Raw genomic sequence first — 127,082 nt, 5'->3', positions numbered from 1 at the left:
TCAATCATGTATATTTGCTAATAATCAAGTAAAATTACTGTTTCTAGAACTCGAAAAAAAGGTGGAGCAGGATGTTTATTTCGTCTATTATGCATTCAATTAAGACCAAAAATATTATATCGTAACACTAGAAGAACCCTCACAGAAGTTTAAATCAATGGAAAAAGAACGATAATGAAATTCCTGCGTTCTGTGATGTCGATTTGAAACACCATTATTAAATTTAAGCTATTTTCAAAGATCCTTTATACATTGAGTCAGTAACGAAAAAATGCATTTATTTATGTTATTTCTCTGCTAAATCATGCTAAAAAACTTGATTGTTATTCATGAAGATTTTTATTGAAGAGGCGTTTCAAGTCTTCTCATGAGAATTTTACAAGAATTATCCAGATGTCATACTAAAACTATTCTAGGGTTAGCAAAAGTCATAAAACAAAAGTTTGTCTCAATGGCGTGAAAAAATAGTAATACTGACGATACGATCTACTTATAGGAAATTCTTAGCCGCATAATTTAAATATTTTATGAAAACTATGTAATAGTTTCAATACATTATTGAATGTTTCTAATGAAGATGGTGTGAGATGCCGATGTAGTTGATTGGTAACTGCTATGCTATCAAATTTCCGGTGCATACAATTACTGGTAGTGCAAATAAAATGATATATATCGGTATCGCAAAAACATAGCGCTTCACTTAACTTTTAAGGGCCGACTCTTGTTCTTAGGTACAGTGGTAAAATGCGCGACTGGTATATCGATTCGGAGTTAGTTTTGTTTATCTACATAAACATGCCTTTGAACAACAGTATCCAAGGTATCTGTTATTCGAAATCAATAATTTATCAAATCGAGTTGCCAGTTTTAACAAATTTTCGAGCAATTTCGTTTTGACATTTCGAGCTACTGAGGGGTAGTCAGATTTGCGATACAGTTTTAATAGACGAGTGGCAGGTCGTGTCGTCGGTATGAGTAAATTCTTATCAAAATAACTTTTCGTGATTAACTAGTTCCACCTATATTGTACTGCGCGAACTATTTACTATCGGTACACCCCTTGTGTTATGTGAAAGTTTTTTTACTAGTTGGTTTCCCCTCGTTTGTCAACACCGATCAGCTGCTTGCAGGGATGCCTACACTGAGAAAAGAACCATAGTAACCGCAACCTGTTTTTCATTGTCATTTCAACTATACGCTAAAATGGTAGCAAAGAGCATGATATATGACTATTCACCATCTGTATTTTATAAATTACTAGACAACAAAGACTACGACTTGACTAAACTATTCGTATTTATGACTTTTCTGGCATGGTCATACTGACAATGGTAGTCATCTCAAATATAAGAACAAATAGTTAAACTCACAATTTCTAGTAAGGTGAAATTGCTCTTGAGCCTTGATCTATGAGAAGCGAAATAGTTATTGCTACCATGTGAATATGTTCACAGTATAATAATGTTACCATAAATAGATACACGGTTTGATAGACGATTATGAAGTTTGAAAACACTATTCATGTAGTCCATATCAACAGAATTTATGTAGTAATCACATTATCGTGTATTTATTTTAACCGACTATGTATTTCATTTGTGCTGACTATACAAATTGTCAATAAACGAATGTTCTATGTTTTTGTCACATAAAGTTACAATATAACAGAAAATTTCGTACGTGGACAACACATCAGTGGTTGATATGAAAAAAATATTTTATATGATAACTTTGTGTAATTTGGTAGGTCTTGCAGGTGAGTAAAGTTTGTAGCCTCACTAGTTTCCGTAATTGAAAATCAATTTTGCAAACATTTTTCCGGCAACGGCTACGTTTTCCAGTGAAATCAACGTCTCGTATACGATTTATTATTCATTATCGGTCACTGTAGAAACAACATCCAACATATCGCAGATGGGTAACGAGGTTTACATCTGGACTTGGCTATTAATTTCTTTCATGCTGCTCATTCCTGCTTCAGGAAAAAATCCACCGGACATCAGAGCCTTTGATCAACTGCTGCTACCGAACAATGCTCCTCAGTGTCTACGTTGCTATTCAACATTTCACTAGTCATGTCATCATTTAATATGATGTGAAAATAAAATAAAATTCCATGAAACTATTTTGTTGTTCTTGTTCTAGAATTCAAATTCATAAAACTTTTTAACATTAGCTCATGTTTTGCTGATCTTCAGCATTGTTGAATCAACCACTGCCTTTAGTTTCGAAATAACTAGAAGTGAAATGTTAAAAATACCATGGCTCTGGTTATAGCGAAAACTACAATGTAAATAAAGATTCGGTCATGGTTAGCCTAACCATCTCAATCGTATTAGTTATTCATACAATATACTGTTCAATATTACTATTCTAGAACCGATACCATTTATAGTAAACATGAACTTGACTATTGTTGAAATCATCTGATTTAATAGTCGGCTGAAAACCACTATACTCCCATGGTCAGGTTGGCCCTCTATATAGTAACTGTTACCATAATATTTTTCTGAGTGTATCATCATAATATTTGAAAATGAATCATCACAATAAATTATTGGATTACGTTGATAATATACTTAACCATTTATTTTTCTCAACGTTGCTCATCTAGATTATTTTTTATTGTGTTGGTAATTTTCATCCGAAATTAAGTGGCGGTAGACCAGAAGCAAGTAAATATTGTAACAAAACGGGTTCGATTTTGTATTGCGTTGGAGGATGAGAAGTAGCACAATTATGTATATAGTTTTGGCAATATGTATTGAATCTGTATCCTTCATGAAATTCGCATGGACGTAGACAAATCAATACATTACAGGTAATTCTGTATGAATGGCAACTCTGTTGGTAAATGAAAAAAAATAAACACAGTCTAGATGACAGAAAGGATATTTTTGATAGGGTAACGTGGCGCCATCATGACACAGGTGAGTACTGTCCCAAATAAAGGAATATTCGAAATGACCGTTAAAATGATTGAAGAATCTAATTTGAGTGTCCTGTCTGTTAGTCTGTGGTATCTGCATCCACCTCAGAGAATTTATTAGCTAATGCTCTAGCACTTTGGTGCGATTCAGTGGAAGAGGTAAAAGGAAATAAACAAACGCACTCATGATGCGTGCACACTTACACAACAGTGGTGTACAAATGTGAAAGAGAAGAGCTCTCGTTGAAGTTGTCAGTGCGAGGGGAGAAATTTTGCTTGCTCTTCGTCACACAGAGGAGATAGACATCTTTGGTCACTATTTTAACAAAAAAAATAGTTGCGTGAAACCCAAATTCGGTTATATTTACAATTTTTTCCTCTGCGTGCAAGTAACTTTGGATTGTTCGGCTCAGTATTTAAATAACGGCACAAAACGGTACCGTACAAACGACGACACGACCTGCCACTCGACTATCAAAACTGTATCGCAAATCTAACTACCCCTCAGTAACTGGTAATGTCAAAACGGAATCGCTTGAAAAAATGTTGAAACTGGCAACACAAGTTGGTAACTGGCAACATATGGAATGTAAACATAAACAAGAGATTCTCACTCAAAACGGAACCGTTGAGTGTAGTTGACCCGCTGGTAGGTATTAAATTTATTCTTTCAGAATAAATTCTGCCATAGCGATTGTGTCGTATGCCGCTTTGAAGTCAATGGCGCGACACTTCTGGAGTACTTCTCTCATAACGAATATGTAATTCGTAGTGGCGTACCGTACCGGCAACGCAAATTATTCACCACTAAAAAAATTGATTTCGGTTGTTTAAGGCAATAAAAAATGTATCGTGTGTTATCTTCAGAGGGAATATATTAATCTAACTAAGCATTTACAGACCCTGTCAGCTTGGAGCGATCTCAATCTTCAGTTCAGCAACGCCATCGCACGGCGTCTCATTCAACATGTCATGTCAATTGTATGGGTGCACAGCCCTGCTATTTTGGCGCGCACGAATTTTTACATTTCTCTCCCCTACTTCTATGTATGAGTTACGATGCGGACTCACCTGAGGGCGACATGCTCGCAAAAAAGGATGTTGCCAATGATTTGTTCGGGAAATGTGAGAGCTGGATATCTTGTTTATATGATGTCTTTGGCATTTATCACTTTCATAATGTTCCCAGAAATACTTACATTCCTCGTTTAAAGTTTCAACTTTTTATGTCGTCTATTTTGAAGTCCAGCCTTAAGATTTAATAAAAATGTATCTGTACTAGAACATTTTTGCGTTGGGGATCTGAATGACCTGTAGAACACAACGAATTGTCCGGACTTCGCTAGGTGTCAGCCGATTGAATGTAGACTTTTTGACAACTCGCTCTAGAGAACTTCACTAGTAATGATACTAACCAATCCATCATGATTTCTTTTTTTGAGATCGAACTAAAACACACAAAGCGTTTAGAAATCCATTTATACGAAGATAACCACTCACCAAGCATCGGCGTTTGACAAACTTTATATACAATTCCCTCGAATGAATAATTATTTTTTGCAGTTTTTTGTAAATGATTTTGAATAATCATGAAATGTGGAATTTTTCCACAACTGTTTCAAACTGTTTGTTTATTTATTCGGGTGCTCCTTGGTAACTAGCTCATAGCAACTTAAACAGTGTTGCTCGAATAGTTAATTTTTGTCATTTTCAAGGGGTCGCTATATTTATGGTAACTGGTGGTAAATCGCTCACGAACACTTTTTATTACGATTTTTCTTCGGAGTGTCTGGTCGTGTCGTCGGTACAAATATGAATACACGACTTCCGGTGAAGCTCTCAAAGTGTAAGCATATCGTTTCGCACTAGTGCGATAAAATTTTGTGTATTCCTGTTCGCGGAAGAAAATTTTTTCTCGTCCTAGAGTGAATCCGTGTGGCGACGCCGCGAAACATCATCGGGAGTCAATGTAAAGAATTTACAATCGAAAAATATAAAATAATCGAAAATAATAATACAACCAAACATAACCTACACGAAAATAAATGAACAATACATGTGAAAAAAACACAATCGAAATTAAAACACTAATTTAAATTATAATCTAACAATACACGGGCAAGATGGGCCATCACTGGCCTTAGCCTGTCACGTTAGTGACACAGCAAATAAAAAAAATGAATACACGCATTGAAACGAGTGGAAGAATATTACCGTACGTGAACGGAAGAGTGCCGGCATTGAACTGGATTGGAAAGAATTGAATACACATTATTACACACACAAAATTGAGATCGATAGTAAATTTAAAAAAAAATTACTTGTAACTCATATTTTAAGAGATTTACGCAGAAAAAAGGTGCATGTTAGAATGAAATATATTAGAACCTGATTTCAAATTTCAAAGATTTAGTTGAATCTACCTAACATATATTAATTTCAAACATCTTTTTCCGAGCAGCAAAGCTTATTAGAAACAAAAAAAAATCATTTATTGATTCAAACACAATATTTTTTTATAATCTATATGAAAAATATTGGATAGAAATACGTTGAACCTTTGATTCATAGCGGACAACTTTGCAACAAAATAGAATAAAATATATTGACTTGACGAATTTAAAACCTTTTTTTGTTTCGTTACGTCACAATGTATCGAGTTTTGATGCAAATTAACAGATGTAGTTTATTTAAACATTTTATTCTTCCGATCTACATAAATGATGTTGGATATAAACGATTTAAGATGTTGAATCAAATTCAGGCAATACATTACATGGAAAAATAAATCAATGATATGTGTACTTGGATTTTAAGAAGTAACAAAAAAAAAACACAAATCATTTTCAAAATGGCTTCCACTGAAGAAATCGGCTATGAAGCGATTGAAAATTGAACAATTTTCTGACGATGACATTGCGTTTATTGAGCTTCTAAGCAGTTGTCATGTGTCGTTATTGATTTATTTTTGGGTAAGTATTATAACAGTAGTCAACAAAATATTTTATTTTACTCATTTTTACTAACAAATAAATACTCGACTGAAACGCCAAAAATAATTCAGCGACGGGAGATGGAAGAGGTGATTTCTGTACCGTATTTCGCTGGACGTACGGAACTTATTTTTCATTTAAACAATTGAAGAATAAAACAAGTACCTTGAATTGATATTACATTTTGGCCATAATCAAGTATTCTTTCATCTTTTCAGCTTCTGGAAATATCATATCTCACATGGAATCCAGGAACCCATATCTCACACGGAGTGATAAAAACCATCGCACATATTAAAAAACCGTTTTCTAAATTCAAGTTTAATCCTTTTATGAAACAAAAAGATTAATAGTTTATTTCTTTACATTTACATTACTTTTTTCTGTGTGTTGGAAACTTTTATTAAAAAAGAATTTTCATTTGAATTTTTTTTCTTTTTAAATTAAGAGCGCATCATTGTTAAAATTCTGTTTGCTGTTTAAAAAATCTTTGAAAATCTGTGCAACTGGCATCTCTGCTACGTAAACTACCAACAAAGTTGAGTTGTAATTAGGGTGGTTATTCCAATAATTTCGAAAATGTTGAATATTTATTCAGAAAACTGTCATAGTTTGATAAGAATTTCACAAATACACGATCTACTAAATCAGGTCTAACAACTGAATTGGTCGAACGATTGCTTTATTTCTACACTGTCAAAGAGACCAGACCGACATTCTCGAATCAGATCAGTTCGGTTAGTAGATAGGATTGGATGGATAAATTTCATCAATAAATATGCAAAATTCGGTAACAAAACAAAAAGATCTTTATTCTACCTGTATCTCAAATAACGAATCAAATTCTGTGGAATCTCTAGAACTTCCAATCGTCGTACGAAAATAAGATCTCGCCTTTGCTCATCCTCATCGATTGCATACCATACAGCTTCTCGCACCTTATCCCTAGCTTGTCTCAATAATGAAAAATGTTCAAATTTGAATCCTTCACAACGTTGGGCCATGGTTAGTGTTCCGTATTCAATTATCATTTTTGGGTACACAACCTTTTCCAAATTAGCTGGTGTGAGCCACCGTTCGTTCATAAACAGATCTGTACAGAATCCTAAAATTGGTTCAAAGAATTTCTTTTCTAAATGATAATCTTTCGAAGAAGATGCCATCATTAGTAGAACGGGATCCGCTCTGATAGACATTATTTCGATTATTTTATTCACAATCAATTCATAGTGCGCGAAAACCCTTGCAGTCATAGTTTCACTATGAACGGCTTCATCATTCATCAGAGCGCATTTTATCCGCTCTAAGGTTTCGTCTAAATGATCAGAAAAGAAGTACGTCAAATGTTTGACAAAATCTAAATATTGCTGAAATATGCGCAGTTTTTTCCCACAATCGTTTTCATGAATTGCAGCTACACTTAAAGCTACCATTTCATTCTGTACCAATCTTTGACTGTACATGATTTCATAATTCATACAATCATTTTGCATTAGACAAACACCTTCATCGTAGACAAGTAGAAGCGCGAGAAGTTGATACAAGTTCCGGTTCACATCATCTCCAAATTGGCTCGTAATATATTGATCGTTTGGCCCATCAAGAAGCTCTCTAGCCAAACGACACTTATCAGGATTTTTTTCCCACAACAACGCTGTTTCGATAAAATGTGGAATCAACGACGTAGATCGATAGCTGATAACTGCTATTGCATAAATATCTTTGAGCAAATATTTTTGTTGGTACTGTTGATTGGTGTTAACATAGTTGAATAATATTTTGAAGCAGGCAATTTTGGTTTTCACATCGTAGTTTCCTCGCGCGGCCAATAAACTCAAGGTATCGAAATCGTTCTCCGTACAAATGGAAACATCAGCTCGGGCAACATAAATAAGATAAATCAAAATTTCGACGCTTCCAAATCCCACAGCTGAATGCAGAGGTGTTTCACCAGCGTAATCCTTAGCATTCACTAACGCTCCATTTATCACAAGTAGTTCGACCATCTGTAAATTTTTGAGTTCAACTGCGACATGCAAAGGAGTAATATTCTCATTGTTGGACACATTGACGAGGGCCGAATTATTAGCGAGGAGCAACTCTAAAATCTCGATCGGTGCATTTTTCAAACATGCTAGAAAGAAAGCGGTTCGACCTTCGAAACAACGTGCTGCCACATCAATGTTGGTGCGCGATATCAACAGCTCAACACATTCTGTGCTGCCACTGGCCACTGCATGATGAAGCAAGGTCCAATTGTGATTATCACGGAAACTTCCTAATTTTATCCTTTTGTTTTTGTTGGATTTCCGTTGAAGACAATGCTGCAGAGCAATGGCATCACCGGTCGCTGCTGCCTGCCAGATATTTTTGCCGGAAGACATGCCATACAGACTGAAAAACTAGTATTCTAAAACGTGTATTGCCAATTACATTTCAAAACTCTTACCATCGATTTCACCGGTTGAATGTTAATTAAACATGTTTATCAAACAAATCAAAAAGTTCGGAAATTGTTCAAAATCACATAAATATTATTATTTTGTTTGAAATAAATGTTATTATTTTGTTTGCTAAATTTATGAGCTAAAGTGTACATGCTAATTTAAAACTTGCTGTTGCAGTATAGAAATTTGGGTAAAAGCTGCCCCGCCTTTACCCGCATACGCATGGCTGCCAGACGGCTGACTAAACGCTGCCAGCTGGAAAAATATGGCTGGCAGACATTCTGGTGACCGGCTGCCTCACCGCTGCCAGGAATACAACTCAAACGATACAACCGTATCCACCAGGATTTTTCAACATTGAAATCTTTGACATTTTCAGCGAAGGTGAGAAGATGAAAACGCTCGGCTAACTTGGATACAGGCGACTTTGTTTTGTCAAATTGGATTTGACAACCGTAACTGAATCAATTTTGGTAGCCTTCTGGTGGCCATGGCTGCCCAGGTAGCCAAAACGCTATGCGGGTAAGAGTTTTCAGCAGCCGGCAGAAACGAGGCTAGATTCCACATTATCAGATGCGAATGAAATAAAAATAAATTCATTCAGAATTCCATATGAAATTCAGCATGAGATTCGAATCAATGCGGAATCCAATGCAACAATCGATTACGAATGAAATTCGCCTCCAACCGGTTGGTTCGGAAATCTATGAGAATTGAGTGAGAAAATGCGGACTCCCACATTATCGATATGACGGAATGAGCAATGAATTCTTACTCGACTGCATGATTTTTTAGTGCTCGATCGGTTCAGTGCTAGGATTTTCGCCTGAGTTGGCTGCTCGATCAAACTGATTGACAGTGACTTTATAAATATTGAATATTTGCTCATTTTATGAATGTGTTAGTGTAAAATTTAGGCGCCTTAAGCCTTTTCACTACATTCCAGCTAGAGGAATGGATGATGCTGACTAAGGTAGGCCGTTTTGTTAATTTCCAGCGAATTTCAACAGTTTATGTTGGAATTCTAAAAAGAACTGAGTATTTACTAGTTCTTTATATCCGAAAAACATGAAGATTTTAATTTGTACATTCAGTTATGTAATGTTTTCATTTAAAAATAAACTGAAAATCAGAACGAAAACGTGCAAAAATGGAAAAGAAGAAAACGAATTGACAATTCAGTCCGCATAATTCCGACAGATTTCCGAATAAACCAGTTGTAGGCAAAATTCATGCGGAATCGGTTGTTGCACTGGAGTTGGAATCCATTCGGATCTGATAATGTGGGTTGTATTGTCAATTCGTTTTCTTCTTATTCTTTCCAGATTTTGCACGTTTTCGTGCTGATTTTGAGTATGTTTCTAAACAAACTGAATATATTAAATTACCCAAGTAACCACTGTCGCATACTTTACGATTTGTCTTATGTCGTTTTCATTTTTAAACTGCACTACACCGGTGCAGTGCTATACCTTGGCATGAATAAACGAACATAAATGATGAAATCATAAACAGTAGGAATCAGGAATTTAACGATTTAACAAAGCCTGAAACTTGGCCTACAAGGTCAAATTCAATTTGTATTGATTTCAAGCGCTGCAAGGTTAGGCCAGCAGCAACCGAAATTGAAATCTTGCTTAAGGAACGAATGCATCTAAACGTTATTGATGTAAGTGAGATTCAATTCAACAAGGCGTCTAACTGTGTGTACATTATGTTCAAACGTGAAAAAGATGCAATTGCATTTGCTTCGGTTAATAACGGGGTGCACAGTATTGATCAAGACAATGTTAAATATAAAATCCCTGTGTACATGGTGGACAATGCCATAGAAGTACGCGTGCATGACCTTCCCCCGCAGACCAGCGAGGGGTATGTTCAGGAATGTATGTCGCAGTACGGTGAAGTTCTTTCCATCGAAAGGGAAGTATGGCGGAATTTTTTTCCGGGTATCCGGAATGGCGTGCGAGTAGTACGTATGCAACTACGTAAAGCAATTCCATCTTACATCATTTGTGATCAAGACGGGATACATCCGTGTAAAACGCTGATTACGTATGAAAATCAACTGGTTGCATGTCAGTTTTGTGAACAACCTGCACACTACGGCAAACCTTGCACTGAAACTGCAAAAAGGACATCTTTAAACAAAAATAAGGACAACCGCCCATCAACGGAAACTAGTGAGCGCAGTACTTCTGATGCACCATCAAACCCACCAACAACCAACAACGATACCACCGATGCGGCAATGGAGGACGAGACGAGCCACGAACAAAGTGCCCCTCACTCATCGCAAGATAAAAATGGAAGCTCCTCTCGCCCTAGAAAAAGGGTGACAACGAGATCCAACGGTAAAAAAAATATTTTATCTAATAAAAACATGGCTCATTCGGCCACGTAAAGCTTGTACGCAAATTGGCCTGAATAAAAAATTTATAAAAAAAAACCACGATGCATTATAATTTTACATAAATTCAGCTTTAAAAATTCACGTAAAATTTGATTAAATCCAGCTGAGTTACTTATGTTTTTACAATGCTATTATAAAGCTGAAAAGGGCGATTATTAGACTTTTATAGGACTGTTATTCTTATAGTTATTATTAAAGTTTTGTTGTTCCAAAATATAGCATTGAATGTCGATATATAGCATGGCGGAAGATTGTTGTAAAATAATGCTCAGTTACGTTTTGAATGCAAATTTTAAACAATAATGCATATGTATTGATAATTTGTAATATTCTTGAAAATTGCATAACATTACATAACATATTTTCTTCACGAAACAATTATTTGATGCAGAGATCTTAATTGGCCTGATGAGGCATTAAAACATTGGATACTAGTTAAAATGCCCGGGCTTGATTGTTGTACGTGAATAATATTGTTTTTAAGAATTTGAAAACGATCATAAATCGAAATAAAAGCATTATCAAAAATTACCTTTAATTTACAAGATATCATTTTTTTCTTAAAAACATACAAAAATATGTAATTATAACACAATGTTATGCGAAATATTTTACGTTTTAGTTCAAATTTGACAGACGACCAGTTATTTCGTCGTTGTCAAAAATAAACATTCTCGAAAGCATGGTTGTTTTTGACAACTCGATAGTTATTTTCCGACACTGAAAAAATATTTGCGAAATAATTCTTTTTTCCGACCTTTATTAAAAATGTCCAATACATTGTCAAACGAAATAAGATTAGTTCTTCATACGTTCCATTTTATTTTCAGTGCAAAATAAACCAAACTAAAAGTTAAAATAATTCGCGGTTTGATCTACGGCCTTAGTTTGACGCGGTTGATGCAAATGGTGCAGAATTGTCCGATGACAACCCGATTGAAGTGCTACACAGAAAAAAAAAGAATTGTAAAAATCGCGACGTGATTATCAAATGCAATAATTTTCTTCATTTGGGGGTTTGGTACCTCGTGGGTAGCCAGTTTGTGCAAAGTGCACATAACTTATTTCTTGTTTTTACGTCTCGTCTTTGACTCATCAGTGCATCAGCAGACTATGTTGAACTGCTAATGCAAAACCCCCGGATCAACATAATCCGCTGAGCGACGTAAAGTTAATGCATTTTGCAAAACACTTGTTTGCACCGAAGTGCTATGTCAAAACTGACGTGCCGGGAGAACGAAACAAATTCGACGGCATACTGACAGCTAACAGGTTTTCGTCACGTCATTTGGGGGTTTGGTACCTCGTGGGTAGCCAATTTGTGCAAAGTGAACATGCATTAGCAGTTCAATATAATCTGCTGATGCACTGATAAGTCGAAGACGAAACGTAAAAACAAGAATAATTTTCTGTTTTCACGAAATATCCCAGATAAATCACCCACACTTAAATTTTTCAGCTGAGTCTCGGCAAAAAAATGCCGAGATTCGCACAGCCGAGTAATCAGCAATCATCTCGGCAAAAATAAAATTACTGAGCGTCTCGGCATCCTAAAATTTGACAAACGTCAAATATTGCCGAAATCGTCAGCATAAGATTTACTGTTTGTTCAGTGAAACGTTCACTGAATATTCGGCAATCCAATAAAACGAAAAAATGAAAAAAAAAAATATATTACCGAATCAAAAAATAAACTTACTTTGATCTATTGAATTATTCCATGCATTGGGTTATTTTTCGCATATCTCCCAAAGTTTTGTCTCGAGGACGCTTTGAGCCCCGTGTTGGGTGTATTTCCCTTATAATCGCGAGTGCTCTGATGAAGCCGCTTTTTATAAAGCGAAACATGTCACTATATTTATTCAATATTTTTACTTACAAGTGGTTCCACGCTTCTTCGAAGATTATCCATTTTTTCACTCGAGAATTTCATTAGAAAATAATCGCACAATGCGAAGCGAAAATGTAACGCGGCAATAAATGACAGCTGTCGTGCTGAATCTCGGCAGCAGCTAGCGCATATTCCGAAATGTCGGCAAACGTCTCTGCTGATGTCGGCATATCTGTTGTTTACTGATAAAATCAGCAAGCAATTATGCCAAATTTCGGCAAAGTGAAGCATTTTACCGAAATATCAGTGAATGCATTTAACGAAGCTCAGAAACATGCGTATTGATTACTGAGCAATCAGCAAATTAACGTGTTGCTGATCAGTTTCGGCATTTTATTATGCCGAGCTCAAGAAATGGTTTTAAGTGTGCATGTTATTACATCGAAACAACATATTGAGTATATTACATCACCTTAACTGAATACTGTATATGATTTTGATATGAAAATATGCATCTTTTCGTGTAGTATTACAACCTTTTTAACGACACTGAGATTTTTGTGATATTATATCGTAATCGCTGCACATTAGTAATGTGTAGTGATGTGCAGCAATTTTGATGTAATATCACAAATGCGTTGGTGTCGATCTAAAGGATGTAATATTACACGAAAATATGCAGAATTTCCTATTAGAATCGTCTTAGTATACAGTCAAGTTGATGTAATCTACTCAATACGTTGTTTCGATGAATTAACGTGTGATTTATTTGCAATAATTCTCGAGAACAGAAAATTATTGCATTTGATGTTCAGTACGTCTAAATTTTTTTCACATAGATTGATAATCACATTGAGATTGTTACAATTCTTTTTTTGCTGTGTAGGGTCGGACCGATTGTTTGGAAATTAATTCGGAAGTCAGAACGATTCTCAAATCAGCTGTTTTTCGACTTTGATTTCAGTTTATCTTTAAAAGGCATGCAAAGTTTAGTACCTTCCTTCAATATCCACTGAATGAATCAACATAAAAATAGTTTCGCCCTGAGAGAGAGAAACTCGATTTGTTGACTTTTGTAAGTCGTCCTTCCCGCATAGCGTTTTGGCTACCTGGGCAGCCATGGCCACCAGATGGTTACCAAAATTGATTCAGTGACGGTTGTCAAATCCAATTTGACAAAACAAAGTCGCCTGTATCTAAGTTAGCCGAGCGTTTTCATCCTCTCACCTTCGCTGAAAATGTCAAAGATTTCATTGTGGAAAAATCCTGGTGGATACGGTTGTATCGTTTGAGTTGTATATCTGGCAGCGGTGAGGCAGTCGGTCACCAGAATGTCTGCCAGCCATATTTTTCCAGCTGGCAGCGTTTAGTCAGCCATCTGGCAGCCATGCGTATGCGGGTTGTTTGAAAAACAGCTAGAATGATTTTCGCATCGACGATTTAACTGGGACTGGGTAAAAAGTTTTTAGTTTCGTAATATTCTCGCGCCGTACAGGTTTGTCAAAAATATGAAGTATACCACCCGTATATTGGTAATTTACTTGAAACGTGTAAAAATTAGTAATAATCATTGAAATTGTTAGTATAGCTGTATTTATATTGTAAGTCCTTTATCGTTAATCCAGTGGTTTGCTATTGTATAAACTGATATTTTCAATCCAGGACCAACTCATTTACACGATGACGGTGGTAGAGTTTTTCGGTTGTTCATTTCTGGCATTTGGTCCCCCACTAGCGATGTTTTCTTTAACCATCGCCCACGATCCGATCCGGATCATTATACTGATTGCTGCATCCTTCTGCTGGCTTGTGTCACTACTGTTATCATCCACCGTCTGGTTTGCTGTTTACCCGCTGCGGGACAAGCTAGTATTCGGTCTAATATGTTCCGTGTTCATTCAAGTGAGTTCATACAAAACAATACACGTCAAAAGATTTAAAACAAAATCTGCTTTACAGGAAGCTTTTCGCTATCTCATGTATAAACTACTACGGAAAACCGAACGAGGCTTGCAGGAAGTAACCGAAATAGCCCGGATATCGGACTATAAGCATATCTTATCGTACGTCGCCGGACTTGGCTTTGGCATCATAAGTGGAGCTTTCTCACTGGTTAACATTTTGGCTGATTCGGTCGGTCCAGCCACGGTCGGGTTGAAGACAGGTTCGAGCATTTTCATCGTCATCAGTGCGGCGCAATCCCTCTGTATGATTTTGCTGCATACATTTTGGAGTGTAATTTTCTTCAATGCATGCGATTTGAAAAACTACTTCCACATTGCGTACGTCGTGGTTAGCCATCTGTTTGTGTCTGGCATTACGTTGCTCAATACTCAGGAGCTGTTTGCCGTTACTTTGACCGCTTCTTACATAGTGATGTTGATTACTTGTGTTATTGCGTTCCGAGTGGTCGGCGGAAATGCAGTGTCTTTTAAAAAGTTTATCACTTGCAAATGAATCTTTGAAGACTATATTTATTTATAATTTTTAATCAATAATGCAACAACTGTGACGATATATCTTAATAAACATGCTACTTTTAAACAGAAAACGTGTCTACTGATTTCTATTTGATATCAATCGGTCTAATTTATACATTCATTGTTGTGCATAGACATCAACATTCTTGCATGTTTTAACATGGTCATTGAAATGTTAGTACAGGAGTTCACAGAGCATTTTGAAGAACAATCTGAAAGAAACATATCGCGCTTGAACTTGTCGATAGAGTACTGACAATGACAAGTTTTGGAGAAATATTTCGGAATGTTTTAAACAAAAAGAAATGTTAAATAAATTTTCACAAGTATTATTCAAAATGTACTGACTAGCTGCTAAACGATTTTTTCCAATAATACTAGAATGTTATATTCCTTATTCGGATGCTATTCTCCGTCAACTCGACAGCGACCTGAAAATCACAAATAATATTTCGTATCATAATAGTTTTCAATACGATAATGTTTCATATTGGCCTTATGTCAGATAGGGGTGAAAGACCAATTTCAGCGCATCGTACGATGCAAGTTGTAGTTATCATTCGAAAATTCGTCAAATGAACTATGCGTCATCAGAGATTTGAATCGGTATAAAAGTTTTCAACAAAATAGTACTTACAGCTGGAATTGTTGAACAATAATATGCCAGGACCGGAAAAAGCACACCTGAATAGGAATAGTTACTGTTTTTATATTACTGTCGTTCAAATATGATTTTTGTAAAAGTTAGCTTGTTTTCAGATAGGGGTGAAAGACCAATTTCAAGATAGTTTTAATTAGTTATCATTCTGCACAAGTCAAATGAACTATGCATCATCATGGATTTATTTTTTGAAATTCAATTTTTAACAAGTCTTACCTTCGTAGATTCTATCAGGTTTTCGGTACTGATTTTACCATATCATTCCACGATTTTTTGTTTCTGAATAACACAATCGGTGTCATTTTAGGTGAATTGAGACGCCACGCAGGGGATAGTGTCCATCTGAAGTTTACATATGAAATAGTCAATTAGTATTTCCATAATCAAAATTGATTAACGAATATCGTAAAGACAGTTTCAGAATCCTTTTGGTTTAATGTTTGAAATGGGTGTAATCGATCAGCGACTATCAGAAACATTTTTTCATCATGATTAATCCGTCTCTAACCATAACTGTTACTCGTCTCGTGCTTACCTGACCAATTTCAACGGACTCATCTTTTTCAGTAGCTGTAGCGTTCCTGCAATCAAATATAATGCTTAATTAGAATTTTTCGTGGAAAAGCTATTAAACGTAAGTGTGTATTGCTATTTTCAGCTGGCCGTTCTTATAAACCTAATCACACTTGATATCAGTGGAACAAGAACAATCATCATAAAAACCGACATTATCCAAAAGGATTATAGCACTAAGAAAATGGCCGTCAACCAAAATTTACAGACGGTCCATTTACTTAGGAAGGCTATCGATCCGAATAACGTGAAACTCTATACATACAAACCTTGATTTCAACTCGAAGGCTTCCGGAACTTCCCTTGCACGAAAATCCTAGCCACATCAATGTTTTCCTTGGGATTGATTGTCCTCCGGTGAATGTAGCTGTTTACGATGGTCTCAAATCCAGCATTTCGAAACAAATCTCCTACTTCATTTTCGTCAAAGTAGTAACTTCTAGTGCCATCCTGTCGCATGTAGAAATTTTCAGCGATTTTGTGTCCCGGTTTAAAGCGCAACTGTGCCATATCGTACAAACCGTAATCACGAAACAGTACTACACCACCAGGTTTAACCAGTCGAAAGATGTTTCCAATAACCGTAGCGAATTTTTCCGGATGGATGGCTGACAGAACAAAAACGAGTGTAACTATATCCAAACTGCTTTCACGAAGCGTCTCGAACGCTTGGTCGGTCGTAATATCGCATGTAAATGCCATCATGTACTGCTCGTCATAGAGGTTATGTCGTTTTACTAAATCGACGGCACGTGGCGAGAAGTCACAAGCGTAAATGAAGTAATCTCGATGGCCGTCTTCAATCAAAGGAAAAATCAGATTTCCGACACCGCACCCGATTTCGAGCAATGCTTTCACGCCATTACTAGAGGAATCAATTCCATCTGCAAGTAATTCCTCGAACTCACGTGTTGTCCAATGTCGATCCTTGAAAAAACGATCCTCGTTACGTTTGTAGAACAGATCCCAATTTTTACGAGCATCCTGCTCCAATCTACAGGCTTGAAAATTCGAAATCATTCGCTTATTTTGTTCATTCAGTCGAATCTTTTCATCGTCGGTAAGAACTTTCGCGACCGAAGTTGTCACATCACCAAGATTGAAGGAACCATGTTTGGGTAATGTTGAATGGCTTTGGTTTTCTGCCATGATTACAGATGATACTATGAATTTTTCACTGATTGGTCAACAAGACCACTGAAAACTTAACATCACCGAACCATTTTAATAAAATTGTAACCTCTACAGAGGAACGGAGGCTCTCTTACGAAATACTGCTAGCTTCGATAACGGCTTGAAACGAAATGGACGATTCAAAAAAAATTTACCCGGAATTTGCTTCTCACGATGTAATTTGGATGGGTGGTCAGATTTGTATGTTTGTGTGCAGTTGTCATTTATTTCGATACACGCTTATCTATCTTAACTCTAATAATGAGAACTTTAATAACTTAAAAAGCTCAGTGGGTATCAGAGATGCTATTTATACAGATAAGCGGCCCTTAAGCAGCCCTTACACGAGACAATATTATTGTCAATACAAGGAGTATTGACAATACTTTTGATCGTGTAAAGGAAACTTCATTGGATTGACGAAAATATTGTCAAAAAATCAAAACTGCTCATCAATCCGACAATACTTTCTCTCCAGAGAAGAAACTATCAAATATGTGCAATGAACTCTCCTCTCAATGTTTCAATGTTCAGTTGCAATATTTGAAGCTTCAAACGCTTGATTTGTTCGAAAAATGCGGACTCAAGTTACCAAGTCAATTGGATTGACGGTATTGACAATACTTTGGATTGACAATAATATTGTCACGTGTAAGGGCCGCTTTACACGAGACAATATTATTGTCAATACAAGGAGTATTGACAATACTTTTGATCGTGTAATGGAAACTTCATTGGATTGACGAAAATATTGTCAAAAAATCAAAACTGCTCATCAATCCGACAATACTTTCTCTCCAGAGAAGAAACTGTCAAATATGTGCAATGAACTCTCATTTCAATGTTTCAACGTTCAGTTGCAATATTCGAAGCTTCAAACGCTTGATTTGTTCGAAAAATGCGGACTCAAGTTACCAAGTCAATTGGATTGACGGTATTGACAATACTTTGGATTGACAATAATATTGTCACGTGTAAAGCAGCCCTTACACGAGACAATATTATTGTCAATACAAGGAGTATTGACAATACTTTTGATCGTGTAATGGAAACTTCATTGGATTGACGAAAATATTGTCAAAAAATCAAAACTGCCCATCAATCCGACAATACATTCTCTCCAGAGAGAAACTGTTAAATATGTGCAATGGCCTCTTCTCTCAATATTTTAAAATTCATTTGCAATATTTAACGCGGAAAACGCTTGAATTTTTCGAAAAACTCGGACTCAAGTTATCAAGCCAATTGGATTGACAAAAATATTGTCACGTGTAAGAGCTGCTTAAGGGCCGCTATACATCTGTATTATACAGATTTTAACATGCTCATACAGATTTAATACAGAGTACAGAGTTTATACAGATTTCCTCAATTTAATACAGATTCATACAGATCTCACAAAAAGTAAGAAAGAAAAAATAATTTTTTACGTTTTTTTTTATTAAAGACTAAGTATAGTAGTCGATATTTCTTTTTTCTTTTTGCGATACTCACCTAACCAGAGACCATTTTTGTAGAAACAGAACAGAAATCATAGAATGATAGTACTCAAGGGAGAACAAGGATGTGAATATATAGAACGGAAAGGTGAGACGTGACAGGGGGTCATTGAAGCAAGAAGAAATCCTTTTAGTAACTGAACTTTTACCTTCTACCAGAGGAGTCGGTCTTAGGCATCTGAACAATGCGAATCGCTCGAGTCTCTGGTATGTCGGAAAGTAGTGATAAAGGTCTTTCACCATTTAATATCCGAACTGGTAAAAGACCCTCTGTTACGTCTCACCTTTCCGTTCTATATATTCACATCCTTACTCTGCCTTGAGTACTATCATTCTATAATTTTCATTTTCTGTTTCTACAAAAATGGTCTCTGGTTAGGTGAATATCGCAAAAAGAAAAAAATAAACTTTTCTGTCTGAACAATCTTTTAGTATTTGATTCCAGCAAAGACCTCATATTAACAAGATATCCAGCTCTCACATTTCCCGAACAAATCATTGGCAACATCCTTTTTCGCGAGCATGTCACCCTCAGGTGAGTCCGCATCGAATCTCATACATAGAAGTAGGGGAGAGAAATGTCAACTTCGTGCGCGCCAAAATAGCAGGGCTGTGCACCCATGCAATTGACATGATATGCTGAATGTGATGCCGTGCGATGGCGTTGTTGAACTGAAGATTGATTTCGCTCCAAGCTGACAGGGTCTGATTCCAGTGACGAGATAAAAGTCTATTGAAGAATCCAACCAACTCTTTTGCGACCGCTGCGCTGCCCGTATGGCGAGCTTTGAACTAAGCGATGGTGATAATTGTCAGATTTTGCTTGAAGATTCGATCAAAATGCAGGGTTTTTATTTTTTTTATTATGAATCGAATACTAACATACAAAAACGTGTGAAAATTTGGTAAAAAAAATCGATCATTAATGATTCAGTAACTTTCCATGGTATGTTTGATTGATATTTATGGAGAAATCGTAACATGAAATACCAAATTCGAAGAAGTGAGGTTGGGTACTGTTTTCATATCTGGGATATTCTTTGTTTTTTGGGTTGGATATAGAGATTAATTGATAATTATGATCACAAGTTGTATGACTAGTCTATTTACTCATGTTTTATCATCTAAATCAAATCTGTATGTGAACTGAAAATTTCAAATTTCATCCGAGATTGTCAAGAGTATAGGACAATTTGAAATCATATGTTTGATGACAACACGTGAATAATCATTCAGTAATAGCCGTTCAACCGAGAAGGTTGTGTATAGAAGCGTACAGTTTAATAACGCTGGTTGGTTTACACGCGTTAAATACGACAACGGTTGAACTACAGGTAGAGACCTGTTGGCAGCAGCCGTTAAAACGTATAGTCGTGCTGCATAAGAGAGCCCTAGTGCTGGGCCAAGCTGGTGAAGGAAACAACAAAGGGCGTTTCCCAAACTCTACCCAGGCCGCAATATACAGCCACAAGTGCTGAGCAGGAGAGTGCAAAGGCACATTGAAGAAGAAGAGTGCAAAGGCACACAGAAGCAGGAGAGTGCAAAAGCACATCGGTGCGAAGGCACTTCGGTGCAGAAGCATATCGGTGCGGAGCACAAGGAAGAAGGAGACAAGACAACTCGGTCTTTCCACTGCCATACAACTCGCAGGTATACACCGGTGACCTGCGCTGGTTACAGCTGGCGAAGACGAAAGTAAATCGGAATTCGAGTGGTGCTGGATGTCAGGTAGCAGTAGCATCACATCATATTCTATCGCTACAGTGAGCTTCAGCATTGTATCAACGTCCAGATACACCCAACAAGAACATCTGGAGCAACGAGGATCTACACGGCAGTGCAACGGAGATAGACAACAATTTCAAGGTAGAAGTTTTTTCTTTTCCTTTTGATTGAGTACTGTGTAGTGTTGGTTTCAAATTTTATTTAAAGTTTAGTTAAAAATTTTAATGTAATGGATGAATCCATGGATGTAAATCCTAGCATGAATCCGATACCCCCACGAACGAAAAAATATCAGGAGAGCTCTTCTGGGCCTTGGATAGTCTTTTTTAGACGTATATCAAAGCCATTAAACATTTTTCAAATTAATAAAGGTTTGACATCACGATACTCTTCAATCAAAGAGATCATAAAAGTAAATAACGATAAAATTCGTGTTGTGGTAAATAATTTGAAACACGCGAATGATATTGTCTCTTCGGAACATTTCAATAAAGAGTATAAAGTTTACATACCCTCCAAAGATGTCGAAATTGACGGTGTTGTTACCGAAGCGAGTCTTTCGGTAGATGATTTACTCAAGCATGGTGTTGGTCGTTTCAAGAACTCTATGCTTGAGGGTGTGAAAATACTGGAGTGCAAACAACTGTACTCAGTAGTTCATGAAGAGGAAAAAAAAGTTTATCGCCCATCAGACTCGTTTCGAGTGACATTTGCCGGGTCTGCGTTGCCGTCCCATGTCTATGTCGATAAAATTCGCCTCCCTGTTCGGCTTTTTGTTCCAAATGTAATGAATTGTACGAACTGCAAAAAATTCGGCCACACAGCTACTTACTGTAGTAATAAACCAAAATGTATTAAGTGTGAAGGGCCTCATAAAGATAATGATTGCAACAAGGAAATTGAAAAATGTATTTATTGTGGGAATAGTCCTCATGATGATATTTCAGTATGCACTGCATTTAAAGTGCACAAAGACAAAATTAAGCTTTCTTTAAAAGCACGGTCTAAGCGCACATATGCAGAAATGCTTAAAACGGTCATTGATGTCCCCCCTTTGGAAACCGAAAACGGGTTTTCAAATCTAGAGGAACCAGAGGACTCTGACTCTGACGAAAATAGTGAAGGTAATTCGTTTATCACTACCCAAGGGTCAGTTAAGAGAAAGAAGTCTTCCTCCAAATTACCAAAAAAGACACCTAAAATTTCATCTTCAAAAAAAGAACCCCGTGTTAAACAAAAAAAGTCAAAACCAAAGACTGTGCCTCCTGGTTTGTCAAATTCACAAACCAATCCAGGATCTGGTACAGAAAAAGATAATAATCCAGTGGGCTCCATTTCACAGCCACCAACAGGATTACTGAAGTTTTCGGAAATTGTTGAATGGATTTTCTCAGCATTCAATATATCTGAACCCTTAAAGACCCTCATAATGGCATTCCTTCCAATAGCTAGAACCTTTTTGAAGCAGTTATCAGCTCAATGGCCAGTTGTCTCAGGTTTTGTATCTTTTGATGGATAATTTATCACCCGTCGCAAATGATACAATCACTGTCCTGCAGTGGAATTGTCGAAGCATCATGCCAAAACTTGATTCATTTAAAATATTATTGCATAGTCAAAAATGTGATGTGTTTGCTTTATGCGAAACATGGCTTACTTCAAACATAGCTTTAAATTTTAATGATTTTAACATTATACGTCTCGATAGAGACTCTCCGTATGGTGGAGTGCTTTTGGGAATTAAGAAATGCTATTCCTTTTATAGATTAAACATCCCTTCAACTTCTAGTATAGAAGTTGTTGCTTGCCAAATAAACATTAAAGGCAAAGATATTTGCATAGCTTCGGTTTATATTCCTCCAAAAGCACAAGTTGGACAGCAACAGCTTAATGAAATGGTTGAAGCCCTTCCTGCACCACGATTGATTCTGGGGGATTTAAATTCGCACGGTATTATGTGGGGTTCCGTTTACAATGATAGCAGATCATCTTTAATACAAAACATTTGTGACAATTTTAGCATGACGGTATTAAATATGGGTAGCATGACACGGATCCCAAGACCTCCGGCACGCCCAAGTGCATTAGATCTATCTCTTTGCTCAACATCAATTCGACTAGATTGCACCTGGAAAATACTGCCTGATTTACACGGTAGCGATCATTTACCAATCATCATCTCAATTAGCAGTAGCAATTGCATTGCTACTTCCGCTAGTATTCCATATGATTTGACAAAAAATATCGACTGGATTAAATACCAAAGTAGTATCTCTAGTATTTTGAATTCAATGGAAGAGCTCCCTCCACTTGAAGAATATGACTTCCTCATTTGTTCGATTCTGGAGGCAGCAGAACAATCCCAAACTAAACGCTTTCCTGGGCCAACGACTAACAGAAGGCCTCCCAACCCCTGGTGGGACAAAGAGTGCTCAGAGGCTAAACTCGCAAAACAAAATGCTTGCAAGACGTTTCTAAAACGGGGAGGAGGAACTTCTCAGAATTTTGAAAAACTTATGGTTTTAGAAACCAAGTACAAGAGCATACTTCGAGCCAAAAAATGTAGCTATTGGAGACATTTTGTCGAAGGTTTGTCAAGAGATACCTCAATGAGCACTCTTTGGAACACGGCCAGACGAATGAGGAATCGTAACGTGGGCAATGAGAGTGATGAATACTCGAACCGATGGATATTTGACTTTGCTAGGAAAGTTTGCCCAGATTCTGTTCCTACGCAGAGCATTATACGGGAATCTCCTCCAAATAATGGTTTTATTAATAACCCATTTTCAATGATGGAATTTTCTATAGCACTCTTGTCTTGTAACAATAACGCTCCAGGGTTGGACAGAATTAAATTCAACTTGGTGAAGAATCTGCCCAACCTCGCAAAAAGACGTTTGTTGGAATTGTTCAACAAGTTTCTTGAGCAAAATATTGTTCCACCTGACTGGAGACAAGTGAAAGTTATCGCCATTCAAAAACCGGGGAAACCAGCTTCCAATCACAACTCATATAGACCCATTGCGATGTTGTCCTGCATCAGAAAATTGTTCGAAAAAATTATTCTATGACGTCTCGACACTTGGGTCGAGACGAACGGTTTGTTGTCAGATACTCAGTTTGGCTTCCGTAGAAATAAAGGGACGAATGATTGCCTTGCATTACTTTCGTCTGACATCCAAATTGCCTTCGCTCAAAAGCAACAAATGGCATCTGTATTTTTAGACATTAAAGGAGCATTTGATTCAGTCTCCATTGATGTTCTTTCAGACAAGCTTCACCAAAATGGACTCCCAGCGGTTATAAATAATTATTTGCACAACCTTTTGTCAGAGAAACACATGCATTTTTCACATGGCGATTTGGCAACACTCAGAAATAGTTACATGGGTCTCCCGCAAGGCTCATGCCTCAGTCCGCTCCTCTATAATTTTTACGTGAATGACATTGACAGCTGTCTAGTAACCCCATGTACACTAAGACAATTGGCAGATGATGGCGTGGTTTCAGTTACTGGACCCAAAGCTATTGATCTGCATAAACCATTGCAAGATACCTTAGATAACTTGTCCGATTGGGCTGTTCATCTTGGTATCGAATTCTCTGCGGAGAAAACAGAGTTAGTCGTCTTTTCAAGAAAGCATGATCCCGCGCAGCTTCAGCTCCATATGATGGGAAGAATGATCCAACAGGTTTTAACTTTTAAATACCTCGGGGTGTGGTTCGATTCCAAATGCACGTGGGGAGGACACATTAGGTTTCTGATAACAAAATGCCAACAAAGAGTAAATTTTCTTCGAACAATAACAGGATCTTGGTGGGGTGCTCATCCGGAAGATCTAATAAAATTGTATCAGACAACGATACTTTCAGTGATGGAATATGGATGCGTTTGCTTTCGTTCCGCTGCAAACTCTCATATTATCAAACTGGAGCGAATTCAGTATCGTTGTTTGCGAATTGCTTTAGGGTGCATGCATTCGACACATACAATGAGTCTTGAAGTTCTGGCGGGAGTTCTTCCATTAAAAGATCGATTTTGGGAGCTTTCATCACGCCTGCTAATAAGATGTGAGGTGCTGAATCCCATGGTAATTAATAATTTCGAACGACTAGTCGAGCTTCGATCTCAAACAAAATTCATGACAGTATATTTTAACCATATGTCACAGGAAATCAACCCTTCAAGATATATTCCTATCCGTGTCAGCCTCCTAAATGTCCCTGACTCAACTTTATTTTTCGATACATCCATGCAGCGCGAAGTGCGTGGAATCCCGGATCATCTACGTTCGACGGAAATCCCAAAAATATTTTCAAGTAAGTTCAGGCATATTGACTCTGAGAAAATGTTTTACACGGACGGATCGCGAATTGAAGAAGCGACAGGGTTTGGTATGTTCAACAATAATGTTTCGGCCTCATTTAGGCTTCAAGAACCTGCATCTGTTTATATAGCAGAGCTAGCAGCAGTTCATTATAGTTTGAGTGTAATCGTCACATTAATTCCAAACCATTATTTCCTCTTCACAGATAGTCTGAGTGCAATTGAAGCCATTCGCTCAAACATGACTGGCAAGACTGAATTGAACAATAATTATCTAATCACTATAATTATCTAATCACTATAGTCTGGGTCCCGGCTCATTGCTCCATTCCTGGCAATGAAAGAGCCGATATTTTAGCCAAACGTGGTGCTATTGAGGGTGAAATTTATGAGAGACCAATTGCTTTCAACGAATTCTATAGCTCGTCTCGCCAAAGAACACTTGCCAGCTGGCAAGCTTCTTGGGATAAAGATGATCTGGGTCGGTGGATGCACTCAATTATTCCGAAAATATCGACAAAGGCATGGTTCAGGGGACTGGATGTGAGTAGAGATTTCATTCGTGTGATGTCCAGACTCATGTCCAATCACTACACGTTAGATGCACATCTCCTTCGAATTGGGCTCTCCGAGACTAATCATTGTGCTTGTGGCGAAGGTTATCGAGATATTGATCATGTCGTTTGGACATGCGTGGAGTATCGTGATGTCAGATCTCAACTAATAAATTCTTTGCGTACCCAAGGTAGACTATCCAATATCCCAGTTCGAGACATTCTTGCTTGTCGTGACCTTTCATACATGAAACTTATTTATCATTTCATAAAGAAAACTGGAGTTTCAATTTAATAAAGGCCCCTTTCAAGACTTAGTTCTGATCCCAGCTGCGACCATGAGTTCAACCAATAGCTAAATTAGAATAAAAATAATGTAATGATACAAACAAACTCGAAACAGTTTATGAAATTATTAACAAAATGTCTGAAAATAACAGCTTATTTTATAATTTATAGAAGTTAATCGTTTGGTTCAAATAATATTTCCGAGTAGATTTCATAATTAATGACGAGTTACCTAAGATGATATTTAAGTAATAAGAGAATATGTTTTAATAAATGCAAAACGTTGTGACTATGTTAGAATTAAATTAGGATAAGAATATTATGTAAAAGTGATGCTACGGCGAAGAAAAACTTATGTAAACTGCCTTAAGAAATAAACGTATTTATGAAAAAAAAAAAAACACGTGAATAATCGTTTTTCTTACCCATATTTGTAAGGTTTTGCCATCTGCATTCTCTCAAACTCAAGTAAATTGAAAAATTCGTCAAAATACATGGGATATGTCAAAACAATCATCATAACGCTCTCTCGTGGTGACCACGCTGATTGGACTGTTCAATCAATCAACGGACAAATCACAATATGAAAATCTGTTGTGAAATCCATTTATATTATAATTTGAAACCAATTTGAACTGAAATTAAAGGAAGTAATGGCAACATGAAACTTTACTGTCAAACTGAGAGTTGTATGACCCGACTTGACGTTGCATTTTGGGCGATGAAATTCCATGTCGAATTATGAAGTCAACATTTTCATACTAGATATGGACAAATAAATATATAGACATACAAATTCAATTGTTGTGGATAAAATAAATAAAAAAAACTATGAAACTTCGTCGTTGAATATTCTTGTGAGCGCGGCAATGACTGATTGAGTCTACCATCCTACAACCACAATCTATTGGAATAGCATATTTTAGCGTCATTTTGTTGTAAGAATTTAATTTTGTTAGTGAATACAGATTAATACAGATTTTTTATACAAAGCAATACAGATTTGCTATGAAAATATCTGACATCTCTGGTGGGGATTATAAAAACGGGCAAATTCATTTGAAAAATCATGCAGTAAAATTTATTTTAAATTTTATTACATTACACTTTGAATTCAAAAATATTTTATTTTGAATCAGCGCTTATTTTCATTTTCCTTTGATTCAAATACATTTGATATTTACTTCAAAGCAAATTATTTTTATTTTTGCGGGCACAGAAAAAATAAAATAAACATTAGATTCAAATATATTGTGCTTTGAATTCAAATATATTTTACATTTCCACCTGAATTTCATTTCACTTGGAATCAAATACAATTGTTATTTGATTCAAAGCAAATGAGTTTTCATTCTTAAATCAAAGTTTCGTGCGACTGTGTGTAGATTCAATGATGGATTTTTTTTAATTCAATTAATTGTTATTTAAAACGAATTTTTGAATAATTACTGTAAATTAAATTTTTATTTATTATTGAATGGGGGTGGGGCTCGACTGACTTAAAAACTTGAAAAAACATTCTTGAAATGTTTCGTTATAATAAATTATGAAAGAAAAAATATGATTTTTTAAAAATGTTAGACCCTACGGGCTCTCTGGAGTAATTAATTGTTTCCATTCATTTTAGAGACAAAAAATTTTAAACGCTATTTTCTCGAAAGCAGGTTTTTAAAGTCCGTGTCCAACGTCATTAAAAAACTACTGCACCATTTGTTTTCAAATTTTGTACACACTTTCTACATATAAAAAACCAGACCACAACGTTTTCCTTTTCGTTGTTTGTTACTTTGGGGAGGTTTAACAGCTACAAAATGACGAATTCTTTCGTGAAAAATCGTAGTTTTCACTTTGAACAACCACCAAAAACTTGAAAAAAAATCAAGCAGAAACGTTGGGGTCTAGAACAACTTCTACTCTAACTATGCTGCATTCATTTGTTCACTTCTGATTAGTCTACGCTGAGATACAGTGGACACCGCAAATCATGATTTTTAGGAAGCGTTCTCAAAAATACCTCTTCACCGACTTATTTCTCAATATTTTCAACGAAAAAATTACAAAATGTTGTTTGAATGATGCTTTTTATAATGCAAAACATTTAAATTTATTTTGTTGAACGATAATTCTGGAAAAAATTCGCAAAAATAATGATTTTTTTCATCGTTCAGACCCTACCGTACTTTACACTAAAAAAGTAGTAGTAATCACTTTGGAATCGATTTTCTTCTACTCCGAAAATTTCTTGGTTGCATATTTGCAGGTGTCACTACCGAAAATTCAGTTTTGCGACAATGTGAAAATCGGCAAGTAGTGGAGGGGCTGGGGTCCTCTAGGAGATTGATAGTACCTATTAGCTCTCTCCGGACTGTACCAGCCTAGATGCCGTGTGGAATCCGGCGGAAAAAAATAAACCAAGAATAGATCCACTGGGTTCCTGCTTCCATGTCGTAAAAGGCGACAATTGCAGGAGTTTCTTTTTCCTTTCAGTTATCAGATATTTTCAATGTTTTACTTCTGATTACTCTATTTTACTAGATCGTCTCTTTATTCAACCTATCAATTTCCGTCTAGCTTTGGAGAAAAGTTTTTTTGGGAATGATTTCTTCGTCCATGTTATTGATTGTCTTTCAGGATTATAAAGTGAATGATAAAAATCAGCCATTGCGCAAATCCCATTATATTACAAAGTTGATAACAGAGATAACATATATCTGTATATTGAATACATAGTAAAAAAAACACTTGATATTAATATTTCAAACAGTAAATTGGTATTTTGCTCGGTAGCCGGCTGCCCAGATCAACTTATATAACCAATTGATAGTTTTGATGAATAATTAAAATAATAACACAGACTAACAGACAGGACACTCAAATTAGATTCTTTAACCACATAAACGGTCATTTCGAATATTCCTTTAGTTGGGACAGTACTCGCATATGTCATGATGGCACCACGTTACCCTATCAAATACATCCTGTCTGTCATCTAGACTGTGTTTATTTTTTTCATTTACCAACCGAGTTGCCATTCATACAGAATTACCTGTAATGTATTGATTTGTATACCTCCATGCGAATTTCATGCAGGATACAGATTAATTACATATTGCCAAAACTATATACAGAATTGTGCCTACTTCTCATCCTACAACGCAATACAAAATCGAACCCGTTTTGTTACAATATTTACTTGCTTCTGGTCTGCCGTATCTTAATTTCGGGTGAAAATTACCAACACAATCAAAAATAGTCTAGATGAACAACGTTGAGTAAAATAAATGTTTACCTTCTAACATCGCTAAAAAAGTTAAATATATTATCTACGTAATCCAATAATTTATTGTGACGATTCATTATCAAATGTTTTGATGAAATCAGGCAACCCTGCAAGCAGCTGATCGGTGTTTACAAACGAGGGGAAACCAACTAGTGAAAAACTTTTACGTAACATAAGGGGTGTACCGATAGTAAATAGTTCGCGCAGTACAATATAGGTGGAACTAGTGCATCACTAAAAATGATTTTTATAAGAATTTACTCATACTGTCATGTCTGTTAGTCTGTGATAATAAAGCGGAAATAATAGGGAATCAAGACGCGTGTGAAATCTGTTGACCTTTGTTTGGTGATTTAAAATGATTTTATAATAACTGTTTAGAATGTTTCAATGCAATGAATCAGTTTTTTTGTCTAAATCCTATTCGCTCGTTTATTTTGTATCACGTAGTTTCATTTATGAAAACGTGCTTAATCAACCTAGCAGTGAGATGATACCTTTTTTTTATCAATCCGCATGTGTTTTTTTTTTTTGCATGACCAAAAAAAAACGCGAAAGGTAGATGCATAAACGAGTGACTGCATACTCGACAGCCGGCTGTCCGGAGTTTTTTCAATTTCGGAGATTGACTGTTTTGTGCATTATATTGCCAGCACAAAGTAACACATAAAACGATAATACTTTAAAACATTCTTGCTAGCCGGCTACCCAGAGCAATAAACACATGATAACATTATTAAAACATTTACTAACAATGTATCCTCTCCTGTGATGCATGTTGTTGTTGTTGTTTCTATTTTAGAGGCTTTAACATTAATGTCATTCACCTCTTCGGGCCAGAAAAACTTTCTGACCCTATGTGCGGGGTTGGGAATCGAACCCAGGCGGGCAGCGTGAAAGGCATCGACTTACCCATCACACTATACCCGACCCCTGTGATGCATGTGGGAACAATCCTTTCCCTCCCAAGTAGATCTGCATTCGGACGTGGCTGGCGTCGGTATTGATCAGCATGCATGGTTCAATACAGTTTGCACAGTGTGAAACAATGTGTTATTCCCAAACATGTTACTTCAAAAAATCATTTTGCAATCTCAATTGGTCCAGATCAATAACGGAGTAGCAACACACGGGCGGTCTCTAATGCTAATGCTAATGTGAAAATCGGCAAGTAGTTTTTCGAAAGATTCAAAGCATCCAAGAAGTGACGAATGCTACATAATAAATAAATACCGTACTCAATTTTATTCAAGTCAGTGAGCGATGAATAAAATTTTAAAATTATTCTAAGTGCAAAGTAGAAAATAGTATTGAAAATAGCACTTCCAGTCAGTAGTATCTGCGAAAAGTAACGGGTGGCAACTAAAATTTTGGAATTTCTTTCTCAAGCTGTCAAAAAAAGACAAACATACTTGGAGAAGATCTGATTTATTGAAGTTAAAGATACATTGTTCATTGTTGAAAAAAAATTAGTGAACATTTGAAAACGGTCCGTAATGGGATGTTCGGCGTAGCTTCCGTTTGATGTCGGAACAGGAGCGTTGTGCGGCCTTCATGTCAACTTTGCGAATGCATCTCTTCATTCTACCAATCAACTGTTAGCAATTCGTGGCTCTCCAGTTATTTTTGTACACCAAGGAGCTCAAAACCCCGAAGAAATCTTCGATTAGGCGACACTGAGGTAGATGTATCGGGTTGTGGTTTTTGGGTACAAATGGGATCGAATGGGTATTCAGGAACGATTGTGTTTTTTAGCGCAATGCGATCACACTTTATCCGGCCAAAACACGTATTGTCCATCAGCATGATGTTTTTGAAAAAACGGGATCAAAACTTTCTACAAACATTCGTTCTGGTACACATCTTGATTGATTGCCAACCCAGATGGCGAAACCATGGCTCAGAAATGCCTTTCTCGGAAATGATAATGTACAGCATCACTTTCTGTTCAAACTTATGTTTAAACTAATATTTTATGTTCGGATGTACAGTAGAACTATCCGTTGAATAGTATCGATTGTTTGCGGGAATCTGCGTCTTCGAAAGAGGGAAGTAACTTTCGTCGTCCAAAACAAAACTTTTTCCGGAAAATTTTTTAATCAACCAGCGGCATTGGGAATTCAGCGTTGAAATCTGTGCGTCAGTATATCCCGGGTCTCGTGTCTTCTTTCGGTACTTTATTCCGAGTGTTTTCAATGTTTTGCAGATGTACTGGTGAGAACAGTTGAACTTTTTTGCGGCATCCCTTTGACTCAGTGAATCTTTGTTGTTGAAGGCACGAGAAAGAGAACGAAGTCCTTTTGCATCCATAATTCTGGCTGGTCTTCCACTACCTTCCTTACAAGCAGTTGTTGGGCATCTTAGGATATTGTAAACTGTCGAAGCCGCAACATTTTTGCTTTTAAAATGTTGTACCGTATACTATTTGCCGAGATTTCTGTGCAGTTCGTAGAACTGTACAATGCGCTCGTGAAAACTGAGCAAGAATGAACAAAACAGAAAATACTAGCAGAAAGAGGAGAAAGAGAGCTAACACATACACACTCTTAGTTCTTTCTTAGCTCGTTTGTTGTTGAGCATACAGGCCTCGAAAAAATTCTAAAATTTTAGTTGTCACCCGTTATCTTGCATTTTTCTTGCAAACTTAGCATATTCTCGAAGTTCTACATATTTATTAGATTGGTAAAATTATGCATTTAATATAAAATAAAGCATGTTTACCCATGGCGTATTTTCCATAAAGTATCTGATAGATACCCGTAAACCATTGATTTTACAGCATGAACAAATGATTCACAATTAGATATATGGGTTACAATACATTTTATTGTATGTTGACAAGATTTTTTCAATTTCCAACGATTCAATATATTGTTCCTACGATTCTACAATTGAATTTATTGTACACCTGGTGTTTCAAACAATATGCAAACTGTACATTTTATTGTTTTCCAAGAAAACATGTATGAGAAAACTTTATGATTTGAATTGTTACGATACTTAACAATTTACACATTCTATTGTAAAATGCATGTTCACAATTAATTGAATAGTGTATAACAATACATTAAAATATTTTTCAATGATCAAAGCAAAATTGTGGCAGGTTTTGTACAGCAAATCGTATTGTTTTTCTACAATATTTATTATTCGGGTATAGTAAAATCTTATGCGTAAAAATTTTTAACCGCGCATATATTCGAAGGTTCGCCAGAAAAAAACAAGCATTTTACTCTGACTGCTATGCTTTCTAAATGTTTTATTTAAAAAAAACGAATTCATCATCTGATTGCAAATCACTTTTTACATCCGAAAAAATCTGTTGGTAAACTGTTTTCAATGTATTCGAACGGTTGATTCGCAACATTAAACTTTAAACCACGGTATTTCGTCTACTCGTCTGTAAACGAGAATGAGACTTTTCCTTTCCTTAAATTGGCAAACATTCCAGCGTTTTGCATATGGTTAATGACAAGAATTGGAGTGATTTTATCATGGCTTAGTAAAAGAAGTTTACTGATTTCAATTTTTTGTGGCAAACGAGTCGCGTTCGAATTCATTCGAGTGAAAACAAGAAAGGTATATTCGTATTTGTTCGAAAGTATCCGTTCGTTTTGATATACTACACAACTTGATGTCAACGTATGTCACCGTTTGAAAAGTTTTTAGATTAGGAATGTGTTACTAAGAAATTTTTTATTGAAAACATCAATGAAACAAATCAACATGAAAACGAGCAGGAAGTAAAGAAAATATAATAACCTTAATTTTAGTCTTTACCTTTTCACTAAATTTCAGCCGATCTGTGAATTCATCGTTTGGTGGTGAAATTTTATTCGGAATCGGTTTTTTCATTTTTAACTTATTCCGGTAAGTATTGAAGTAAAAGTTTTCAACAACACCTCTAGAGTATAATTGCTCATTCCTGTAGTATCGGTATGCTAACTTAAATAGTAATACACACAGCCTTGTACAAAGGGTACACTTAGGGTAATTGTATCCATAGCCCTTCCATCAGCCGATTCATCACATTATTCTGGGAACTACTAGGCTTAAAACTAATGGCTTGCGAGAATACCAGAGCCAAATTTTTCGCTCTGTGCTAGAAAGTCGTATTACAACCAAATCAGTATTTGGAAAATGTGTGTTTCTGTTGGTACAGTGACAGCAAAATTTGAGACAAATGCATCAATTTTTATATTTTTATCAGGACCAATGGAAAAAGTTAGTTGACCTCATTTTGATTAATGGTTACAAGAGATGAATAAGAGTCCGGTTACCCTACATGCGTTTTAAAATCGCGTGTTACGCGCATCAAATGCAACAGTACCGGTCGTGCTGTCTGCTTTGTTTTATCAAACAGATAATCCTATTCCCGAACAGCAATGGAGAGACAACGCACAGGATTCAGTCAATGCTTTATCTAAATTCGTTCAATACGAGAGCGCGCGGAAAAAGACAGTCACTATTCGTGCACTATATTCAGTAGCAGTTTCGAGTTCGCCACGTGCGCTTGTGTTTTGAATAAGTTCCAGAGCCTTGAAAAAGTTCTGAAGCGGTGGAAAATATATAGTTAAAAAATTCATCAATCAGAACATATTTTCGAACAACTGACAATCACCGCTCGGAGAAATACATGGACGTGATTTGTCCTGCATAACAATTTACGTGCACGAACATTTGAAACGTATTGCGATGTGTGCAAAGGAAAGTGATTCTTGTTGAAAGTTGTTTGAGAACCATCGAATGCAACTGTACATCAGGATAAAAGAAAATCGCAAACTTTTGCCCACCGAAACGAAAGAAAGAAAGTGCGAAAATTGTACCTAACCCGTTTGGTTTCCTTCGAGTAGAAAAAGTTGGGGCGCGAATTTTCACAGCATGAAACGGCAGAGCTCAATTGAATAAAGGCGTGTGCTGATGAACTTCAATTGCATTTGAGCACAAGTTTGAAGGGATGGTGCATGTTGGAAACTTTCATGTAACCTTCTGACATCATTTAAGGTAATCGTGTGCAGATCGAGAAATCGAAAACACCATCGGTGTTTTTGTGAATGAAGTGCATATTTTTCAGTATGCGATAGGAAATTGCTATTCGGGAGAGCTCACCACCAATGGAAATAACTTTTTGAAGTCAAGGCTAGGAATAGTTTTGAATGAATGGCCGTGACTGCCGGCACATTGAAAAGATTTAAATGCATTGGAAGAAATCCTATAGTTTCTGTTATGCTTGAAAATCATCCAAATGATTTACTCAAAAATTTGCTAAGTTCACTCGCATCTTGTTCATCATAAGCAAATTAAGACAAGCTCAGTATAGGTTTAAAGAGCAATATTTTTTGCTAAAATTATTCATAGCCCCTCATTTTTGGAAATACCTAACAAAGAACATCACGAAAGTGGTATACAAACGAAACTGTGAAAATAGAAATTCTACCATTCTGCTTTTTCGTAGAATCGTATTTTCGTTCGGAATTTTAGTGACTTCACACCATGAACAACATTTACAACTATAAGCACTCATCAACTCAGCGCTCTGGATTATGAAATCAAGATTTCATATAATTATAAAATCAAGAACTGACTTGAAATAAAAAAAAACCATGCAATAAAAGCTTAATTTTGATCTCGGCGAAAAGACAGTAAATACCGTAAAAGCGCAGCTAAGCAATATTTTATTATTAATCTGTATCTCGGGTCTCGACTTTCTCGACAATGAAAAATGTTACATTCATATGCGGTTCTAGTTATGTTTCTCCTTACAATCTTGGGGAACCAGCCATTGTTGAAAAACGCAAAAGCAGTTTTACGTTTATTAGTTTTTTAAGTTTATCAATTCACCAAATATACTGACATTTGTCTTTTAAATTTCCGTTCAAAGCGAAGAAACTTGTTTTAACGTTTTGCAACAATGACTGTTTTCTAGAGATTGTATTGCCCCTTAATAGTAATCGACCGTTTTACCGAAATCAGTTTATTAATGATAGCAATTTACCGAAATCTCGGTAAACACTTTCAAGACAACCGAAATTCAATGTTTCATCAAAGTAGCCATTTTGCATCAGTTAAAACACGAGCGCGTTAACAAGTGCAATTTTTTTAAATGGAATGTGTCAAAATCCTGTGAACTGTGCTCACAAGTGGTATCAGTTGCAGCTAGAAATTGTATCCGAATATAGTGATGTATTGTAATATTCAAAATAAATTTATACAATTTGATTGGAGTTTGGTGCGATATATTTCTTTAAATGTTGAATGTTTCATTCAGCCTTTACTTTCGTCAGATTATGATTTTTCGAAGAGCAAATCAGTACAAATCTCGATTAATTTTCCAAAAGGCCGTAAGAGCAAGTGACATTTTCTCTTTGTTTACTTTCTCTTCTATTGATTACCAAGCGGTTTCCACGGGTATTACTCAACTGTTTGTATGTACATACTTATAAAATTTCGTAGAATTCGGTAATTTTTTACCGAATTTTCAACAGCTTAACATTTGGTAATCAGTTCGGTAATTCAGGTAATTGTGAATTGATTATCGATCGTTCGGTAATTGCTGAGCAATTAAACAAGTACCGTAAACTGTAAACCAAAAGGATCTAACGGATTGTTCGAACATTTATTTTGTGTTTGTTTTCTTTTGATTGAAATTCTGGATGTTCAGATTTAAAAAAAAAACGAATATTTGGATTTTTCAACTTACGAGTAGGTTTTTCGGATTCGGATTTTTTATTCACAGAAACGAGTGAAGAAAATTCCAACCTGTTGTGACTAAGGATTTTTTCCACGAAAAAATTAAAAAAGTGTCAAATATTCCGATTGACCAGAATTATGAGCGCCTTAAAAACCCTTCACAATCCGTCGAGTCCACCAGAAATCGAACGATTCGAATTTATTTTTAACTACCAAGCGGTTTCCACGTTTATCACTCAACTGTTTGCATAAAATGATACCCGATACTTTCGACTTTCAAACAGAGTCGTAAAATCCAACTGTCACTGTCACTTGTTCTTACTACCTACTGAAAAATCAACCGAGAAATGTTTATTACTGCTGATGAGTTTAGGAATGAATATCGTTACATTGCGGAGAATCAAATTGTGCTCCCTACTGGAAACGACATCAAAGCTTCACTTATTCCGCTTTACGCTATTTGGATCAACGGCTTCTTCATTTAATATATTGTTATTTTGGATTACATTTTCGACTTTGTCAGTTCAACCGTCATCAAAACGATGAAATCATCAATATTAGTAATGTCATTTTAAAAATAGAATGTTTACTTTATATCTTGAACTCGATTTCAATAAATTCCTGGAGTATGCATGAATATCAATAAAATTTAGGCAATTTTCTTCCAAAAATGACGAAAGTCTCGGAAATATATAGTTTTGACGAATCCGAAAATCTCGGGATATGCAAATTAGTTGTCAGATGAAAAATACCGAGAGTTTCAGTAGTTTAAAAATTTGCAGAGTTGGTTGCCGAGCACTAGGCTGTAAAAATCTAAGTGTACACAATTCCCAATGTAGTGCTTTTATAAACGGGCTATACCATTTTATATATACAACCCAAACCTTTTCAATAGTAAGAGCAAATTCAGCAGCTGGAAATTTTATATCGGGGATAGGTAATGGAACTTAAACAAATGTACCCTCAGAGCAAATTCAGCAGCTGAAAGTTTTATATGGGAGATTTATAATAAAACTGAAACTGTAAGAGCAAATTCAGCAACTAGAAGTTCTATATAGAAGATCGATAATAGAGCAGAAACTGGAACAATCGTATCCCCAGCAAGTCGATCTAGTTTTATTTATTCGACCAGTTCTTCTGTCGAATTTAAAACTGATCTACGATGCCGTTTTTTTTGTATATTTGAAGCACGAGTAAAACACTGCTGGGGCTGCCAGTTTTTCTTGCTATAAAATTCAGATTTAAATTTTGTAACTGACATAAATTATGCATCTAGAACTAGAACACTACTGAATATGCCCTAACAAATGTATCCCCAGCAAACCGGTTTAATTTTATTAATTCGACCAGTTTATCTGTCAAATTTAAAACTGGTCTTCAATGGCGTCCTATTTTTTGTACATTTGAAACACGAGTAAAACACTGCCAGTTTTTCTTGTTATAAAATTCAGATTTAAATTTTGTAACTGACATAAATGAGGCATCTAGAACTAGAACAGTACTGGATATGCTCTAACAAATGTATCCCCAGCAAACCGGTTTAATTTTATTTATTCGAACACTTCTTCTGTCAAATTTTAAACGTCCATACATACGCTTTTCTTCTGAAACACGAATAAAAAAGTGCTAGGACTGCCAGTCTTTCTTGTTATAATTTTCTGATTTAAATTTTTAAAGTGACATAGATTATGCATCTAGAACTAGAACACTACTGAATGCTGCCCTCAGCAAGCCGTTTTGGTTTCATTTATTCGAACGGTTCTACTATCGTACTCAAAACTGGCATACGCAGCAGTTCTATTTTTTACATTTGTTTCCAGATTGATCAAGCACTAAAGACTGTCCCAGAAAGTATGGACGTACTTTGATTTCGCTGTAAATAATTCACAAGTGTTAGATATTCAAATTTTATTCGATATACTGATAATATTAAACTACAAAAACAGAATATTATTCTCAACATTTGCTACTTAGCCATTGTAGACTAGCTGGCGCACCTTCTTGCGAACGTTCCTCATTAAATTCCGTACAGACTTCTTGGCGACAAGTTTTGACACTTTTTTCCAATCTTTTTCGAACTGTTGAATGGTTTAGGCTGCCGAGACATGTTTTCTAAGATGTGCCTTCGTTAATGCCCAAAATTCCTCAATTGGTCGAAGTTGTGGGCAATTTGGTGGATTCATGTCTTTTGGGACGAAAGTGACATTTTTGGTAGTATACCATTCTACCGTTGATTTCGAGTAGTGGCAAGAAGCAAGATCTGGCCAGAAGACAACAGGATCCTTGTGGCTTCGAATCATGGGTAGAAGTCGTTTTTGTAAACATTCCGTAATGTATATTTCGCTGTTTATTGAAGCAGTGGTGATGAAGGGTTTCGAAATCTTACCTACAAATTGCTTGCCAGACCATAGCTTTCTTACCAAATTTTTCGACTTCGATCAATGTCTCGAACTGGTTTAACAGTTGCTCTTCTCGCACCGTATAATATTGTGGTCCCGGCAAGGATTTGCAATCGAGTTTCACGTAGGTTTCGTCGTCCATGATTATGCAGTTCAAATTTCCAGCAAGAATCGTAGTGTACAGCTTTCGAACCCTCGGCCTGATCGATGCTTCTTGTTTCGGACTATGTTTTGGTTGTTTCTGCTTCTTATAGGTTCGAAGATTCAAACGTTCTTTAGCACGAAGAACATTTGACTTCGAAGTGCCCACTTTCTTGGCCACATCCCGAACTGAAACCTCCTTCTTTTGCTCGAACGCCTTCAGTATACGTTTATCCAACTGAGGGTTAGCAGGACCTTTTTTTCGAACCGTTTTCGGTTTATCCTCAAAGGTGTTATCCTCGCCGAACTTCCTGATTACATTTCGCACGGCTTTTTCACTTACTCCTTCCATTTTTGCTATCTTTCTCAGTGACGTGGAAAGTTTCCACGTTCTGTGCACCATTTGTACACAATTCTTCGACATTGTTCTGCTAAAAGTCCACGCATTTCGAAACAAACTAATGAAAACGAATAAACAACTGCACAAGTGGTTAGAGAAGAGTGTAAACAACAGGACGCAGCCATAAGAATTGACAGATTCTGAACCATTGCGAAATGGCAGCGGTTTTTAGTTGCGTCCATACTTTCTGGGACAGTCTTTAGAATACTGGTAAACATGCCCTAACACTTATTTTCAGTTTTATTTTTCAAGCATAAATTTGAAGCAGATTCGAATCTGCTCGCCCAGCGATACCGGAGTGTTACGAAGTCAGTCAGTATATATTAGGGTTCCAATAAAAAGGGGTCATCTCCAATTTCGTGAAGCGGTAGTGCTTAATTAGTTAGGCATCTCAAAACAGTCCTTATGAGAAAATTTGAGCTATATCGAATAAGTGGTGCGCCCAGCAGTCAGCAGTGTGATATAAGATTATACTCTAACTAATAATTTTAGTATATGCGATGGATGATGGAGCTGAGATGAATGGGTACTACAGTACGTCGCCCATTTGAACACAGGAACCTAGGCCATCATCGAATTGATTTCGATTTTCTGTCTTATACACTTGCTATTGAGCTTGAGCAACCACCCCTGGTTGCTACTTCGTTACTGATTGGGATTAGCTGAAATTGTACAGGGAATTTTTCGATGATCCGACCTGGGACTGGTAAATCATCCTTCAATGTACATCTTCTGGTAATCCCAGAATTTATTGATTAGTACCGGCACCGGCCAGACCCGAATGTAGATCGTCTAAGGAATGGGAAGGGATGTTAGTCCAGCACTTGTTGTTACTAGAGGCCGTATATACTACTGCCCACTCCACAAGTGTCACGGGATAATGATTTTTGTTAGTAAAAAATTCAGTATTGGTAGTATTCGCGCACTGAGTCGCGCGTGTTCCGGTTTCAAGATGCTCGGATGCACCACTAAACTCACTGACTTCCCGGAGTGAACGTTTCAACAACATCCAATATTGAAGTTCCGGGAAGTCTTGATTCACAGCTCTTTTTCGAGGAAACAGAAGAGAAATTTGCAATACTATCGCGTAAAGAATAAAAACTTGCCTAATTTTTATAAATAAAATCACGTGATACAAAATAAACGAGTGAATAGGATTTAGACAAAACAGTTGATTCATTGCATTGACATATTCTAAACAGTTTTTATAGAATCATTTTAAATCACCAAATAAAGGTCAACAGATTTCACGCGTGTCTTGATTGTGTATTATTTCTGCTTTATTATTTTATTTATTTATTAAAATTATTAACTGGTTATATTGGTTGATCTGGGCAGCCGCCTACCGAAAAAATATTAATTTTTTGTTTGAAATATTAATATCAACGGATTTGCGCACGCTAGATGGAAATTGATAGGTTGAACGAAAAGATAATTTAATAAAATAGAGTAATCAGAAGCGAAACGTTGAAAATATCTGCTAACTGAAAGGAAAAAGAAACTCCTGCAATTGTCGCCTTTTACGACATGGAAGCAGGAACCCAGTGGATCTATTCTTGGTTCATTTTTTTGCCAGATTCCACACGGCATCTTTTGAAATACATGAAGCTTTTGAAATACAGTAGATACAAATTTCTCAAAGGCAACACTTAGCTTTTGATCCTTAATCCAGAAGTGGTCACAGAGGTTGGTCCTTGTCGATCGGCACAACAAAGACCTTACGGCACAACGGCATTTTTCACTTATAGCGTCCGATCACAACGCATCGTTTTTTTAATGTGGAACACATTTTTGTTTTCTATATAGGGGTGCCAACTAGAAATTCAAGAAAAACACACGTAGAAATGTGGTCAGGTTTTGAACAATTACAGCTCAGTCAATTTTGTATCAATTATTAATATTATGTCACCATTTGATTGGAAATATTTCTACGTATTGATTTGAATGTTCATACCCATGAATTTTTAATTGTATATCATTGAAATGTTGAATAATAGCTAGCAGTGTCCTATTTGTCTGCAAAAAATCTCCGGCATACCGGATTTCCCTGTCATAGTCGACGATTTTGAAGGAATAAGCGATATATCAAAGGGAAAGCAGCGCTCTGATTGGTCAACCGATGCAAAAGTGAAGCTGTTGGAAGCACGCGAATCTATAAATATGAACGAAATTATAGCTAACGTTTCAGTCCTACACGTAGCTTGCTAGAGGTAGGTTTTGGCTAGACAGCAAGATAAAAAGTGCCATAAAACGATTTGAAGCTTTAATTGCTATGCTCTGATCTTGTGTCATAAGAGATTGGATGAAATCCCATGTTATGTCGTTTCGCCTGAGAAATTGACAACTACCCCAGGGTAATTTTGAGTGCATAAGATCAATTTCTTATTTATATGAGATGACCTCGATTGATAATGAGAAAAAGTTTATCACTTCAACCGAAATCGCAGAATGGTAGTAATGGTAGAGAAACGCTATAAAAATAACTTCTTGCATACAAAACTTGAACACAAGCGTGGCGAAAAGAAGCTTAAATATCGATATCTATATCGCAAGCATGTACAAACATATAATTGCCTACATTTGGGCTATTGATGTAATTTCGTCGGCTAAAAAAAACAAATACAAATCATGATAAATATAGTCTATATTCTGGGTTCGCGTGTTCGGTGTTGGATCATAATAAAGACTAAGCAGACTCTCGTGCATTTGCGGATTCAAAAGTGTGACGATTAATTGAAAATGTCGATCATTAGAAATTTTGGTTGCCTTGTTCCACATCAATGGCTCGAACAACCCCATGGGGCTGATCCTTGTAGTTTTTTTGCATTAAATTCATGCACTGAATATGGAAAATCAATGTAATACAAGAGAGAACGAAATTTTCACTGTTCTGTTTTTCCTACGGAAAAATGACACGCGAGAACTTTTCACGTCCGCTCTCTTCTGTCTTAAACACTTGCTATTGTTTAAAAAGTATTTATCGAGGCTTTAACTGAATTATGAGCTTAATGGACTCCAACTCATTTGTTTTTTTTTTTCAAACAACTCAAGTTCTATTATTCTTAGTTATTAATTCTTGCGTACCATTATACAAATAATAATAGCATTTGAGGTATAAATTATCTTGTTCATTTTTTTGTTCATTTTTCTGTTCATTCTATTGTTCATTTTTTTTCGTAACACTTCTTTCAACTATTATTTATTTCACTACTTCTTCTAGATACATTCCAAAATTATTTATTTCACTACTTCTGCTCAATTTTTTTCACTTGAAACTCGTCAAAAATAATGCAATCGGTCAAGAATCTAGAATTGAGGAATATATTTTGAAATATTATTCTAAAACAAACGCTCTGAATAACGACAAATCGTTTTTTGATAGTATTTAATTCGTATTCCTAATAACGCTAGCAAAATCAAAGGTAGCTAAGATTCGACCGAAACATATTCGATCGAAAAACCAATACGCCGTTATTCAGAATAAGGGCGAATATCTCGCCAGTGTTTTAAGCTTCAGAGCTTTCCGAAATCTTCTTGTAGTTTGAATAACAGCATCTTCTGGAGAAGTATTTCATTGAAAAGTTGACCATTCATTATCATTTCTGAACTTCAGATTCCTTGCCAAATCATGATTTTTATATAAATGACTTTGTGAGACATTTCTCCAACAACAACAACAACAAAATCAGTTGTCATGTTAAGCTAACCGCAATGAGCCAAAATAAAAGCAGTATCATTGCTTTCTTACATGAGGTGACTGACCAACAGCACCAATTTTTTTATATTTTCATGTATCTTGAAACACAAGTTGATGACAAATGTAAGAGTTTCAACCATGACAAGGTGCTAAATTTACTTATGCATAGAAATCGTATCGTTTCCCGAATGAATGCTATCAATCTATATCACACGAACTTTCATGACAAGAACCAAATGGGCAACGAGGTTAATATATTGTGATTTGCAGTACAACACCTGCTCAGTCGCGGAACAGGAAACAAATAGCAGCAATAATAGAAGCTTCGTAAACTTCGCACACTATCGAAACACATGTGAATAAACAGTAAATATAGCCTGTTGTTGTTTCTTCTTCAAATTTTTACTTTCATAGAATTATGCGCTCAATACAATCATTTCGTCACGCAAAAAGGAGCACTTTCGTCGACACCTAAGTCAACTGTGGCCCCGACCGCATTCCAATACGTTCCATCATATCACAGGATGAATAGTATGCCTAACAGGAATTGAACAAAAAAAAATGGCCCGTCGATTGCTATATTAATGATAGCTCATCGAAAATCCACTCAACATGGCACCGCCGGGTCTTCCCAGGGAGCGAAGAAAGAAAGCTCACGGCTTGTACTTTCATTCATCACCACCAAAAGGTAAGTACCTACCGCATACAATGTGTGCACGAAGATTCCCCAACACTTCACACTAGAGTAACGATGGAGACGCTTGGTGTTTCTTTTCTTCAATTCACGCGAACTTGAAGCAGGTCGTTTGACCTTCGAACAGATCGGAGGCACATGGTTTATTGTTGCGTTGCGTTGCTGAAAATCTACGATATATCTACGTGCCAATAACTTCATTGACGTGCAGATACGCACTTTGCTACTAGTCGCTGTGGTAGCTCCAATAACCGACACTATTTTCCTCGGGAGAACAAAGAAAAAACCTGGGCCACATGTACTTGGGTATGACATGACCATGTGAAATGTGATTGACTGTTACAACTTGGTTTGAAAGGTCAAAAGAAACGGTTCGGAACTGAATTTGAGCGATTAGTTTCGAGCAGGCTACTAGAAAAAAGACAAGATTGATGGACAATTTGATTTAAAAACAAAATCTGCTTTTAAATAGAAAGCATATCACATTGAACTTAGAATCGATTTTAACCTATTTCCGGAATAAAATATGCTTGTATCCGTTCTTTCACTAGGGAAACTTCATAGGCAATTTGAGAATACGTCCACGGCTGCAGTGGACATATTTCAATCCTTCAGGATCCAATATATTATTTAAACCTGGGAGAGAGAAAATCATGTTCAAATCATCAAACTGTATCCATTTTTCCGTTCAATAAAGCTTCTTTAATGTAAAGGGTGCTTTTAAGAGTATCATATCTTTCGGTAGGGATAACTGACATTCTTGTCATCGAACTGTCAAAGTCACTATTGATGTTTGATATTTGATAGTTCATAATGAATAGGATTACACCAGAACAAAGTTTCCATGTTATGAAAAATTATTGAAATAGTTCAATTCGTGAAACGCACATCAAATTGCGTGATGTTATTGGTGTTCATGGATGACCCATTGAACGTAGCATTTGTTGGCTCAATCAAGAGCAATCCTCTCGAAGTTCTCGATACAAAATTACACCCAGAAAATGCACTGTGTGATGTAGATGAGTCATCTCACGTTTTGGCTTCGTCTAGATCGTGTGATCTGACTGCCAGTGATTAAACTTTAAAAAACTACTTCACCAATTATTTTCAAATTTTGCACACACTTTCTACATATAAACTAACGTTGTCGTTTTTTGTTTCTTTGGCTACAAAATGGCGGATTTTTTTGTGTAAAATCGCAACTCAGACTTTAAACAACCACCAAAAAATAAAAAAAATAAAAAAAATAATTCATTGACTTATAATAACTCTGCGCTGAGATACAGTGGACACCGCAAGTCATGAATTTTTCATCCCATTTACCCCTAGATTTAACAGAAAACTGTCACCTCCGGAAGAAACAAAAAAAAACAGGTCAACGCCAAGAATACGAAAATAGGAGTTCATAGCCGTCTCTGAAAGCATAGAATGTTTTTCACTCCAGATTGACATACGTCCATTTTAAGAGTTTAAGAAATTGTTTTCCGACAGCAACATATTTCCATATTCTTTTACTTTCAACTTTGGAAGTTGTGTCTTTCTGGAGAAGACTACTCGTTTACGAAGTATGCAAACTCAGTATTATTTAGTCTCGTAGTACAACTAAGTAGCTGTTTTTTCACATATTAGTAGTTGAAGTACAGTAAGAACATTAAAGACCCGATATAGCTACCCTGCGGGATTTTGGACGAAGTGATAATTTAATTTCTAATGCGTTTTAATTTCAAGTTCTATGCACATACGAATCGAAGTTTGTCGAAAAATTAATATTCTTTTGCATATCAAAGAAACAATGTACATATATTATTCATTATCTTTCTTTAAAATTCGAAACATTGAGCCACCCCCCCCCCCCCCCCTCCCCTCCATTGAATGAGTCCAGCGCACGGACCTGGGTGTACTCAATAACTTAAATTTGTCTGGACAACTAACTTACATAGAAGTAAATCGAAACGAAATTCATACTTCAGGTATTATCAGAGCGTCTATGAAACTTTAGATAATGCAGGAACAATCCTTTGCAGAGTTAGAAGCGGTTTTTGCATTTATTGTAAGAAACAATGGCACGAAACATGTGAAATACTTAGGTTTTGGTGAATTGAAACTTTGAATTCAGTGAAATACCATTTCAGATAACGTATTGAGCGGAGTGTCATCTGCATACAATTGGCTTGAAACCGATTGTATTGGTTCTTCGGTTCTAGTTCGCTGTCAAATGCTGTGTTTAAGCAGTGTTCACATGTTCACATTTTTCTTCATGCGGTTGCACCAACATAAGGAAACGATTTCGATGGAATATAATCACACTATAATGAACGACAATTTCCTTTTCTTATTCAAAAGAGGTCAAATTACTTGTTTTATAGAGAATACTACACTAGAGTTATGTTTATATTGGGTTTGAAGAAATCAACTTTTGACACCAGTGTGGTTTGATTGTACGATATGAACGTAGCTTAACATATTGTTGACAACAACGCCACCAAAACAAAATGCGTCGGTTTAAGGAACCAGCTTCCATAGCAGGAGGGGGGGCTGGTTCAAACGATGGGATATATGCCCAAGTAGCAATCCGCAACTAGTTCTGATACGACAAAGTCCAAACTATGTTGCAACAAGAGCACGAATATGTGTTTTATGTTATACTGGTTAAAACATGATGACAGGAATGTTTCATCATAACATAACTAGTTACGAAATAGTTATTTAGGTTTCCAATCAGAACATCTTTGTATCAGATTGAATTAAATATAATTTATAAGCTATCGTTACCTAATCCAAACATACTTTTAATCACAACAATGCTTCTAGCCACTAGTTGAAAATAAGTTTATTTGACTTCAATATAATTTCTTCATTGATTCAGATAGTTATCGGTAAGTTTTCCCAACGTTATGATAACTAAAATGCAAACAAAAAAACCTTTGTTGGCTTGAATGTGGCGAACACAATATGGAGTCTCAAGAAGTGTATGGAACATAAATAAAACCAAGATATTACTTTTTTCAAAACTACTTTTTGCCGAAAATAGTGAAAGGCAGAATAGTCATTTTTGTTCTATGCACTGTCATAAACACGAAGAAAATAATATAGGGATTGAACATCGATTGTGATAATATTATAGTTCTCATGATATATGAATTTAAAATGATGAGAAATCACTCTACTTGGAATAATTTTGAGCATTCTGAACATAGGGTTATTTTGTTGTTTATTTTTTATATCTTTATAAACAGATTTTGATTAAAGGCGCATAAAAAACAGTTAAGTAAAATTGAATTCCGCTCGACAGTTTTAAAATCGTTGTGAAATTTGTACCTTGTATCAAGTTTGTGACTTAAAGTACTCTTCTGCTTTTTTATTGATGATAGAAAAGTATTCTGGATTCATTCAATGTTTATAATGTCGATGGTGACTAAGTTTCAACTAGTTTACTTGGAAACAAGTTATTTTCAAGTTATGAAAAGATAAGTTATTTCAGTATGGCATTACAACGTAACGACAACATAGTTTTAGCCGACTTAACAACTAGTAGAAACTGCGCTTTTTGAGTCATGCAAGTGGTTAGATGTTAGCAACAATCACTCAAATATCTGGTTGCAAACTAGTCACAAACAAGCTAGCGTAACAAAAATTGTTACTTGGGTGGAGAAGCTCAGATTAATATAAGTATGGTTTACCAGATGCGCAAATTTAAAATGTATTTTTGTTGTCAACAGATGGCACTTAAAAACTATTTATGTAGGGTAACGGCTCCCTATTTCATCTGAGCTCCTATTTCCATCTCATCCCTCCACCTCATTACTTTGAACATGAATAATATTTTACAACCTACCTGAAGCAAACTGTGAAATGTTTTAATTAATTTGTGATTTTAAAAGCTATTGTCACACTTTCCTATTGAAAGAAATGCTTTTAAATTCTTCGGTGATCGTTTTTTTTTCATTTAAAATGAACTCACTTTTCAATTTAGGAAACATTTTCGTCTCAATATTTACAGTTCGTCATGTTTCTGATTATCTACTAATCGATTCGTCTCAAAACATGATCACTATTTCGCACAGTTTTACTACCATTGAATGCTGGATGACTTCATAATTAGTAATGTTTACTTGCCACTTGTTTAATTAACGATTTAAAACTTCAAAAATTACCCGACAAGCAATAAAAGTCTTCAAAAATAGGAGATGAAAGTTTTTCACTTAGTTCACTTGAATGCGCTTTGTTTTCATCTCATTTGGTTTCGCAATGTTGCCAAGTTATCTTATAATGTTACAAAACAAAATTTGTTTTACTTCTTCAAATTATCATCAAAAAGTATGTTTTTGGTATCCGTGACATTAGTTTAATTATATTATTGATATTAATATTTCAATAAAACTGTTTCAGCTTCGAATATTACCAGAAAGAACGTGTTAAATACTAATATACTAATGAAATAACCATTGTGGCAAATCTAGTAGCACTGGTTTCATACCGCTATACGTCAACATAACGATGTGAAGTGTGTGTGTTTCATCGGCTGTGCACAAAGATACCAGATATTTTCATAGAACATATGTATTACTTTGCATAGAAAGTCTATATCTGTTCTATCTGTTTTCACTAATAAAATGATGTTAAATGATAGTTCTTTATATTTCCGTAATTTTTTTACCAATAACAATATATATATATATATATATATATATATATATATATATATATATATATATATATATATATATATATATATATATATATATATATATATATATATATATGTTTGTCAGTATTCATAATCAATTATCTGCATGAAAAATTTCCACTTTAATAAGTGATTTGTCCGTTGATTAGTAAACTTTTAAAGAATTACTGCATTCAAATACTAATAGATACTCAGAGAGAAAAATCTAATTTTTTACTTCTCACTTTTTATGAATCTGTACAAATCTGTATTAAATTTAGAAAATCTGTATAAAATCTGTACTTTGATTTAAATCAGTATGCGAACGCAAAAATCTATACAACACAGATAAATCTGTATAAATGGCATCTCTGGCTCTGCGCTTTGTTTTAAGAAGGGCTAATGCCTAAATAGTAACAATTACTTTTTTGTTTTTATTTAAAGTTCACCAATCATTCAGTAAAAACCATTCAAGCGAAGAGGTTGTGTTTCGATTGTACTGGCTCGTGAGTTAACGGCTGCTACCGAGACAATTCTAAGCTTCAGGTAGTTAAACTGCCCATAGCAAACGCAATATTCGGGGCGTTTCCCGACTGGAAAGCTAGCAACGAAGGCCATCCCGTTCATACGCACAGAGGTGTAGAGACACAGAGGTGCGAGAGCATAGAAGTGACGAGTCACAGAGGTGCCATCGCATAAAGGTGCGAAGACGAAGGGGTGCAAAGGCACAGAGGTGCTAAAGCAACCCAGTGCTGATCTACCAGGTACCAGAATTTGTACGCTGCGTAGGATCAAAAGAGACGGCATATATCGCGAGGTGCTACACTGCAAGCATCGCATTTGATCGCCACCAAGAGCAAAAGCACTGTACCTGGGGTCAGGTACAGCAAGTGCAGTGGTGTTCACAACGACGGCAGAGCAACTGAGATAGCAGTAAACGACAGAAGACTGCCAATTGGAAACAGCAAAAGACTGCCAATTGGAAATCGTTGGAAGAGCTTCACGTCGTTCTTCACGATAAAGGAACAGAGACATCAGCTACAAGGTAGATTTAATTTAATTTATTTTTTATTTCTTATATCTGAAATTTTACTAAACATAAGTTTTTATTTTGGTATTATTAATTTACAAAAAAAATTTAATGTAATGGATGATCTCATGGAAGATCATCCGAATCCGATTCCGGATACTAGTAAAAGTTTAAATACTCCGAGGGCTAAACATTATCCACAGGGTACCACTGGGCCATGGATAGTCTATCTTCGAAAAAAAGAAAAGATTTTAAACTTGATGCAAATTACAAAGGATTTGACATCACATTTCTCTGAAGTTAAAGAAATCTGTAAGGTTAATAGAGATAAAATTCGAGTTGTAGTTAACGACTTGAAACAGGCAAACGATATTGTAACCTGTAAATTATTTGCTATTGAATATCGAGTTTACATTCCATCGAAGGAGGTAGAAATTGACGGTGTTGTGACTGAAGCAAGTCTGACAGCAGATGATTTACTTAAAAATGGAGTTGGCCGTTTTAAAAACTCCATGCTTGAGGGAGTTAAGATACTCGAGTGCAAACAATTGTACTCAGCATCTATTGTCGATGGAAAAAAGTCTTATCGTCCCTCAGATTCGTTTCGCGTAACATTTGCCGGATCTGCATTGCCTAGCCATGTCTATATCGATAAAATTCGTCTTCCTGTTCGGCTTTTCGTACCGCATGTTATGAATTGCACGAACTGTAAAAAATTCGGACATACAGCTACTTACTGTAGTAATAAGTCCAAATGTATCAAATGTCAAGGGCCTCATAAGGATAATCTTTGCGATAAAGATGTTGAAAAATGTGTTTATTGTGGGGAAAGCCCTCATGATGATCTTTCAGTGTGCGCTGCATTTAAGCTGCGTAAAGACAAAATGAAGCTTTCTTTAAAAGCACGGTCTAAGCGCACATATGCAGAAATGCTCAAAACGGTCATACATGTCTCCCCTTTGGAAACCGAAAACGGTTTTTCAAATCTTGCGGAGCCAGAGGAATCTGACTCTGACGGAAATAGTGAAGATACCTCGTTTGTCACTCCTCAAGGGTCTGTTAAGAGGAGATTAACAAACCACAAAATACCAAAAAAGACACCTAAAATTATACCTTCAAAAAAAGATCCCCGTGTTAAAGCTAAAAAGCCAAATTTAAAACCAAAAACTGTGCCTCCTGGTTTGTCAAATTCACAAACCAATCCAGGAACTAGCTCAAGAAAAGACAATAATCCAGTGGGCTCCATTTCACATTCACCAACAGGATTACTGAAATTTTCGGAAATTGTAGAATGGATTTTCGCTGCATTCAATATTTCTGAACCTCTAAAGACCATCATAACAGCATTCCTTCCAATAGCTAGAACTTTTTTGAAACAGTTATCAGCTCAATGGCCAGCTCTTTCAGGTTTTGTATCATTTGATGGATAATTTATCATCCGCCGCAAATGATTCAATCACTGTCCTGCAGTGGAATTGTCGAAGCATCATGCCAAAACTTGATTCATTTAAAGTTTTGTTGCATAGTCAAAAATGTGATGTATTTGCTTTGTGCGAAACATGGCTTACATCAAACATAGCCTTAAATTTTAATGACTTTAACATTATACGTCTCGACAGAGACTCCCCGTATGGTGGAGTGCTTTTAGGAATTAAGAAATGTTATTCCTTTTATAGATTAAACATTCCTTCGACTTCTAGTATAGAAGTTGTTGCTTGTCAAATAAACATTAAAGGAAAGGACATTTGCATTGCTTCGGTATATATTCCTCCAAGAGCTCAAGTTGGACAACGACAGCTTAATGAAATTGTCGAAGCCCTTCCTGCTCCACGTTTGATTTTAGGAGATTTCAATTCGCACGGAATGATGTGGGGTTCCGTTTACAATGATAGCAGATCATCTCTAATATATAATATTTGCGACAATTTTAGCATGACGGTACTAAATATGGGTAGCATGACACGGATCCCAAGACCTCCTGCACGTCCAAGTGCATTAGATTTATCTCTTTGTTCGACTTCAATTCGACTAGATTGCACCTGGAAAGTATTTCCTGATTTATATGGTAGCGATCATTTACCAATCATCATCTCAATTAGCAGTAACAAAGGCATTGCTAATTCAGTTAATATTCCATATGATTTGACAAAAAATATTGACTGGATTAAATACCAAAGTAATATTTCAAGTGTCTTAACTTCAATGGAAGAGCTTCCCCCACTTGAAGAATATGACTTCCTCGTTTGTTCGATTCTGGAGGCCGCAGAACAAGCCCAAACCAAACGATTTCTTGGTCCATCGTCTAACAGAAGACCTCCAAATCCTTGGTGGGACAAAGAGTGCTCAGATGCTAAACACGCGAAACAAAATGCTTTCAAGACGTTTTTAAAACGAGGAGGAGGAACTCCTCAGAATTTTGAAAAATTCTTGGTTTTAGAAACCAAGTACAAGAACATACTTCGGGTTAAGAAATGCAGCTATTGGAGACATTTTGTGGAAGGTTTGTCAAGAGAAACCTCAATGAGCACTCTTTGGAATACGGCCAGACGAATGAGGAATCGTAACGTAGGAAATGAGAGTGAGGAGTACTCGAATCGATGGATATTTGATTTTGCGAGGAAAGTTTGTCCAGATTCCGTTCCTACGCATAGCATTGTTAGGGAGTCTTCTTCAAATGATGATTCCATTGATAGCCCCTTTTCAATGATGGAATTTTCCATAGCACTCATGTCTTGTAACAATAACGCTCCTGGATTGGACAGAATTAAATTCAACTTGGTGAAGAATCTGCCCGACCTCGCAAAAAGACGTTTGTTGGAATTGTTCAACAAGTTTCTTGAGCAAAATATTGTTCCACCTGACTGGAGACAAGTGAAAGTTATCGCCATTCAAAAGCCGGGGAAACCAGCTTCCAATCACAACTCATATAGACCCATTGCGATGTTGTCCTGCATCAGAAAATTGTTCGAAAAAATTATTCTACGACGTCTCGACACTTGGGTCGAGACGAACGGTTTGTTGTCAGATACTCAGTTTGGCTTCCGTAGAAATAAAGGGACGAATGATTGCCTTGCATTACTTTCGTCTGACATCCAAATTGCCTTCGCTCAAAAGCAACAAATGGCATCTGTATTTTTAGACATTAAAGGAGCATTTGATTCAGTTTCCATTGATGTTCTTTCAGACAAGCTCCACCAACATGGACTCCCAGCGGTTATAAATAATTATTTGCACAACCTTTTGTCAGAGAAACGCATGCATTTTTCACATGGCGATTTGGCAACAATCAGAATTAGCTACATGGGTCTCCCGCAAGGCTCATGCCTCAGTCCGCTCCTCTATAATTTTTACGTGAATGACATTGACAGCTGTCTAGTAACCCCATGTACACTAAGACAATTGGCAGATGATGGCGTGGTTTCAGTTACTGGATCCAAAGCTATTGATCTGCAAAAACCATTGCAAGATACCTTAGATAAATTGTCCGTTTGGGCTGTTCATCTTGGTATCGAATTCTCTGCGGAGAAAACAGAGCTGGTCGTCTTTTCAAAAAAGCATGATCCCGCGCAACTTCAGCTTCATATGATGGGAAGAATAATCGAACAGGTTTTGACTTTCAAATACCTCGGGGTGTGGTTTGATTCCAAATGCACGTGGGGAGGACACATTAGGTATCTGATAACGAAATGCCAACAAAGAGTAAATTTTCTTCGAACAATAACAGGGTCTTGGTGGGGTGCTCATCCGCAAGATCTAATAAAATTGTATCAGACAACGATACTTTCAGTGATGGAATATGGATGCGTTTGTTTTCGTTCCGCTGCAAATTCTCATATTATCAAACTTGAGCGAATTCAGTACCGTTGTTTGCGAATTGCTTTAGGCTGCATGCATTCGACACATACAATGAGTCTTGAAGTTCTGGCGGGAGTTCTTCCATTAAAAGATCGATTTTGGGAGCTTTCATCACGCCTGCTAATAAGATGTGATGTGCTGAATCCCATGGTAATTAATAATTTCGAACGACTAGTCGAGCTTCGATCTCAAACAAAATTCATGACAGTATATTTTAACCATATGTCACAGGAAATCAACCCTTCAAGATATATTCCTATCCGTGTCAGCCTCCTAAATGTACCTGACTCAACTTTATTTTTCGACACATCCATGCAGCGCGAAGTGCGTGGAATCCCGGACCACCTACGCTCTATGGAAATCCCAAAAATATTTTCAAGTAAGTTCAGGCATATTAACTCTGAGAAAATGTTTTACACGGACGGATCGCGAATGGAAGAAGCGACAGGGTTTGGTATGTTCAACAATAATGTTTCGGCCTCATTCAAGCTTCAAGAACCTGCATCTGTTTATATAGCAGAGTTAGCAGCAGTTCATTATAGCTTGAATGTAATCGTCACATTATCTCCAAACCATTATTTCCTCTTCACAGATAGTCTGAGTGCAATTGAAGCCATTCGCTCAAACGCTGCTGGCAAAAATGAACCGTTTTTCTTGGGTAAAATAAAACAGTGTCTGAACGACATATTGAATAATAATTATCTAATCACAATAGTTTGGGTTCCGGCTCATTGCTCCATTCCAGGCAATGAAAGAGCCGATATTTTAGCCAAACGTGGTGCTATTGAGGGTGAAATTTATGAGAGACCGATTGCTTTCAACGAATTCTATAGCGCGTCTCGCCAAAGAACACTTGCCAGCTGGCAAGCTTCTTGGGATAAAGATGATCTGGGTCGGTGGATGCACTCAATTATTCCTAAAATATCGACAAAGGCATGGTTCAGGGGACTGGATGTGAGTAGAGATTTCATTCGTGTGATGTCCAGACTCATGTCCAATCACTACACGTTAGATGCACATCTCCTTCGAATTGGACTTTCCGAGACTAATCATTGTGCTTGCGGCGAAGGTTACCGCGATATTGACCATGTTGTTTGGACATGCGTGGAGTTTCGTGATGTCAGATCTCAACTAATAAATTCCTTGCGTTCCCAAGGTAGACTATCCAATGTCCCAGTTCGCGACATTCTTGCTTGTCGTGACCTTCCATACATGAAACTTCTTTATCATTTCATTAAATCCATTGGAGTTCCAATTTAAATTTTATTTTATGTTAAACTGTTTTCTCTTCCATGAGTTCAACCAATAACCAACTATAGGATATTGAATATAAGTGGTGAACTGATACAAACAATCCTGAAATAGTTATAAGATCATGTACAAAATAAATGTATTTTATTTAATGTAATTAAAATAGCAACTCGCTTGATAAAAACAGTGTTTAGATTAACTAATGAGTACCAACATACTAATATGATATTCGAAATGTATTAGGTTTAAACTACTATGTATTGTGGATGCCACGGCGAAGAAAAACTTATGTATATTGCCTATGAAATAAACGTATTTATGAAAAAAAAAAAAAATAAAGTTCACCAAATAAACTTTACAGTGAAATTTTAAATTTAAAGCGAAAGGTAACTAAAAAGACCGAAAAATTTTTAAACGTTGAAAAGATTTCAAATCCATTGAGATGAAATTAGGAGCAGATTAGTGAACACATCATAAGTGTTTTTAGCTGTTTTATAAATATTAGTAAAATTTTCAAGAAATGTTAATCAATTCTCAACGTGGAGCAAGGCGAATGAAGCGGTAATATGAAATAGTTATAGTGATTTTAGTGGCTAAATCGGGGTTTGAAGGCGACGTCCTTACAAATGAGATGAAATAAGGAGCCCTTACCCTATATTTCTCACCTAAAGCGTTATTTCGTTGGTTGGGCCCCTCTTTAAAACGATATATTTGCTTACTTGGTTTCGAGCTTGAAAGAAACTTTTATTTTGAGTTAAACATGTCGAATTTCGATCCAAATAAAGAGCAATTGCAGCAATTATTTTCTTGTTCAATAAAAAAAGAATGACATAGGAAAGCCATCTAATTCTTGAGACTTATGGTACGATACACAAACAGGACAAAGGTTACGGCGAAGCAGGTGGATGTCACTCCAATAAGCCATTTCCAATCACCAGAGAGCCATGGGAAAATTCAAAAGATCGATAAATGGGTTCCACAATAAATTGAACGAACGACAAATGTAAAATTTCGAATAATTCAGTGCGAAATGCTCTTTTTACGCAACGAAAGAATGAAAATGAATATATTTTAAGAATCCGAAATGCAAAAAATCATGAGTAAAGCCAAGGCAAACATCAACACCGATTTCCAGAAAAAAAAGACAATGCCATGTGTGTGGTGAAGAGATGGGCAAAACCGTTCATTCCAAAGAGGCGCTCAGAACTTGATAGCTGTACCGAAAGAAGTACACACTTCGAAAAAACCCTGTGATTTACATCTTATTAGATGCACATAAATGGAGCGTCGCATTTCACGCAAATTTACGTGGAAGAACATTTAATATTGTGTCCAAAATTCCACAACATGAAATTCATTTAAATAAAAAAATGAATACTGATAGCGAGCGCCGCGACTTGAACCGAGAACCATTGGATCGCAAAGCACGTTTGTTAATCGACTGAGCCACAAAAGCACACAACTTCTTGGCTGGTAAAAGGTGCATTCAAATTCATACAGTCGCACCTGCAAGTTACAGTCGAAACCAGTAAAGGTCAAGCTAATCTAACATTATGTCATTAAAATGAAATTTTCCGTCATTTGACAAATTAGGTCTTTATGAATTACATCGTATTAAGGATTAAGTCACCTGTAAAATTCAGCTTTTTTGGTGTGTAGATCTGTTGAACCGTTCTTTCGTTCTTTTGAAACTTGGTGTTTCTTAGAAAATAATATGAGAATAACAATTTATATTCTGTGGTAAAACATAAGCAACAATAACGAGTACTTTTTACATGTATTTCTACCAATAACCATTCTCTTCGGTATATATTTCCAAAGGTCCTGCAACTTCTACAAGGTTCCTCAAACCTGCAACAGTTCTGACATACGCAGTAAATTTATATACATCCTCAAAGAACTCGATTACTTTCATTTCTTTTGAGAAAAAAAACTACTATCATTCGTTATAATGAAGAACTCCAGTTCACTCATTTTTAGAAAAGAATTAGTTCTTTTGGAACGTTCGTGAAAGGATTGCCCATCTCTAATGTGGTTGGATTAGAACAGAGTAGTGTACTACGAGCTTTCTAAGCCTGACGAAACAGGCAACTTCGTCTGCTACCGTTAACAAATGATCAAACTAAGCAACGTAATAATCGAACAACACTCGGAATGGGCTTGATGCCACGGGAAAGTCATTCTACATCATGACAATGTATTTCCAAATTCAGCCAAAGTGGTCTAAGAAACTATGTCTACTTTTGATTGGAAACTTCTACCGTACTCGCAATACTCACTAGATGTGGCACCTTCTAATTATAAACTCTTCCGTCGATGGGATACGCACTAGCTGAGCTGAATGGATGTCAATGGAAGGTGAAGATTTCTTTTAAGATGAATTGCCAACAGGATAAACAAAATGTGTTGGAAGCGATAGCTAATATTTTGAATACAAGTTATTTCGCCATCGTTCATGAATACTCGATTATTTTGGATGATGAAAACGACATTTTAAACTTGCTCACCTGGTATTCCAAATCGTTATAGCCTCATTTGTATAACCGATAAGAATGAGTGTCATGAAAAGTATTTTAATCATCAATTGTCACGTTACACTGGTCTATGCTTTCGGTTGTATTGATTGGGATTAATAAATTAGATATTGAAACGCTATAATTGGCTCGTGTAGCGTGTCACTATAAACTGTCTGTGAACCACTTTCACTGAAGCTGGCCGAAGCTAAGTTCTTCGGTCCGAGTGTACTGAAACTCCAAATTAACAACCGTCCAATTATATCTGACAAACGAACCATAGAAAGTAACGATCGACATTTTGAGGTTAACCAAAGGCTAACAAACTTTCCCAGTTGACAAGTGATGGTCGATGGAGACGCACAGTGGTTAGAGTCGGACCAGTCCAATTGAGCCTGTTTACGCTTACCGGTTAATTTTTCTGCGATGAGTGAAGTACACCAACCTCAACGAAGGTACTGCTTGCTAGTGTCATAATTAACATTGCTCACATCGAGGAGGGCATGGTGGGTTTTATTGTATCCGGCATGCAATCGCTTTGGTGTTCAGTCTTTGATGGGGAAAACAACGCTAATTTGCCACTTTCGATCTGTTTGTGGTTTTGATGTACAACCCGGTGTTTTGAACGGGGTGGCAATAGACTTTAATTCGACGTAAACAGTGCTCGAGAAAATGCAATTCGTTTTCTATTTTACTGTTTGACTGACGACCTTGAAAGGGATATCTTTGTCTTAGTTTATTGTGAATGCACATTGACGTGTATTTTGAAAATCAGAAAGTTTTATTGATTCGTCGCATGTAAATAATAAATGATAGTTCTCATAATTCATCGATCTGAATATTGCAGCAAGCTTTCAACAATTACTCACACTAAAAAAAAGCCGGTCTACCGCGTAATGGTCGTTTTTTTTTAATAAATGTACAGACATGGTCGAAATGACTGTCCGTACAACACATGCAATGTCCAACACATCGATAGATCATAGATAGCACATGTCAATTTATAAACCGACCGACATGTCTGTTTTATTTATGCTCGGTAGCTTGGTGATAGGTGGACATACGACTGTCGTTCAGCAACTGACCGTTCGATGTTCATGTTCTAAGGATGTCTAGTAGGTTTTTAGGTCAACGCGCTTGATTACACGTTCTGTCGTCATCGGTAATTCCTTCCATTCTCTGTGACCTAATTGTTTTGTTTTGCGCTTATCTATTGGTCGAAAAGTAATGATCGCTTGAATTCTGTTTGGCATTAGATGACTGGGAAATCTATACAATGCCGTCTGTGGCGTATGTGTTCTAGCTAAACACGTGCTTTGAAGGGTTCAATCAATAATTTTGACCGAAATTCAACCTTTCTATCTGTTTGCATTTGGCAATTTGCACAGGCTCGCAACGTCTTCAGCTAGAACATTCCTATTTGACTGAAAAAATCTTTATCTTGTTTCAACTATATCACGCACTGTCAGCTTCCAAATACATAGGAGCAATTTCAGAAATTATTAGCAGAAAAGATAGGTGCTGCTGCTAACGAATTGATTTTTTTTAATGTACTTTCTTCTAATCGTTGTACCTCGGAAACTACTAAACTTGTAAAAAAAATGAAGAAGTTGTAGGAAATCGAAAGTGCAATCAGGAAAGGAAAAAACGGAAAAGTTCAACGCTTTGATCAAGACACGATAGCGAACTGATGTCTGAGAATTGTCTTAGCTGTCGAATGTTGCAGCCTTAGCTTTCACTGTCTTAACTTCTTCAGATTCATTTTGTGGTGAATGATCGAATAGTTGTGTCCTGATGCCTTCAACGATTTTGGAATACTTTGGAGATACATCAATTTCAGAAATACCTTTATTGAATACCTCAACATTTTGATTCCTCGAATCAACCGCTAGATCACTGTGTTTGGAGGTGTGCTAAAACAAATGAATCCGCTGATGGTATTTCTTCTAAATCATATCTCGCTTCAATCATACTATCTGTTACTTTACGACGCGTAGACGAACAAGGTTTTCCATTATCACGAAAAGGCCTACAACAATTATATTTTTCAATCATTCGATCATAGGCAAACTTTTATACCTAAAAATAAATTTTTTTTTCAATGTGGCGGATTTTTATAAACCAGCAATTTTGTTTTCAAAAAATATCTCGAAAACAACTGCTAGTCTTGATGTCAAAGAATAATTTATTCAAAATTTCATGAGGATTACACAAATAATAAAATTGGCGATGGAGAACCCAAACTAATTTAAAAATATTTTCATGAAATATCCATTTTTTTCGATTTAATTCTTAATATATCTCGAAAATGATTGCATTCAGGAAGTAGCTTTCTATGAGCTTTTTCATTGAACGTAGTTTCATTTCTCAGATACATTCATTCCTATAAAAACATCGTTTTTCGAAAATTGTTGAAAAGTCTTTTCTCGAGAAACTTTTCAATTTATCATCTCTACAACTTCCCAAAACATTAATTAGTCTCCTTAGAACTTGACGTTTTTTGTGATATAAAATTAAAAAAAAAAAAAAATCGTGCGGTAAAATAAGTGAGAATTTTGAAAAATGTATTTTATTTTTGATTTCACGAAAAATTGGAAAATATTTTTTTCAGCGTATTCTTGTAGAAAGTTCAATTGATTACGTACAATTTCTTCTTAGACATACTTTAATGTAGAAGCTAAAGATTTCTAGAACAAATTGATTGTTTGAAAATAATGTGGCTAGAAACACATCCGCCCTTTTCATAAATTAGTCTTGAGTGGAAAAAATCTCTAGACCAGTGAAAAATACTTCACTTGCTGTAACGAACACACATGCACAGTTTCCTGCAATTCAAAGGATGTCGTGCCGATTCCGCATGAAAAAATGCTCAATTGGCGAAGAACTTTATGATTGTCGCCAAGCCCATTCATCTACACGACATGGGAAAGTTTTAGAAGGTGAGAAAATGAGTTTCTTATGAACTGAATGATAGACAGCCGAAACAGATTATAACGAAAGATGAGAAATGGATTCGTTTTAAGAAAGCGCACTAAATCGTGGGCCGACCATGGCCAACCATCGAAATCAACTGCAACATCTAATCGCTTTAGATAGAAATAAATGCTGTGCATTTGGTGGGATCAAGAAGGTGGAAATACTAATCGCTACCGAACTCCATCATTCAGTAATAGCCGTTCAACCGAGAAGGTTGTGTATAGAAGCGTACAGTTTAATAACGCTGGTTGGTTTACACGCGTTAAATACGACAACGGTTGAACTACAGGTAGAAACCTGTTGGCAGCAGCCGTTAAAACGTAAAATCGTGCTGCATAAGAGAGCCCTAGTGCTGGGCCAAGCTGGTGAAGGAAACAACAAAGGGCGTTTCCCAAACTCTACCCAGGCCGCAATATACAGCCACAAGTGCTGAGCAGGAGAGTGCAAAGGCACATCGAAGAGGAAGAGTGCAAAGGCACATAGAAGCAGGAGAGTGCAAAGGCACACCGGTGCGAAGGCACTTCGGTGCAGAAGCATATCGGTGCGGAGCACTAGGAAGAAGGAGACAAGACAACTCGGTCTTTCCACTGCCATACAACACGCAGGTATACACCGGTGACCTGCGCTGGTTACAGCTGGCGAAGACGAAAGCAAATCGGAATTCGAGTGGTGCTGGATGTCAGGTAGCAGTAGCATTACATCATATTCTATCGCTACAGTGAGCTTCAGCATTGTATCAACGTCCAGATACATCCAACAAGAACATCTAGAGCAACGAGGATCTACACGGCAGTGCAACGGAGATAGACAACAATTTCAAGGTAGAAGTTTTTTCTTTTCCTTTTGATTGAGTACTGTGTAGTGTTGGTTTCATTTTTTATTTAAAGTTTGATTAAAAATTTTAATGTGATGGATGAATCCATGGACGTAAATCCTAGCATGAATCCTATACCCCCACGAACGAAAAAATATCAGGAGAGCTCTTCTGGGCCTTGGATAGTCTTTTTTAGACGTATATCAAAGCCATTAAACATTTTTCAAATTAATAAAGGTTTGACATCACGATACTCTTCAATCAAAGAGATCATAAAAGTAAATAACGATAAAATTCGTGTTGTGGTAAATAATTTGAAACACGCGAATGATATTGTCTCTTCGGAACATTTCAATAAAGAGTATAAAGTTTACATACCCTCCAAAGATGTCGAAATTGACGGTGTTGTTACCGAAGCGAGTCTTTCGGTAGATGATTTACTCAAGCATGGTGTTGGTCGTTTCAAGAACTCTATGCTTGAGGGTGTGAAAATACTGGAGTGCAAACAACTGTACTCAGTAGTTCATGAAGAGGAAAAAAAAGTTTATCGCCCATCAGACTCGTTTCGAGTGACATTTGCCGGGTCTGCGTTGCCGTCCCATGTCTATGTCGATAAAATTCGCCTCCCTGTTCGGCTTTTTGTTCCAAATGTAATGAATTGTACGAACTGCAAAAAATTCGGCCACACAGCTACTTACTGTAGTAATAAACCAAAATGTATTAAGTGTGAAGGGCCTCATAAAGATAATGATTGCAACAAGGAAATTGAAAAATGTATTTATTGTGGGAATAGTCCTCATGATGATATTTCAGTATGCACTGCATTCAAAGTGCACAAAGACAAAATTAAGCTTTCTTTAAAAGCACGGTCTAAGCGCACATATGCAGAAATGCTTAAAACGGTCATTGATGTCCCCCCTTTGGAAACCGAAAACGGGTTTTCAAATCTAGAGGAACCAGAGGACTCTGACTCTGACGAAAATAGTGAAGGTAATTCGTTTATCACTACCCAAGGGTCAGTTAAGAGAAAGAAGTCTTCCTCCAAATTACCAAAAAAGACACCTAAAATTTCATCTTAAAAAAAAGATCCCCGTGTTAAACAAAAAAAGTCAAAACCAAAGACTGTGCCTCCTGGTTTGTCAAATTCACAAACCAATCCAGGATCTAGTACAGAAAAAGATAATAATCCAGTGGGCTCCATTTCACAGCCACCAACAGGATTACTGAAGTTTTCGGAAATTGTTGAATGGATTTTCTCAGCATTCAATATATCTGAACCCTTAAAGACCCTCATAATGGCATTCCTTCCAATAGCTAGAACCTTTTTGAAGCAGTTATCAGCTCAATGGCCAATTGTCTCAGGTTTTGTATCTTTTGATGGATAATTTATCACCCGTCGCAAATGATACAATCACTGTCCTGCAGTGGAATTGTCGAAGCATCATGCCAAAACTTGATTCATTTAAAATATTATTGCATAGTCAAAAATGTGATGTATTTGCTTTATGCGAAACATGGCTTACTTCAAACATAGCTTTAAATTTTAATGATTTTAACATTATACGTCTCGATAGAGACTCTCCGTATGGTGGAGTGCTTTTGGGAATTAAGAAATGCTATTCCTTTTATAGATTAAACATCCCTTCAACTTCTAGTATAGAAGTTGTTGCTTGCCAAATAAACATTAAAGGCAAAGATATTTGCATAGCTTCGGTTTATATTCCTCCAAAAGCACAAGTTGGACAGCAACAGCTTAATGAAATGGTTGAAGCCCTTCCTGCACCACGATTGATTCTGGGGGATTTAAATTCGCACGGTATTATGTGGGGTTCCGTTTACAATGATAGCAGATCATCTTTAATACAAAACATTTGTGACAATTTTAGCATGACGGTATTAAATATGGGTAGCATGACACGGATCCCAAGACCTCCGGCACGCCCAAGTGCATTAGATCTATCTCTTTGCTCAACATCAATTCGACTAGATTGCACCTGGAAAATACTGCCTGATTTACACGATAGCGATCATTTACCAATCATCATCTCAATTAGCAGTAGCAATTGCATTGCTACTTCCGCTAGTATTCCATATGATTTGACAAAAATATCGACTGGATTAAATACCAAAGTAGTATCTCTAGTATTTTGAATTCAATGGAAGAGCTCCCTCCACTTGAAGAATATGACTTCCTCATTTGTTCGATTCTGGAGGCAGCAGAACAATCCCAAACTAAACGCTTTCCTGGGCCAACGACTAACAGAAGGCCTCCCAACCCCTGGTGGGACAAAGAGTGCTCAGAGGCTAAACTCGCAAAACAAAATGCTTGCAAGACGTTTCTAAAACGGGGAGGAGGAACTCCTCAGAATTTTGAAAAACTTATGGTTTTAGAAACCAAGTACAAGAGCATACTTCGAGCCAAAAAATGTAGCTATTGGAGACATTTTGTCGAAGGTTTGTCAAGAGATACCTCAATGAGCACTCTTTGGAACACGGCCAGACGAATGAGGAATCGTACCGTGGGCAATGAGAGTGATGAATACTCGAACCGATGGATATTTGACTTTGCTAGGAAAGTTTGCCCAGATTCTGTTCCTACGCAGAGCATTATACGGGAATCTCCTCCAAATAATGGTTTTATTAATAACCCATTTTCAATGATGGAATTTTCTATAGCACTCTTGTCTTGTAACAATAACGCTCCAGGGTTGGACAGAATTAAATTCAACTTGGTGAAGAATCTACCCAACCTCGCAAAAAGACGTTTGTTGGAATTGTTCAACAAGTTTCTTGAGCAAAATATTGTTCCACCTGACTGGAGACAAGTGAAAGTTATCGCCATTCAAAAACCGGGGAAACCAGCTTCCAATCACAACTCATATAGACCCATTGCGATGTTGTCCTGCATCAGAAAATTGTTCGAAAAAATTATTCTACGACGTCTCGACACTTGGGTCGAGACGAACGGTTTGTTGTCAGATACTCAGTTTGGCTTCCGTAGAAATAAAGGGACGAATGATTGCCTTGCATTACTTTCGTCTGACATCCAAATTGCCTTCGCTCAAAAGCAACAAATGGCATCTGTATTTTTAGACATTAAAGGAGCATTTGATTCAGTTTCCATTGATGTTCTTTCAGACAAGCTTCACCAAAATGGACTCCCAGCGGTTATAAATAATTATTTGCACAACCTTTTGTCAGCGAAACACATGCATTTTTCACATGGCGATTTGGCAACACTCAGAAATAGTTACATGGGTCTCCCGCAAGGCTCATGCCTCAGTCCGCTCCTCTATAATTTTTACGTAAATGACATTGACAGCTGTCTAGTAACCCCATGTACACTAAGACAATTGGCAGATGATGGCGTGGTTTCAGTTACTGGACCCAAAGCTATTGATCTGCATAAACCATTGCAAGATACCTTAGATAACTTGTCCGATTGGGCTGTTCATCTTGGTATCGAATTCTCTGCGGAGAAAACAGAGTTAGTCGTCTTTTCAAAAAAGCATGATCCCGCGCAGCTTCAGCTCCATATGATGGGAAGAATGATCCAACAGGTTTTAACTTTTAAATACCTCGGGGTGTGGTTCGATTCCAAATGCACGTGGGGAGGACACATTAGGTTTCTGATAACAAAATGCCAACAAAGAGTAAATTTTCTTCGAACAATAACAGGATCTTGGTGGGGTGCTCATCCGGAAGATCTAATAAAATTGTATCAGACAACGATACTTTCAGTGATGGAATATGGATGCGTTTGCTTTCGTTCCGCTGCAAACTCTCATATTATCAAACTGGAGCGAATTCAGTATCGTTGTTTGCGAATTGCTTTAGGGTGCATGCATTCGACACATACAATGAGTCTTGAAGTTCTGGCGGGAGTTCTTCCATTAAAAGATCGATTTTGGGAGCTTTCATCACGCCTGCTAATAAGATGTGAGGTGCTGAATCCCATGGTAATTAATAATTTCGAACGACTAGTCGAGCTTCGATCTCAAACAAAATTCATGACAGTATATTTTAACCATATGTCACAGGAAATCAACCCCTCAAGATATATTCCTATCCGTGTCAGCCTCCTAAATGTCCCTGACTCAACTTTATTTTTCGATACATCCATGCAGCGCGAAGTGCGTGGAATCCCGGATCATCTACGTTCGACGGAAATCCCAAAAATATTTTCAAGTAAGTTCAGGCATATTGACTCTGAGAATATGTTTTACACGGACGGATCGCGAATTGAAGAAGCGACAGGGTTTGGTATGTTCAACAATAATGTTTCGGCCTCATTTAGGCTTCAAGAACCTGCATCTGTTTATATAGCAGAGCTAGCAGCAGTTCAATATAGTTTGAGTGTAATCGTCACATTAATTCCAAACCATTATTTCCTCTTCACAGATAGTCTGAGTGCAATTGAAGCCATTCGCTCAAACATGACTGGCAAGACTGAACCGTTTTTCCTGGGCAAAATAAAACAGTGCCTGAACGACATATTGAACAATAATTATCTAATCACTATAGTCTGGGTCCCGGCTCATTGCTCCATTCCTGGCAATGAAAGAGCCGATATTTTAGCCAAACGTGGTGCTATTGAGGGTGAAATTTATGAGAGACCAATTGCTTTCAACGAATTCTATAGCTCGTCTCGCCAAAGAACACTTGCCAGCTGGCAAGCTTCTTGGGATAAAGATGATCTGGGTCGGTGGATGCACTCAATTATTCCGAAAATATCGACAAAGGCATGGTTCAGGGGACTGGATGTGAGTAGAGATTTCATTCGTGTGATGTCTAGACTCATGTCCAATCACTACACGTTAGATGCACATCTCCTTCGAATTGGGCTCTCCGAGACTAATCATTGTGCTTGTGGCGAAGGTTATCGAGATATTGATCATGTCGTTTGGACATGCGTGGAGTATCGTGATGTCAGATCTCAACTAATAAATTCTTTGCGTACCCAAGGTAGACTATCCAATATCCCAGTTCGAGACATTCTTGCTTGTCGTGACCTTTCATACATGAAACTTATTTATCATTTCATAAAGAAAACTGGAGTTTCAATTTAATAAAGGCCCCTTTCAAGACTTAGTTCTGATCCCAGCTGCGTCCATGAGTTCAACCAATAGCTAAATTAGAATAAAAATAATGTAATGATACAAACAAACTCGAAACAGTTTATGAAATTATTAACAAAATGTCTGAAAATAACAGCTTATTTTATAATTTATAGAAGTTAATCGTTTGGTTCAAATAATATTTCCGAGTAGATTTCATAATTAATGACGAGTTACCTAAGATGATATTTAAGTAATAAGAGAATATGTTTTAATAAATGCAAAACGTTGTGACTATGTTAGAATTAAATTAGGATAAGAATATTATGTAAAAGTGATGCTATGGCGAAGAAAAACTTATGTAAACTGCCTTAAGAAATAAACGTATTTATGGAAAAAAAAAAAATCGCTACCGAACTATAAAACTGAATCCTAAAACGATCAGAATACTCCACAGAATATAAGAAAATCATTTTACAACCCAACAACACCCCCCCCCCCCCCCCCCTCACACAGTGAAAACGATCAAAACCATCATTTCTGAACTCAGATGAGAATTTTCTTCCCATCCGCCATACTTCTCAGGCTTGGCTCCTCACGACTATCAGTTGTTTTCATTGATGTCTCATGCACTTACCGATTAGCACTTAACTAGCTTTCAAATGCAACTACTTTGCACAAACTGTTTTGAACCTATTATATACAATCAACATATGCACTGCACTGCAATAGTTTGGACTGGAAAACTCTGTTTTTTTTATTCAGCATTTGAATATTCATCCTCAGACAGTTGTCACGGATTTGAGAATATCACTTAAGAAATAAGTTCAAACATATCCACTATTTGTGATATTTCTCGTTGCGTTACTTATCGGTTTTATTTAAAACCACTATCTGACCTCGGTTTTCTTTCGATATTTGCTTTGCTCTTCCATTTTCAAAATTTTGAACAGAGTTTTGAAGCAGCCATTCTAATGGATATCCGGTGCAACGCTCCGATTGTCGAATTGTCTGAATTGAAGTTAAGTTTCCTGCAATTTAAAGCAAATAATCTTCGAAGTCATTTGAGCACAATTTCAAATGTTTCGATGTATCGAATCTGAGCTAAAAAAAACTGTTGCTCTTCTGTAGTATTATTTGTCACATTGTTCATATTACAATATTTTGATAGAATAAATGAATGATAATTCAAATAAATCATTCAGAAATCATTCATAAATGTGTTGCTATACAAACACCTAAAGACGAAGTTCTCTTTCCCATTGATTACATTGAAGTGAAGTCGTGTATTAAGTATGCGTTTGAAGAAATTAATTCCTTCTTATTTGATTTTTGATAACGAAAGATTCCAATTCATATCGCTGATCTCATACAAGAATCAACTGGCCACATACCAGTACAATAAAAAACCAATTCATTTCGGTAGGTTTAAGTTTCAATCTTAAGCTCATTCGCCTCTTCGGGCCAGAAAAACTTTCTGACCTTATGTGAGGGGTTGAGAATCGAACACAGGCGAGCTGCGTGAAAGACATCGACTTACCCATTACGCTATATCCGTCCCCTTTCTTGCTTATTTGTCACGCATGTGAAACTAATTGTTTTGAAATAACTTTTTCGAAGGACCATGAAGGGTTGAATAAACTGTAAAAGTATTTGCCATACTTCGAGTTCTTGATGAAAATGTATTGCCTAAACTCTAGAACTGGATTTTTGTGTTCCAGAGCTCAAATGACAAAATTTCGTAATCACATAAATGATGGGTAACATTATTAGAGCTTAACAGGACAGAAATTCTGTTCAAATGTCATGATTAAAGTAAATATCAATACCGTTAGTGTTGATTTTGTTGTCCTAAATCTTGTACACTATGTACATACCTATAATACGTAAAAACGACAAGAGAAACACCTTTGAGGTATCACAATTTTTCAATCAATCGAACGCAGCATGAAGAAAGAAGACACGTGGAAAGTAACGGGTAATTTCCCACACGTCCAATATAACAATATGAATAGTGTGAACTATTCCGGGTGAGTTCCGTGTTGGTATACTTGTCTATGACATTACAAAAAAAGAATCAGTCATATCCGATCCTTCAAGCATAATTGACGCAGAACTCCAACGGTTAGTACCAGTATTACAACTATCAACAGATTGTGCACTTGGAATCGTAGGAACTTTTAGTTTAGTGTAGTGGAACACGCGTTCATTAGACCTTCGATTTTTGCCGGCGGTTCCGGAAAATACAATGAGTGGAATGAAAAATTCATATCAAATAGCAATATCCCATCGTTCGATATCCTGTTGCAATTAGACGGATCAGGGAAATTGTGAATGAAAATATTACTATTACCAATGAACTGCAATGTGGGCAAAACAAGTGAATAAAGAGTTCGACCCCTATTGCCCGTGAGTTCATTCTAACCTATTTACTACCTCGGCCAGTAAGCGTGTCGAACGTGAATTATTAATTGCGATGGCAGAATAACTGTACACTATCTTCTTCGGGGCAATTAAACTATTGCGTGCAACGGTAATGGCAGCTTTGGAAATCGAAGTCGTCAAACGATGATGAATGAGACTAAAAGTTGAAGAAGTAATTTGAAGCAAAACATACTGATAAAAAACTTCCCCGGCAAATGAAAAAAAAGTTTCAAACTGGATAAAAAAACATCTAATCATATATTTGGTTAAAAAACACCAGCATCCTTTCATTAAATTGATAAGTTTTATACATATTTGGAAACCATCAAAGCTGAGCTCAAGTGCCAGATCCCGAAAAAATCAATCGAAAAAATTGGGTAGCGTTATCCACATCATATCCCAAGTAGCAAACATTCCCGTGTTGTTGTTTTTTCAACTCTTCTCGTTACGATTGTGCGATTGAAAAAGCACATTTTGCTTTGTTCGTATGATGTGGAACAAGTCACAGTATTAATATTTGTTCATTAAAACCCGGATCCTTAACAAATTCCCAAACATATTGTTACATATTAAAAAGGTGTTGGTTTCCAATTTAATTTCAATGGAGCTTTAACTTCAAAAGGAAATAATCGCAGTTATCTGTTTACCACATGAATTTTACGTAATGATTGAAATAGATTTACATGTTCCTCCTGCAATTTTTACTTTCCTTACACTCAGTTAGCAAGTGCAATTGTAGAAACTTATAATTGCCATTTACCTTTAAAGCAGATGTGTCATTCTGTGGCTCACTCGATAAACTTATGTACATTGTGATCAGTTGTTTATCGGTTAAAGTACTAACCGCTACCGGTTTTCTTCTATATTTTTTCCATTGAATTTCAAGTCATGTAAATTTTAACACCTCTAATACCAAGCCTAAAAAAGTTACGCGGAGCACCAAGCCTCAAAAAAATTTGGAACGGTAACTTTGAGCTATCATAGCTCAGTTGTTACTTGACCAATTTCGATAAATTTTACACCCTCGAATTTTGTGAAGTTTGTAGATTATTTTAAGTATATCATTATTGACGATCGTTTAGGAAAAACCAATGAAAATCAGATTTTTCCCATTTCAAGTTTTTTTTCAAGCTCAAAATGTGCCCTATCTGCATTCATGCGGCACCTGCTTCTCTAATCGGATATTGAGAACCTCAACTTTACCGAGTCATAACTTTGTTGTTAGTCAACCGATCTTCGAAACTTGTTCACCATTGGAAAGGTACTACTTCCAGATAAAATGCAATGAAAAAAACAAAAAATAGGGTTGTCTACTAAAAGTTATAATGAAAACTGTAGATAGATGACCTAAGAAAAGATGAGACTTTTAACAATGATCGTAAATATCTCGAAATTCAAAGCGATGACCTATATATATTTACACATCATTCGGTTGCTAGTGATACCAGCTACAGCTTTTTTCACATGTTTGTATATAACTTAAAAATTAAAGCGATGACATGTACATTTTTTTGATTCAAAATATTGGAATCATTACCAGAAACAATGTATTGATGACCAAAATTATATATCCGTTCAAAGAAGCTCAAGAAATTTGGTACAAATACAAAGAATTTCTATTATTGGGAAAATTTTGCCAAACAAAATCAGATCACAACTTTTAAATTATTTTTTTATTTTTTTAGTTGGAAATTTTTTATAAACAAAACAAACAAAAAAAAAATAAAACTTGGATTTCACCGAAAATTTTAAAAAATTTAGTAAATAACCTAAAACTCTAAAAATAGTTATATTTTTGCATTGGACAAACGATCTAAACAATTTTTATGCACAACCCAAACGCAATTGATAACTACTAAAATTCTGATTTTGTTGTAGGTTTGCCGTAGAATCTCAAAAATTAGGTAAAAGATCGAAAATTTCAAAATTTCCGAGTTAAATTGCATTGCACAGTGATCCGGATCCACAATTTAGGGGGACAAAAACATTTGTGGCTTAACCTTATACTTTAGAGCTATGATGTCTTCAAAACAAATGGCGCCCTCAGTCGAGTACGCATCGAATCTTGTACATACATGTAATTGAGAGAAATGTCAAATTCGAGCTCGCGAAAATAGCAGCACTGCGCACCCACACAACTGACATGATATGTTCAATGTGATGCCGTGCAATGGCGTTGCTGAGCTGAAGATTGATTTCGCTCCAAGCTGACAGGATCTGACTAAACTTAACATCATAATTCTTTCTCCATTCCCTCAGAAACATGATCAGTAATTTATGATTAAATTTACAGCAGTGTGATATAAGTAAAGACTGTCCCAGAAAGCATGGACGCAACCAAAAACCGCTGTCATTTCGCAATGATTCAGAATCTGTCAATTTTTATGGCTGCGTCCTGTTGTTTACACTCTTCTCTAACCACTTGTGCAGTTGTTTATTCGATTTCATTAGTTTATTTCGAAATGCGTGGACTTTCAGCAAAACAACGTCGAAAAATTGTGTACAAATGGTGCACAGAACGAGGACTGTCACTGAGACAGATAGCAAAAATGGAAGGAGTAAGTGAAAAAGCCGTGCGAAATGCAATCAGAAAGTTCGGTGAGGATAACACCTTTGAGGATAAACCGAAAACGGGTCGAAAAAAAAGGTCCTGCTAACCCTCAGTTGGATAAACGTATACTGACGGCGTTCGAGCATAAGAAGGAGGTTTCAGTTCGGGATGTGGCAAAAAAAGAGGGCACTTCGAAGTCAAATGTTCTTCGTGCTAAAGAACGTTTGAATCTTTGAACCTATGAGAAGCAGAAACAACCAAAACGTAGTCCGAAACAAGAAGCATCGAGCAGGCCGAGGTTTCGTTCCGAAAGACATGAATCCACCAAATTTCTCACAACTTCGGTCAGGAATTTTAGGCATTAACGAAGGCACATCTCAGGAAACATGTCTCGGCAGCCGAAACCATTCAACAGTTCGAAAAAGATTGGAAATAAGTGTCAAAACTTGTCGCCAAGAATTCTGAACGGAATTTAATGAGGAACGTTCGCAAGAAGGTGCGAAAGCTAGTCTACAATGGCTAAGTAGCAAATGTTGAGAATAATATTATGTTGTTGTAGTCTAATATTATCAGTATATCGAAAAAAATTTGAATATCTAACACTTGTGAATTATTTACAGCGAAATCAAAGTGCGTCCATACTTTCTGGGACATTCTTTATAATTATTATTATTATTATTATTATTATTATTATTATTATAATTATTATTATTATTATTATTATTATTATTATTATTATTATTATTATTATTATTATTATTATTATTATTATTATTATTATTATTATTATTATTATTATTATTATTATTATTATTATTATTATTATTATTATTATTATTATTATTATTATTATTATTATTATTATTATTATTATTATTATTATTATTATTACTATTACTATTATTATCAACATTACTACACCACCGGCACGGTATTAATGCTCTACAGGCTGTGAAAATTGCATATTTTTTTCAAATAAATTTCAATTCATCGACATTTTTAGTTAAAATTTTTATCAATCACAGCCCCCGTCTTTTACCAATATCACATACTAGTAGTAGACATCCGTATCCGTTTCATTTTCTTTATAGCGTATACAAAATAGAACGAAGCACGAATCATTCGTTTTGTGTTTTCTTGTTCTACGTTGCATGTACCGGTTTTGTACATATTGTCATTCTATATAGCGGTTTGAAAACTTTGACACTCATCCCCCTGTAAATGCAGAATCGGAGGTCGGATCCGGATGAATTTTTACAGTAGCTTTAAAGACAGTATGAGTTTTAATTCAAATTCAAGATTTGTGAAAATCGATTCAAGTATCGCTGAGAAATCGAAGTGAGTTCTATTATTGGATTTTTTCTCCGTTACTTTCGGTGCTTTCGGAACAGGAAAAGGAATAGACCAGTAGTGCAGAATTAAGTTTTTATGCCCACGAACCAACAAGTTCTGCAACCTAGAAGAATTTATTAGACTGCTTTATGGGATTTGTACCTGTTTTTAACCACCGTTCGTGAAAAAATACTCATTAAATTGGTAATTTTCCACTTATCACGCTTTAGTTCCGGATCCGGAAGTCGGATCCGGATAAAATGTTCTAGTCATTTTTAGTGAACTATAAGACCTTTCATTTAAATATGAGTAGAAATCGATTGAGCCGTTTCCGAGTAAATTGAGTGTACATTTTTTCTCTAATTCTCACATATTACCATATAACTTCGGAGCCGAAAGTCAGATACACATGAAATTCAATAGCAGGCTATGGGATCATGAGATCTTTCATTTGAATCTACGTTTGTGAAATTCGGTCCAGCCATCTCCGTGCAAAGTTAGTGCATATTTTTGTTACATACACACACGGACGGACACACACAGAGACATTTTCTCAGTTCGTCGAACTGAGTCGAATGGTATATGACATTCGGCTTTCCGGGCCTCGGTTAAGAAGTCGTTTTTCGCAGTGAATTTCCAGTGAAAAACAACTATAACATCGTTGCATTGTTATTTAATTTCATTTGTTCATGTTAATAAAAAACTTTAAGCACAAATTAAATCATAAACAATTGCATTCTGCAAATGTGTATCCCAATACTTATACATTATTAGAAACACAGGAGTCTTACGATATGACGATTCACATTAAAGTTTCAAGTGCCTTTTCGTGTGCTCACTATATCCAATAAGCAGACAACAATACTTTACTAGGCGAATCGCACTGCAGTTAATTGGAAATCGATCCTGCTCGTTTATTGCTTGCACGATATTTGCTAAGTAAACCAATTTGAACAACTGTTCCTTTGCCTGTGTTTTTTGTTTTACGTACCCCCCCCGATCGCAATTATGCTAGTAATCGATTCATAATGCAACCCATATTCATGTTTTGTTTATTCCAGTATTACAAATGAACAATCAAAACCTACAACGAGACAATGATGGCCGGGCTAAGGATGGTAAGTGTACATACCATGCATTGTTGGTTTTAATCCCCAACCTGCTTTTTTGTGTTGCTTTCCTTAGTGATAAAACCATCCAACATTCGAATATGGCTGCACCAGAAGCGAATGTCGAAGCTGGCCAAAGTGCTATGGGCTGGTCAAGGGGGGCGTTTGCGAACCGAAACATCACATCATCCCAAGATGAAACGGTTTCTCGAATGCGTTCCTCACGTCATGGTGCGTTTCCATGTACGCTTACTTGACATGATCTTTGAAGACGATTTATTTTTCAATTTCAGGGTGTCATTAAAGACATTCATCAGGCCGTGGTTGATAACGATCTGGAAATGCTGAAAGAGAAAACTGCGGCACCAATGCCTCGGATTGTGTTGACAAGCAAGGATTCTAACGGCCTTACGCCGTTGCACAAAGCTGCCGGCTTGGCACACACACAAATTGTGGAGCATATTCTGTCGATCTGGCCGAGTCTTTCTTCCGATGAGGATCACACAGGCAAAACACCGCTACATTGGGCGGCCAGCGCAAAAAATAATGCTCGTAGTTTCAATCTGCTTGTGCAGGCCGGCGCAGATGAAACCGCCTTGGATAATGTAAGTAGCCAGAATAGTACATATTCAATTACTGTGGAGACGCCTGATGTTTAACGTTCCTTTTTTATTATAAATTATCGTGATTCTCCATAGAAGTAAGCAACGTTTTGTTTTATTTTTTCTTTTATCTCAGAGAGACAAACCAGCCGAGTACTACAAAAACAAACCGAACGACATAGATCGGTCTCTACTGACGGTGATCCCGGAGGCACCACGAATATCTCAGCAGGGTTTCCCGAGCTATTTCGATTGGAACATGTTTACCCTCGAGGAGGATTCCGACAATGTAATGTCTAATTTAGACGAAACAGACTAGTTTTCGAAATACATTTTAATATTCAACCAACTCCTCTACCGTAACCCATTTCAGAGCAACGGTTCGCAAGCGAGAATCAAACCATTTTTATCGCAAAATAACTTACTAGATAACGATGTAAATAATCTCAGTAGTGTTTCTAAGTCTAAATCAGTACACAATCTCACTAACGGGACGCTAACCGATGTCCCAAACGATGAAAGCGAGGGCAAGACCGAGAACAAGTAATTATCGATTCGTTGTCTTGTGTTTCGTCCGTTCACTTTGCGTCTGCTGTTCAACCGTGATTCACGTCTTGATAGTTTTGAACATCCAACATTTTCTATGGGACTATTTTTAATTTCAAAATACTTCTAAATTGTGTCTTCGTAATTTAGGGATGAAGTAGAACCAATGGCTGATGGAAACCAATATGAAGTGATGGGCGATAATATTGCTAACCAGGATAAAAATTACGAGACTGAGGCAGGAGACCCAACCGAAGATACGATGCAGGTAGTTTAGTTTCGAAATGCGGATTTTTATTTTGTTTTTAAAAAGTAATATCTTATTTTCTATTCGATATGTAGTTTAAAGTGTTCCCACATTCGATTACATATTTACATAAAGCCAAAATGCGCACACATACATAAAAATGTATATTATTGTATATGAAGTAAATTTTACATTGCTACAGCAAGTGATAGAGCAATCACAATTTAACGGCTCAATTTATGCACGCTGCTTGTTATGGTTTATTTTACATGTAATTTCAAAGTATTGAAAGTATTTGTTTTCATGCCGTATTTTTTAAAAGAGTGATAAACAAAAAGCATACATCAATAAAACAACTTAACTAAGACCTAAAATTGGGGTATCAAATATTCAAAAAAAAAAACGCAAATGCGATCCAGGATCATTTTGTTCACTGAAATAATCCCGTACTAATTTGTTTACGTGCAACTGCTGTGGTTTGAAACTAGATTAGAGAAAAAAAATACTATTTCTTTATCCACCAAGTGGTGGCCTTTCTATGACCAATTAAACAGTCTCATTGAAACAAGTTTCACTGAGAATTTTTTTGACACGAATTTGGGCTAATTTTAACACTAACTTATTCAGATTGATTCGAATGGTTTACAAAGGTGTGCTTTCAATGCTTACGTCGCATATTCAGCAACAGTCCTGGAATCGAAAGCAATAATATATTTGAACTTGATTCTTGGGCACTGTTATGGAAAATTTTGCGGACAGGAAAAAGTCCAATTGAACGAGCCTAAACTTGTTAAAATCGGTTTAACCAACTTCGAGTAAATTAGCATAATAAGTCACATTTACTATTATATCTCCGGAATCGGAAGTAACAGTCATTTGAGCTTCAAACTTGATTTATCCTTCAAAAGCTATTATCAATTAATTGATCAAGTTCAAAGCTCAAATTACTGATACTTCCGGTTCCGCAGATATAATGGTAAAAGTGAGCCAAAGATTGTTGAAAGAGAGCGAGACACATGACAAAAAAAAACTTGTTTCAATCTACCTAGGGGTAAATGATATCTCTCATATTACTCATACCATCATAAATATTACTGTGGAGTTCTAAAAACAACTGTTGATGAATAGAAACAGGAAAGTTTGTTCGAACGTCATCTAGCAAAATCAACGAACCAAAACACCCTATAGTTCTGGAACTGGAAGTATTATCCAGAACGGATTCAGGGATTCTGTATGAAACCGTAAGACTTTTCCTTTGAATCTATAAATTTGCTAGAATCGTTTTGGGCATCTTAAAGAAAAGTAAGGTAGATACTTTTTGCAGTTTTTGACCACTATTTCCAATACATTTTTTTTCTACTTGGCATTACATTCCTTTTGTGGAATTTGGCCTTTCTGTTTCAACAGACTTCGCAGCCGATCCTTAGCGTACAGAATCATTGCATGGCTAGTACTACGATCCTACTGACACTAAGAATCCTTTCAGGTAGGGGCTCGAACATACGACAACTAGCTTGTGAGACCAGCGTCCTATGCATTGAACCGCCAACCCGGGACAATTTCCAATACAATAAGAAACCTAATTTCGATGACCGGAATAGCCGAAGTTAGTTCGTATGGCCAGCAACACACTTCGCCGCTTTAGGTGGCGCTATAAAATTTTGTACGCCTAACCTAGTAGTTCCGAAACCGGAAATCGGATTCAGATGAAATTCAGCAATTTTATTTGGGATTATAAGACCTTCTACTTTCGCCTAAGTTCATGAACATCGACCAAAACATCTCTGAGAATATAGTCTGGGTTTCAATTTGAAGTATTTAAACACTATTTCCGATACTTCCGGAATAGGAAATCGAAATTTCGGCTATCCGGAATTAGTTTGATAGGCCCTCTACTAAAAATGACTAACGGTTGGAATAGTTTCGAGCTCAGTTTAGAGTTTTTTTTCACGTTCTTGGCTTCACCGCTTGAAGTGACGCTATACAATTTTTAAAACTCTTCACCCTGGAATTCCGGAACCGAGAGTTGTATTCGGATGAAATTCTAAAGTTTTGTATGGGATCATAAGACCTCCAATTTGAGCCTAAGTTCGTGAAAATCGGTCACGCTATATCTGAGGAAAGTAATCAGCTTAGACTTTAGTTTTCGTTTTCTTTGTAACGTGTACGAAATTGAACCAAGCCCGCTGTGTGCATTGTTTGTAATGGCAAGTTGTGTATTCTTCTTCCGTGCCTGCTCGTACCGGTGCGTACTGGTTTTGTATCGTCATTTTATATGGCGGTTTCAAAGCTTTGTCACTCACCGCCCTGTAATTGCGGAACCGGAAGTCAGATCCAGATAAAATTTCACAGTAGTTTTTGAGATAACATTTAAATCAAGATTTGTGAAAATCGGTTCAAGCATCGCTAAGAAATCTTAGTAAGATCTACTTTTGAAGATTTGCTTCACTACCTTTGGTGCTTCCGAAACATGATACTATTATTGTCCACAAACTAATAAGTTCTGCAAACCAGAAGAAACTAGAAGAATTGAGTTCTAGAATTCAAAAATTTCAGGTCCAGAAAACAGTTTCAGAATTCAGGTCTACAATTCAGGACCTTGTACAAAATCCATCCATGAATCTGGATTTCGATAAAGTCTTATCATATTACCGATTTAACCTCCAGATCCTGGTCTGGTACTTTCACCTATCATATTATTGATCTAAATCCTGGGCCTAAAAGTTACAGATCATAATCGCGGAACTTGAGCTGACTTTAGCTAAACTGGACCTCTGTTTCTGGTTCCGAAAGTATCAGAAATTGTGATTACAAACTCCAAAATGGAACTTACATCGAGTTCTCAGAGATGGCAGGAGAATTTTCCACCAATTTGGACCTAAGGCCAAACAATTTTCAAAAAATCAAAAAAGTTTTTTCGCTTTCCGATGATTAGTTTCCAAGAAATGATGACACCCACCAACAAATTGAACGAGTTTTCAGGGCCGTCCTGACGGAAAAATTGGGAGAATAGTTTTTTTTATTAGGTTTAATTTATCTATCTGTATCTGTATTATCTGTAAAAAGTATAATTTTGAAATATCGTTTAAACAATAATTAGATTGAAAAAAGAACCCATTTTTTTGGAGGAACTCAGCCTTAAATAGAAGGTTTCATAAGTTTAGCCAAAGTCAGCTCCAGTTCTGGGTTATTAATCTGGAACTTCCAGGTCTAAGGTTTGGATCGGTCAAAGTCCAAAATATGGTTGGTCAAAGTCACAAAACCAGGATCTAGAGCTTGAATCATCAATATGATAAGCCTAGATTTAAATCCAGACTCACCTGAATTCTAAACCTGTATTCTGAAACTGTTTTCTGGCCCTAGATTCTGCAACTGAATTCTAGAACTGAGTTCTGGACCTTGCATTCTGAATCTATGCTCAAGTTATAATTCCAAAATTGAGTTGCAGAATCCAAATTCAGAATTCAGGTACAGAATCCTGGTACAGAATTCTGTTTGATATCTCGATTTCTGAATTCAGTTCCAGAATCCATGTTCTGAGTTCTGGTTCAGGATTCAGTACTAAAACTCGGTTCCATAAATAACTTCCAGATTACATTACTGCCGACGAAAATTAGACGGAGAGAAAAGAAAAATTAATGAAAATATTCGAAAAAATTCTAAATTTGCGATAAAGAATCGCATGAAGAAGGACTCGATTCCGCAGCTTTGAGGTTTTAACCTTAAGGTTATTCACTTTTTCGGCTTGGAGTTGAACCCAGGTAGACTGCGTGAAAGACATCGATTTACCCATCACGCTGTACTCGTTCCCTTAATTTTCACGTTTTCTCAAATTCAGTGATGAAAAATATAAATTTCATAGGTTTTTATTAAATTATATCCGGATCCAACATCCAGTTTACAGGAAATTCAAGGCGATGAACGTCTAAAATTGCATGCCGTCGATTAGAGCGAAGTTGCAAAAATGTTTTTTTCCCGATAGACAAAAATGACTTGATAGCCAAAAGCCTAAATAACCATTTTATATTATAGTGATGTATTAAAGTTCGAGAAAAGTTTCATGTTTATTAACTTTTGTTTCGCAACAGCACTCCGTACCACTTTGTTGCATTAGTAGTAGCTATAGATGTGATTAATTCTACTAGATGTTATGTTATTTGAAGAACCTGTCCTAATTGATAGTTTTCTTCCAGTGATTACAAGCCTTCCACAAGTATAATTCCTATCCAAAACCATAGCGAACAATTGTGTCCCATTTGTTTATATTACAGGCAGAAGAAGATCCAGTAGAGGATACTACTAGAGATACTCCAAGCGAAAATGTGATGATGGAATCATCGGGAATTGAAGAAGCAAATGAAACATACGATCAACCGATAGACGATGAAAACAAGTCCAATGCGAATCCAGCAGTGGAAGAGAACGAGGTAAATGGAGATCTTGAGTTAGCACTCGTCAAACAAGAAAATATGTATGAAAGCGAAGTGAATGCTCCATCCAGCGTTATGAATGTAGAAGAACAAAATTTAGACCAAACATTGAACGACAATGGCTTGACATCCGGTGGGATGACTGATGATGCGATTGATAAAATACAAATAGATGATAATACTGATGAAACAGAAGGCAACATGGAACAATCGCGTGCTAGTCCTGAGGAAGAACTTTCGAAGCAGGATGATAGTTCGGAGGGAATTGAGCAAGATAGTTTGAATAAACCTGATGATGTAACTGAGGAAAAAGATGAAAACATGAACATGTCTACTGAAATAAACAATGCAAATGAAACAATAACTCAAGATCAAAATGGGAACCAGGATGAAAGCACAAATTTCGGAAGCAGACAATCTTCAGCAAAAGCGGAAAATACCGATAAAATTTCAGAAACTTTTTCAAGACCTGAAAGTGCTCATGAATCTGCTGAATCAGATGAACAATCTACTGAATCAGCGAAATCGAAAAGAACAGTGAATACTTCAGCAAAAACAAACTCCGCTAAAAGTCACCGGAAGAATGGATCTGCTATCTCTAACAATGTCCCTACCAGTCAGGTCAAACAAGATACTGATTCGATCGATTCGAGGCCCTCATCGACCACCAGCCGTAGCCAGCCGTCTGTCTCGTCTAGAGCCCAATCTACGGCAACGGTGCGTAATGTATCGGCAAGCTTGAATGACGAACGTCGCCAGTCTGCTAAATCTGTCCGGTCGCAAAAGAGTCTGTCGAAGGATGAACCCGTTAACGAGGACGACAGCAACGACGACTCTAATCAAGCCGATGTTGAAATTGTCCATTTTGAAACTAGCAATGAGGTATAAAGTTTACAAATTTTTGACTTCAGTTCGATTAAATATGTTAAAGAATTGAGCTGTAACTTTTCGGCTGTAGAATGAGTTCTATTCTCTTAGTATATATTGACTATAGAGTGTCCATCAGCAATTACTGTTGTCCATTGTTATTTTTTTTCTAACTAGAAAAGCATCTATCTGGTATTCTTAGAGCAACATTGAAATGTGTATTATTAATATCGTTAGAACTGTCCTAGATAAAACTAACCTACTTTTTGTGTATATGAACATAGACGCGTACTTTTGGAAGAAGATCGTAGAAGGACAGCGAAATAGAGCCATAAAGCATCCGTGTTTGTATATGTGTTTGTTCAATGTTCAAATATAATATGAAGCATTCCTGTCTGTCTTATCAATTGCTGCATCTCTAGCCTTGAACCAATCGAGTAATTGTGTCTAATTATCGTGTTTTTCTTTTCTTCCGTCTATTATCCTCGCTCTAAATACCGACTAATCGTTATTGTTTAGGCCGGAAACGACGACGGTGATCGATCGAACAAATCACCCGATGATTCAGGGGACAATAATACTCAAGACGATGAGAAAAAGGTCACCGAAATGGAAATATCCAACACTGATGTCTTCACTAATGAGGTTACCGTCGATGCTGAGAAAACGGCGAACAACGTCAGCAATTTCACTCCCGAAGAGCCTGATAAGGTTTCTTCAATGGGTAATGAGAGGGATGACCAGAAAGAAGCGCCCGTTACGACACCTGAATTTGAGGAAACCATTGAGGCAGAACCAAATGGGCAACAGCTTCGTAGTGCTCAGCCATCAAACAACACTTTAGAATTATACCACGTAATATTTCAAATAGTTTAAAAAGCTTGTTGAGAATTGTACATTACATTTGAATGGCATTGCTTTGTTTAGTTTCATCAACAGACGGGAAAGCTTTTGTAAATAGTTTCTTCTTTCGTGCTTGTCGACAACTGTCGGGTACTTCTGGAACGAAAACTCATTCTATTGGTTCCAAATACGTTTTCGGATTACAAAACGCTAAACATCTTAAAATAATTTGTGCAATAATTTCATTTTCATTTGATTTTCAAACTGGTATCAAAATTTCAACAAATTGCAGTTCTGTCCGTAATACATAAAAACGAATAATTATTCTGATTTTTAGGATCGTTCCCTGCAGGAGATAATCGACGGTGGGGACATGGAACAACTGGCAGTAATCGTCCTCAATGGCAAGGGTGGCAAACTACTAGGACGACGATCAGATCTTCCGGAAATTCAAGCTTTTTTAGACAACGTGCCTTCCTACATGGTGAGTACTGAAATCTTGTCTTAGACTGCAATGGTGTTTCGACTTTCTATCTGTCAGCAGAAGAAAACCATCAATAAAGAAAAACGAATCTTTTGTTGTTGTTTTTGTTGTGAAGTATTGATTACTGAACGATGTTAATTTCGAAGCAGTTATTCACCGGACTGCAAACCGAAATTATATTTTGAACACATTAATCGCTTTTTCAGTTGTAAATAAACGTCGACTACATTTATTTTACCCCAAATATGGGACACGAACCCATACCATTTCCGATCTGGGGAAAACATTCTGTCATATTTATAGTTTATTCTAAATGCGAGACACGGATTCAATGCAAAACATATACTAATATGATGTGCAGTTGAATTATACCAAAGACATCATATTAACAAAATATCCAGCTCTCACATTTCCCGAACATCTTTTTTTGCGAACATGGCGCCCTTAGGCGACTCCGCATCGAATATCGTACATAGAAGTAGGGGAGAGAAATGTCAAATTCGTGCACGCCAAAATAGCAGCACTGCGCGCATCCATACAATTGACATGATATGTTGAACGTGATACCGACGACTGATACCGTGCGATGGCGTTGCTGAAACGAAGATTGATTTCGCTCCATGCTGACAGGGTCTGGCTGTACCCATATTCGATGACAGCGATAATCAATTTATCGGTTTATAGAGTCCGACAATTGTGCGTTGTCCTGATTGCTTTGTTTATATTGTGTCTTGGCTGTCGGTGGATGTATTGTCCTTTCTGACAGCTTACTAATAATCACAAATGCACTTTCGCCATTTTGAAATTAGTTTCTTTTTAGATTATTTAGTTTGAAATTGAATCATCATAAATTAAACAAAATTTTTTTGATGACTAGGTTTTGTTGTTTTATTAACAAAACTATCCAACAACTATCCTTCTAATCAAAAGTGGTAATTTTTTTTCTGGTACAACCTTCTTTGACATTCCTGTTAAGGGCTGAGGCCAGTAGGTCGCGTATAACCACGTGTCTCGCTCTGCGTATTACATTTCTCTACATGCTCTCTCGCATATGCGCAAAATGACTCTCGATGAGCCGGGTGGCCAGAAAAGTTTCGATATTTTCGATTACAAGTTTGACTACATCAATCGGTCGAATGTGATTGACATATATAAGCATAAAATGCGTCTTCATCAAATAAAGCTACCGCTTTTTTGGCAGCCTTGCTGAGCCGACTTTATTTCTCTCTCAATTTTCGTTATGTTTCCAGGAAACTGGAACAGAAAAAAAGGGCGCGTGCATAGAAATCGACTTACCTTCACAAAAATAACATTCACTTAATTTTTATAGCGACAACACCTATGTTTTTATGCACTAATCGAAGCTGACCTCAATTATCTAGACATTGTCAGGATCAGAGCTAAAAAAAGTCATTTTTATTGACTGAAGAATAGACCAAAATGACAAGAAATTACTGTCACTCTCAGCTTTGCTTGCAAACTATGAGAACGAAATCCATGTCCAGTCAATGACATAAGCGGGACAGTAGTGCAGTTTTCAGTGAAAATCCCATAGTATGCAGTGTCGATATTCAACCACAGCTGTGAGAATTGGAAACGGCAGAAAAAGGTTTCACAATAAGTTTTAACTGTTGGTGCTCGAATTTGTAGTAGTTTTGGTTTCCGAAGTAGTTCTGGGATGTAAGCACAGACTAACAGACATGACAGTATGAGTAAATTCTTATAAAAATATTTTTTCGTGATGCATTAGTTCCACCTATATTGTACTGCGCGAACTATTTACTATCGGTACACCCCTTGTGTTATGTGAAAGTTTTTTTACTAGTTGGTTTCCCATCGTTTGTCAACACCGATCAGCTGCTTGCAGGGATGCCTGATTCCATCATAATATTTGAAAATGAATCGTCACAATAAATTATTGGATTACGTTGATTATATTTAACTTTTTCGCGATGTTGGAAGGTAACCATATATTTGACTCAACGCTGTTCATCTAGACTATTTTTTATTGTGTTGGTAGTTTTCACCCGAAATTAAGTGGCGGCAGATCAGAAGCAAGTAAATATTGTAACAAAATGGGTTCGATTTTGTATTGCGTTGGAGGATGAGAAGTAGGCACAATTATGTATATAGTTTTGGCAATATGTATTAAATCTGTATCCTGCATGAAATTCGCATGGACGTATACAAATCAATACATTACAGGTAATTCTGTATGAATGGCAACTCTGTTGGCAAATGAAAAAAATAAACACAGTCTAGATGACAGACAGGATGTTTTTGATAGGGTAACGTGGCGCTACCATGATATATGCGAGTACTGTCCCAACTAAAGGAATATTCGAAATGATCGTTAAAATGATTGAAAAATCTAATTTGAGTGTCCTGTCTGTTAGTCTGTGATGTAAGTACTTCGATTTGCCATATTTTAGTCACTTTTTATAGCCAAGCGTCACATATTCTTAATACATTGATGAAAGAATGAGAATTGAAATTCTGCTGTTGCTACCTGAACACGTTAGTTTGATTTCGTCTTGTCACAGAGGAAAGAGTAACGTTGGCAATTATGCTCTCCCATTTTTTCGATGAAAAACGAAAATGCTTCGTCTCTCTTCGTTTGTTCTGGTGTCGGTAATTTACGAATGAGACAGTAAAACATTGAAAATGAGACTACTGGAATGGTTTCTTTCATTGAGAATGCGTGACAATTTTAAGCTCTGGTCAGGATAGATTTTTGATGCATGCCTTTGAAGGCGAGATATTCAATGAACAATTTGAAAGTTTCCATTTTCAGCTATGAATTCCGTCCTTAATAAAAAAAAACTTTCCCGACCGCTACAGTCAATGAATCATTCTGAAAATTTCACAGAATAATCTAAACTAATTTTCTAAGAGATTGTCAGTTGGGTTTTTTTATATTCGTCACTGTTTCTGAGAAAATCAGACTTGAAGCGTGAAAATAGCCTTTCAAATCATCCTATAACACACTGGCCTTAAGTTGCGCTTACACGAGACAATATTATTATCAATACAAGGAGTATTGACAATACTTTTAAACGTGTAATGGAAACTTCATTGGATTGACGAAAATATTGTCAAAAAATCAAAACTGCTCATCAATCCTACAATACTTTCTCTCTAGAGAGGAAACAGTTAAATATGTACAATGACCTTTTCTATCAATATTTCAATATTCAGCTGCAATATTTAAAACTCCAAACGCTTGATTTTTTCGAAAAACGCGGACTCAAGTTACCAAGCCAATTGGATTGACGGTATTGACAATACTTTGGATTGACAATAATATTGTCACGTGTAAGGGCCGCTTTAAGGATCAAATGTAATAAAGTTTACTTGTGTTGGTAATTTGTGTATTACATACATTCTATTTGGTTCGTATGTCATAGATCTAAGTATTTATATATGCAGTGCAATCAGTTTAGCAAAGTTGCTTAAAAGATTGAGTTTAAAACAATATTTTTTTGCAATAATTTATTCTCAAACCCTGACTTTTTGGATGAAATAGCCGTTTCGATCAATTTTTCTACAATGTTTGATGAAAAATTGCTCAGATTTTACTAATGTAGATTTAATTTCCCTAATTAATATTCAACACTGCTTCCAAATTTGCAACACTGCTTTGTATTAGATCGCGCTACGCAAAATAAACAAAACTAAATATTTTCTGTTAAAAAAGCAGCGGAAGTTATGTAAATCTTTATTTCGCTATAATTCCTGCAAGAGAAAATCCATGTAGGAATGTGTTCGTTGTTAATCAAATGTGTTAGTGGAAGTAAGCTGAAACTGAAATAATTTTTGTCGAGCAGTTTTCAGAAAAACGGAAGAGTTTTAGACTGAGATTTTTGCTTTTCTTGAACTCGAGAATAGTCTACAATTCTCAAAAAAAAATTAATTTAAATAAGCAATAAATGATACAAATGCCATAAAGTATAGGTGCTAAATTCAACCTGTTTTGAACCTGAGAGTAAAAATAATCTTCTATAATTTACAGAATAAAATTCGTCGTGTACATATGGCTGCCCGAGAGGGAAGCTTGCGTGATTTGCAGTCGGCCTTGGACCGGCGGAAATTTGCAACCTCAAAGGACGAAATATCTCCACATGGCGCAACACCTCTACACGTGGCCACCATATTTGGCCACTCTGGTAAGTTATTATGATTATGAGCTATATTATGAGCGCAATCGCGTAGTAAATAATATTCCCAAAAATGTTTTACCGGGATTTAAAGAATGCAGTCAGGATACGAAGTTCCCGATATAGTGACAATGAATTACTCTAGTTACCGGTATAGCCGAAGTCAAGCTTTTCTTCATTTGCAACACCCTGATATTTCGGGATCGGAAATAGGGGCCCGACAAAATTCAGGAATTTAATATTGGACCTTTGACTCCTTTATTTGGAATCTAAGCTTGAGCAAATCGGTTGGGTCATTTTTGAGAACATGAAGTGAGTTCCAGTGACAATAGTTATTTGTGGCTTAGTTTGAGAAAGTCAATGCAACTTTATTCACATTTTTCATTGGAATTCCGGAAACATATAAAATTGAAAAAAATGTATGAGATAATAGTGCCTGTAATTTAAGCCCAAGTTTGAGAAAGTGAATGCATATTTTTGACATATGTATATTGTATATGACACTCGCCCTTCCGGGTTCTTTGAACCGAACCCAAATGGGTGTCAAATTTTGGATATCATTTTCTATGAGAAAGGAAATTTTTTTTTTCTAAAATTTAAGCGTATGTATTGATGATTAATATTTTTCAAATAGCCTTATTATACTACATAATACTGTTTCTTTATAAAATAAATATTTTATTCTGTATCTCTATCCTGGAGAACCGATTCGTTGGATACTATAAAAATTAACATACCTGGGCTTGATTGTGGTACGTGAATAATTCGATCGTCTCGCGACAAAGGGGCAAAATGGCTAAATTTGGTTTTAAAGAATTTGAAAACGAATATAAATATATACAGAAGTAGTATCCATAATATTTTACAAATTAGTTTGAAAGGAATCATTCTATGCTTAAAAACAAATAAAAATGTATGATTTTAACAAACAAACGTGTTAGTTGATATAAATAACTTTAAGTTAATTTGTTTCAACAAGTTTGTAAATTGAAAGTGTTACAATTATTAACTTTATCTAAAGTTCGTTCATTTGAAACTAATTCCTAAATCGAATTTACTGTGAAATTGTTTGTCAAGAAATTGACAGGAATGCACAAGTAAAATATTTGTTAATTTTATCAAAATTGATTGATTGATACAAACTAATAAACTGAGAAATGGAGAATGAAGTAAAGAAATATTACAAAACAATTCACATAATGGTATTTGATAGAATAGAAAAGACGTCTGGTTAGAACGGTATAATATATTGGAATGAATTTAATTTACTTCATAAGCGGCCCTTACACGAGAATTATTTTTGTCATTTTTAATAATGACTAAGTAATGATATTCCAAATTTGCATAGAAAATTCGTCATTACTGCGCCATACACGTTCATTAAAATGATATTATTTTTAGTAATGACACTTTTAATGATCGTGTAAGGTCCGCTATAGATAATCAAAGGTTACTGAGTTCGACAGTATTATAGTCCCATAGCCTGCTTTTCAATTTCACCTGGATCCGACTTCCGGTTCCGAAGCTACGGAGTAAAATGTACAACAACAACAAAACAAAACCTATTTTAATCCACCTAATGGTGTAATACTGCCTTTCTCATATTATATTCATATTCTCTTTACTACAGCGGAATTAATAATAATTTCATAACACACAAATTAATGAGACTGCACCCAAAAACGTCGTTCGAACACCAGAAAAACAAAAAAAAGTCAATAGTTTTTCTCTTCGATACTCGTTTATACCAAACATTGTAGAAAACTATAATTTTAAGTTATTTGTGGTTATATCATATTTTCGATAGGATAGAGCAAAAATTATGTTGTTGGGTAAAGTGCAATTCCGAATTCCGAAATCCGAATTTCATCCGGATACGATTTCCGGTTCCGGAATTACGGGTTGATAAGAATGAAAATTTAGTTTTCAGGAGAGTTTTTTTTCTATACATACACGAAAAAATCAAGCCAAATGCATTCATATAGCCGTATAATTCTTCAATTGGACAGGTATGGTTAGTTGATGACCAAATACGTTGATTTTGGGTATACCGTATCGTCGTTCGAGGTTCCGGATGTACTGGAAAAATGTTCGCTCTGATCCAACCTGGAAATCACTCCAATTTCTTAGAAACTAGTACTATGTTTCCGGAGGTTGATGTAGAATTTTATCCAGATCCGCATTCTGGTTCCGTGAATCAAGGGTAGTTTGTATAAAATTACGATAAAACATATATGTAAAAATTCTTCTTTATTTGGCCCAAAATTGTTGCAATTTATTATGTATGCTAGTTGAAGACCAAAATTGTTACGGGTTCCCCACTTCAGGTTCCGAAAGTACCTGAAATAGTGGTCAAATACGTGAAAATACAACCCGGGTAGAAGAGATTTGCAAATCAATATCAAATTCTGTTATTAAAACCAAACATCTCAATGGTAGAAATTAACATTATTTAGTTTGAAATAAGAGTTAAAATATCAAAAATCATAACATAGCTTGCATGAGAAAATAGCTACAAAATATAAAATTCTGTCATTGTAATATGAAACCAAGAACAAAATATTTATAAAAGACGAATTTCTCAATTATTTTATATTCCAGCATTCAGAATAGAATAATATCATAAGTATTTCTCTTATCTGATTCTGATGCAGTTTATTCAATAGTATTTTATTTGAAGATAGAACTACTGGATCAATTTACTTAATGAAATTGGAATAGCTCATCAAAAACGAAATAAGATATTATAACTAATTTTGATGTTAAACAGATATTGTATAATTTCTTGATTCCTTGGATGCAATATCACGAAAATATCAAGTTTCGTTGTGATAACACAGAAACATCAAGCCAAGATATGATGGTAAAAGTTGTTATTATTTTGATCTTTGTTTGATATTTACACCTACCCGGGAACTCTTTTTATTTTTTCAGAGACAGCTGAGTCGATTTTCACTAATTTAGACTCTAATAAAAGGGTCTACGTCTATGAAAATATACTGCTACTGAGATTTGTTCGGATCTAACTTCTGGTTCCGGAACAACTGGATGAAATGTGTTTAAAATTTAAAACCGGCATTTAGAGCGGAAATGCATCAAACGAAGAATTCGACAAAAAAACTTGGCTCAAAACCAATAAAAAATTGAAAAAAATTATGATAGTGTTTGCCAAAACAAAGTATTTTGTTCTCTTGTCTCTCTCTCTGTGTGTGTGTGTGTGTGTGTGTGTGTGTGTGTGTGTATGTGTGTGTCTGTATGTGTGTTGTCAACTAAGAGGTCGAGATCTCAGAGATGGCTGGACCGATTTTGATCAAACTAGTCGCAAATGAAAGGTCTCCCCGTCACCCAAAACGCTATTGAATGGTTTTGAGATCGGGTGTTTACTTTTTGAGTTATTCGAAGTTCTGTGTCAAAATTTTCAGTTTTTTGACAATATCTTTCACAATTGACCTTGAAAACAGAATATGTTTTCAGACTTAGATTCCGCACGATAATACCTATCCAACAAGCCATAGATTGTTGAAATCCGTCCATTTTTAACGGAGATATCGAAATTTTTGTGTAAACGACTTTTCCCCTTATTCTAGCAGTAGGAGTTTTGAGCGCTGTATGACAAAGCAATGCTTGGGAGCAACGGAAAACACGATTTTTTATTCTGTTACATACAATTGTTTCTAAGTACCATAAAGACTGTGTACAGCATCCTTTTTCATGACAATTTGCCTCGGACCGATTTTAGCACGGCTCGTTTTTGGCAACATAATCGTTCGAATATGACATATATAAACCAGATGATGGCTGATTTTTTTTAATTATATTGTTTTAAACTACTTACAGCAATAAATGCTGGAAGAACATAACATCCATATACCATTCGAATCATTTCGTCGAGATCAGCAAATGCATGTGTGACAAATAATTTCACTCAATTTTCTCTGAAAATTTCTTTTCTACAAATTCAGATTCATACGAAAATTCGTATGCTCCCAAACAAAGTTCCTGAATTATGTTTGGTTCCGACCTCTGGTTCCGGAACTACAGGATGATATATGAAACGAAATTAAAATTGTGTAACTCATTCTTCTCGTAGATGGCTGAACCGATCTAAGATTCAAATGAAATCTAAGAATCATCTAAGATGCAAATGAAAAGTTTCAAGATTCTTTAAAACATCTTGCTCTTCAGTCAGATCCAACTTCCGGTTTCGGGGATACAGGGTGATTAGTATAAAAATGTCTTTTCCACATAAATTAATCAGGTTTATCGGGTTAGCAGATTTGGATAGTCGATAAAAAAAAAATAACTTTTTTCAGTTTTAGTGGTATTCAGTTGTCGATTCAGAAGGCACCTAAAAATTAAATTCGTGCTATGATTTCTCAAAGATGTCTTCACTGATTTTCAAATATTTTGAAACAAATGTAAACTATACAGCTATTCAGGTGAATTTATCTGACTTCGACCATACCGATTTTAGAATTCCGGTTCCAGTATAAAATCGTTTCTCAAAGCTCAATCGTTTTCTCAAAAAAGCCTAATCAAATTTCAGAAACAAAAATTCAAATTGAATTAAACTTAGATACAAAATTAATTAGTTTTATAAATACATACAAAAATTAATGAATTTTATCCAATTAAGCTTGAAGCTTAGTTGTACTCAAAACTGTAATTTATTCGTCATATGACCATACGAATCGGTTTGGGTTATGCTGGTTCCTGAATACCGGCTCTGTAGGTACCTTAAATTACCGTAAACTCTAAAGTGGAACTTACATATCATGGCATGTTTAATCGATTATCACACTTCTAGATTTAAATTCGATTGTATTTGCAGTTTCGACATTACAGAGTAATGAGTGATTACAATCTCAAATTGTCGCTTAAAACGACGGTCATTAAAATAATGTGATGAAAACTTAAACACCGAAGAATATTCATGCAAAAAACACATGCGGATTGATAAAAAAAGGTATCATCTCACTGCTAGGTGGATTAATCACGTTTTTGTAATAAAAAAAAACAACTTTAAATCTTCGAATTCTCGGTCCCCTGAAAATGTTAGTGAATTCGATTTGCCTTTGGTACTCCTGTTATAATACGCATACTTTTGTCACGCCAGATGTACTACTTTCCCATCATACCTAAATATAACTGTAGGAAAGCCCGTTCCCGCATGTACAAGAAAATTTCAAGGATATTCACGACTCATCATTTTTCAATGGTTGTGTACTGAATTGAATGATACCTACAGCCAAAAGGTCGTCACCTATTTATCTATCATAGACACTCACACATCGAAGGCAAAGAAAAAGGAAATGGCATTAGATCATCGATTGAAGTTGTTTTAATAGTGGTCCAAAGCTGTCCGCGAACGGAAGTACGCCGTGCCGAAGAAATGCAGCAATCAAACATTGAAGATATTAACAGTACTTCGGCAATGCTACTAGCAAATCCTGTGTCCTGTTGAATAAATCAGTGATCTGATTTCTTTTTCAGGTATTGTGCGATATCTCGCTGGGCGCTTCCCAGAAACTACAAGTGCTACCGACGTCAATGGACGCAACCCGTTGCATTACGCAGCAACGCTAAAAGATAACGGTCACTTCTACAACCTTCTGACCCACCTGGGAGCGAATCCGAAGGCGGAGGATAACGTAAGTGTTTCCCTTTTTCACATGATACATTATTAAGAACTATCGTTGAGTTTCTTGGGTTGCATTTTCATATGCAGCATTGCATGTGTATTTCGAAGACAATTTCTTTTGCCTGTAAAGAATACTGAAATATTCAATTATGCATTGGAATGATTGAATCGATATTGATCGAATCACAACTACATAGATACAGTCTCACTCAAACAGGAAATTTTTTTTCCTCTACCGCAACCACGTCACTGGATTTTCATTTCAATTCGAATAGTTTAACCGTTCAGCTGAATTTTACTTGGATTACGAACAGTCGAAGGATTTATTGACTCATCGTCAGTTGTTGCAAGACTATGGTGCAGAAGAGGAGCTCGTCGATCAGATGCTCAATGATCAAGGTAGAAACTTTCACCGTTTGCCATCCGTGTGTGTAAAATTTGTGCTAAATGCTAAATGTTGTTCAGCTGTTTTCCATAACCACGTTTTGGTTGAACCATTTTTGTTTAAGCACCCCGAGGTGCAGTTTTGCTTTTTGCTGTTTTGATTTTGAAAGAATTTCCTAGAGCGAATCGAATACGGAAAAGTAGAATCTTCAAATTGGTTACCAGCAAAGAGAAGGTTCATTCCAACGTCAACTCATGGTTGCATTGTTTATTTTCATCCCACTTCACGCTTAATCCCTTGCATTGGGTCACGGATTCATCACCTTAGTGCCAGATGACCAACACAGCGCACGTCGTGAGTTGGACGATGTCGATACACTGACCACGCTGGAGCGATGCTTCAAAATTATTCACGAACCAATTGATGATCTGATCAAATCGGTAGAGCTTCCAACGAATAGCGTTCCCGGTAGTGCTTCATCCCTGAGAATTCTAATCACGTCCTACTTGGCGAGGTTTCTGAAACGAAGTGTATTTGATAAAGTGAAAAAACGTCAAACGAAACTGGATCACAATCTTTTCGATGTTATTTGGCCAGCGATGAAAAAGGCTACCAAGGAGAAAAGGATTGACGAAGACTTGAACGTTGGTGTTGTGATTCCAGACTACGATGTGTTCGTTGTTTTTCAAGAATTTCTAGTGCCATTGATAAAGGACATGCATAGCATGGATTTACAGCAAGACTTTGAGCCTCATCCAGCTGCGCAATTTTTCCCCAGATATGCGATCAGTGAGCCAGCTTTCAATTATCAAGAAAGTAATGGAAATATACTTCGAGAGAATCCCGAAGAAATACATCTCAACTTGGATACCTCGGGAAAGTTCATCACCGGAGCTGTGATCGAATGCACACGCAATTTGGATGAGTTCGAGTTACCGCTTAATCTGAGTATAGCTCATCTCGAACGGGTAGAACGGATATTGACGGCAAAGATTCTCTCCACTGCCTTCGCCAACGCGACCGGTGAGAAAGAAATAGGAACGTACTATACAATGAATGAGATTCTGGAAATCCCATCCGAGATTCGAACGGTACTTGCTGCCTCAGGACTACTAATTCCTATGCTTGATAGTACAGATCCATATCAAACGGCGGAATCAATCGCAATAAACGGTAGATTCTGGCCTTACGGCAGAGGAGTTTACGTTAGTCACGATCAGGATCTGGTTGCGTGGATAAATGCTCAAGAACATTTGCGATTGATGTGCTGTACCAGCTCGAAAAATCCTGCCAGCATCGGAAGTACATACTCCAAACTTGGCCGGGCTATGAACTTTTTGGATGATAAAATACAGTTCAAACACAGTTACTTCCTAGGACATTTAGTGTCCCGTCCCTCCTTCCTTGGAACTGGTCTCAAAATAACACTTTCACTTGAACTACCTCATCTGCGTAAGGAACGGGAAAACTTACGACACCTTTGCTTAGTACGAGAGCTCCATTTGATCACTTCCGATGAGCAACAAACCGTCCGGATGAGTAACATGAGAAGTCTGTCGCAGACCGAGTGGCAAATCTTTCAAAACTACACCGGTGCCATCACCAACATCGTAGCACTCGAAAAGGAACTCTCCATGTCCAACTCATTGCACATAGCGGCAACGCTGCTGAGCATATTTCGTAAGAAGAAGCATAGCTTGGTAGAGGCGGCGCCAACCCACTAGACTCACAGTAGCAGATCACCACTATCGCACTGATCGCCTTCACCAACTCTTAGAGATGTAGCTTCAGCAGTAGCAGATACTCTTATTCGATGTTTAAAAAAACTAAGTTCAAATACACAGCTTGAGTTCCGGAGGAATTATTGAGAATCATTTTCATATATATTGGGTGTCGATTCTTGGTAGTATCTAGCCGCTAGTACGCAAGGTGTTGGAAAGATTTTGAATGGATATGGTTAGTAGTTTTGTTTTAATTTGAATGTTTCCACGTTTCATTTTCAATACTCTTCCTGTTTGATATATTTCTCCTGTGCTGTGTGTCACGCATGCTAATACATGTACGTAAAGTACGGAGTGATCTTGCTTTGTGTAACTTATAATAATAAGGATTTTCTAAAGCTAAAAAAATACTTACGAAATCTGTTGAAAAGTAAGAAACATATGCATCAAAATATAATAATGAAACTTTGATTTTGTTAAAATTTCAATTGTGAAAAAATAAAACGGAATCGGACGTTAAACTGTGAGTACAAATTTTTAAATCATGCGCTGTTGGAAATTTTTTTTTTGCCTTTCTAATTAAGAAAGACTATGCAATCGCTGTGAAAATCGACTTTACGACCGAGGCCCGGAGGGCCGAGTTTCGTATATCATTCGACTGAGTTCGTCGAGATCACAAAATGTCGGTGTGCATGTGACAAATAATGATACTCAATTTTCTCAGAGATGGATGAACCGATTTGTACAAACTCAGATTCAAATGAAAAGTGTTATGGTCCCATAGACTGCTATTAAATTTTATCCCGATCCGACACCCGGTTCCGGAATTACAGTGAGATTAGTGAAAACTTTCAACTTTATGAATATTTTTTCACAAGCGACGGCGAAACTGCTAAATTCATCTAGTTCGCAAATATTGTTAGTTAGTGAATATATAAAACTACTTTGGGACTGCTAGTCCCTGGTTTCCGCTTCCGAAAGCACCGATAAAAGTGAAGAAAATCTCCAAAAACGGAACTCACTTCGATTTCTCAGCAACGGTTAAACCAGGCTTCACGAATCATGATTAACACTCCAAACACCAAGCCTAAAAAAAGTTGAAACGGTAACTTTGAGCTGTCATAGCTCAGCTGTTTTTCAACGAATCTCAATAAATTATACAACCTCGAATTTTGTGAAGTTCGTAGATTAATTCAAAAGCTTTGTAGAAGATGATTGGTAAAGAAAAACCAATGAAAATCTGATTTTTCCCGTTCCAAGTTTTTTTTCAAGCTCAGAATGTGCCCTATCTGCATTCATGCGGCACCTGCATCGCGAATCGGATATTGAGAACTTCAACTTTACCGAGTCATAACTTTGTTGTTAGTCAACCGATCTTCAAATTTTATTAAACATTGGAAAGGCACTACGTCCAGAAATAAAATGCACTGAAAAAAACGAAAAATAGGGTTGTCCACCCAAAGTTATAATGAAAACTGTAGATAGATGACCTAAGAAAAGGTGAGACTTTTTACAATGATCGTAAATATCTCGAAATTCAAAGCGATGACCTATATATTTTTACACATCATTCGATTGCTAGTGATACCAGCTACAATTTTCGCTCAACTACCATTCCTGCACAATCAAAAGAAAACATTAAAAAATCGATAAATTTATAAATATATATGAATTTTTCATTTTTTTTCATATGTTTGTATATAACTCAAAAATTAAAGCGATGACATGTTCATTTTTTTTGATTCAGAATATTGGAATCATTACCAGAAACAATGTATTGATGACCAAAATTATATATCCGTTCAAAGAATCTCAAGAAATTTGGTACAAATACAGAGAATTTCTATCTCGGGAAAAATTTGCCAAACAAAATCAAATCAAAACTTTTAAATTTTCTGACATATATTTTTTTATTATTTCAGTTATAAATTTATTATGAACATTATTTACAAAAAAAACTGAAACTTGGATTTCACTGAGAATTTTAAAAATTTTAGTAAATAACCTAAAACTCTAAAAATTATTATATTTTTGTATTGGACAAAAGATCTAAACAATTTTTATGCACAACCCAAACGCAATTGATAACTACTCAAAATCTGATTTTTAATTAGGCTTGCCGTAGAATCTCAAAAAATAGGTAAAAGATCGGAAATTTTAAAATTTCCGAGTTAAATTGCATTGCATAGTGGTCCGGATCCACAATTTAGGGGGACAAAAACATTTGTGTCTCAACCTTATACTTTAGAGCTATGATGTCTTCAAAACAAATGATCAGTGAAGATAAGCCATATGTCGATGTACATGGTATTAGAGTGGCTCTTATTATTAAGGTGATCCAAAACTTATTTTCCGGAAGTGTTGAGATAGAGGACTGCATTCTTCGGCAAAATTGTAGATAAACTTATATCGAGTGTTGCAGCTATTTTTGAAGAGCAACTTAGAGTGTTCTTCACAAAATCAGATTTTTTGCTCTAGCATTTATATTTTTCTCTTTTCGTATTAGGGTCTTTCCATAAAAGACGTCACACCACAAGGGGGAGGGGGGTGTTTCACAAAACGTGACCTTTTGTGACAGGGGGAAGGGTGAGGGTTGTTGGAATGTGACGACCAATATTTTCAATGAGGGCATTTTTGAAATACCTAATTATATTACTGGTTTGCCCTATTTGCCGAAGAATGCAGTCCTCTATCTCAACACATCCGGAAAATATGTTTTGCATCGCCTTAATAATAAGAGCCACCCTAATACCATGTACATCGACATATGGCTTATCTTCACTGATCATTTGTTTTGAAGACATCATAGCTCTAAAGTATAAGGTTGAGACACAAATGTTTTTGTCCCCCTAAATTGTGGATCCGGATCACTGTGCAATGCAATTTAACTCGGAAATTTTAAAATTTCCGATCTTTTACCTATTTTTAGAGATTCTACGGCAAACCTAAATCAAAATTAGATTTTGAGTAGTTATCAATTGCGTTTGGGTTGTGCAAAAAAATTGTTTAGATCTTTTGTCCAATATGAAAATATAACTATTTTTAGAGTTTTAGGTTATTTACTAAATTTTTTAAAATTTTCAGTGAAATCCAAGTTTCAGTTTTTTTTTTGTAAATTTTGTTCATAATAAATTTCCAACTAAAATAATAAAAAAATATATGTTATAAAATTTAAAAATTTTGATTTGATTTTGGCAAAATTTTCCCGAGATGCAAATTCTCTGTATTTGTACCAAATTTCTTGAGATTCTTCGAACGTATATATATAAATTTGTTCATCAATACATTGTTTCTGGTAATGATTCCAATATTCTGAATCAAAAAAATGAACATGTCATCGCTTTAATTTTTGAGTTATATACAAACATGTGAAAAAAATGAAAAATTCATATATATTTAAAAATTCATCGATTTTTTAATGTTTTCTTTTGATTGTGCAGGAATGGTAGTTGAGCGAAAATTGTAGCTGATATCACTAGCAGTCGAATGATGTGTAAAAATATATAGGTCATCGCTTTGAATTTCGAGATATTTACGGTCATTGTAAAAAGTCTCACCTTTTCTTAGGTCATCTATCTACAGTTTTCATTATAACTTTGGGTGGACAACCCTATTTTTCGTTTTTTTCAGTGCATTTTATTTCTGGAAGTAGTGCCTTTCCAATGGTTAACAAATTTTGAAGATCGGTTGACTAACAACAAAGTTATGACTCGGTAAAGTTGATGTTCTCAATATCCGATTCGCGATGCAGGTGCCGCATGAATGCAGATAGGGCACATTTTTAGCTTGAAAAATAACTTGGAACGGGAAAAATCAGATTTTCATTAATTTTTCCTAAATGATCGTCAATAACGATATACTTAAAATAATCTACAAACTTCACAAAATTCGAGGATGTAAAATTTATCGAAATTGATCAAGTAACAACTGAGCTATGATAGCTCAAAGTTACCGTTCCAACTTTTTTTTAGGCTTGGTGCTCCGCGTATCTTTTTTAGGCTTGGTATTAGGAGTGTTAAAATTTATGCTCTCTTTGTCTTTCGGTTCCGAAATTATAGTTAATTGAGTATCAAAACATTTAAATCGTCATTCAAAATGACGATGCAAAAGTGGTATGCGTATGTGCGGCTTAGCTCCGTTCGCAGCGTGCTTTGTTCAATTTTGTATAGTGTGCAGGGATGCCACATTTAAATCTATATTTTTCAGTTAAAAAATATGTTAATTTGAGAATCTTTTATTCAATATGTACCTACTTGTTAGTGTTATTACAAAATCATGATAACGATGCTTTTCTATAAAAGTACACTTATTGCCTTTCTCATATAGAAAGTTTATGCAATCACCTGAAAAATTGACTAGTGAAAATTGGCTCAGAGGGCTAAGTGTTCTATATCATTCGACACAGTTCATCGAGCTGAGCTATGTATGTATCTGTGTGCGTGTATGTGTGTGAGTATGTGCCAAATAATGTCACTCATAAAATAAAAAATCTCGCAGTCCCATAGGTTTCTATTGAATTTCATCATGCTTTCATTAGCTTTCATAGGGTAAACTTGCACACCGTCATTTAAAAAAATTCTTCTAGTCTTGAAAAAATGTTACTAAACTGGGGTCTCTTTTTACGTGGATGATACGTGCCGCATAGAAAATCGCACAAAAAAAAAAACAGCGTAACTTCGGAAATCCGATTAGAAAAAAGAATTTAAGAAATGTTTTTGATGCCAAATGTCTTAGAAATGCGTCCAAATCTGGTGCAATCCAAAAAAAATTTTTTAGAAAAAATCGGCTTAAAAAAATTCGGGGTAGCACCAGATCTCGACGTTCCATGCTTTTCCATGACAAAACAAGAAAACCGGATAACTTTGAAAAAAACCGCGTAACTTTTGAAATCTGTGTAAAAAAAACGCGAAAAATGCTTGAAAAAACCCCAGCATATTTATTGCTTATATTCTGTCGTTTCCAGCTCCTGAAGAAATTCCCACTTCCCATTCATCAAGAATTCGAAGTGCTTTTCAATTGTGTTAGCAGTAATTTCTTTATTGAAAAGAATTCACGCCAAATATGGATTTTCATAGCTCCAAAATAAAAATGCTTCAAGAACAATTTTAAGATGAGTTTTTAGTTATTTTTACATTTTTTACTTCGGTACTAAATAAATGTGTTTTGAAAGTAGCATTAACTTTACGTCTGCTTAGTGGTTGAAGTTGAACTGTTTAAGTTTGCAATAGCAAGTTCAATTTGAACTGCCCTGCACTGACGAGTCTAAGGAGAAACACGAAGAACAGTAAAGAACAGTATTTTTTCTGAGTTTCAAAGAGTTAGAGCATTCGCCCTTTCCAAAAATTAGTATATAGTCGAATCAGCCTTCGTTCAAAATTAATGGTTTACTTTACTGAAGACGTATGAAATGTTTAATCATTCCTTCTTTTCTGCTGTATATTTCTAAAATTGCTTTTCATCAATAAATATCGAATGATTGCGGCTTAATTCATATCGATTATTCGAGGCTGCAGTTTTCCCTGTCATGTTTCCAAAGAAAGTTCGCTTGCCAGATGGAGCAACTCAGAATAACATCAAAATATTTTTCAAAATTGGTGTGAGATAGTTCTTTCAAAACAATCTTGAATTTCAATACCATTTTGCAAACTAAGAGTAAATTTGTTCACTGAGTTAACTTTATTTTTATTCGTACTGTTGTCTAATACGTTTATGACTGCATACACACTAATTGCACCCATATCATTTATACATACATAGTGCCTTCAGGGATTCGTGTAAAATATATGGAACACACTCATTTCTGTTAGGTTATCCAAGAAGCAGTTCGGTAGAATCGTGTCATTAGGTACAAAATGCGCCGAGTTGGACCCCAGCATTCAGGAATGCTTTTAGAGGTAGTGGCATGAAGCCAAATTCAGAAAAAATACTGCTTTGTTTTCTTTCTGACAAAGACAACTTCGCTATTCACACACTCAAAATAATAATCATGTTATAGTTACGTGAATATTTTCCACCCTACTTTTCACGTAGATTTTAATGGACTGACATTTAAAAGCTGTTTAATGCATAACCCAGTAAAAGTTACGTGTTTCATAGGTAAAATGTAATGTACTGCTCATATCACATTTACCTATCAGTTAATATCAAATTTAGATATCAGAGAATTATTATTTTATATATTGGTTAAATTCAAAAGGGAGATTTCAGATTCTTATATAAATCTAGGAAATGAAAAATGAAACATTTATTTCAGAAAATTAGCATAGAATTTTAATGGCTGAAAATAAAAAGCAACTAATAACGTGAGATCTCGAATCGGCAAGCCTTCAGAAATCGTGTTGTCACTGCCATCCAACCGAAGCCGAAGTCGAGATACGAGAACTCCCTACACTACCGATGCAGGTTGAAGTCGCAATACATGGTTTCAGTGTCTCTAGCTTCATACCGATTTTGAAATCGTTTTTCGGTGGACCAACGACATGTTTGAAGCATTCGGAAGGAGCGGCAAACTTCCGAACTCACGCAGGCACTCTGTCCAGTTAAACACATGGAAACTTTCATACTGGAATGGTCCAGTCGATGTAGTAAAAAATTGTAATTAAATAACATTTCTCGCAAATATTTACACTACTTACAATTTGAGAGCCACTGTTCGCCATTTTCAAAAATCGAGTTTTTCACACTGGAAATTCACGTAGATTGTTTGACGTTCGGTCAATTCACGTAAACCTTATGTGATGACTCTATTCATTTTAGAGAATGTTCGTATAACATTCATTTTCGTCACGTGAAATATTCAATTTGACATTTGAAACCAATTTACGTGATTTTTCAAATGAATCGAACGTGAATTTTTATTTGAGTGCAGGGTGTAAATAATACACTCCAAAGAGAAACTGTTCAAAAGGTTGTTGATTTCTGTGCAGCGAGAAAAAAAAATTCAGCCAATTGTAAGTGTCGCAATAAATTCGTTTTGTTCTTTAGTTGATGAAACTAAGTTCGGTTTGCACTTGGCAACAGGAGTGTGAACCCGGTATAAGTACCTTGTATATCAGATCAATGACGTTGAAAGTAGGTTCGAAACTGACTACAAATAAACAGTTTGATAGTAAGGAAGGATACTGGATTAGATCAAACGAAAACCACAATTAGATCGGGATTCAGATTACGGAATCACCGGGCGAAGAGCTCGAAAGAAGAACCAAATCTTCTGAACCGACTTGAAATCTTTTTCACTTTGCAAGTATTGATAGTTTATGACCAAAAAATTTCACTTTGGTTATGGCGGTTCTCTGTTACGGGAGCTCAGCGAGGCGAAGTCGAATATTTTGAAATTCAACTTATTTATTAAGATTTATGCGATGAGATGAGACAGACATCATTGCACTACTAGTTGAGCCATAACAATTTCGCTGTGATGTTGCCAAAGATATTGGCCTCAATACCAAAGCACTTCGATGATTATTGGCCGAATAGTGAGATAACACCCGTACATATACGTATAAAAAAAGCTATTTCGCTTAATCATTGCAGTTTTTTGATTTCCTACTCTCTATATATTTAGATTGTAGATGAACTTTCCACTAGTTTAAAACTCAACTACACAATTCAATCGATCTTAACGAAATTCAATTGAAAGGATATTTCACAAAATTTTAAACAGGTACAGTAATAAATGTATGTAACCAGAATAGAATTGCGAACGGCTAGACCAAACAGTCTTAAATTCTATCGTATTTCCTGATTTTCCATAGTTTAAGGTAGCGCTTCGCCGTGGTCAGGTCGAAGCGAGACAACTCACTGCTTCCTCTTGCTTTGTCGCCGAAATTTCACGCAAAATTGCAAATTTCTCCAATACTAGCCCGATTCACGAAAAATCAAAAACATACGATTGTAGGTAAATGATCTTACTATGCATTTGGCGAAAAATACCAGCTAGAAAGCTTTTCTTTCGCGAGATTTCGTGCGAGTTTTGTTAAACATTTTGTTTTCTTTTTTCCTTTTCTCGCTATAAACAACTCGCATATGTAGGGATGTGCTACGTTTTCAACAAAGCGTCAAAGCTAGAAGCGATGAAAATCTGGTTCTAATGAAACATGAATAGAAATTATTTTACAAAGTAGTAACACTTACTTACATTTTCTACTCATCTATATTCAACGTTCACGCAGAGAGAACGGACAACGAAAACAAAAGGAATGTTGTTAGCGTCTACCACATGTGGCATTTGGCACACACCAATGCATGCGTTGACATTATGTGCGTGCGAAAGAATAAGGAAAAAAATCATTTAATTTTTAAAACTCGCACGAAATCTTTCGATATATACGTTTATCAGGCACAATTTATATACGAATCGATAGAAAAATTAATTATCTAGAATCGTATATTCTTGGAATTTCTGTTTTCTTCACCGTTTTCTCACAATTTTGGGTAAAGTGCGCGAAACCCCGGGATAGGCAGCGAACTCCCGTGACCACGGCGAAGCGCTACCTTTAAATAAGCTTTGCATGTTCAACTCAAAATAAGCACCAAATAATTGCATTTATGTATATTGGAGCAACTTTATTTATAAATCTTATAACTAATTCTCGATGAACATTAGAAAAGTTCCCAAGTGCAACTGACAGATTCTCTTTGTTTAATTACTCTTTCTGTTATTACGGCATATCCCTGTATTTTCCAACAATTTCTTAACTACAGATCAAAAGTCGATGGGTGCCGTCGTTATTCTATGTAAAGAGTTAGAGAGAGGGATTACCTATAAGACCGTAATAATCGATAGAGAAAGTAAACAAGGATAAACTCTCATTTGCACTTAGGACCTTTTCTCGTGTTTGTCTTCACTTCACCTTATTTTAGCTAAGCCAAAAATCTTTCCAACAGCTCATATTTAGAAAAGTAGTTATTTGTAGTACTGTTATTTTTTAGTTGCCTCGTCTTTTGACAATGTTACGTATGTTGCATGTAAAATCGTTTTATAAAACTCCATTGTATACTGATTATTTTGTTCTTACTGTCATCAAAACGGTTCTTTCAGAGCATTACGACTCACAAGTAGAGATACCGTTGTTTCGTACAGAGGAAGGCCGATACCTAGCGACGTGTAAGTATGAATAATGTTTTGCTAAGTTTTACCTTCAACGATTCAGCACCACATAATTTCGATGTTTCAATAAAAAAATATAAATAAAAAAAAACATATGGTGAGCTCTGTTGTAACGATTGAGATGATAAAGTTTATAATGATTACATCTTGTTTCCTACTAATTGTATGTAAACGCTGAATAACTTTCACATTTACCAACCGAGCGATTGCATCAGATATTTTTTGGAAACGTCAATTCAGTACAGTTTTTGTCACTTTACACCGAAACAACGCGCTGCAATAGTGACACTTTGTGAACGTTCCATTGTGTTAACTCAACGTGAATATCGGAAAAAAATATCGCGGTAAAAAGGCATCATCTGATACATCCGAACTTCTTTTTGTGGGGTTATCTGAAAAACAAGGTTTACGCCAACCAGCATCAAACTATTGACGAGCTCAAGGCAAATATTCGCGCTGAAATCAACGCCATAACACCCGAGATGCTCGAAAAGGTAATGGCAAACGCAGAAAAAAGGAGACCTTGATGGTATCGGTCGGGAGACGGCCAGGATGTAGACCATGTACGATGTACGTTCTATCATGCCTAGCCGTGTTTTAGAGCTGTGTCTATCACAACGCTTAGGGTGGCGAAATGGTAGAGCTTATGCACGGAATGCATATGAACGCAGGTTCCAGTCTCTGAGCGTATCTTTTTCCAAAATATCATCTTTTCTGCTAAGTTTTTCATTCATTTGGCTTCTCCGATAAATGATTCCACTCAGTCATTGCTAAAACTGAACTTAGTTATGGCGACTTTACGTCAAACCAACTAAAATTAATAAATCATAACGATTTTGTTGATTCAAATTTTCCGTTTTTCTCTGGAGCATGTTTCATATTTAGAATAAAATTGTCATAGATTGTATTAGTATAATAATTGCAATATAGATCACGTAAGAACTCTTCGTTTGACAATGTATTAAAACTTTTTATTAAAATGTTTTATCTAACTATTAGTACAAAGAAAATTACATAGAAGTGATTTTTACAAAAGATCTGAAACTTGCACTTTGTTTACACGATTTGTTCCAGTACCAGAAAACAACTATTGAACTGTCAAAAATAACCACGCTCTCGTGCAGGATTATTTTTGAGAAGGAGGGATTGCTGATAGTAAAAATTGAAGGAGAAAATATTAATCTTTTTGAATATTTTCTCCTTCAATTTTCACTATCAGCAATCCCTCCTTCCAAGTCTTTGAACAGTATAATGAGCTTTGCTAAACATGGCATTTCAGTGCCTAATCTGCAAATTCAAGTCAGGTCATAGTTTCTCAGTTTGATAATTACATCGATTTGCAGTTCAAATCTAAGTTCCATATTTTCATATACCAGATGTGTAAGAGTCGTTTTGTTGTCAACATATACACCCTCATTCTTGTTTACGGCCGTATGCGATACGTTCGAAAGTATAGCAAATTCGTATTCCCGTTTACGTTCGAATCAATCACACTTTTAAACATCGTACATGCATAAAAACAACGCCCATCCAACTTTAAATTATCAGTTCTGGTACAGATTTGAGTTGTAAATAAAAATCTTTGATATCATTTGTTATTTGACTTGTTTTTTCACTGATTTTGTATCATCATGTTTGCTTACGTCCGTATCGACCATACGACGAACACATGTTTTCGAACGAATGCGAACAAGCCATTCTTGTTTTCACTCGAACGTGTACGTACGCGATTCCTGTGAAAAAGAAGGGTCGGTAGCGCAGGTAGTTTTTTAAGGAAGATTCCAAGCATCAAGGAAGTGACGAATGCTACATAATAAATAAATATCGTACTCAGGACCAATTTTATTCAAGTCGGTAAATGAAATTTTCAAATTAAACTTCGTGCAAAGTAAAAAAAAAGCATTTGAAATAGCAGTCCGATCAGTAGTATCTGCGAAAAATATGTTGCATTTTTCTTGCAATTTTGTCATGTTTTCGATAGCCTACATATTTATTTCATTGGTAAATTCATGCATTTAATATAAAATAAAGCATGTTTACCCATGGCGTATTTTCCATAAAGTACTTAATAGATGCAAAATTGATGCGTAAAAACTTTGAACCTCGCATATATTCAAAGGCTCCCCACAAAAAAACAGCATTTTACTATACTGCTATGCTTTCTAAATGATTTATGCAAAACACAAATTTATGATTTGATTACAAATCACCTTTAGATTCGAAAACAATTTTGTTAGAGATCGGTTAAACTTTTTTCAATGTGTTCGAACGGTTGATTCGCAACATTAAACTGACGAATCGAAACCACGGCATTTCGTCTATTCGTCCGTAAACGGGAATGGGACATTTCGTTCGTACGAATGATGTTCGAATACACGTTTCGTTTGAATCTAAAATGACATACATTCTAGCGTTTCGCATATGGTTAATCACATGAATTGGACTGATTACATCAAGGCTTAGCATTTATTTTAAGAAGTTTACTGATATTTGAATATTTTGTGGCAAACGAGTCGCGTTCGAATTCATTCGAGTGAAAACAAGAATGGCTTATTCGTATTCGTTCGAAAGTACCCGTTCGTCGTATTGCGGATACGGACGTAAACAAGAATGAGGGTGATAGTGATAAAATCTATTCGTTTTGTTTTTTGTTTGGACCCCACTCTTCAATGCGGGTATTTTTGTTTATGTGGTTTCGAGGAAAAACTTGCTATTATTTTGTATTAACCATGTCGAATTTCGAGCCAAATAAAAGCATTTATGTGTGCAAGATATGATTTTATTGTTCAATTAAGTGAAAAAGGTACCGAGTTCTTGTTGAGACTTATGGGAATCTTGTTGCAACTGTCAAAGCTTGCGAGCTTTAGTTTCAACGTCTCAAAACAGGTTATTTTTATGTTATTGATAAAGAACTTTAAAGTCGACCACAAATGTATGTAGATGACGAACTACAATTATCATTGGACTAAAATGATACAAAAATAAAATAAATTATGGCCTAGCATTTCAATTCAATCTTTAAGCTATTTCTGATAGTCTAAGAGCCTTGGAAAAAAATTAAAATGATTTGTAAATGGGTTCCACACAAACAGAATGAACATCAAAAATCCAGTGTGAAATGCTCCTTTCACGCTTCTTAAGAAAACTGCATTGGATTGTAACTGTCGACGAAAGATAAGTATATTTGGGAACCCGAAGCGCAGAAATCATGGATAACGCCAGGACAATCATCAACATCGAGTTAAAGATCGTATAGTTTTGGGAAAAAGACAATGTTAAGTGTCTGATGGGTCTATGAATAGTGAATTACGAACTTTTTGAACCTAGCGAAACAATTAATACATTCCGCTCTAGGTAAAGTGCTAATACTTCAAATAAAAAACAATTCGCCATCGTTTTTGAAAAACTCGATTTTTTTTCTTGAAGAAAAAGACATTTTCAATTTTTGCAACTACGTAATTAAATCAAATTTTGTTCTTTGGTTACGAAACTTTTATCTCATCTCTAGTACTAAATCCTAAATTATGGCTTAGGCCAAATAAAGAAAAAAAAATAATATAAAATCTGTATAAATCTGTATTAAACATACGAAATCTGTACAAAATCTGTATTCTGTATAAAATCTGTATGAGCATGTAAAAATCTGTATAATACAGATAAATCTGTATAAATGGCATCTCTGCTCTTTACACAACTCATGAAGCTGTCGGTGTAATCACATAATTTCAAAAATTTCTTTGTACTTAAGTTTGTCTGTAACAATCATCGGATCAGAATGAATGTGAGCTTCATTCTTATGCAAGAACTATACAAACGCATACGTACTCTCATTATCTTTTTTGCTGATTTCACAATGTGGTGGCCAAGAGGTGTAATTTTAGATTTTGTTCTATTTTTGTTAAAGTCACGTAACTTTTATGTGAAATTTCATTGGGTTGAAAGTTCATAAGTTCTGCTCGTGCAACTATTCTTCTTAAAGGTGCACAAACGAAATGGATGAAATTTTCGCGAGTTTTCACGAAGCATAATCGTGTAGATTTTTTTAGTAACGGCCCAAAACTTTTTTTCATGGCGGCCCAACACTTTTCAATGGGACAAGTTCTATGGGTTGACGTGTTTTGGTATGCAAACATTATTGTTGCCTCTGGATCATCATACCGCACACACATATGGCCTGCCAAATCGAAAACTTTTTAACAAATTTGTCTATTGCTTTCTTCCTCTCCTCCTCAGGGACGTGATGAGGTTTTGTCAAACTTATACCCGCGTAACTGATTTGAGTCCGCTTTAATTGATGTTGTTTTCGCTTGAGAAAACTGAAACTGATCCAGGGTAGTTTCTTCAAACAAACACTTTTAACGAAATTGTGTTGGCTTCGCACTTAACCACGGGGATCTTAGCAAACCTGATATAAAAACCAGGTTCGAAACTGACTCGATTTTCAGTTCAACAATGTTGAAACTAGGTTCGAAACTAGCAAACAAACGATTTGACAGCAGTTAGAGTGGAAACTGGGTTAGGTTTGGCATCAAGCGAAAACAACATGAGTAATTCTACATTGTTAACACTGGCCGGTTGTAAGTTTGATCTTTGTTAAAGAACAAGCTAGAATTAGAACTAGAAAAAGGACGGGTTAGTTCATGCAACGCTTACTTTGTTTGTAAACGAGTGCGATCTAACTGTGGATACATCCTTATGTAATTTTCACTACAAGGTACAGTTTTGGCTACCGTGTTTTATTTGTCGTTTCGGCTTTGCAGACGTGCGGACGGCGTCGGTTTATCCATGATGGGAAACATGATGTTTTAGGTGATTTGCTCTTGCACCGATGTCATTTGCTCATGTGCTCGATAAGCTTTGAGATAAACTATGAAAAACAAACTGCTGTTAGCGTAAAAATTACTTTATTGTTTTTCAAGAGCATATAAAGCAGATATAAGACAATATGGGATTTGGTTATAACTTGAGCAGGTGTCGGGTTGCCCGGGTTAGCGTTTCAATGCATAGGGCGCTAGTTTTACAACAAGTATTTGTACTCATTAGTGTCAGTAGGATCTTAATATTAGTATTTTTTAACGTTCAAAAAGTCATTTGTTTAAAACGATGTGTGATAACTCGCATTGTCATGATAATGGATGATTCTTTAAGAGAAAGCCTACGAGGAACTTATTCTGTACTTTCAAGTTATCAAAAGTTACACGTGTACTTTAAAGCAACAATGAAGTGGATTTTATCAGATACTGTGAAACTTTTGATTGCTAGGGTAGACTTATCAGCCGATTTGTACCATCCATTTGTCCGTTTCTTCAAGGCTGAGATATAGACATTTTACAGCTGGAATTAAGGATCAGCATATTATGCTTCGATTAACACTAATTGATTGCGTGAACCACTTATACATGTTACTTCAATTTCAGCTCTCGGGGATCCGTTGATCAAAGGGCTGACCGAAGTAGCCAATAAGCGTCCGGCAGATCCTATAATCTATCTGGCAACATATTTATACAACTTTGCCAATCAGAGCCGTTCGAAAACAAGTGCAAGTAGCCAGACATCAGCCAACAGAAACGATTCGAATAACAACCAGATAGAATTGGTCGCAAAGGAAGAATCCGACAAAGAGTTGGAAGGTTCTGCTACGACGGAAGAAACCGTTGAGGTACTGGATCAACGAGAAATGGCTGGTACTGCTGTGGAAAAGGAAGATCTTTCTCCTTCGTCGCCGGAAAGTTCTAGCGCAGTATCTTCCAGTGACAACAGAGTAAGATTTAAAAAATAAACTGAAATGTTGAAATGAATGCTGAATCTTACTTACCGCAGGATGAACACGGGCAGAGCATGTTACACTTTGCATGTGCAAGATCCCATGGAAAAAATGCGTTAATTCAGTTGATAGATGAGTCGGGTAAGTTGTATGATAAGAAGTATAGATGCTGCCTATATCGTCTCTGATTTCGTCTTGTTTGATTTAGGCATTAGCATTACCTACCGTGATGAGTTGTATAGAACTGCTAGAGATGTCTCGCTGCAGGCTACTCAACCAGATAATTCACGCGAAATTGATCGCTATGTGCTTGGATTAGCAGCTCGTGGAGATTTGGAGTCTTTGACCAACATGTTGTTGGACGGATATGACCATATTGCCGATGTGGCTGGTACCGATGGAACCACTATTTTGCAGGTAACATCGTCCAGAGGTCATCGGGAGGTTGTTCGGTTTTTAGAAGGAATTCGAGAATTTGAGGTTTGTTATTAATATATGATTCAATCGGTACAATACAGTATTGCTTTCAAAATAGGACAATCGAGAAAATTTACTAAAGGCAGTGCGTAATCAAAATATTGATAAAGTAAAAGAAATAACTCAACTATCGGATGGCTTGAAGCTAGCCAGAGCCAAAAATTATTATGGTGTGTATACAGTGAATATTTATGGTTTTGTGCTTTATTTTTATTTATTTATTTTCTTCAGGTCGCTGCTCGTTGCATATTGCAGTACTGTTCGAAAGTGAAGAAATTGTGGAATACCTAGCGACGAATTTTAGACATACTCTGAAAATTGGCGACAATGTAAATGTCAAAGCAATAAATTATTTCGAAGTCATGAATTTTCTACTTCTAGTTGGAGCGGACAGCTCTCCATTACGCGATGGGAATCGGGAACGTAGAGGCAATTAGTCGTATTCTGGTAAAAAATGGATCTAAAAGAGTTGCGAAAGATCTCAAAGGAAGACAACCGAGTTATTACTTCATTAATAAGGCCGATATTCTACGTTTGCAGGAGGAAGAGAAAGGATAAATTTTAGTTGAATTGTAATTGAATTTATTGGAAAAATGTTATTTTGTTATTGAGAAACAGTGTACGATTAAAATACAAATAATTTGTTGTTTTTCGAAATAGAGATGAGTACTTTTTTTATTCATGTACGGTGTCATGATTTTACTAATATAAATATGAACGACATTGTCAATTGCGATCTTCTTACTAGACAAAATGAAACAAAAAGTCTTAAATTCACGGAATTTGACAGAGTCGTCACCGGAGTCGGGCGTTTTAAAACCTTCAACTTTAGAACCTGTTTAGGGTAGAAACATGATCTATTACATCTCAGACTCGTCTCGACATTCGCCGGGTCTGCATAATCTGTTACAATAGAATTTATCTTTTTGTTCGACTTATCTGACTTCCACTGTTTGAACTGCAAACAATTCGGTAGCTGTTACTGTAGTAACAAAGCCAAATAAGGGAGATGCAAAGTCTAAATGTCTTTAGACGATGTTACTCAGTAGATTCCAAACCAGAATTTGATTCGCGGCATCTGATGGGGTCCATTTTTTGGGTTCGTTGTGAGTTTTTGAACTTTTAGGTCTTTCTGTCCTTTTTTTAAAATGTTACTTTGACTGGATGTTTTGGCGTGGGACTTCAAGACTGTGTGGTGCTGATTTAACCCTTTTCGGCTTTGGGGCTGGAATGGTGTTGGTCTTAAACCATATAGTGTATTAAGTCACGCACTACAGTGACCTTTTGTGTCATATATAGTCACTCTTTCGAATTTGAGCGCTCTTACACCATTCTTACTTGTGTTAGTCGATCGGGAAGAAATCTGTTGTGTGATTCCAGGTCGGGTCTTTCTTTTCATCCTTGAACACTGACGATAACGTTTCGTTTTGCTGGTTCTAGATAAATGTCTTCTACTGGTAAGACTAATACCGTTTTCGTTTATTAATCAGAGCAGCCCGAAAGCTGACCCAGAGTCGCCCAAACAACGTTTGATATGTGTGTTTTAGCAACCTGAGGCCGCTCTAGATCGGACTCCAATCGCGTAGTTTCGCTCTGAAAATTTTCTCGGGTCGCACCACGCATCCAGCCGAGTTTGTTTATTTTTTCTTTTTTTCATGAGTTGTTTAGGGCGCGTACCACGTGTTCGTTTTACTCGGAGCATAAATCAAATAAACATAGATTTCCGACTGTACGGTGACACTAACAGCACCTCTAGTGAGAAACGGGTGTACTTTATTCCATTAGCTACTGTGGTTGTGTTGAATGCGCAGGCAGCTTTATGCATGCATTTTAGAAGCATTTACGCACCCATTCTCCACCAGACGGTGCTTTTGCTGTCATGGGTTGCTCAACTACATTACTATTGCACTGGGAAATCTATGTTTATTTGATTTATGCTACTGTGGTTTTGTTAAATGCGCAGGCAACTTTATGCATGCATTTTAGGAGCATTTACGCACCCATTCTCCACCAGACGGTGCTTTTGCTGTCACGGGTTTCTCAACTACATTAGTATTGCACTGGGAAATCTATGTTTATTTAATTTATGCTCGGAGTCAGAGTAGCCCGCGTCTAGGTTCAAAAACGAAAACGGTATAAAATGGCTGCTCAATCCAATCAAGCATCCGGAGATTTATTGCGGGAGGATGTTACTGCATCAACTTCATTCAATGAGACTTGTACTGATTCGATGATGGTTGATGATGTGATTCCACATGTTGTAGATAATCCGGATTCAATGGATTTACTGCCATCTGATATTTCGACCGTCGATGCTGAAAAGCAAGATGCGCCGAAAAAGAAAAAAAACTTGAACAAAACCATGAGGAAGCAGTTGAATCGTCTGAAAGCTGACAGACCAGATACTTCCTCTGAGAAAAATTCAGCTTCTACTGTCGATAATCGCGTTCAAGTACGAATAGTGGACGGATTGTTTACTTCGGACTTGAAGGACGATTTACTGAGCGATCTTAATGGTCTCCTTTATTCAATCCCGGCCTCCTCATTCATTCCCAGCTTCACAGGTTGTGAGCTACGATACGGTGCTGTCTGCTTCTCTCCTGAGTCTGGCTCATTCAGAGGTTGGAAATGATAAATGAGAAGGCAAGCTTCAACAGGTTCGTAATTGAACCCTATAGCCTGCATCAAAATAAGATCTCGTTTAGTATTCCTTGGAATAGCAAGGAAAGCTTGAAAGCGATCGATGTTTTGAAAAGGTTAAATTTCCATAACCCGACGATTCCGGCGCTTCGATGGAGGATCCTGAAGTCCAACTTCAGTGTTGCAGGTAGTCAGTTGATTATCTGCAGCATCAGAGATGTCTATCTCCTCTGTGTGACGAAGAGCAAACAAAATTTCTCCCCTCGCACTGACAACTTCAACGAGAGCTCTTCTCTTTCACATTTATACACCACTGTTGTGTAAAGTGTGCACACATCATGCGTGCGTTTGTTTATTTCCCTTTACCTCTTTCACTGAATCGCACCAAAGTGCTAGAGCATTAGCTAATAAATTGTCTGAGGTGGATGCAGATACTTTCACCGAGGTGTACACGCCGGTGAGCACTCTGCTGTATGGTTTTCGTAGATGAAGCGTGGACACGCAAAATCAGCACAATAAAACAATTTATTGTAAAATTTTCGGTTTTCCTTGCAAATTTTTCATAGCAAGGCCAGATCTACTCTCTATTAATTGAAGTTCACAGAAGTGTTCGCTCACCATCACGCGCCAGTGGTCACTTGGGTGTATTTAGACGAGAGCGCGTGTGAGCGATTCATGCGAAGAGAATGTGTTTCACTCGCGCCAGCTGCTTTAACCACAAGCACACACTCAAATGCTGTCTATTCGACACTGAGAAGAAGTGCGCTTTCCTCTTTGTGCGGTGCTTCGTTTTTTGTATCCTCGGTGTGGCAAAAATCTGACTCTAGCGTGTATCACTCTGGTGAAATGCCATCTCTGTGCAGCATTGATGATGAGTCTCTGGACAGCGCGTGTCATAAGACACAAACTGTCATCTGATAAAGTAAAACTTTAAATCTTATTTTTTAAGTTTTATTTTCCTGCTAATAGGCACTCATAAAGCATTCAGCATTCATTCTGGAAAGCTTAGTTTTTACGAGCAAAGATGAAACACCAATTTCCTTTAGGATTTGGGTGTCTCAATCTGCTTTCTAACCAGCAGAGCATTCCGCATCACTCTGGGAGTGTAGAAAAGCTTTGAACATTATTTGTGTTTTCGTGTTGTCTTACTCCCCTCCTATACTCTCCTCTCCCATATCCCTTCACATCAGGAAAATGATGAGAAGACATATACAAAGGCAAAGCATAAATCTCCGATAAACGTGCCATCTGAACCATTATGTTCTGATTCCTGATACTGTAATAACAAACCCAAATGAGGGAGATGCAAAGTCTAAATGTCTTCAGACGATGCATGCAACAAGAATTTTTCAAAACGTGTGTATCATATTGGTGAAATCCCTTTATCTTCTAACTTACTTGTATTAAATATAGTACACACTTAGAAAATTTCGCAGTATTCGGTAATTTTTTACCGAATTTTCAACAGCTGAACGTTCGGTTATCAGTTCGGTAATTAAATTGATTACCGATCGTTCGGTAATTGCTGAACTGTCAAACAACTACCGTAAACTGTAAACCAAATGGATCTAACTGATTGTTCGGTAGTTTTTTGTTTGTTTGTTTTCCTATGGTTAAAACTCTGAATTTTCGGATTCTAAAAAACAACACAAATTCACAAAAATGAATGAAGAAAACCTGTTGTGACTATGGTTTTATTCCACGAAAAAAGGGTAAAATGTTTCGCCTGACCGGATTTATGAGCGCCTTCCAAAACACAGCACAATTCGTCGAGTACACCAAAAATTACCCTCGAACGATTTGTGTAGACAGCAAGTGGAAAAGTGATACAATTTTTTTCTGCCTATAAGCAGACCCTGTCAGCTTAGAGTGAAATCAATATTCAGTTCAGCAACGCCATCGCACGGCATCACATTCAACATATCATGTCAATTGTATGGGTGCGCAGTGCTGCTATTTTGGCGCGCACGAATTTGACATTTCTCTCCCATACTTCTATGTACGAGATTCGATGCGGACTCGTCTGAGGGCGCCATGCTCGCAAAAAATGATGTTGCCAATGATTTGTTCGGGAAATGTGAGAGCTGGATATCTTGTTACTATGATGTCTTTGCTATAAGTAAACAAAAAGCATTTAGTGGTTCAAAAGTTGTCGCGGACGCTCTAATTAATTTTAATATTTATGGAAGATTTCTTCTGACAAGACGGCCGTAAGTAGAATCGTAAAATCAGGCCGATCCTAGAATAATAGGCTGAGTTATAAAATTTGTATAATGTTTTGTTAGGATGTAGCGTCTAGACAAAATCGGCGCACAGTATAGACAGGAAATAAATATATTATTTCTTTTGCATCTCCTCTGAATGGGAAAACCCATATCAATTGGTCTATTGAGACGCGCAAAGATAAAGGTAAATCAGCAGGTAAAATTAGCATATTTGTCTGTCCCTTTTGAGGTTTGAAGTGTAGTAATAGAATAAGAAAAGTGTACATATAGATGTAAGATGGAAATAATAAAGTAGTCTGTTTTTAGTTAGGAAACAACTCGTGTTTCTTTTTGACGAGAAGAAAGAAATCCCTTCGTTTGGAAGGAGCTCGTTTTCCACAAGGGAAAACGAGAGTTAAAAAAAAAATATAAAAAAATCCCTACTTCGTGTAGGAAGAAATTTTCAGTTGGAAAATTTAAATGGTGACCCCGACGTGATTCGGCAATCCTGGAAAGTATATAAATTTACTTTCAATGCGGTGACGAATGTTTTAATGTGCTCTTTACGCGAAAGTTCGTAGTTGCAAGAGTGAAATTCAACCAGCAAACAGCTGGTGAAGGATATTCAACCGGCAAACGGCTGGTGAATTCAACCAGCAAACGGCTGGCGAAAAATAGGGTCGGCAGCGGATAGTGAAGAAAATTCAACCCGCAAACAGCTGGTGAAGGATATTCAACCGGCAAACGGCTGGTGAAGGATATTCAACCGGCAAACGGCTGGTGAATTCAACCAGCAAACGGCCTGCGAAAAATAGGATCGGCAGCGGGTAGTGAATAAAATTCAACCGGCAAACGGCTGGTGAAGGATATTCAACCGAGATACGGCTGGAGAATTCAACCGGCAAACGGCTGGAGATATTCGACCGACAAAAACGACGGGTGATAAATTAAATAGAGGTATGTGTTTACATTAAAGTATCTAAGCTAGGAAGCCAGGTTTCGTTCGAATCTCAATTCGAAAGCTAGAAGAAAAAAAAAATATCAGTTTTTCCTTTTTGTAATAATATTGAAAAAGTAGAGATTAACCTTCGTAAGGTAACTGCTCTACTAAAATGACGCATCCATTTGTAGTCAATAAGAACGGGCATTGCAGATTGTGCAATGAACCCGACAATAAAGAAGATTTAGTGGCATGTGACGAATGTGACCGTTGGTTTCATTTGTCATGTGCTAAACTACTTAGAAGACCGGGAAAATCTGAACGATGGTTATGTATTAAATGCAAAACCATCGAATCAGAAATTCTTAGCTTAAAAAAAAGAGACTCTTCTCCCCATTCAGGGTTTGAAGAAATGTTGAGAATCCAAAGGGATTCAATGAAAAATTTGGTGGATTCAATTAAAGAAATCAAAATTGAACCACAAGAGAATAATGTCCTGAGTATTCTCAAAAGGCAATCCTTGATGGAGCTGCCGTATTTCGATGGCTCATACAAGGTATGGCCTCGTTTTAAAGCCACATTCGAAGAAACTACAAAAGAAGGTGGTTTCTCTCAATTAGAAAATTTGAATCGTCTCCAAAAATATTTGAAAGGAGACGCCTTAAAATTAGTGAGTACCTTGCTCATTGATAAAGGCAATGCAGAGCTGATAATGAAAAAATTAAATCTGCGATTCGGAAGTCCAGAAATTATCTATTCCAATCTACTAAGTGATGTCCTTACTCAAAGGAATCCGAAGTTTGAATTACCTCAAACTGTCATAGACTTTATAACGTCTATTGACCGATTGGTTAATAATATGATTGTAATAAAACACGAAGAATATTTGAACGATCCAAGATTGATTCGTGATTTAGTGGCCAAGTTGCCAAGTAATCTGCATCAACAATGGTTGAAATACATTGCTGATATAAAAGATTTAAGTGATGATAATATTTTCATCCCTAATTTAAAAGATTTCAACGATTGGTTGAAACCCCATGAAAGATTGGCGACAATGCTACTCTCTGAAAAAAGTGAGAAGCCAATACGTAATGAACGAATACTCGTTCATGAAAAGAAAACAAATAATAGCGAAATTTCGCGGGTTAAAAGAGCTGTTCTATGTTTTGTATGTAAAGACAAACATAGAACAGTTGATTGTTCCAAATTTAAGGGGATGGACATTCATCAGAGATACACCTTGGTGAACAAACACGGATTATGTTACGCTTGTTGTACGTATAACAATCATAAAGCAAGCGAATGTAAATTGTTCAAAAAATGTGGCACGAATGAATGTCAAAAAAGACATCATTCATTACTACACAAGAACTTGAATAATGACGCCATGAATATGGACCGAGTTAATCTTCATACGAAGGCAAAAGATTCAATTTTATACCAAATTATTCCAGTTACTTTAGAAAACAAGAATAATAAGGTTCACACTTTCGCCTTTATTGATCCTGGATCATCGGTAAGCCTAATTCGGGACGATATAAGGACAAAATTAAAAATTAAAGGGAGAAATAACCCATTAACCCTTTCGTGGACAAACGGGGAATTACAACAAGAAATGGGAAGTGTAGAAATATCTGTGAAAATATCAGGGAAAGATAAGAAACCATACATCCTCAAACATATCAGGAGTTTATCGGAATTAAGTCTTCCTTCACAGTCGCTCAAGGTTCAGGAACTAAAACAAAGATATCCTTACATCAGTGATATTGATTTGCAGGCTTACAATAATGCTACTCCGACGTTACTATTAGGTTTGCCACATTCATACCTAATAGTTTCAGATGAAATTAAAACCGGTAAATTCAATGAGCCAGTTGCACAAAAGAGCAAGCTTGGTTGGATTTTATCAGGACGGGTACTGGGTAAACCAAATCGTAACAATCATGTTATGATGAATAAAGAAATTATCACAGTAGAATCTATTAACAGAAAAATGGAAGAATACTTTAGCACAGAAGCATTCGGAGTGATGGTGCCGAAGAAGACATTAGTGTCAAAGGAAACTAGTAGAGCTAGCTCCATCATGAATGACACAATAAAATATAAAGAAGGAAGCTATGAAATTGGCTTACTTTGGAAGGATGACAATGTCCAATTCCCAAACAGTTTTAATGCTGCCCTAAAAAGGTTACAGTATCAAGAGAAAAAGATGCTCAAGAATTCTGAGTTAAAAAATTGGTACATAAACAAAATAGAAGAATATGTACAAAAAGGTTATGCGCGAAAGCTTACGCTGTCAGAGGCAGGCGAGTATAATCCAAAAATTTTTTATCTGCCTCACTTTACAGTAGTGAATCAAAATAAATTACCAATAAAACCTAGATTGGTGTTTGACGCGGCTGCGAAGGTAAACGGAGAATCATTGAACACAAAATTATTGTCCGGGCCTGATGCAACTGCTTCCTTGTTAGGAATACTAATAAGGTTTAGAGAAGGTATTTTTGCTATAACCGGTGATATACAAGAAATGTTTCACCAAGTAAGAATACGAAAAGAGGATCAAAACGCTCAAAGGTTTTTATTTAGAACAGACTTTGAAGCTGATCCCCATATATACGTTATGCAAGTAATGACATTTGGGGCTACTTGCTCACCAGCATGTGCGCAATTTGTAAAAAATACAAACGCACGAATTTTTCAAGAGACAAAACCAGATGCTGTTAGAGCAATAGAAAAGAATCACTATGTGGATGACTATCTCGATAGCTTCGAGAGTGTTGAAGCAGCATCAAAGGTGATAAATGAGGTCATTGAAATCCATAGACATGGGCATTTCAATATACGCAGCTTTATTTCAAATTCGAAAAGGCTGCTGGAAAATATTCCGAAAGAAAATAGATCAGACGATAAAACAAAGTTGCTCGGAAATGATGAAGAATCATATGAGAAAGTGTTAGGAGTATTTTGGGAAACCGATACCGACTATCTTAGATACAAGGTCAAAATTCCTAAAGAACAAGAATTTACTAAACGTCAATTACTTTCGCAAAGTATGAGCGTTTATGACCCCTTAGGTCTACTGTCAAACATTACCGTCCAATCACGAGTTTTAATACAAGAACTTTGGAAAACCGGAATAGGATGGGACGAACCAGTTCCAGTTAAAATCAAGGAAAACTGGCAAAATTGGTTAACAAGACTCGAAAAGGTAAAATCATTAAGAATACCGCGTTCTTACTGTCAGTTGCCGAATCCCACTGAGCAGGAGCTACACGTATTTGTGGATGCCTCCGAAAATGCATTCGCAACAGTTATATACTTGAGAAGTATATGCGAAGGAACTGTTTACATAAACATAGTAGCAGCAAAGGTAAGAGTTGCTCCTACAAAAATGCTATCCATACCCCGACTCGAATTACAAGCTGCGGTACTTGGAACACGATTAGCAAAAACCGTTGAAAACGAGTTACGACTTCCAATAAAGGGAACAGTTTTCTGGTCTGACTCAAAAACAGTTTTAGCATGGATCCGATCAGAACATCGTAAATATAAACAATTTGTTGCACTTAGAATTGGGGAAATCCTAGAAAAGTCTTTTATTAACCAATGGAAATGGGTTAATAGTAAGGATAACCCAGCAGATGAAGCCACAAAAACTATAAACCGTGAATCTATTTGGTTCAAAGGACCAAACTTTTTATACGAACCAGAGGAAAACTGGCCTAAAGAAAAGGAGTTTAAGGAAACTTCTTTAGAACTAAAACCGTTACATGTTATACGGGATAAAAGTATTAATGCCTTTAGATCAATTCACACCAACTGGTGCTCAAATTGGAAGACACTAAGGCGATCGGTTGCGATCATTTTTAAATATATTGACTATTTAAGAATGAAAATAGGTAAAAAATCATTTAGCAAATATATAAACAAGGATAATCTAGATTATGCTGAGAACATCCTTATTCAAAAGGCGCAATGGGAATCATATCCTAAAGAAATGGATACTCTCGAGCGTGGTGAAAATGTCCATAAAGAAAGTGAAATCAGAAATCTAAATCCTGAAAGACTTCATAATGGAATTATGGTATCTAAAGGACGAATAGAAAATGCGACATGTTTGCCGATATCGGCAAGGAAACCAATTATTTTATCCTATAAACACCATATAAGCACGCTGATACTTCGTTTTTACCATGAGAAATATCATCATAAAAAGACGGAGACAGTTATCGCGGCAGTCCGCCAAAGATTCTGGATAACAAATATGAGAGTTGCAATTAAAACAGTCAGGAGAAACTGTCAGTATTGCAATAACATGTCTGCGAAACCGTTCCCACCAATTATGGCTGCCTTGCCGGATTTCCGAACAACACCTTATTGCAAACCGTTTACATTTACAGGAACAGATTATTTTGGTCCATATAATGTAACGATTGGTAGACGCTCTGAGAAGCGCTGGGGATGTCTATTTACGTGCATGGTAACTAGAGCCGTATATTTAGAGTTGGCTCAAGATATGAGTGCAGACTCGTTTATTATTTGTCTGAGAAATTTACAATTTCGAAGAGGACGAGTGAAAGAATTATTTAGTGACAACGGAACCAATTTCGTTGGAGCTAACAATGAATTTAGAAAAATGTTAAGAAGAACATCAGATGATGGAATTAAATGGCATTTTAATCCTCCTGTTTCACCACATTTCGGTGGTGCATGGGAAAGAATGGTAAAGGAAGTTAAAAGCTTATTAAACAATGCTCAACCCACTATTCCAGAACATACTCTTAGAGCAGCATTAACGGAGGCTGAGTTTATAATAAACAGTCGACCTCTAACTCATATTCCACTCGAATACGAGGACGATGAAGTACTCACTCCTAACCACTTTTTAATAGGCTGTGCAGGAGAAGCCGTTTGCTCTATTAATGAAGCATCAAAGGCAGAGGTAACTCGCAGACAGTGGGTAAGAGCCCAAATGGTCTGCAAAAATTATTGGGATCGATGGGTCAAGGAATATCTCCCAACGTTGGGTAAAAGATGTAAGTGGCAAACTAGAGCTAAACCGTTAGAAGTAGGAGATATTGTAGTGTTTGCCGACGAAGAGAAAAAAGGAATTTGGCTTAAGGGAAGGATAATTAAAACAATGATTGCCAAAGACGGGCAAGTTCGATCGGCAACCGTTAAAACTAACAAAGGACAATATGATCGACCTGCTGTCAAGTTAGCTGCTTTGGACGTAAGAAAAGAAGAGGATTCATCCTCATCCGAAGATCCCGAAAAAACTACAGATAGTAGCAAAATAGGATCATCAACGGTAAATTTTGTAGGAAGCATATCAAATCTAGATATGGCAAAAAATATCGACTATGATAAAAAGTCAAAACCTAAAATAAAGCAGTTTGGCACAATACAAAAGATTATTCTAGCTACTATGACAATATTATCTCTGGCAAACGCAATAAATACTTTGAATATAAAGCCAGTACCAGACGGCGGATTAATATTTGATCACATGGGAACTTGTATGGTTAAAAGAGGAGTATGGAGAACAAATATTGTATCCAACATATATCCTATTGAAGACATTGATCTGTTAAATCATATTCAAGCGAATCTAAAGAAAGCACTAGAATTTACGCAAAATAAAACTAAGGACAAAACACTTTCGGAGCTAGCAGCTTCTATTGAAAGACAATGTGATAACGCTATTCTTGAAATTCAAGCAATCGCGCGTCAGAAAAGAAGCAGAGGAATACTCGGATTCCTTAAAGATCTCCTTTTTGGGGGCGACGATGTGGAAGAAGAATTGAAATCGTTGCGAATTCATGAGGAACAGAAACTTCATGAAATTTCTCAAACGATGAAAATTCTAAACGAAAAGGCAAAGGTTATGGGCAACGATCTGAATCAAAGAATATACCATTTGAATACAGGCATGATATCCTTAAAAGAACGGTATTCTATCACGCAGGTTGAAGTATTCTCCAGGAAACTTCTTGAAGCAACGATGTTAGCATCTCAGTTAGCTGAAGGAATAATACAAAAATATCGTTCGATTCGTCAAGATCCTTTGAATAAAAACGAATTGGAGGAAGTGTACAACAGTATTAAGAAAAAACTACCTGCGGGTTATACAATCCTGCGGGACCCACTTGCTATTAAATTCGGAGTAAAACTTAGCAATAACTCCATAAATATTTTAATGGAGAATGTAATAATAAATAAGGATAACTTTGAAGTATTCAAAGTTATACCAGTTCCAAGTAATGGAAGCGTGATTGAAGTAGATAATCCAATAATCGCTATCAACCATTTGGAAGAATTCTTTTATATTAATGAAAACTTGATTCAATTTAACGAGAGCCACTATCTGGTAAATCAACCTATACTGACAAAAACAGTTGACTGCGTTGCGGCTGCCATCCTTCATAAGGTTACAAAAGAAAAATGTTTGTCGAAAAAGCTAAATGAAACTTATGTTCAGCTAATACCAATGAACAATCAAAATACGGTTGTTTATATAACAAACGAACCAAGGAACATAATTGTTCATTGTGATAATGTGATTATAAATCCTCCGTACAAGGTTGCTATGGTGGAATTAACTTCCGATTGTAAAATTTTGGCAAAAAAGCAGGTTTGGTATGCACAAATGACAGGCGTAAACTATAGAACTAAATCATTCTTTAAATCTATCGATCAGTTACCTTACGAAATTGAAGTTAATCAAAAGAAATTAGTTAAAAGTAACATGACGTTACCTAAAAATCCGTATGAAGAAGTAAATATCATAGATGAAAGGGTTTCAGAAAACCGTCCATATGAAAAACATTTATATGCTTTAGGAGGAGCGACTAGTACAATCATAATTACGTTAATCATTATATTCTGTTACATATATTTTAGAAGAAATAGAAGACAGAGTAGCAATAGTAATAATCAACAAAACATGTTAGAAATGCCACAGTCACTTATAAGTATGCTACAAATGAGGAGATCTAATCTAAATGAAGAATCAATCATGTAACAATTGAGTTAAATCGGTAAATCACCATGCGGATGATTTACGGGCCCCGGAATGTCGCGGACGCTCTAATTAATTTTAATATTTATGGAAGATTTCTTCTGACAAGACGGCCGTAAGTAGAATCGTAAAATCAGGCCGATCCTAGAATAATAGGCTGAGTTATAAAATTTGTATAATGTTTTGTTAGGATGTAGCGTCTAGACAAAATCGGCGCACAGTATAGACAGGAAATAAATATATTATTTCTTTTGCATCTCCTCTGAATGGGAAAACCCATATCAATTGGTCTATTGAGACGCGCAAAGATAAAGGTAAATCAGCAGGTAAAATTAGCATATTTGTCTGTCCCTTTTGAGGTTTGAAGTGTAGTAATAGAATAAGAAAAGTGTACATATAGATGTAAGATGGAAATAATAAAGTAGTCTGTTTTTAGTTAGGAAACAACTCGTGTTTCTTTTTGACGAGAAGAAAGAAATCCCTTCGTTTGGAAGGAGCTCGTTTTCCACAAGGGAAAACGAGAGTTAAAAAAAAAATATAAAAAAATCCCTACTTCGTGTAGGAAGAAATTTTCAGTTGGAAAATTTAAAAAAGTTTTGAAATTGTTGGTACCTGTATCTCAATCCATTCGATGAATTCTTCAAGATATTTTTCGTTTGGTTAATAAAAAGACACTTAGTGAAAAAATTATTGATTGTTTGACAGTTAGTTTCACGACAATCTGTTTTCACAGAAGTTCGGTTATTGGAAGATAACTTTACCATACGGACAGTATGTTTTCCGTACTCGGCGACTATTCAGATTTACCGTATGAATTGTATATCTATTTACAAAATTCTGTAATGAAAAATTTACGTAAAACTGATCGTACGGTAAAAAATTGCATAATTATTGTGAAATAAAACTCATGTACCGAAATATCGGTCATTTCTATAGATTACCGAAATTTCTCGTCAAAAATATTACCGAACAAAGGAATTAAATCTTAGTGTGTATATAAAATTACAGAAGTGAAACAAAGTTTTTGAGTTATTGATTGAAATGATAATTGTGATAAAATATTTCAAAATATTTACATAGATAAACAGGTACAATTACACAGAACATGATCTGCCGAATATAAGCCTTTTTTTTCTTGACTTATGACTAATCAAATCCAGACAAACTTCAATATATCAATCATTTGTCAATATATCCGGTGAATTTCCATAGTTTGACTAGCTAGGACATCAACAATGCCGTAATGTAGTTTTCCAGTACGGCTTGTGACAAACCAGCTTGATTTTTCAATGCCAAGCTGTAGGCGGTCTCGCCGTCTTCGTTACTGTCGGTAAATCTTGCGCATCTACTGAGTAACTCATTACATGTGTGTGGGTGATTTCCAGCCGCGGCATACATCAGGGCGGTATTACCCACCACATCCATATGGTTCACTTTCGCACCCTTCTGAAGTAGTAGTCGGACGATTTCGTGATGACCACCTGCACTGGCAAGAAGCAGCGGAGTAACCATATCAGTGGCCTGTCGATTAACTTCTGCACCGCAACTGAAAAGTACGCTATATGTTTACAAGTGGCAGAGTCAATAGTACGAATCTAAATTACTTGATCAATATCTGAGTAGCTGCAAGCTGCCCATAGTAGCAGGCCCAATGTAGAGGGGTCAAGTTATTTGAATCCACAGCGTCCACCAACTTTTCCGTGCGTACTTGTTCTTCTGTTATTTCACCTTGGCCCGTTTTTTCGTGAAAATTCAAACATATTTCACTAGCAATGTTTGCCTCGGTATTACCCCGTTGTAAGTTCGTTAGCACTGTATTCGTAGGCTTGTACGGTAGAAATGCACTTTTCCGGTTACCAGTCAGTAGTAATGGGTTGAACTCAATTTTCCTGTAAAGCAGGTTTCTTGCTTGAACACACAATATGTTTTAATGTAATTTGATACTACCTATCTTCGTCGGAGTTAGGAGATGAACTCATTGTAAAAGTTACTTTGTTGAGTAAATGGAAACCAGTTATTATTAAGCTTAACCGTTATTAGGATAACAAGATGTAAGTGAACGTCAAATTACGTATAAACAATGTAGTTAAAATTTATTATGAGTATCAATCAAGCATATAAAAACCTAACACCGAATATAATAACAATAATAGCAAATATGAGAATGACATATTGACATCGGATATAAATAACATGTTGTAATAATATGCTGGTGATCACATTTGTCGTATAGTGATTTTCACTGTCGGCTAGAAAAGATTGCGATGCGATAAGATAGCGACAAAATGCCGCAAAGATCGCGAAACTGTCATTCGCATCGATTCAACCCCTTCGAGACCACAAGCCAGAAAAAAATATTTTTTAAATTGACCGTTACAATGACTAATTTTTTATTTATTATTAAGAAAACTTCAGTCATAATGAATTCATATTGATGCGTATGTGGCAGATTACGGCTAAAACTTGCACGGATTTTTTAGGCGTTTGCTATTTATTTGACATAATGTACGATTCAGACGATCCGCCTCCTTCCGTCACCGCCACCGGAACGTCAGCTTCCGTCAAAATTAGTTTAATACTTTCTTTACCGGAACGTTCACACGCTCCGTCCGTCAAGACGTTCCGTGACGGTGACGTTACGTGTGAATGGCTCCATAAGAATGCATGTAATTAATGTTGACGGTGCCGGTGACGGAGATTGACTGTGTCAAAATAAGACGGATCGTCTGAATCGTACATAATGGTTATTTTGTGCTTAGTTTTATCCCTTTTCATTTATATTTTGTATTAATCGACGCCTTGGTTTTCAAAACCTCGTGCTTTAATCGATTGTGCTATTTGTCTACTCTAAAAAGTTGGTCGTCTTTGACAGATATACATTTGTTGATGCGTTCGATGAACAATGAAATAACAATTGTCGCTAAGGAATTTTACCAGTTGAAAATGCAATTGGCCTCAATCCAACAGCCGATTAATTTTTCTTTTGGCTCTAATGCTAGTTAATTTCAATACAACAGACAGCGAAGGGGTTAAAAAACTGTCCAATTTTCTGGCAGCGATGCCAGGTGAAATTTTAGGCGTCTAGGTATTAGAAATGGTCCTATGCGACCTCAATATTTAGAAGTATGACGAAAAAACCAAACGAAAACCCTACAGTAATGGCAAAAGTCATTAAAACGGACGATTGTTTATAAAAATTTCGAAAATCTGCGAAAAAGTCGGCTTAATTGCAAAGTCTGCTAACAAACGAAATTGCAAATTTACATACCAATCTGCAAACCTGGCATCAGTGGTTCTGACGCTCATTATTTCGCAATCCTGCAACGATTCCGTCGCATTCTATGTCAAGCTGAAAACCACTATACTGAAGAGTAAATGTATAGAGATGGATTGAGTACGATTTATGCACGATTCAGACGATCCGTTAACATTAATTATATGCATTCTTATGGAACGTCACCGTCACGGAACGTGTTGACGGAAGGAGCGTTCAGGTTAAAGTATAAAGTATTAAACTAATTTTGTCGAAAGCTGTCGTTTCGGTGACGGTGACGGAAGAGGACGCTACGTCTAAATCGAACATTAAAAAAGTACGGGTATGTAATGTCAGAGACATAACTGGATGTCATGAAAATAAAAAATGATAAAACTGACACAATTTCTTTATATTTTCGAATTCGAATTGATAGTGTGAATTGTGAAACTTTCTCCCTTTTTACGTAATTTCGTTTGTAGCTTTTTCACAAATGGGCCTTTCTAGCGACCCCACATAGGAACTTCTAGAATTTTGACGTCGATTATCTCAATTCGGATTTGCATATTTCATTGAAAGAAACTACCAAGATGCTGTACGGGGTTCATTTCTACCATTTAGAAGGACCAAGGACTCTACGATATTCAGCACAGTTCGGAACATTTTGCTCGAACTCTACTCGCCTTGACGATTGGAAGGCAAATGAGAATATACGACCTGTGCGTTTCTTTTTTAAACCACGCAGAAGGTGCGCTCTCCGATACCGCTGCTTGAATGCGTCCCCAAGCAACCAGAAGTTGCACAATTACTTAAAAAGTCCACTTTTTTGCTGCTTAAAAGTACATGCGAAACTTTTGAGAACTTGAAAGTACAGATCAAGTTCCGCGTGAACTTTCTAGCTGCTTAAGAAAACACGTGGCAATGTTTGACAGTTCGAAGTACAGAACTTGTTCCGCGTGAACTTTCTTGCTGCTTAAGAGTGCACGTGGTAGTTTTAGCAACTTGAAAGTACAGAACAAGTTCCGCGTGAATTTTTTCGCTGCATAGAAGGTGAACAATGTATTCTAGAAGCAGCTTAGAAGTTCGTTCCGCTGTGCGAGCTTTCAAGTGTGGATAATTACTTTAAAAATGGGCTGCTTAGAATGCTATTGATTAGCTTTGAGAGCTGCTTAAGTCAAATTAGTCCCTTTTATCCGAACTTTTGGTTAGTTGGGTCTTCTTCTTGACGTCTGCTTCCATTCCAAGAAATTATCCATTTTCGACCACGGTTCCCCCGTTTATAACGTTCAGTTGAAGATATGTACCTGACTACCTCAAAATAGTCCTCCTTGAGCGAATATCACAGACTAACAGACATGACAGTATGAGTAAATTCTTATAAAAATATTTTTTCGTGATGCACTAGTTCCACCTATATTGTACTGCGCGAACTATTTACTATATGTACACCCCTTGTGTTATGTACAAGTTTTTTTACTAGTTGGTTTCCCCTCGTTTGTCAACACCGATCAGCTGCCGCCTGTTTTCATAAAAATATTTGAAAATGAATCGTCACAATAAATTATTGGATTACGTTGATAATATATTTAACTTTTTCGCGATGTTGGAAGGTTTATTTGACTCAACGTTGTTCATCTAGACTATTTTTTATTGTGTTGGTAGTCTTCACCCGAAATTAAGTGGCGGCAGACCAGAAGCAAGTAAATATTGTAACAAAACGGGTTCGATTTTGTATTGCATAGGAGGATGTGAAGTAGGCACAATTATGTACATAGTTTTGGCAAAGCAAAGCCTTGGTATTACATTCCTGTAGTGGAATTTGACCTTCTGTTTCAACAGACTTCGCAGCCGATTCAGAGTGTACAGAACCAGTGCATGGCTAGTGCTACGATTCTACTGACACTACGAATCCTTCCAGGTCGGGGCTCGAACATACGACAACTGGTTTGTAAGACCAGCGTCCTATGCATTGAACCGCCAACCCGGGACCATAGTTTTGGCAACATGTATTAAATCTGTATCCTGCATGAAATTCACATGGACGTATACAAATCAATACATAACAGGTAATTGTGTATGAATGGCAACTCTGTTGGTAAATGAAAAACATAAACACAGTCTAGATGACAGACAGGATGTTTTTGATAGGGTAACGTGGCGACATCATGACACATGTGAGTACTGTCCCAAATAAAGCAATATTCGAAATGACCGTTAAAATGATTGAAGAATCTAATTTGAGTGTCCTGTCTGTTAGTCTGTGCGAATATCTCAAGCAAAAGTAAAGAGTTTTCCGCGTTGTTTTCAAGTTTTAAGAAAACTTAATTTTTGGGTTGTTTGTGGTTATCTCACACTGTTCAAAATATTGTTCTAAATTCCTGATCATATTTTTGATGAAATAGTGGAAGAATTATGTTGCTGCCGTTAATACAAATCGAAATATTCACGATTAAGTTCTGCCCATTCTTCCATATGGCTAATTTTGCAAAGGCGCCCCATAGTAAAGTAAGTCGTATTCACGACAAAATGAAACAATATTAAGGTGTCTATACCCGATGATAAAAGAACGTCGACCTCAATGAACAATTGATGACCAACATATTTCGTGATGAAAACAAAACCATATGTCAGAGCGATTCACACGTAATATCAGGCGACTATCACTGGTATGGAACGGATACAGAACACACGTCAATGTAACGGAACATTTTGACGTGGCTTGAAAATTATTAGAATAATTGTCACTTTGACCGAAGTTGATCAATCGTCTGAATCATATAATACTGAATTTTTCTTATGAAAACAAACCAATCTCATTCACGTTTTTTGTTTTAAATGTGCTTTCAGAAAGGCTATTGGAAGATGGATAAGTGTTTAACTCGTGTTTAAATAAAAAATAAATAGAACGGCAGCATATGCTAGTTTGACAGTAGAACTAATCGAATAAATAAAACTCGAGAAACTGAAATGGTT

At 36.3% G+C, this 127,082-nt stretch overlaps 5 protein-coding genes across 14 annotated transcripts; 2 read left to right on the top strand and 3 right to left on the bottom strand.

Moving 5' to 3' along the window:
- Nucleotides 1–6,708: 6,708 nt before the first annotated feature.
- LOC131430547 (putative ankyrin repeat protein RF_0381) lies at nt 6,709–8,508 on the bottom strand. 2 transcript variants are annotated; one of them, XM_058595606.1, is made up of 2 exons: nt 8,372–8,508; nt 6,709–8,324 (listed from the first exon to the last, which is right to left on the bottom strand). In XM_058595606.1, exons 1-2 carry the CDS (start codon nt 8,372–8,374, stop codon nt 6,738–6,740), a joined length of 1,590 nt encoding a protein of 529 aa, XP_058451589.1. In that variant the 5' UTR covers nt 8,375–8,508; the 3' UTR covers nt 6,709–6,737. The 2 variants fall into 2 exon arrangements, with proteins under 2 accessions (XP_058451589.1, XP_058451590.1); XM_058595607.1 differs by having other exon boundaries at nt 6,709–8,316.
- A 5,582-nt stretch (nt 8,509–14,090) lies between these two features.
- On the top strand, nt 14,091–15,164 carry LOC131427216 (gamma-secretase subunit Aph-1). The gene is made up of 3 exons (XM_058590204.1): nt 14,091–14,214; nt 14,276–14,515; nt 14,573–15,164. Exons 2-3 carry the CDS (start codon nt 14,294–14,296, stop codon nt 15,068–15,070), a joined length of 720 nt encoding a protein of 239 aa, XP_058446187.1. The 5' UTR covers nt 14,091–14,214; nt 14,276–14,293; the 3' UTR covers nt 15,071–15,164.
- A 242-nt stretch (nt 15,165–15,406) lies between these two features.
- LOC131430546 (tRNA N(3)-methylcytidine methyltransferase METTL6) lies at nt 15,407–17,645 on the bottom strand. Its single transcript, XM_058595605.1, has 5 exons — nt 16,597–17,645; nt 16,290–16,335; nt 15,971–16,096; nt 15,731–15,777; nt 15,407–15,524 (listed from the first exon to the last, which is right to left on the bottom strand). The coding sequence occupies exon 1, from the start codon at nt 17,474–17,476 to the stop codon at nt 16,604–16,606; it is 873 nt and encodes a 290-aa protein (XP_058451588.1). The 5' UTR covers nt 17,477–17,645; the 3' UTR covers nt 15,407–15,524; nt 15,731–15,777; nt 15,971–16,096; nt 16,290–16,335; nt 16,597–16,603.
- Nucleotides 17,646–33,673: 16,028 nt separating this feature from the next.
- LOC131430543 (uncharacterized) lies at nt 33,674–108,705 on the top strand. 7 transcript variants are annotated; one of them, XM_058595599.1, is made up of 22 exons: nt 33,674–34,180; nt 42,918–43,191; nt 72,728–72,784; nt 72,852–73,006; nt 73,069–73,380; nt 73,514–73,666; nt 73,751–73,920; nt 74,074–74,191; nt 78,442–79,482; nt 79,987–80,322; nt 80,648–80,794; nt 84,807–84,960; nt 90,445–90,602; nt 90,868–90,991; nt 91,305–92,657; nt 101,739–101,804; nt 107,225–107,568; nt 107,628–107,712; nt 107,780–108,051; nt 108,107–108,218; nt 108,280–108,377; nt 108,430–108,705. In XM_058595599.1, the coding sequence occupies exons 2-22, from the start codon at nt 43,116–43,118 to the stop codon at nt 108,604–108,606; spliced, it is 5,508 nt and encodes a 1,835-aa protein (XP_058451582.1). In that variant the 5' UTR covers nt 33,674–34,180; nt 42,918–43,115; the 3' UTR covers nt 108,607–108,705. The 7 variants fall into 7 exon arrangements, 5 of the variants coding, with proteins under 5 accessions (XP_058451582.1, XP_058451583.1, XP_058451584.1 ...); XM_058595600.1 differs by lacking the exon at nt 78,442–79,482; XM_058595601.1 differs by lacking the exon at nt 91,305–92,657.
- Nucleotides 108,706–112,375: 3,670 nt separating this feature from the next.
- LOC131430542 (DNA-binding protein RFXANK) lies at nt 112,376–122,999 on the bottom strand. Of its 3 annotated transcripts, none has more exons than XM_058595596.1 (4): nt 122,804–122,999; nt 122,461–122,745; nt 121,469–122,414; nt 112,376–112,531 (listed from the first exon to the last, which is right to left on the bottom strand). In XM_058595596.1, exons 1-3 carry the CDS (start codon nt 122,833–122,835, stop codon nt 122,078–122,080), a joined length of 654 nt encoding a protein of 217 aa, XP_058451579.1. In that variant the 5' UTR covers nt 122,836–122,999; the 3' UTR covers nt 112,376–112,531; nt 121,469–122,077. The 3 variants fall into 3 exon arrangements, with proteins under 3 accessions (XP_058451579.1, XP_058451581.1, XP_058451580.1); XM_058595598.1 differs by having other exon boundaries at nt 112,377–112,531; nt 121,469–122,402; XM_058595597.1 differs by lacking the exon at nt 112,376–112,531 and having other exon boundaries at nt 120,245–122,414.
- Between the last annotated feature and the right edge of the window lie 4,083 nt (nt 123,000–127,082).

This window comes from Malaya genurostris, chromosome 2 (assembly GCF_030247185.1).
Source record: "Malaya genurostris strain Urasoe2022 chromosome 2, Malgen_1.1, whole genome shotgun sequence".
Taxonomy (NCBI): domain Eukaryota; kingdom Metazoa; phylum Arthropoda; class Insecta; order Diptera; family Culicidae; genus Malaya; species Malaya genurostris.
Note: the sequence above shows the minus strand (reverse complement) of the source record. Positions and strands in the feature narration are given on the sequence as shown.

Excerpts from the sequence above, each read along its gene's own strand:
- LOC131427216 (XM_058590204.1), top strand. The coding sequence starts at position 14,294 with ATGACGGTGGTAGAGTTTTTCGGTTGTTCATTTCTGGCATTTGGTCCC. Across the intron at positions 14,516-14,572 it reads TATGTTCCGTGTTCATTCAA|GAAGCTTTTCGCTATCTCAT; the intron begins GTGAGTTCATAC and ends TCTGCTTTACAG.
- LOC131430543 (XM_058595599.1), top strand. The coding sequence starts at position 43,116 with ATGGCACCGCCGGGTCTTCCCAGGGAGCGAAGAAAGAAAGCTCACGGC. Across the intron at positions 107,713-107,779 it reads TCAGTTGATAGATGAGTCGG|GCATTAGCATTACCTACCGT; the intron begins GTAAGTTGTATG and ends TGTTTGATTTAG. Across the intron at positions 108,219-108,279 it reads CAGAGCCAAAAATTATTATG|GTCGCTGCTCGTTGCATATT; the intron begins GTGTGTATACAG and ends TATTTTCTTCAG.
- LOC131430546 (XM_058595605.1), bottom strand. The coding sequence starts at position 17,476 with ATGGCAGAAAACCAAAGCCATTCAACATTACCCAAACATGGTTCCTTC.
- LOC131430542 (XM_058595596.1), bottom strand. The coding sequence starts at position 122,835 with ATGAGTTCATCTCCTAACTCCGACGAAGATAG. Across the intron at positions 122,746-122,803 it reads CCTAACTCCGACGAAGATAG|GAAAATTGAGTTCAACCCAT; the intron begins GTAGTATCAAAT and ends CCTGCTTTACAG. Across the intron at positions 122,415-122,460 it reads GCTACTCAGATATTGATCAA|CGTACTTTTCAGTTGCGGTG; the intron begins GTAATTTAGATT and ends GTAAACATATAG.